Source organism: Orcinus orca, chromosome 19, assembly GCF_937001465.1.
Source record: "Orcinus orca chromosome 19, mOrcOrc1.1, whole genome shotgun sequence".
Taxonomy (NCBI): domain Eukaryota; kingdom Metazoa; phylum Chordata; class Mammalia; order Artiodactyla; family Delphinidae; genus Orcinus; species Orcinus orca.
In genome coordinates this window covers 38771423-38909411 of record NC_064577.1, presented here as the reverse complement: position 1 = coordinate 38909411, position 137989 = coordinate 38771423, and the positions used below count along the sequence as shown (strand labels likewise).

The 137989-nt window shown below is 53.1% G+C and overlaps 6 protein-coding genes and 2 long non-coding RNA genes across 26 annotated transcripts; 4 read left to right on the top strand and 4 right to left on the bottom strand.

Moving 5' to 3' along the window:
* Nucleotides 1–23683: 23683 nt before the first annotated feature.
* DCAKD (dephospho-CoA kinase domain containing) lies at nt 23684–41106 on the bottom strand. Of its 11 annotated transcripts, none has more exons than XM_049702302.1 (6): nt 40956–41088; nt 37904–38077; nt 31795–31910; nt 31230–31433; nt 27893–27980; nt 23684–24930 (listed from the first exon to the last, which is right to left on the bottom strand). In XM_049702302.1, exons 2-6 carry the CDS (start codon nt 38041–38043, stop codon nt 24639–24641), a joined length of 840 nt encoding a protein of 279 aa, XP_049558259.1. In that variant the 5' UTR covers nt 38044–38077; nt 40956–41088; the 3' UTR covers nt 23684–24638. The 11 variants fall into 11 exon arrangements, 10 of the variants coding, with proteins under 10 accessions (XP_049558259.1, XP_033272860.1, XP_033272866.1 ...); XR_007473587.1 differs by lacking the exon at nt 40956–41088 and adding an exon at nt 27147–27331 and having other exon boundaries at nt 24793–24930; nt 31795–31906; nt 32804–38047; XM_033416969.2 differs by lacking the exon at nt 37904–38077 and having other exon boundaries at nt 31795–31987; nt 40956–41106.
* Nucleotides 41107–45506: 4400 nt separating this feature from the next.
* Nucleotides 45507–75745, top strand: NMT1 (N-myristoyltransferase 1). Its single transcript, XM_004285958.2, has 12 exons — nt 45507–45660; nt 57223–57331; nt 59796–59940; nt 65361–65479; nt 66041–66132; nt 67036–67152; nt 67953–68123; nt 69152–69260; nt 72538–72708; nt 73307–73474; nt 74484–74621; nt 75367–75745. Exons 1-12 carry the CDS (start codon nt 45530–45532, stop codon nt 75385–75387), a joined length of 1491 nt encoding a protein of 496 aa, XP_004286006.1. The 5' UTR covers nt 45507–45529; the 3' UTR covers nt 75388–75745.
* PLCD3 (phospholipase C delta 3) lies at nt 71609–99702 on the bottom strand. Of its 5 annotated transcripts, XM_033416902.2 has the most exons (16): nt 99373–99513; nt 95345–95530; nt 89410–89571; nt 89083–89311; nt 88618–88747; nt 87458–87686; nt 86793–86994; nt 86477–86621; nt 85490–85642; nt 84215–84358; nt 83922–84072; nt 82966–83082; nt 82158–82324; nt 81869–82004; nt 81629–81778; nt 71609–81486 (listed from the first exon to the last, which is right to left on the bottom strand). In XM_033416902.2, exons 2-16 carry the CDS (start codon nt 95370–95372, stop codon nt 81398–81400), a joined length of 2232 nt encoding a protein of 743 aa, XP_033272793.1. In that variant the 5' UTR covers nt 95373–95530; nt 99373–99513; the 3' UTR covers nt 71609–81397. The 5 variants fall into 5 exon arrangements, 4 of the variants coding, with proteins under 4 accessions (XP_033272793.1, XP_004286005.1, XP_033272792.1 ...); XM_004285957.3 differs by lacking the exon at nt 95345–95530 and having other exon boundaries at nt 99373–99702; XM_033416901.2 differs by lacking the exon at nt 95345–95530 and having other exon boundaries at nt 84215–84355; nt 99373–99702.
* Nucleotides 99703–100211: 509 nt separating this feature from the next.
* Nucleotides 100212–107598, top strand: ACBD4 (acyl-CoA binding domain containing 4). 5 transcript variants are annotated; one of them, XM_033416907.2, is made up of 10 exons: nt 101376–101523; nt 101712–101841; nt 102099–102219; nt 102291–102375; nt 102656–102776; nt 102999–103085; nt 103407–103477; nt 103571–103646; nt 104367–104506; nt 106909–107598. In XM_033416907.2, the coding sequence occupies exons 1-10, from the start codon at nt 101434–101436 to the stop codon at nt 107014–107016; spliced, it is 1029 nt and encodes a 342-aa protein (XP_033272798.1). In that variant the 5' UTR covers nt 101376–101433; the 3' UTR covers nt 107017–107598. The 5 variants fall into 5 exon arrangements, with proteins under 5 accessions (XP_049558256.1, XP_012394601.1, XP_033272795.2 ...); XM_049702298.1 differs by having other exon boundaries at nt 101377–101523; nt 103568–103646; XM_049702299.1 differs by lacking the exon at nt 101376–101523 and adding an exon at nt 100212–100354 and having other exon boundaries at nt 103407–103646.
* Nucleotides 106053–108623, bottom strand: LOC117198857 (uncharacterized). The gene is made up of 2 exons (XR_004480113.2): nt 107552–108623; nt 106053–107065 (listed from the first exon to the last, which is right to left on the bottom strand). It is a non-coding gene; the product is annotated as an uncharacterized LOC117198857 (long non-coding RNA).
* A 2951-nt stretch (nt 108624–111574) lies between these two features.
* Nucleotides 111575–113874, top strand: HEXIM1 (HEXIM P-TEFb complex subunit 1). The gene has a single exon (XM_012539146.3). It carries the CDS (start codon nt 112228–112230, stop codon nt 113269–113271), a length of 1044 nt encoding a protein of 347 aa, XP_012394600.1. The 5' UTR covers nt 111575–112227; the 3' UTR covers nt 113272–113874.
* Nucleotides 113875–120995: 7121 nt separating this feature from the next.
* Nucleotides 120996–125291, top strand: HEXIM2 (HEXIM P-TEFb complex subunit 2). The gene is given in 3 exon segments (XM_049702300.1): nt 120996–121772; nt 121774–121809; nt 124293–125291. Coding segments are annotated over 3 exon segments (993 nt in total). The 5' UTR covers nt 120996–121604; the 3' UTR covers nt 125082–125291.
* On the bottom strand, nt 125285–130767 carry LOC125962131 (uncharacterized). Its single transcript, XR_007473582.1, has 3 exons — nt 128203–130767; nt 126146–126395; nt 125285–125464 (listed from the first exon to the last, which is right to left on the bottom strand). It is a non-coding gene; the product is annotated as an uncharacterized LOC125962131 (long non-coding RNA).
* Nucleotides 130768–137989: the final 7222 nt, after the last annotated feature.

Below are 137989 nucleotides of genomic sequence, written 5' to 3'. Positions count from 1 at the left end.
AGGACAGGGACTGAGTCTCCCCCAACAGACTGACCTTCACCTAAGGCAGAGATCGTGCCTCCCTCAGCAGATTCCTCCCCCTTCAGCCTCTGCCCCTGTGGTCTGCCGGTTACAGCAGCTCTAGCATTGGCTCTATCCTGACCCGCCCCCGGCCCCACCTCACAGCAGTGAGTTATCCTGTCCCTTCCTGGCTTCTGCCTGGGGACCCACCAGATTTTCCTTGCAGTGACCTGCTACCAATGGATGCAGCTCTCCCAAGTTGTCACTCTTCCTTCATCCTGGCCCCTTAGTGATGGTCAACACAGCAACTACTCCCCTTGCCCTTCCTGGGAAGCAGCTAAACACCCCTGGCTGGTTATGGCCATTTCCCACCGTTCATATCACTAATGGGACCCTGATGACAATACGGGGGCAGGGTTGGTGGGAGGTGGGTGCCTCAGAGACCATCTTTCTTGAGAGGGAGTCTTCCAACTTCTGCTTCGACACCTCCAGTCCACGGCACTCAGTGCCTCTGGAAGCAGGGAAGCTTCCTCTTGTGGAGAACAACCTGTTTTCTGGAGAAACTGTCACCAATGGAAGCCAAAATCCATCTCCTTGTGACTGCCCCATGCAAACCTGATGTTCCCTGCACGTCTGCCTGCAAGTCTGCGGCTTGCCCGGAGCTGGGACGCTCCATTCAAGAATTGCATCTCACTGCCTACCACGGCTTCCCCAACACCCACATCTGCAGCTCATTACATGCTGGGGTACATGTCCCCACCTCTGCTCAGCACTGCAGGGGGCAGCTGTGAAGGGCCAGGTGAGCAGATGGTCTCATTTATATTCTGAGTGGCCAGGCTCTGCCGTAGTTTTCTCCGTGAGAACCCCATCCTCTCCCCCAGCTCCATCTTTCGGAACTTCTCCCAGGAGCATCAATAATGGTAATCGATTCATCGATAAGCAACCTGGCTTTGAGGTCTACAGCCTCCGTGGAGCTCTGCTGCATCCCTAAGCACTTCAGCTCCCTGCCCACTCCATCCCGCATGCCCCAGGCATCACTTCTAGGGACCTTCCCACCTGCCACAATCCCAAGAGACTAAGACCCCCACCCCCCCCGCCCCGCCTTAGCCTGAGGACAGCTTTGTTTTGACTAAGCCAGGAGCATAGCCTGGGGCTGGATGAAGCCCTGGGGCAGGGAATCAGGGGCTCGCCTTAGGTTGCTATATCAGGTACCATGCATAGTAACACAGAGGGTACCATGCCTTCAGAGTGTGGGAACTGACCACTTTGCCCCAGTCTCCAAATACTGACTACTCAACATCTCTCTCTTAACACTGACTAACCAAGTGACCGTCCCCAGCAGTACTGACCGCCCATCGACCCAGCCCAGCCTCCCATCCCGGATGGCCCAACCAACTATCCAATATCAACGACTCCTGGTGGCCCAACATCAATGTGCTAATACATCCTTTCAACACTGGCCACCCATCACCAACATCTCTACCCCAACATCCAGTAAGGACCCTCTGTACAGATCTCCCCACACTGACCACCCCAGATTAACCACTCTCCAATGATCATGTAAGATTCTGCCTAATAAGGTCCCCGCCCCCATCGCTATCTCCTGTTGCTTTCTGCTGGACCATGTGCTTTTGCAACCCTTTAGATGTCTGCAGGTCACAGCTAGATTGCCCTAACCCCGACTGGCGCTGATCTGAACTTCCTCCGGCTCCCGGGACCCATCCGGTCAGCCAGCAGGGGAGCCTTTGGGTCTCCAGTCCTGTTCCTCTCCATCTGACCCAGCCCTAATGTCTCCTCCCAGCTAGCACTGCACAGACTTTGGTTGGGAAGGGATTTTCTCATGATCCCTGAGCCATCCTCAGAGAAGTCCGGCTGCTGCTTGTTGGACAGCTCCATCACCTCCCCAGCTCCCAAGACAGGATGTTAGTCATTAGGAGCGACCGTCTGTGGAGGGTCACAGCCCTGGGCTAGCCGATCTCACAGGGAAAGCCCCAAGATTGCCGCCTTGATGTGGGCTGTAGGTGGAAGGAGGGGCCTTCCCTGCCCACCTCCTCCCAGAGCCAGACAAGCGTGTGTGTGTGTGTGTGTGTGTGTGTGTGTGTGTGTGTGTATGTCAAGGTGAAGGAGTCAGGCTCTGAGAGGGGGCAGAGGATAGGACAGACTGGAAGTGAGAGAGGACCCAGTGGAAGCCTGTGAGGGCAGGGGACGGGCGCTGGCCTGGGCAAGGGGAGGAGGAAGCAAGGAGCTAAGAAATGGTGAGGACAGAAAGGGGGACAAGAGGTTGGCAGTGGGCACAGCTCTCAGCTCGGGCTCCTGTGCGCTGCCCGGCTGCCGCCGCCCCTCCCGCCTGCCCCTGTTTAACGGAAGGCTCCACGGAGGCTCGTACAGAGCCACTGCTCGTGATTCCCCTTCGTCAAAGGCTCAGAAGCGGGGCCATTAATTAGATGAGGGAGCAGCTGCTCCGGGGCCAAGTGACAGGAAATCACTCTGTCCCTGGAAGCTCTGGCGCAGCCCTGGCCTCAGGGTTGGGAGGCTGGCTGTCCACCCTCATCCAGGGACCTGTGTGAGCCAGCTGTGATGCCCTGTCTGTCACCATCCTAGGGACTAGGGCCCTGGAGACTCCCTACCCCAGATGGGAAACTGGCTCCTGGATTTGGCTCTGACATGCTGTGCGTCCACGGTCAAGTCACGTCCCTCGGTTTCCCCCTTGTTCCGATGAGGAGGCTCAGTTCCTCCCTCTAGGAATGTTGCTGCCTCAGCTGCCCCGAGGCTCCTCTGTTCCTCTCCTGGGCACCGCCACAGGCCCCCTGTAACTTGTCCCGAGCTGAAACAAGGCTGAGCCTGGTGGCAATGACTTCTCCTGGATCCTGGATCCTTTTTCTGCTCTCTAGCCCCACCTTGGGGATCCAAGGAGAGTCACCATCTGCCCAGGTGGTGGATGGGGTGTGGGCGTGGGGGGTGGGAAGGGATGACCCTCAACCATGGCATGAAGGGAGGGTGGACTCAGGGGCTGGAAAGCTGCCCAGGGCCAGCTGGCTCAGCGTCCTCAGAACAGAGGACGGATCAGGGGAAGCACAGGGGCCTTTGGGAGCTGCAGGAATTGGAGCTGGAGGAGACAGAGGCTGAGCAGAAGTCAAGATACCCGTCACCCCCAGATGGTGGGGCAGAAACTCCTAGGGTGATGCAAGGACTGCTTTCATCACTAGAACTTTCTGAGCAGGTGGGAAGGAGACAAAATGCTGCTGTGGTACCTTTTAGCTTCATGACTGTCCGAGGCCGTGTGTCTAAGGCTGACCAGGGAGCAACCACGTGCTGTGCTGTCTGCTGTGGAGGTGGGGATGATTGGGATGGTGGAGACGTGGCCCCTGGGGATTCCCTAGCGGTCCAGTGGTTAGGACTCCGCGCTCTCACTGCCGAGGGTGAGGGTTTGATCCCTGCTCGGGGAACAAAGATCCCACAAGCCCGGCGGTGTGGCCAAAAAAAAAAAACCACAGGAGTGCAGCATTCACTGAGCCTCCCCGTATAAACATTCACACTCACACACACTCAAGGGAGATGGTAGTAGTAAGGTTGCTGTGTGAGACTGACCACAGGAGGTCAAGGAAGGAAGAACCCCAGGAGGCTGCCAACAGCTAGGAAGGTTTCAGCAGGTGGCAGGAGTTAGTCTGGGTCTTCAGGATTGCACAGGACATGGATTTCCAGAGGGTTGATGGAAAGGGCACTCCAGGAAGAGGGAACAGCCTGTGCAGACATGGAGGGGAAGGTGGGGGCCTGGGGGGAACATGGAACCAGCTCTGAGATGCCTCGAGTGCAGGCGAAACAGAAGGGGGTGATTGGGGGACATCCTGAATACTCTTTCAAGGCATGAATGTTATTTTTTCTCTTTCTTTCTTTCTCTCTCTCTCTTTCTTTCTTTCTTCCTTCCTTCCTTCCTTCCTTCCTTCCTTCCTTCCTTCCTTCCTCTCTTTCTCTCTTTCTTCCTTTCAGCTGCACCATGCAGCTTGTGGCCCAACCAGGGACAGAACGTGGGCCATGGCAGTGAAAGCCTGGAATCCTAACCATTAGGCCGCCAGGGAACTCCCTGAATGTTATTTTCTGATCCCCAAGTCAGAGCATTTGGTGTGACTGGCTGCGTGTGCTTAAGCAAGGTCTGACGGGGCAGCATGTTTGAAATACGGGTCATTTTGGAAAAACAGGCATTTTGGGCTATGGAATGCTTTTTTTCACTCTTTTCCCAGGTGCAGGTCATACCAGTTAGATTCTGGGGCCTATTTTCCAGGACTCTGCATCCCCAGGGGCAGACAGAAGTGGAGGTTCCACTCCGCCAGGAACACAGTCAAGGTCCTAGTACCTCCGAGGCACGGGGTCCGGGGGTCCTGCCTCCTGGCTTGGCCCGCCTACCCTAGGTCGAGCTGCCCTTTCCACTTCTCTAGTTAAAACCCAATCCCATCCCTGCTGGTGCCAGGGCTCCCCCTAAACAGGACAGAAATCAATTTGTAGATCTCCTCCTGCCGGCCCCCAAACCCAGCCGGTCCTGACCAAGTTCAGCCCTGCCCCTCTCTTGGGTCAGATGGACTGGCGCTGTGCCCAGCCACATGGAGCCTGGCAACTGGTACCTGGTGGGGGGATGGGGATGGGGTGGGAGATGGGAGTGGCTCACTGTCTGGAGGCCCCCGAGGGGGTCAGAGCTGATTGCCTACCTGAGTAAACTCGTGAGAATCTAGAGGAAATAAGGACAAAGCAAAACATCGGCCAGCCTGTGAATCTGTATTTTTAACCCCCTCCAAGGGATTCAGATGGGGCTGGTCCAGGTATTGCTGGGAAATTAACAGCATTGGCCGTTGTCACTCTCCCTTCCACCTGCTAGCTGTGTGGCCTCGCTGACCTTCTCTGTGTCTCAGCGTCCTCATCTGTAAAATGAGGTCAATAATAGCTCCAGCCTCCTAGGGTTATCCAGAGGATTAACAGAGAAAATGCAGGCACAGGGCTTAACTCAAAGCCCAGCACTTAACAGGCATTCAGTAAATGATTGATGATCACAGCAAGCAAGTCTGAGGGCTCCGAGCACCAGCACACTGGCCTTCCTTGGGGATCCCTGAGCGGGTAAGCCTGGTACCTGCCCCGGAGCAGAGTACCCATGCCCCCTCCCACTACACTGAAGGCCCACTCCCAGTCCCTGGGTGGTGGGTGGGAGAGGGAATGTGCAGAGGTGGACTTGACCTCTAGCTATGGAAAGAAAAACAACTTTGACTCACCTGGGGGTTCCTGACCCACTAAGCAGGGCGCTGCTTTAGGAAGCTTTAAAGATGTTTCCTATTGAAGGGGTTAGGGAGGGGACCCAACGGGAGACTAGACACTCGCAGGTGGTCAGTTCCTAAGGTTACAGAGAAAGCCACGGGGAGCCTGGGATGTGGGGCTGGGGGAGGGGCAGTAAAGCAGAGGAAAGCTGGACGCTTCCTTCCTGTGGAGGCAGGTAATCAATTCTCGAACCACAGCCCTTTCTCTTGCTCAGAGGGGCCCGGGGTACCCACTACTCAGCTGCCATTACCTCGAGAGACACAGGATATAATAGTTACAGGTGTAGGTTTTAGCTCAGCTTACCTGGTTTCTTTTTTCAACTTTATGGAAGCATCATTTACGTACAATAAAATGCCCACATTTGAAGTGTTCAATGTGATGAGCTTTGACAAATTTATGTGCACGTATAACCACCACTGCAATCAGGATATAGAACATTTTCATCATCCCCAAAAGCTCCCTCGTGCCCCTTCCCAGTTGATCCCCACCCTCCCTCCAGCCCCAGGCAACTACTGATCTGCTTCCTGTCACAATAGATTAGATTTGTCTTTCCTAGAGTTTCATATAAATGGAATTACGTAATATGTGCTCCTGGTAGCTGGCCGCTTTTCACTTTTCATAATGTCCATGAGATTCATCCATGTTGTTTTGCCTGTAGTTTATAGCTTTTTATTGCTGAGTACCATCCCACTGTACAAATATGTGACAATTTGGCCACTTGTTGATGGACATTTGTGTGTTTCCAGGTTCGGGCTGTTGTGAATTAAGCTGCTCTGAACTTGTGTGTACAAGTCTGTGTGTGAACAGATGTTTTCTTGTTTCTTGGGTAAATAGCTAAGAGTGGAATGACTGGGTCCTACAGTAATTGTATGTTTCACCTTTTAAGAAACTGATCCACTGTTTGCTGAAGTAGTTGGACCGTCATACGTTTCTACTCTTGGGAGTTCCAGTCACTCTACAACCTCACCAACATGTAGCACGGTTAGTCTTCTAATGGGTGTGTAGTGGTATTTGTTGCGGTTTTAATTTGCATTTCCGTGATGATGAGTGAGGTTGAACATCTTTTTCATGTGCATATTGGCCATTCTGCATCTTCTTTTTTTTTTTTTCTTTTTGCGGTACGCGGGCCTCTCACTGTCGTGGCCTCGCGCGTTGCGGAGCACAGGCTCCGGACGCACAGGCTCAGCGGCCATGGCTCACGGGCCCAGCCGCTCCGCGGCATGTGGGATCTTCCTGGACCGGGGCACGAACCCGTGTCCCCTGCATCGGCAGGCGGACTCTCAACCACTGCGCCACCAGGGCAGCCCTGTATCTTCTTTTAACCATTTAAAAATTAGATTGTTTGTGGGGAATTCCCTGGCGGTCCAGTGGTGAGGACTGGGTGCTTTCACTCGCGGGGCCCGGGTTCCATCCCTGCTTGGGGAACTGAGATCCTGTGTGCCTCGTGGCGTGGCCAAAAAGAAAAAAAAAAAAATTAGATAGTTTGTCTTCTTATTATTGAGTTGTGAGCATTCGCCGGATACGAGTCCTTTGTCAGATACATGTATTGCAAATATTTTCTCCCAAGCTGTGACTTGCCTGATTATTTTCTTAGCTGTCTACATCTTGATTCTGCTAGTTCCATGTGTGCAATATTGAGCAAGTAACTTAATCTTTCTGACCCTTAGTTTTCTCATCAGTAAAATGGGGATAACAGGATGTATGGTACAGACGTGTTGTGACATTTAACTCAGTTCATGTGTGCGTAGTGCCAGAGCCCAGAGGAGGTCCTCAGCTCCTCGTGGCTTTACTGATGGCCTCTCCTTCACCTCTCCTGGATCTGGCCCCGATGGGATGATCTCTTTTCTGTCCATCTGACTCCTGAAGATGCCACTGGCAGCCAAGGCAGGGGTGGGATGAGGGCAGGATGATTTGTGTCGTCAACCTGTGTGAAGCTGGGCCTCCATCCATCCTGGTTGTTGCCCAGATACACAGAGTTGGGGTCCACAGGGCTCTGGGCCCAGGGGTCCACCATCCTGGAGCTTCAGAGAGAGGGAAAATGTCTCTGGGAACCCACAGCTCCTACCCATAATTGTTCGTGCACATCCCCAATCCCTCAGTCACTAAATCCATATGCACGCATGCATGCAACCCCATTGCACTCCACCTGGCACCTGCACCGACTCAGACACACCAAGAGTGAAAGGCGGAGATCGCCTACTCCCAGCTCCCACTGCCACTGGTCGGGAGTGGAGGGCTCACTGGCCAGACCATGTATACGTCACAGGTTTGGCTCAAAATAGTTCTATTCGGGCCCAGCCTCTTGGCTGGGAGGGTAGGAGTGGCAGGGGTGGAGACCATGACCCGGAGGAAGAGTCTGCTCCTGCTCTGGGTGCCTGGGCAGCCTGTAGGGCTACCTTCCCAAGTTGAGGGGGCCCCTTTTCTCCCTTCCCCGTTCGCATCCCCAAATCCTCCAACCTGGGGAGACAGGGTCCCCTGAGGGCCAGCGGAGAGCTGCACTGCCCATGTCGGGTCATTCGCACCTGCTGGGGCCTGGAGTCCCCACCTGCCTGTCTCCAGCCCCCGACACTTCCCCAGGGCCCGCGGTGACAGGGACGCTGCTTAGTTCTTAGGCATCTTTGTCCCAGGTCTCCTGTCTTCACTGCACCAATCAATCCGTTGATAAGTCCACAAATATTTACTGAGCCCTCGAGTGGGCAAGGCTGGGCCTAGGACATTGGAGGCACACGTGCTGTGCACAGAGAGGGTCACCACTTGCTGAGAAGGTAGGACATTCGCAGAAAGAACAAGGACCGGCCAGGGAGGGACAGGCCACCAGGGTCAGGGACAGGGACTACAGGAAGGTGACCAGCTGAAGGCCGTCATGACTTGAAGCAGGCCTCCTGGATGAAGGGTCAGATTCGGGGAGATGGTTCGAGCTGGATGAGGGGACTAGAAGGTACAAGGCTGCTTGGAAGGTAATAAGAAGACTGGCTGATGGAACCGGGGTCATGTGAGGACGTCATGGGACTGGCCTGGTGTGTCCTTCACCCTTCCATAGCTCAGCAAGGACAGGGACCACACCATACACAATCCCGTGGAATTTGTGCCCAAGGTCCTGTCACATGTAACCACTTTGCTTGGAGTCAGCCTACTTGGGTTCAAATCCTGACATGGCTACTTTACTGCTCCATGACCTTGGGCAAGTGGCATAACTGTGCTTGTTTCCTCATCTGTGACATGGGGGTAATAACAGTCCCTACCTCTTGGCCTTGTTGAAGAGAGAAATCAGAGACGCACAGATGGCGCTCAGCCTAGCGGCCATCCCCACTCTTTCATCTACCGTGATTTCCCCACCTGTGCAGAGAGACAGCGGTACAGAGTGCCTCCAGGACCCAGAGAGCTGACCAGGAGAGGGCGCTACTGCCCAAGGGTAAAGAGGTAGTGCTGCCAGATAGAAAGCAAGAGGGCTTCCTGGCAGAGGAGGCCTTTGTGCTATGATTTGATTAGAGGCGCCTGACTCCAGAAAACCTCTAGGCAAAGGGGACTAGTGGGCCCAGTGTTCTGGGGGCCACTTTCTCCGTGGGACACGACACTCCCCATGGTGCCGTGGGAGTTCTATAGGGCTTTGCTTTCGCTTTGCTGTGTTTTCTCCCTGAAGAAAGTCAGTGTGTGCTTTGGCCCTAGGTTCCGGAGGGCTCTCTCTCTCCTCTGCACATCGGTCTCCATCCATCTCCTGGGACCTCTGGCTCCGTCTCTCCATCACTCTCTGCCTCTGCCTCCCTGAGTCTCGCTAATTTTGTCTTTCCTCCTGTCTCCCCCTCCCTCCCTCCCTTGTTCCAAGTCTCTCTCAGGCTCTGATTCCATCTTCCCTACCTCTCCTCTGCTCTCCCGTCTCTCCAGGGACTCCCCCCAAACTCCACACTCTTTTCCTGGAACTGGAGGCAGCTGGGGAGTGGGGAAGGGGCTGCCTGCCTCCGAGGGGTCCACCCCAGGGCCGGCTATATCGATTAGGGCTTTCTTCAGGGGGAGGGAGACATCAGTGAGTCCGCGACAAGACTCGCCAGCGCTGCTAATATTAGCCCAGGAAGGCAGCTCACTGATGGATTAGGAGAAATTAAGAATTCAGATTCTGTAATTTGAATTGAAGGCTGCTGCTTGCTGACAGCTCATACTTCCCCAGAAATTAATGAGTGAAGGAGGGACGGCAGTGCCGATTTTCGTCTTTGACGATATAATTTTCTCCTGTGATCTGCGCCTCTGAAACCCCATCCCTCAGCAGGCACTCGCCAGGAAGGTGGGGTCCTGTTTGTCTCAGATCCTATTCCCGAATCCTCTTGCATCCCAGAAGTTCCCTGGAACCGGCCCCCTAATTCCCGACAGAGCCCTGGGCTTCTGCCTGCTGGTGTTCTCAGCGAGGGGCCAGCCCAGGGAATGCCCGAAGGACAGGCTGTGAGGCACAGGCAGACCTTGCTTCCTGTCCCTCCTGACCGTGTGCGCTGCCGGCCAGGATCCTAGCCTGTACAATGGAGATCGTATGTGCACCCCACCCCAGGGGTGTTGTGAGGCACAAGATGCGAACATGAACACGAAGGTTACCTTCTTTCTCTCCCTGCCTCTTCTCCCTGTGCATCTCAGCTGTGTGGTTCTTCAGAAAGCCCGCCAACCTCCCCACGGCCAAACCGGGCCCAGACCCGTTTCCTGCGGGAAGTCCACCTGGCTTCGCCCTATTGAGACTGATGGCTTCTAAGTGCTTGAGGCCTTCTTTCTTCACCGTCTTTTCTGTGAAGTCTCAAAGTTTCAGGTTATTCTGGGAAGGGGTGTCCTGTCTCCCAGAAGATCGTCAGCTTCCCCCTGACAGAACTGGTCCCGTGCCCGGCACCCAGTAGGTGCTTAATAACTGGTGTATGAGTTTAACCAGCGCTTTCTATTCCCTTTGCACCTGCGTCACTGTCCCTCCACCCATGCCCACCAAGTGCCCGGTAAACCGTTGGTGATGACCGGCAGATGTTGAGGTCCACCAGGGCCCGGCCAGTCCTCCCTGCAGGCCCAGTGTCCACGTCTTGGGGGTGAGGTGTGTGTGGGGGGCACATTCACTCCTGCTGAGAGTAGCTCCCCAGAGCACAGTCTCCAAAATGGCAGCTTGTAAGCAATTTTTTAAAAGTGATGGACTTCCCTGGTGGCGCAGTGGTTAAGAATCCGCCTGCCAAGGCAGGGGACATGGGTTCGAGCCCTGGTCCAGGAAGATCCCACATGCCGCGGAGCAACTAAGCCTGTGCGCCACAACTACTGAGGCTGCGCTCTAGAGTCCGCGAGCCACAACGACTGAGCCCTGTGCTACAACTATGAATCCCGCATGCCTAGAGCCCACGCTCCGCAACAAGAGAAGCCACAGCAATGAGAAGCCCGCGCACCGCAACGAAGAGTAGCCCCCGCTCGCCGCAACTAGATAAAGCCTGCGTGCAGCAACAAAGACCCAACGCAGCCAAAAATAAATAAAATAAATTTATTTAAAAAAGAAAAGTGATGACATGGTGTTTGTTAAGGTAACAGGTAAGTCTTTAGAGGGAGTCCTGAGAAAGCCAGGCCTCGAGACACACGGAGATGGAGTCAGAGGTGGACCATCCCTTGTCCCTCCTCCAGACCCCTCAACCTCTGGGGCACACCCGCCCCTGCCCTTCTGCCCCAACTCCAGGCTTAGTCTCCCCACCTGGCACCTGGCTGAGCGCTGGCTCAGGGATGAGGAGGAACCTTCTCAGCTGCCAGGCAGAAGGGCCCTGCAAGGCTTGGAGCCCACACGTCTCCATGGAACCGGCCACCGAGGATCTACGGTTGGACTTCCCCAGCCTCACAGAGGACACGCAGGGAATTAGCTGAAACGGCTTCCTTCAGAGCTGGGAGGGACCTTAGGACTCACCTAGGACCAACTCTCTCTTTGACAGCTGGGGAAACTGAGGCTCAGAAAGCCTCGACTATCTAATAGGGAGAAAACTGGCTGAGTGATCCCTGGAGCAGGTAATCCCAAATCCCTCTAGAAGGCTCTGCTGGGTTCTGGAAAAGCAGACGTTCTTTCCAATTCTGCTTCCTCAGGGCTAAACTTGTTTGAGCAAAAGTTTACCCCCGGGTGGGCTGGAGCTGAAGGCAGAGAAAGGAGATTGGCAGAAAAGCAGTTTTCCAAGTGACTGATGGGGTGCTCTGGGCAGGAAACACGGCTGCTGGATCCTGTCTGCTCCCCCAACCTGCTTGCCTGGGAAATGCCCCTTACCAGCACCACCACCAATGTTTTCTTTCCTGCCGAGGCTAACCCTGGACGCAGGCTGAACGTCAGGGAGAGGGTGAGGGTCTGGGGAGTGGCTGGGAAGCATGTACCACCATGCAAAGTTCCGGGGCCGGTAGGCGCCGCCTGACACTCCGAGGCTGCTGCCACTCCCGCGCCTGCCCTCGCATGGACCCTCCGGTGCCCAAATCGCCTTTTCCCAGATCCAATTCAAACGTTGTTTGGAGCAAGGTTGAAATAATCACATAATCATTTTCTCCTGTGAAGTTACTGGCTGGAGCCCGATTTGAAAGCTGATCTGGTAATTGAACCTGAGGAGTGGCAATAGCAGAGGTGCTGGGGTGGGAGGGGCTCTTCCTGGGGATCAGAGGCTCCTGGCTGCGACCACCCCTCCCACTGCAGCAGTAGGGGCATCACGAACCCCACTCCTGTTGCCCGTCACCATCTCACTCACTTCCTCTGGTCACAATGTCTCTTGAGGTCGCAAGGCTCCCAGCCCACATCAGGAGGACAGCAGGTCCAGAGATTATGTCATCAGACTTTCTCAATTCACAGGCCTAAATGGGGAGGCCAACGTCTACCAAGGGGTCCAACAAAGCTAGGACTCCAACCAGGTCTTACTCTCCAGCTAGCGCTCTGTCTCCACTCTAGGTTTCCTGTCTCCCCTGAAGGAGCCCCAATACCCCAGAGCTACACTCTCCCCACCCTCTCCTGCCCTGCCCACCCCCATCTTGCATGAGTCCCTGGGTCAGTCCCACCATAGTCTCCCTGCAGAGGGGAGGGGAAGGCCTTACCTGCTCGCTCTCTGGTCTAATGGACCACGCACACAGCGGATTCCCTGCGCACCCACAGCTGAAATGCCCACACGGGGCTGCCTTGCCCTGTCCCTCCCAGCACGAGGCTGAGGCCGGGCATCAGAATATCTGCCACTTGTCGCGGTTCATTCATTTCTTCCTTCTTTCCTTCCTTCTCTGAATGTTCATTTGTTCTTGCTGCACGTGAAGCCCTGAACAGGATGCGGGGATGATCAAGGATTGACACGGCAGCAACTGCCCTCGTGGCCCAAGGGCAGATATGAACAAATTAACAACTATAACACGATAGGAGGGCCCTTACCTGCAGCTGGAGAGATGGGGCGGGGCGGGGGCGGGGCTTCCTGGACGCAGAGCCCGCTAAGCCGGGGCGTCAAAGCTGAGAGGAGTGTTTTCCCAAGATGGACGCAATGGCCGGGACACAAGCAAAGAAAACAGGTGTCACCTTGGGCAAGCTGAGGTCTCAGTTTCCTCATTTCTAGAATGGACTCCCTGCTCTGCCTCTCAGGATTCTGGACGTACTTTGTGCGATGGAAAATTCCATTCCACTGATTATTGTTGTTAATGGAGGGCATTGGTCCCCCAGCGCAGACGAGGGGATAGAGTCTGGGGGAGGTGTGAACCAATGGTCAGGGCTGCTGGGAGAGGACGGCGGGGCAGGGAACTGGAATTCAGGACTTGCTCTGGGGAGCCCTTGTGGTTATTTGGTATCGGGAGTCAGCTGAGCGGGGGCAGGGAAGAAAGTGCCTTGACCGCATGGCTGGGAGTTGGGGTGGGAGAAACCTCGGAGTTGGCGGCTGCTGGGAGGGCTAAGCCTGGCTCCTACGGTCAGGGTCCAGCTTCCATAAGACTAGTACCTGCTGGGCCTCGGGCACTCCAGGCCCAGGGAGTCAAAGTGAGACTCTGGGCGGGACGGGGTGGGGGGAGGGGAGGGTGATGTCTAGTCCCCTTCCTGCACCTCTCAGCCAATCAATACCTGCCCTGCTCCCCTGCCATCGGCAGGGTTGGTGCTAGCTGTGTCATTCTGGAACTGACTGGCTGGCCCAGAGAGCCCACAGAACGCCCCTCCCCCATGAGGGCTCAGGAGGAGACCTAGCCCTGGGCAAGGTTTGTGCTTCCCTTATCAGTGGCACCAACCACTGAGCTTCCTGCCCCCTGGGCCCTCCTAAGCCCATGCCTGTGGCCCCCCGCGCCCTTCCTGGCACGGCTGGCCTCCCGGTCAGCAGCTGCAGGGGTGAGTCACAGATCTCATTAGAGCTTAATTAATCAATTGAGTTAATCAGACAGCTGAGATGCACTGTGGTTGCAGATGGGAGCGGGAGAGAAAGAGCCAGAGCATGAAGGGCCGGGTCAGGCGAGCTGGACTGGCAGGGCCGGGGCTGGCAGCGGAGCCTGGTGGGTGGCGCTGGCCAAGTCCGCACCTGAGTCCCAGGGAAGGAGGATCAATGGGCTCAGCAAAGGCCCAGGATGGGCCGCTCTGAAACGTGCCATTTGCTGGGTGCCAGAGACAGCACCTGGGGAAAGAGAAAGCAGGACTCTTTCACCCCAGCTTCCTCTCTCATTTTTTATCTTGTCACGTGTGTCTCTGAAAGCTGTTTGAAATCCTTATTTGAATGGAATGGGAAAAGGAAAGAAAGAAAAACAGAAAGACAAAAAAGGTAGGTCCTCACATTCCCAGTGATCCCAGTCTGATGAGGGAGGCCAGATGTCTCCTGGGAACACAGACAGAGATCAGGACTCAGAGACAGAGAGACACACGTCTCTCCAGTCGAGCCGCTCAGGCTCTGGACATCTGGACTTGGGGGGATGGGGAGGGGCCAGAGGGATCAGAGCCAAGGGCTGGCAGGAGTCCAGGAAGAATATTGGGAGGGGAGCATCTGAGCAGAGTTTACACTGTGATTTGCAAAATGATGTTTCATCTATTTTTTTCTCACATCTGACCTTGGTATTACCTGGTGCTGGGGGAAGGTGAGCAGGACGGGAAGGGTGGTGGTGGGAGACGGATTCAGAGAGGATTCACGGACACCCCCTCCCCTTAGGCCCTGCCTGCCAGGGGCTTACAGTTTCCACTGGGCGACAAGCTAAGTGCCGTCTCCGGTGACCCAGAGTCTGAGGCCGTGAGAGATAAGGGTTCAGGGCCTGGGCCATGCAAGGGACTGTGGGAGACGGACTAGAGGAAGGCAGGCACTTCTGATGAGGTTGAGGAAGGCTTCACGGAGGAGGCAGCGTGTGAGCCAGGTCCTGCAGGCCTTGGGATTCCAATAAGTAGGAGGGGGTGTGGAGAGGAAGGGTGTCGCAGGAGGAGAAAATGGCCGGGGCAAAGGCAGGGAGGGTGGACTGAGTACAGCAGGTTAGCTGACCCCACAAGCTGGGCTGAAGACAAGGCTCCTGCTTGTGGCGGGAAGAGAGGGCTCTATGCTAGGGGGGCTCTTTGAATGCCAAACCCAGGGGTCCACAGTTGAATTTGGTAGGCACTGGGAATCACTGCCAGTCTCTAACTGGAAAGAATGGGCTTACAGCATTTTTTGGAGACAGGATGTCTGTGGGGGCAGCCCTGTGCGGGATGGAACCAAGATGGAAGAGACCTGAAACAGGAAGAGAGAAAGTGTGTGTGTGTGTGTGTGTGTGTGTGTGTGTATGGGGGGAGGGGCTATGTGTGTACATGTGTGTACGTGTGGTCATGTATATGCATATTTGCATGTATATGTGAGTGTGTGTGTGTGTCTAGAGCAGTGGTTCTTACTCTTAGGAGTCATAGATCTCTTTAAGCCTTGACAAAAGCTTAGACCCTTAGCTTAGAAAAATGCACGGACTCAAAATTTTGACTTCAGTGATGGGGACAGGAGGTGTGTTCACGGATCTCCTGAAGCCCATTTGCTGGACCTCCTAGGGTTCAGATCACCTTAAAATCCCAACTCTCCTGTTTCGTTGCAGAGTCTGCAAAAAGCTGTAACTGAAGGCTCACCATGGTCTTGGTCCTGGGCAGCCTGGAGCCTCTCCCCATATCCTTCCTCTGGCAAGACAATTCTGCAGCCAGGACAGGGAGGACCAGTGGGTAATAGGGGCTTCGGGGCCACTTGGGCACAGGATCAGCCAGCCCGGGTGTGAGACCTCCAGGCTGCTGGTGCCCTTCCCTGGCTCCCAGCATCAGCAAAAAATGTCTGGCTAGACCCAGGAGAGCTGCCTCCCTGCCAGCACTGAACGCCCTTTGAGTTGCCCTGAAGTAGCCCTGTTCACTCCTTTTCACAAATCCTAGTGCTGAGAGCAGCTGAGAAGCGGGACCCAGGTGTCCTGGCCCCCAAGAAGGGAGCTCCAGCAAAGCTGTTTCTGGGTTTGCTGTGTGACTCCTGGGGAATCACACCCTTCCTGGGCCTCTGCTCCTGCCCTCTTCCTGCGGCGGAAGCCAGCCTCCCCCAGGAGTAGGGTGGCCCCTGCAGACCCTGAGAACACACCCAGCAAAAGCCACCCAGGATGGGACGGCCTTGGAAGGGGCTCCCCTGCCCTCCCTCCTCATTTTCTCTTTCCGTCGCCCATGCTCACGGCTTCGGAAGCATACATTCTTTGTGTAAGAAGCCTTTCTACCCCTGTTGAAATGGTGTTGATCATGACCGTGCCCTTTTGACCGACAGTGGAGCTCAGAGAGGGGCTGTGCCTCAGATCCCACAGCCAGGAAGCAAAAGCACCAGGAATGAAAAGAGTGTCCAAGTCCAGCTGGCAGGCTCTTCCCTCCACACCAGGCTGCTCCAAGGCCTGGGGATGCCAGGGCGGGATGCCCTGCCCCACCTCCCTAGGCCACTCACTCCTCCCAGCCCCCACTGAAGCCACTCTCCCCTCCCCATGCTCTGGAAAGCTCCTGCTAGAAACATCCCCCTGACAACTGCATTAAGACTAATACCCCTTGGGACTTCCCTGGTGGCGCAGTGGTTAAGAATCCTCCTGCCAATGCAGGGGACACGGGTTCAATCCCTGGTCTGGGAAGATCCCACATGCCTAGGAGCAACTAAGCCCCGTGTGCCACAACTACTGAGCCTTCAAGCCACAACTACTGAAGCCCGCGCACCTGGAGCCCGTGTTCCACAATGAGAAGCCCGCGCACCGCAACAAAGAGTAGCCCCCACTCGCTGCAACTAGAGAAAGCCCACGTGCAGCAACGAAGACCCAATGCAGCCAAAAAATAAAAATAAAAAGTCTAATGCCTCTTGGTCCTCCACTGAAGCCAGAGTCTGACATTAGACTCTGGCCTATGATTCCCCCATCAAAGCTGGTGCATTTGCCCTGTCATTAACAGTGGGCTTCTTTGTACCTGCTGCCATTCACATAAGCGCTCCAGCACATGAGAAGCAATGGCCACGCCCCCTGGGACGCACCCACTGTCCCTCCCACTCGCGATCTTCCCCTTGCCCTCCCCACCTGGCTTCCACCCCTTCTGCCACCTCCTTGGAGATGAGCATATTCAATGAGGCTCTGTTGGGGGAACTGTTTCTTTAATTTACGCCCCCCGCCCCACGTCTGTCCCTGGAATGTGATAAAAATACCCAGCATTGATTTTTTTCTTCCCCTTCTGCCGGGGATAATGTTTACCCAGGTGTCAATCAGGAGAAGAATTTGGCTTCCTAATTTCTCTTCTCCTCCCTGGGGGCCGTGCGTCTCCCAGCCTCACATGGACACTGAGCTGGAATCAAGGTTACTAATAATCCCCCAGCACACACAGACACCGAGAGCACATATATTAAAGTCACATATTGATTTATGTTTTCGGGTCCCTCTGCCTTGCTGCCCAGCCTCAGCCTTTCTCTCTGCCAAGGAGAAAAAAGAATTACACAGCTCTATTTATCGCCAAGATGTTTAGTGCAAAGAGCACTGTGTCCGAAGGTAATTCCCACCCCACACCCTCTTTGGGGGTCTTTTTAAAAAATAGTGTGGCATTGCCTATCCATAAGCATTTACCTTTTGTTGTTCATTCTTTAACTTTTCCCTGAAGGAAGCAGTGAGACATTTGAGGTAGACTGTCAGATGGACTTCCTGACGTGACAAATGATGGCTGCTGTCCCCACGGAGGTGGTGGGGTTGTCTTGCCAGCGGAGATAATCTTGTGGCAGGTGTGCGAAAGGGATGGGTAGGATGTGTGTGGACAGTGGGGCAATGGATTCAGTAACTTCTAGAAGTCACCCACCAGTCCAAAAGGCACCTTGTGATTAGTGGCTCACAAGTTATGGCCCCATTTAACAGCTGGGAAATTCAATAAGGTGAGGAGTGAGTTTACTTCCCAAGGCTTCAGGCTTGCCTTCCATCTGGACCCTGAGTTTGATGGGAAAAAACTTTCCTCCAGGCATGGGTGACTCCTGCCCTGAGGTGACTCCTGCCCTGGGGGCATAGGTCTCTGGCTGGGGGGAGGTGGAGGCGGGAAGGAGGACAGACAGTCTGGAGATTCTGATTCTTTAATGTGAGATGGGGTAAGGAGGGGCTCTCAGAGCCCTAAGCCTGGCAACCACAGCCTCCCGCCACACCTCCCCTCCCACCCAGAGTGCGAGTCGCTCCTTTTGGTGGGGCAGCCATTTAAAAATGCCAAACTGGGCTTCCCTGGTGGCGCAGTGGTTGAGTCTGCCTGCCAATGCAGGGGACACGGGTTCGTGCCCCGGTCCGGGAAGATCCCACGTGTCGCGGAGCGGCTGGGCCCGTGAGCCATGGCCGCTGAGCCTGCGCGTCCGGAGCCTGTGCTCCGCAACGGGAGAGGCCACAACAGTGAGAGGCCCGCGTACCGGGGAGGGGGAAAAAAAAAAAGCCAAACCATTTGACTCCAGTTCCCCCAAGGAAGCTCTTGGAATGGAAGCAGTGCTGAGCGTGGGAACTCACATGGACTCAGCACCACTCTGTCCATGTCTGTCGGCGAGTTTCCTTCCCTCTCACATAAATACATCATCTCCTTTATACTTCATAAATACTCTGGGAGGGAGAGGGTGTCAGCCCCATTTTACACATTGGAAAACGGAGGTTAAAGAATTTGCGCAGGGTCCTAGAGCAGGGGAAAGGCAAGCCTCGACTACAGCCCAATTCCTGATTCCTCCACAGAGCTCACCTGGGCCCCTGCCATGGGCGCAGCCACTGGTGACCTTCAGATCCCTCCAGCCTCCTTCCCCGGCCCAGCCTTGAGGGCATGGCTCACCTCCAGGCCCAGCTAACTCTCCATCCTTGGTACTGGAGAAGCAGTTCCTCTTCTGATTGTGCCCAGATGTACCTAGGCTGGAGGTCAAAACATTCCGTGATGGAGGCTGACCCAGGTGCCCCCCCCCCCGCCCGGCTTCTGCCAGGGACTCCGGGGGACTGGCTGTCCCCTGCCTTCCCTTTGCTGGTCTCCAGGATCTTGGCTGAAGTGCTTACAAACCCAGTGTCCCTCACTTCATTCTGGAAGTTATTTTACCCCTCTTGCAGGGCTGAGAAGTAAAGCCACGATACGCCAGCCCAGGGCAGGGCAGGGCAGGGTCCCTCTGCCGTGTTAACCCCATAACCCTGCAACGTGAATGTTGAGCCCCATAGTACAGATGGGGAAACCGAGGCTCAGGGAGCATAAGCAACTTCTAGGTCATCCAGAGGATAAGTGGAGATACTAGGGTTGGGTCAAGTCCATGTGACCCGAAGTCCTTGCTCTGGAGCTCCCTCTATCTCACTGCTCCTCCCGGGCTGTCCCCATCTGACAGGCTGGATGACGGCCGGGGCGGGCGTGTGGGGGGCAGACAGCACAGGGCGCGGCGGGAGTCAGCAACGAGGACCCTCCCAGGGAACTTTTCCCATTGAAAATCTGTCCCCCTCGCGGCCACGGGTGATGTAGGGCTGGAGCTGATGAGAAGTGTGCGGCGGAAGGGAGGCGGGCGGCGCGGGCGGCGCGGGAGGCCGAGGCTGGGGCAACGCATTGAAATTCCGCGGGGCGCGGGGGGCGGCGCAGGCCCTGACACGGGTCGGGTAATTGATCTGGAGGTGCCAATTTGCAGCAACTAAATATTTGGTTTCTGCCTCTGCCCGCTTCGCACTCTGCTCAAACTTCAATTAAAAGCGAAAAGCGAGAGGGTGGGGGGCTGCGCGCCCGGGTCTTCGCGGCCCGATCAATGGCGCGGAGCCTGCGGGCTGCAGAGAGCAGCGCGCCGGCCGCGGGGCACCGTGGACGAGGGCGGGCCGGGCGCCCTCTTCCGGACCGCCGAGCACCGGGCAGCGGGCCGCCCGCGAGAGGCAGCGCCCGAGGGAGGGCCCGCGAAAGCGGCTCCACCAGCCTGGAGCCGCGGCTAGGTCTCAGCCTCGCAGAGCCGAAGCCGCCCGCTTTGTGCCAAACAGGGCCAGGCCTGACAGCCCCATTGCGGACGTCCAAGCCTGTGTCCTCGGGCAGGGATCCCGGGGAAGGAGGGGCCCCAGGTCGCTGACCCCCTCTCCCCATGCACCCACCACTTTGAGGCCGACCTTGGCAGTCAAGAGCATTTGCTCAGCCTCTTTCCTGAGAGCCGCTGGGTGCCTGGGGGCACTGGGGGCAGAGGTCTGTCTCCTCTCTGGTGTCTGCCCACCTGTGTACCCTTGGGTTGGCCAAAGCGCCAGGGGTAAATCCAACCCAAGCCCCTCCAAGGGTGGGGGTCTGAAGGAGACAGGGCAAGATGCTGAGAAATTGGGGAGGGGTCCTGGGGAGGTGGCTACAGCCTGGAGCAGGGAAACGGATCACTGGGTCACAGCTGCTTCATATCGGGGTTCCAGATAAACATAGTACCCTGTTAAAATTGCTGTATTGTTAATTAAACAGGTGTAATCAGCAAAAAAAAAAAAAAAAGAAAAGAAAAAAAGAAAAAAAATCCCCTGCATTAGCAGGTGGATTCTTAACCACTGCGTCACCAGGGAAGTCACTGTGTGCAGTTAGTCCCTGTGGAAATTCCTGTCTGTCAAGGATCTTTCACTACTTTGGGGGAGAGACTCCAGCACTGGTAAAGGGAGCTAATCATTGGTGCTGGGAAGCAGCGGGACCTCAGGGTCTGTTGGGTGGGGCAGCCTGGAAGTAGTTAAGGCAGTTCTGGTAAAGATATGATGAGGCTTCTGGATGAGGGTGGGGGTGACAAACAGGCATCCAGGTCAGAATGGAAGGTGGGGGTAGATTCAGATAGATGGAAAGTGAGGGAGTGGGGATTGGGATCTTTTCATCTGAGTGAAGGTTTCTTAAGGGCCAGAGCTGGGAAGTAAGGCAGAGGGGCTGGGAAGGTAAGTGAGGAAGCCCTTGTCCCCTCCCACATATCTGTGCCCCACCTTCTGGGGTGGAAGGATGCTACCAGACTTACCCCTTCACCAAGTGAGGCTGCTGCTGGACCACACAGCTGCAGGCTGCAGCCCCTTTCCTCCCCTCCTCCTCTTTAAGCCCCTTCTCCCTGTCCCCCCAGGATTCCCTTGGTCTGCGGCTGGGTGTGGAAGCAGGGTCCTGCCTGTGTGGGCCCCAGCTTCCAGGTACTCAGATGGCCCTGCAGGATCCTCTGGACCAGGGAGGCCTGGGTACCAACCCCGTTCCCAAACACAGGGCTCTGGGGGAGGTTGGTCTCACCATCCCCCCTTTCCACCCCCTTCTACTCCAAGCAGAGGCCTCACCTCCTGGGCCCTCCTCATCAGCCATCAGTCCCATTCTCTCTCTTTGTGGCTTGGGCCATGTTTGAGGATGAGGAAGAACCCCTGCTGGGCCACCACCAGAAACCTCCCCATCTACCCCTGCTCTCCCACCCCAGGCCCTCCCTGGGGCTGCAGCAGGCCCCACGAAAAGCCAGAGCCCCTTCCCAGCCTGCAAGCTGGGTGCTTGCTCCCTCACATTCTCTCCCTCCCTCCCTCCCTCTCCCTGGGCCCTGAGCTGTGGAGAAGAATGATTTCCTGTAATTGGCCAGCAATCCGGCTGCCCGACTTGTTCTATCGACATGCTGGTTAGCTGGAAATTGTATTGGAATCTGAGCGATGGGGAGGGGAGGGTGGGGAGCAAAGGGAGGAGGCTCTTTGGGCCCCAGCTGGGTGCAGCCGCAGCTCTGCGGGTGGGACAGAGGAGCCACCAGCCACATCTCCCCTTCCCGGGGAAGGAGCAGGAGAGCAGCCCACAGAGCCTCAGCATCTCCTGCACTTTGCTCCTTTTCATCTGCCATCTCTGGGGTCTCCCCTGGCCACCCCATGTGGCCCCGAGGCCTCGGGTCATCACTGCCACCCTACTGCCTCTCCTGCTCCTGGGACTGGTTCCTCCTGACCTGGAGTGCCTTTGTGACAGCAGCCCTGGCTGTCCCTCTCCCATCCAATTTCTAGCCATGGTGGCCTGTTATGGAGTGTCCCAAACCTTCCCCTGCCCCTCCCTTCACCCTCCCAAGGACAGAGAGAGACTGAACATCTGAAGAAGAGTTGACAATAACTCCTAGCTAAAGACCAGAGGCGTCATTAATGGGGACAGTGCAGGTAGTGGGAGGGGCATTGTACTGGGAGTCCAGAGCGTGGGATTATGCCTATTGGTTACTTGGGCCCCCGCGGCTCAACCTCTGAGGCTCCTGCACGCCTTCTCAGAGTTGAGGGACTTCAAGGAGATAGTTGCGGGATGTGCTTTGGAATCTGTAAGGCTCTGCTAAGTACCCTATGGCCAGCCTGGGCCTGGGGATGGGGATGGTTTTAGGGGCCCGCCTGTCCCCTTCATCCCCCCCGCCGCCGGGAGGCCGGTGCGCCTGCAGCCCTCGCTGGCGTCTTTACTGCTCCGCGCCGGTGCGGTGAGGCCCAGAGTGGGTGAACGGAGGGCAGGGCCCGAGCGCGCGGTTGCACGGTGGGAGGCCTGGGGAGCGTGCCGGTCGCCCTCGTACGGGGTGGAATCGGGACACATCCGTCCGCCCGGCGGCGCCAGCAAAGAGGACGCAGCGAGCCGCACGGCTTGTTAATTAGCGCCCGGGCCGGGGCCTAGCGCCCGCGCCTCCGCGGCTGGCGGGGGGATCTGACGCCGCCGCGGCACCGTAGGAGAGGCGGAAACGCCACCGGGAGAAAGTTAGTAACCGCTCGGCGAGCACCTGCCGCCGAGGCCCGACCCCAACCTGGGTGGGTGCTGCCACCTGCCGGCCGGAGGGGAGACCGCCCGGCCGGGCGCGGGGCCGGGGCTCCCGGGGTCCTGGCTCCTGCTGTATCCAAGGGGCTCCCGAGCGACCTAGACATGAAGCGACGCCCCAGGGGAAGTAGGATTCTTGTAAGGCCGTCTTGGGCCACCAAGCCTGGGAAAGGGAGGCCGTGGGGAGGGAGGCAAGAGGAGGTGAGTGGGAGCTGTAGGAGGACCTGGGCAAGGGGAGGACGGGATGGCATTTTCTCCACACCTTAACAGGCTGGCCATCCTCTGACATTCTGACATCCAACTCAGTAGACTAGGTCAGGGAGGAAAATAACTCTGGAACTCTATAGTTTGCAAAGGGCTTTCGCTGTTCTCTGACATAAGCATCATGAAGTCAAGAGGTCACGTAAGTAGGAGACAAAGCCCAGTGGGCCAGAGCGATGCCAGGTCTGCTGCCCCTTCCAGGCAGGCCCAGGGACACAGCAGGCAGAGCTCTGAAGCCTGGCTCTGACACGAATAAGATCATCCCTCTGGGCCTGGAATCAGAATAATCCATGCTATGTTACCTCCGGGTGTCACACATCCAGCAGCGTCCGGCATGCCACGCCTTCACGAAGCACCATCTTCTCAGTGAGTAGGGTAACAGGGCACTGGGAGGAGTCCATACCTGTCCTCCCTTACCCACTCTTGCCAGGTCTCAAACCGGAGAAGCGGCTGCCCTCTGCCATTCTCATTCTGCCCTGGCCCTCACCCCACAGCCTGACACCACCTTACCAGCCCTTTGCCCCTCACGGGTTTGCAGTGAGTTAATGAGCTGCTCTGAAGTATGAGCAGCTCTGGGAAAGGGGGCACTGAGTATGGCCACCACAGCAATCGCATTTGTCACACTCATTTCTGGTCTTAATAGGCTGCTGGCCGCAGGATCAACACATCAGCAGATCTGCCGGCTCTGGCAAGGGGAAGCTGATGTCTACATTGGTCTAATTGGGTTGGGGAAAGAAGATGGAGTATGTGGGTGTGAGGCTGCCCCAGCACCTCCACCCACCTCCCATACAGGTACATCTGGACCTGGCTGGAATCCTCCTGGGGCCCCAGAAGAAGTCAGAAGGCAACTGTACCTTCTGGGCCCAGGGAAGTGAGGAGCACAGGTCTTAGTGTGGGAGGAGGCCAAGTCTAACCCCAATGGTACCAGCCAAGTCTGGGAACCTCAGTCAGTCGGTGATGCTGGGGGAACAATGGCAGCACAGGGCATTTCAGATCAACACACTTTATTCAGCACCAATGGCGAGTCAGGCTCTGCACCAGGAACACAGATGAATAAGACACAGTTCCTGCCCTCAAAGGGCTTACAGTCTAGTAGGAGAGACTAACCAGTTTTTGGCTGATTATTATACTGTGGATTCAGGTAAAATGTGGGGCAGGGGGTATCCCAGAGCACCTAACCCAGCCTGGGGCTTCAGATGGTGCCTGAGCTGGAAGGTAACCAGTTGTAGGGGAAAAAAAAAAAGGTTTTCCAGATTGGGGAGCAGCAAGGTGAAGGCAAAGAGGCCAGAAACAGCCTGGTGCACCGTGTGCAGCCTAGCAAGAGCTCAGGGAGGTAGAGTGGTAGGAGGCGGGGAGCAGGGTGCGGAGAGTGCTAGGGAAATGCCACGGTGGGACAGTGGGTCATCCCAGAAGAGGCCTGGCCTCTGCCTCACTACAGCATCACGACAAGGGGATTGTTACTGCCTCCTGGCCAAGGGCTTCAATCTACAGGGGAATCCTGCTTGAAGGCAGCCCTTGGTCTAAACTGATTTCCCATGGTCCACACAGGGGGTTTTGGCCGTGACGGGGCACGTGCTAGGAAAGGGTTCAAGCCCAGGGACCCTCCCAGCTTTAAACACTGGTGACGGCCACTGAAGGTGCTCCTCACCCCCGCCCACAAGAAAGTTACAAGAGTCTACCACTGTTGCTTCCACAGCCCGTGATGGTCACTGTTCCAGAGGGAGGGGCGCTGGGGGAGGTGGGAAGGAGCATCTGCTGACAGAGGGCTGCTTCTCTGCCTTGGACAGGATGTGCTCCGAGGAAGGGTTGGCCCAGTGCAGGGCTCCAGCCCAGATCCAGAGTGTGTGTGCTGAGGGGTTGGGAGGAAACCGGATGCATTCATTACCTGGTTTCAGCCTCTGAGGAGATGGAGACCCAGGAATTCCTGCCTTGCAGGGTCCCGCTAGGGGGAAGGCAGGAGGTAGTGGGTGAGCAGGTAGAGGAGACTGGTGATGCCGGCCAGCCCCGTGAGGACCCCGAGCCGCAGTGGCAGGTACTCCAGGGAGCGCTCCAGCTCGGCGTGCAGGAGGACCACCTGGCGTTTGGTGACACTCCACTCGCCCGAGTTGTCTAGAACGTGGCGGGCCATGCGGGCCTTGTCCTTCAGGGGCAGCTGGGCCTTGATCCGGGCCTCTGCGTCGTCGCGGTTCAGGTTGTTCCGCTCCATCAGCCGGGCCAGCTGCGTGTCTCGGTCACTAGGGACCGGGCAGAAGGGCTGCTCAGACATCGCAGGTCCTGGCCTCCCTCCCAATGGTGCGTGACAGGGGTGGACAGCCCTGGAAGCTCCTGGGCTCCCCCCACCACACCCCACTCTTTGTGAGCACCCTGGTAGCACTGTGGGCTACCTGAGCCCCTTAGTGTAAAAGCGGAGGGAAAAGGGGCAGCTGCTGTTTCCTGCCACCTGGGGTCTCTCCGCTCTGCCACCAGGCCCGAGACTCCCCAGTTTTAAGATGGGAGGATTTGATCACCTGGAATCGGCTACATCCTGCATCCCTGAAAGACCTGTGTCTGCAAGCTAAACACTCCCTTCAGCTCCCCTGGGGGCCTGGCCCTGCGGCCTCAAAAACAGCTTCCCGGTCCACCACAAAGAGCCCTCTCCTTGTCTCCCCACACCTAGTCCCGCACATTCAGAGCAAAAGGACTGGGCTGAGACGGTGGCCACTGGGCTTGATGCCACCGATGAAGTGGGATGCACAGAGCCCAAGAGGAGCAAGGACTTGAGAACTGGGTCCCCTCGGTCCTTGGGACAGGACTGAGCACTGCACAGTAAGCCAGGCAACGCCCAGTCTCCCAACGCCACAGGAAATACAAAGGATGCCTCGCGCGCGCTCTGATGTTACCGCCTGGGTCCTTCCTCGGCAAACTCCCTGTCCTGCTTTTGGCTACACAGGAACTGCCCAGCTGTCCTCTGGAATGGGGTCATCTCTGTGAATGCCTAAGCCCTCAACAGGAACAAGGCGGGAAAGGGCTGCAGCAGCTGTTTTCTGCCATCTGGGGTCTCTCTGCTTTGCCACTAGGCCTGAATTTTCCCGGTTATAAGATGGGAGGATTTGATGACTACAGTTTAGTCCCCTCCTACTTGTGGCCTAGACCCAAGGGCCTCCTGGGATGTGAAGACAGACTTTCCAAGGACAGACATAACTGAACACTAGCCAATCCCAACGCCATTCAGAACTGAACGTGGCAGGAAGTCATTTCTGGCTGACTGATCAGGAAAGACCCTGTAGAAGGATGGCATTTGCACTAGCCTTGGAAAGTAGGTAGGACTTCTGATTTCCTTTGTTAGGAGGACAGCATACTGTCAAGGTCATGGGGCCAATCCCTGCCTGGCTAAGAACAAGGACCATAGCCAACCCTAGTCAGGGACACTGCAGATCTGTGGCTGGGAAAGTCTGGGTGAGAGAATGGAGATGGCCTGGGGCCACCAGTGAGCGCACACCCTTCAGACGGTGAGGCCGTGACCGGGGGCCTCCTGGGATGTGAAGGCAGAACTCTCTGACAGCCCTTCCTGGAGCTCAGGGATAGTCCCAGATGGTTAAAAGACTGACGTTGTTTGTGGTAAGGGAACTTTTGCCCAAACATTTATCCCACAATTGGCAAGCTCCTTGAAAAAGTGAATAATCACATTTTGGTATAATCACACTTTGGTAACGCCCATATTATTTCAAATGCCAATTAAAGGAGTCCATGAGGGGGTCCTTATTTTTGTAAAGCGTGGATCCCTTTTATGAAAAGCAAATAATCACTCATTCATCTCTTGGGCATCTCTCAAGAGCCATACAACCACATGTGGTAAAAGTGGGGCATGTATGGTACCCGAGACCCTGGGAAAGGCTGCTCTGGCTGGTGAGTGGGGCTGGAGGATCTCCTGGGGAGCAGGCAGAATCTACAAAGCTGCAATTATGTGCCAGGAGCCACAGCTATCTCTGCTCTTAGCAAAAGGAAAGCATAGGATGAGGAAGGTGGCAGGGAAAGCATGGAGTCACCTGGTGACTGCAGACGCAACCAGCCCCTGTCTTGTTTACTCACCTACACTCTAATAAGACTTTTTTTTTGAATCCCTTGGTACAAAGTTTCAATTGTATTAAAATTCCAAGGCAAAGAGAACTCTGTCCTCCTGGAGTTGGCTTGGCCTCAGTTGACAGTACTTCACAAACAGAGAACAAAGAACCCAGAGAGGCTGCAGGATTACAGGGCGAGACATGGGCCAGTGGGGGAGCGAAGAGGATGCCTGAGTCCCTGCACCAGGCTCAGCAGATTCAGGCTGCCTTTAAATGCCAACCCACAGCGGGGCGCTGGGGCAGAGGGCAGGGTGATGCTTAGGGCACTGAGCGCTCCAGGCCCCGCCTCCAGTGTGCTCGGAGACTCCCCCACCATTAGTCTGTTGAGAGCAACCCTGTGCCCTAAGTACCTGCAGAGCCAAGTGTCCACCTCTGTGTCTGCTGTACTTATGGGTGGCATCCAGGAAGTTTCTGGAAGGCAGACACACCCTGAAGCCTCATCTGCACTCTCACTCCGCTGGGACTACGACTCATTTTCTCTGACAGCTTGATCCTCCTCTGTTTGCCAAACCTGGATTCTGGTTTGCTTCATGTCCTGGGGGACATGAACAAAGCTCCTTCCTTAGCTGGGTTCTGACAACTCCTTCTCGGCAACTTTCTTCTCATAGATTTCGCCGATGGGTGACCCTGGACAAATTCTGTAACTCCCTGCCTTGAGTTTTCTATAACTCAGAAATATCAACTCCTGTCCTGACTACCTTACGTTGCGAGGTAAACTGAGGGAAGTAATAAATGTTTGGAAAGTTGAGAAGTGCTGCAGGAGGGAAAAGGGAACCAATGAATAAGAACACGGTCGCCCAGGGGAGGGCCCGGCATCTGGGCTGAAGTGCCTCCAATAGCCAGCAGGGGGAGCCCTTCCCAAGCACTAGAGAGACCTGGGGGCCATCACTCCCCCACATCTACTCCCAGGCACATCTGGGTCAGGCACAGAGGTCAGTTTCTAGAGGCTCTGGTCCCTGCTCCCCAAAACCTCTGGGCCTCCTGGCCACCCTGTGGGGAAAGGGCAAAATGCAGGGGGCCATTCTGCAGGTACATGCCTTCCCCCAGGGGTCCTCCTTTCCAGCCTCGGTCAGGCCAGGCCGTGCCACACACTCACCAGTAAACCACCACCGTGTGCTTCATGTACTTGAGCAGCTTCTTGGTCTCAAACAGCAGGGGGATATCCAGAATCACGTAGCGGTATCCTGGGGGGAGGCCAGGAAACCCACAAGTTCAATTCTGCAAGCACACACAGGACTACGTGCTCAGTGTGGGAACAGCGTCCAAGCCACCGCCCCCTACCATCAGGAGCTGCCCGGCAGAGGGGGAGACCTTCCGAGGAGAGGCATAACCTGAATGCTAGCCAGTTCCAATGCCATTCAGAACACAAAGCTGCAGAAAGTCATTTTGGAGTGGGTGATCCAAGAAGACCTTACAGAAGGGATGGCATCTGTATTGGCCTTGAAAAGCGGGTAGGACTTCTGATACTTGAAACCGAGCAGGTGGAGGTGAGGGTTCCAGGAAGGGGAAGAGCTCTGGCGGAAGTGGAGGCCTCGAGCAGAGTGAGGCGAAGCTGACAAGGTGGTCGGGGCAGTCACAAAGGGCTGGGTTCACTTGATCTTCAACCCAAAGAGTTGTTATTTCTGAACAGGGAGGTGACACAGCCAGAGCTGTAGGAGACTGGAGAGAATTTCCAGGAATAAGTGGGCCTATTCTGCCCTACTTCACCCACTTTTCCTCAAAAAAAGAGAAAAAAAAATGATAGGTTCTCCACCAGGAGCCAGGTCCTGCACGGCGCTCTCTGCCGACTCTCCACGAGAAACTCCTATGGGGTGGTGGCCGCAGCAGCCCCAGAGGGAAAGAGGCTGCTTCTCGGCGTCAGAGGCCGCCTCCAGCCAAGGATTACAGGTATGACTCTGGGGGGTGGGAGCGGTTATGACTCATACTACAGAAGTAACTCCCGTGGGGTAGAAGGCACCGACTAGCCCTCCCACTGCAAGCCAAGGCCGGCCAAGTGGGTGCAACCTCACCCACTGTGTGCGGGCATGTCCCTGGGCTACTCGCCCAGGAACACCTGGGGCTCCTAGTTCTCTTTAGGCAAGTGACCGCTGTGTAAGTGTGGAAGAGCTGGCAGGGATCCAGGAGCAGTGAGAAGCGGGTGTGTGTGTGTGTGTGTGTGTGTGTGTGTGTGTGTGTGTGTGTGTGTGTGTGTGTGTGTGTCATGAGATGGGCTCAGATGACACGCCTTGGTTTGTCGCCACCACTGTCTCCCTTTGGGCCCCTTACCAAACCTCACCTGTGTGAATGAGTGAACAGATGGCCCGCTTCACAGGAAGACGGTAAGGATTACATGAGCAAATGCCTGTAAACCCCTCAGCAGCCCCTCACCCAGACCCTCACTCACTGCTCCACAGATGATGGCTGGCTGTTATTACTACAGCTCCCTGGAGGAAGGAGGCTGGCAGTGCTGGCTCCCCAACTCCTGTCCAGCCCAGAACAGGGGCCGAGACCAGGTCCTCACTGGGCCTCTTACCTCCCTTTTCTGCTCCACTCCCGTCCCTTCCTCTCCCTGCACTGTCCTTTCTCCTCGGCCCCTCTCGGGAGCTCGCGGACAGCTCTATGCTTCGCTGGCAAAGGGCTATTCAGCTGTCACATCCCTCCTGCTTGATAAGCTCTGCAAACCACCCTGACTCTATTAAGACATCCATCTGCCTACGCGGAGACCTCCCAACAGCTGGTGATCTTATCTGACGTTTGATTATACCAACTCTGACAGTTGTATTTGTTATACTCATCAGGGGAAAACTGGGACTGTGGAAGCCACAGCTGTCGTCCCCATTTTTCACCTTATCGAGCTGAAAAGAGCTTTCTGGCTTTTATTTAAGTGGTGGTGGCTGGGGAGAGGGGAAGTTGGGTGGATGACACAGCGGGAGAACTTTGGAGCGGGTGACATTATCCGATGCTTAATTTCAGAAGGGGAGAGCCACTGCTGCCTCAAAGCCCTGCAGATAGATGTACTCGCGCCTGGCCTGGGAGTGAACGCGAAAGGGCAGGAATGAAAGGCAGAAGGTCTCGCTCCCGGCGGGGGTGGGCAGTGACGGGAGGGGTCTTGGCACAGATACAAGAGGCAGGACAAAGGTAGCAAGAGTCCTGAGACTGCCCTTGAGGGAGGAGGGAGGAGGCCTGTGGCAAGGTACTGAGATGGGGAGCAAAAGCTGGTCCAGCAGGGAGGATGCTGGGAGCCAGCTCCTGCCTGGCCAGAGCTGGGGGGCGGGGAAGGGAGGGTCAACATGAAGGATGTCTGTCAAGTCATCCCTTTCCTTCTGGAGGGAGGTACTGGCCAGAGGGGACAGCAGTGGGGAGAGGGTCCCCACTCTGTACATGAGAACTTGACGCATGGGAGAATTTGGCCATGATCACAGTGCAAAAGCCCGAAGAAAAGCAAGATGCCTCCCCCATACCCTCCAGGAAGCAAAGTCTCAGCCTCATGACTGACGGGAGACAATCAGCCAGGCCTTCAACCCGGAGCCTGGGCTGGAGGCTCCAGGGCCCAGCGGCTGACAGGCCGCTCTGTAGGGGCCCTGGGCCAGCCTCTCGCCTGATCCTAAACCATTGCTCTCAGCTCTCCCCCTTCTCCTGGGGACTGACCCCATCCTGGACAGTAAAGATCAGGTCACCCCTGCCCAACGCCATCCTGAAGAACCGTGCTTGGACTGTAGCGTACGGCTTGGGAAAGGCTGCCACAGACCCCTGCTTTTCAAACACTCTCCCCTTCCTTCAGTCCTGCCGCATCACTTGGCCATCCCTGAGCACTCCAGGCTAGCTCTCTCCACTGAGGCCCAGCCCCCAAGGATCATCCTCCACTTAGAACCCACCCCCGCCGGCCCTGGCCATCCCGGAGCCTCCCCACCTTACACTCTGCAAACTTACTTTCCCAGGCGGCTCAACCAGCACCAAAGCTGACTGACTACGGTTTACATTGTCGTGGTGTTTGACAGTCACAGCATAGACTTTTAGTCTCCCTAAGAACTTGCCCGGGTTGGCATTATTAGCCTTACTATGCAGAGGAGGAAACAGGCGCGGGGGCGGGGGTGCACTCCACAGTCACACCGCTGGAAACCGTGAGGGCCAGGACTTAAACTCAGGTCTTATGACTCCATTATTCGCCAGCTACTATGACTCCCACCCTATTAGAAAAATCAGCTTCCTGGGGTTCATGGCTCAAGAGCCTCAAGTGTCTCTTCTCATTAAACTGTCAGCCCCCTTAAGAGCTGAGGGACATCACTTCTCTCTGGGGCTGGTACAGGGCTGCACGGAGGACGCCAACGAGCAGAGTGAACTCAACAGCCTAGATGATAACCAGCTCCTCCCCCTGCTCCCACCCCCACCCCCGCCAACCTTTCTGCAGGGGAGAAAGGCCTGGGCCCCACCCCGTCCCAGGCCCCGGGTCTTACCCCGGAGGAAGAACTTGAAGGTCTCCTTCATCATTTCCTTGCAGATCTCGGGGTGGGTGATGGAGTTGAGCAGGTGCCGCCGGTCGGGCTGGTTAAAGATCAGGTCCCCCAGGACCTTTCGATCGATGTTGCCATTCTCCAGCAAGACCTCAGTGCCGAAGGCCTCCACGATACGCCGGTGGGCAGGGTACCCTGGCTGGACGACTGTGGCATGAAGAGGAGCCTGGGTCACTCGCTGGAGCCTCCAGCCCAGCCAGGGGACTCTGAGCAACCAGAGGCAAAATGATGGCGGAACCCAGGGGTTCTTCTTTCAGTTGCAGCAAAAACAAGATGAGGGGAGGGAAAGCAGAGAGGAGAGCAGAGTGCACAGAATCCCTGGTGTTGGTCATAGGGTGAGGGGAGCTGGAGGGAAGAGTGGGGGTGGGGCAGTAGGGGGCAGGAGACCAGGGCTGATGGGAAGGCCCCCCGCCCCCGAGGGCTTGAAGAGCCTTATAAAAAGGTGAGGCCTCATGGAAGGAAGGGAGCCCAGGGCATCTGCTGTGTACAACCCGCCCCCCCAACTCACCATGCCGGGCAATGACGTCCACATCAATCACCGCACAACCCAGCTGCTGGAACACCTGGATCACCGAGCTCTTGCCTGAGGCAATGCCCCCTGTCAGGCCCACCAGGAACATCTTCCTAGGAAAGAGGGAGGTCACCGGAGGCCAAGCTCCCCGGTTGAGATGGTCCCGCACAGGAAAGCTGGAAGGACCTGCCTGTGGCACAGAGCAGGCCTAGTCAGTGTGGAGCCAAATGGCTGGGGGACAGCAAGGCAAAGGCGGGGGAGCAAGACACAGCTGGCCAGGCAGAGCCTCCCCTGAGCTCGGGAGGCTCAGGGTCCACCCGAGACAGAAAACTCTTTCAGGAGAGGCCTCCGGTGTTCTTTTAAAGACACTCATGAAGAAGGCAAACTAACACTATAAATTTAGCAATCAAAACGCTGAGCAGGCAGAGCAAGGTCGGGTGCTATTAAGCAAAGAGAGCTTTCTGGAGGCTGCCGTACCCCACTGCAGGCAAGCTCCCATAGGAAAGGGACACCTGTCCCTCTGGGGTGAACCCAAGGCGCTCTCCAGATGGCCCCAGCCTCCGCTTTCTAGTCTGGGACACTGAGGCTCACGGGGAGGAAATGGCCTGCCTGCCACACCCTAGCACCGGCACCGGGAGGCCTGGTGACTGGTGTACACTGAGAGTAATAATCCCTCCTTCTCATCTAAGAAGCAGCCCAGGTGGGGAGCTCAGCGAGAGGCAGTGGCTGAGTGGCCACTAAGCCTGAGGTTTAGAGAAGTGTGGATCATGCCAAGAAGGAACGAGGGAAGGAAAACAGGCTTGGTGGGGAGGTAGCCTTCAGCCTGGCGTGGTGATCTGCGGTTCTCAGACTGAGCAGTTGCAGTACAGCACAGAGGCTAGGAGCACAGACCCTTCAAATCCAGTTGCTCCACCTGCATGCTGTGCAACCCGGGGCAAGTCACTTGCCTCTCTCAACCTCAGTTTTCTTCATCCATAAAATGGGGGTAAAATGCAGATGACAGAACCTGCCTCCTAAGGCTGTTGTGCAGACTGACCGAGAAAACACATCTACAGCCCTTGGTGCACTGCCACTGACGTGGTAAATGCCCTGGAAAGGAGGTGAGGGTGCTGGTGCAGGACGGATGCTCTGAGTCAGTCATACTGCAAGGCATGGAAAGAAAAAAAAGACTTTCATGAAGTCAGGTCCCCATTCCTGCAGCCTCAGACGATCTCACAGTAGATTTTAAGCCGTGTTGCATTTTCAGTAAACATGGTTACCATGTCCTGGACTCTGTTCCCAAACTGGGAGAAATTAAATCAAAGGCCAGGTCTCTCCCATCCTTCCTTCAGCATCAAAGGAAGGATGTCCAGGACCCTGAAACCTGTCCTAGGACTTTTTTTTTTTGGTTAAACAGCAGATTTACTGTCCTAATTACAGTTTGCTTGAGCTTATACTGAAATGAGTCTGCTTCCCCTGAGGACACACTAAACGACAGGGGGAGGCAGCCGCTCGGGTGTGGGCTGAGTGGGTGGGTGGCTTGGGGCAGCAGGGGACCAACCTAGATGTTTAAATCTGCCCGCGCTCATTCTCACCCAGGGAAGCCAGCGAGGAGAGAGGAAAATATCCACCAGAATCATCATCCACATGGAGAGATCTAACTAAATTATTAAACCGTTTACAAGGCATTTCTCTACAATCTCTCTGAGACTGGAGTTGCCCCTAGGTAGGTCTCCCTCCAGCTTACAAAAGAGGAATTAAGGACAGGGTTCACTTGCGGGGGAAAAAAAAAATTCATCCACTCAGCTGAAGCTTTTTAAAATTTTTTTAATTAAAAAATTAAAAAAATTTTTTTTGGCTGGGCCGCACGACTTGTGGGATCTTAGTTCCCTGACCAGGGATTGAACCTAGGCCCTCAGCAGTGAGATCGTGGAGTCTTATCCACTGGACCACCAGGGAATTCCTTATTTATTTATTTTTGGTGAAGTTTTGAAATGGGATATTTAGCACCAGCGTTTTAAATCCAAACTCTGTCCTGTTGTCCCTAAAGCACTGGGTCCTCTTCTGCGGAAGACCCATCTTGAAAACAGGCCGCAGCTGAGGGAAGGGGCAAGGGCTGGTTCTCCACAAGGCCCTGACCCCTCATCGATGAAAGCAAGCCACTGTCACCTGGTCACCCAGGTTTGCCGAGTTGGGTAAGGGGGCCTGTAAGACCATGTGGCCAAACAGACCTCACCTCCTTCCTGTACACAGGACCAGGATCCGCCTCGAGACCTACTGAGTCAGATCTTGGTGTTGGGGGCTGGAGGTACCCAGGCCGTTCTGCTGTGCAACAGGGCTTGGAATGGACTCTTTGTTTACGATGGTAAAGACTGAGGACCAGAGAAGAAGGGACTTGCCCAGGACCACAACTAAAAGCAGAGCCTGGATGGAATTCAGGGCTCCTAACTCCAAGTCTAGACCCCTGCCTTAATGTACCCCGGGAATGGAAACTTAATTTACATTTAGATTAAGACAAAATAAGGATGGCACATCCGTCTGTAGGCAAATCAATTTGGGGCCAAAGAAAAATTATTTCTTGATGATCACACTGGTGTTTTCCCTCTGCAGAATAGGGGGCCGGATCTTATGGACAACCACCAGGGCACAGAGATAAATTCCAGGCTCAATTCTGCCCCAGCCTCCTTGGGTAACCCAGTGAAGAGCTTCCCTTCTTGGGGCCCTGGATGACCATCTGTAGAAACAGACGAACAGCTGCTTGGCCTCTGCCAGGAAGGCCGAGGGGATGGAGGAGCACATGCCCAGGGAAGCTGTGGGCCCCTGGCTTAAAGGGGCTGGACAAATAACAGCTGTTCCCATTTGACAAGCCCCTCCATAGCTCACTCCTTCATGAACCGCTGAACGAGTTCCTCTGGGCTTTGCAGCAACCAAAGGAAAACACAGGTCTTGCCCCACAGGAAAATTCTGAGAGACAGACAGTAACAAATGGAACCAACCAATAACAGAGCACTGACAGGTGAGCGAGAGCGATCACGTGGTACTCACCCTGGGCCTGGGGAGGGTGGGGGATGGGTCTGCCCAAGAGGCGCACTGACCGAGAGCCCACTGTCCCCTTAAGGCTCAGCAAGGAGGTAACGAAGGTTTAGGTTCCCAGCTGCCTCAAAGTCAGGCACCCATATCCACGCAGACCTGTCCCGTAGCTCCTCTGCAGGCACCTACCAGAAGAGTGACCACCTTTGATATCCTCTTCTTGATCTGGCTCAAAAACCATCAAAAAGCTCACGATAAGTGTGGCGGTGCTGAGTGGGGGAGGGCATCAAGAGTGACGGGGGTCATTGTTTTAAACGAGGGACCAAAGCAGTCACTCTGAGTGAGGACCTGAAAGCAGCGAGGAAGCAGGCCACCTCTCTCGGTGCAGCCTCGTCCACCCCCCAAACCCAAATCAGGCCTCTGACATCTCTCACCACTTCATTTCCTCTCCTTCCCTTGTGCCCACTGTGCTTTGTACTTTTGTGTGACTACGTGTTAGATAAAATAAGCTCCACAAGGTCACAAGCTGTGTCCAGTTTGGACCCTTCTGTCTCTAGCATCTAGCCCGGTGTCTAGTGACTGTCAGTCGCTCACCAGGTGAGTGATATTGGTCACGTTATTTAAGCTTTCTTTGACTTAGTTTCTTCACCTGTAAAATGGAGCTAAGGACACCTACTCTGGGTTGCCATGAAGAGTAAATGTGTTAATACGTGCAAAGCACTTAGAACAGTACTTAGCACACAAGGAACCCTCAACCAATGTTCCCTTCTTGTTCTGACAGTGTTTGATAACTATGCGTAGAATGAATGACTGAATGACTCCAGAAGCAGGAAAGGGAATGGGAAATACTTGGGGGTCACATTCTCCCCTCAGTGGCAAAGGGGAGGCTCCCAGCCTGCTCCTCTTTCCATAAGAACATGCTGCTCACTGCCAGTAAATCCCTCCAGGAGAAAAGTGCAAACAAACAAAACACCCAATGGGTTCAAGCAGAATAAGGAACTGAGGGACTTCCCTGGTGCTCCAGTGATTAAGAATCTGCCTTCCAGTGCAGGGGATGTGGGTTCGATCCCTGGTCAGGGAACTAAGATCCCACATGGCATGCCACAACTAGAGAGAAGCCTGCGTGCTGCAACTAAGACCCGATGCAGCCAAAAATAAATAAATAAATAATGTGGGTTTTTTAACAAAAAAGAATAAGGAACTGATATGTGAATGGACACACTTTCTTTCCTCCCTCGGGAGAGCTCGGGACTTGGGTTGGAGGCGAGTTCCCTTGTTTTGCATCTCCCAGTCAACAGCCCCACACCGGCCTGCCCAGCCAGGGCCCGCTCCCTCATGAACTTCCAGCCTCTTTCCTCCTCCTTCTGCAGCCTCTCAGGATTTCACCCTGGGCATGTCTGACCAGCCACACGCTTCTCCTCTGAATTGTTTTCCAAAGGGGATGTATCCACGTTGCTCCAATGATCAATATAATCATTCATGAAAACGAGTTGTTCCCTGCCTTGGGACCCAATTATTTTCTTGTGGAAGCAGTGGTTGCAAAAATATATTGTTTTCCAATTAACTGATAAGTGCTATTTTTATCTACAGTTTCCTGGCTCCTGATCTTTCATTATTGGTGAGAGGCTGCTGTTCAAACCTGGGTCCAAGTTCTCTTCTCTTCATCTGCTGGGCCTATTAAGTCACCACCTCCTTCTCCAGGCTGCCAATGACCTGGAGGGAGGCCCCAGAGCAGGTGCTGGCGGTCAGCCTCCCTCTCCCTCGGCCCTCACCAACACCAAGGGAAGGGAGGGAGGGAGGGAGGGAGGGAGCAGGTCTTTCTTCTAGAGCCCTCTCCAGGCACACACCATCACTCCAGGGAGCTTTCATGGGTGGACAGGGAGGTCGTTTGGACTGGACTACAACACTGGTGTTGATGCAGAAAAAAGGATCACGGGGAATGCCAAATCTCAGGGTCTGTGAACGCAGCCCCGTGGCCTAGGGCAATTTACTTCAGAGCTGTGGGCTTCTATTTCCTTGCATATAAAACAGGATTAATAATGACTACTCACGGGGGTTTCGTCAGGACTGAATGAGGTACCATATGCCCCCATCACCTCATCTTCCCCAACTCAACGTGTGACACGTCGGTGACTGCTGTCTACTCCCTTTCCCTGAAGGGCACCTCCGTCCTTTCAGCTGCTCAGGCCAAAACCCTCGGCACCCTCCTGGCTCCTCTCTCACAATCTTCATCCAACACACCCGCGCCCCCTGCCAGCTCTACCTTCCAGCTTCACCACCTAGACAGACACGCCCGCCGGCCCCCCCCCACAGCCCCGCCAACCCCGCCCACCGTCTTGCTCCTGGATTACTGCAGCAGCCTCCCAGTGATCTGCTGCCACCTTTGCTCCCCGACAGTCTGTTCGTCATAACAGCAGCTAGTGTGGTTGGATAGTGTCATCCCTCTGCCAAAACCCTCCAAGGTCCCCATCTCACTTCAAGCCCAGTCCTTAGAGTCCCGTAGGGGCCTCCTGACAGACACAGCTCCATTCTCTCCAGGCACCCACCACTCCCCCCCCTTGAATGAGACCCTCCAGCCACCCTGACTGCCTTGCTGCTCCTTGACCGTGCTGAGCACTCCCACCTCGGGCCTGTGGACACGCTGTTCCCTCCACACACAAGGTCCTTTCCCCCAAGGGTCTCACGGCTCACCCCCTTCTCCGCTCAGTTGTCACCCTATCAGAGACTGCCCTGAACATGTAAAATAGCACCGTTTCCCTCGTGTTTCACTTTTCTTCACTGCACTTATCACCCCTCAAATATTATGTCTATGTGATTATTTATTGTAATCTTCCTCTCTCCCTAGAATCTGAGCACTATTGAATTCAAGGTGCTTAAAACAGGGCCCGACGAGCAGCAGGGCCTCAGACAATATCGGCTGAATACTGTACCTAAAGCTCACAGCAAAATGTCCAGCTCTTGGGTCAGCAGGAACTCAACAGTAACTATTTTAAAATAAGAACATGTCTGTTCCAGAAAACGTACTGTGACCATCACAAAACCTCTTCCACATCACTTCCCACCCCCACATTCCTGGGCTGAGATATCTTGGGCTCACAAATGAGGAAACCGAGGCAAGGAGTGCCTAGGAAGCTGAGTGTCCCAGCAGGCAGGGACTGGAGTGTAAGAGCTGCCATCCACCGTCTGAGCTGCTCCCTGTGTGCCTGGACGTCGTGGATCCCATCTGATCAGCACCATGACCCAAAGAAGTCAGTTCTTACTTATTCCCATTCTAAAGGTGAGGAAATGGAAGGTAAAAGAAGTTAGGTATTTGCCCACCGTAGTTCCAAGTGGTCTTCATACTGGAGGAGGCACGAAGATTTTCCAAGGGACACAAAAACATGGTTTAAGAGGAATAAATTTCAACTCAGTTTGCCAAGTGTCTCCCTATGAGAACAGATCACACTTGGAACATGCTGCGGGCTATCTTTTCCCAGGTTCCCAGAAAGGTGTAACTACCCACCCATGCCAAATTTTACTAAGGTGCATTGTTCCACGGTGCAAAATACCCCTGGCACCCCAAAGGGGTAATTCAAAATATAAGTATTCATGCCAAGAATGTGATTGTTTATAGTGACCACGTAACAAATTCTCCTGCTGAGTCCGGTGCTTTCTAAACCTTTGCCTTCAGTAAAGTTAAAGGAGGACCTAAAAGAACTGTCAGCTGACAAGTCATTAGTAATTGACATCACGGTGATTTTTTGGCCCATAACTCAAAAGATGTTCAAAGAGTTGAGTATTACTGCCACAACGAAATGTCTTCAACTCCTCTGTATTTATTTACAAGAACCAACTTTTTCAATGCTTACGGGCATGAGAGAAAAAAAAGCTCTGCTCTTTCTAGCAAATATACATGGATACGTATATGAATTTTTTAAAAAGTTCCATTTGGCTTATTAAGAGAAGCATTTTAAATAAAACTTATGTTTAACAATGATCAAAACTAGTTGTTGTGGTCAATTGGGTATTTTACAATTTTTGAACTCAATCCAAAAGAAAATGTTTAATATTATGACAATACAATTTTCAAGTGTTTTAATTTTTGTACGTATTTTTGTTGCAGAGAAGTAGGACAACAAACCAAAGACTTCGAGCATAAAATCGATTTTACTAGAAAAAAATTCTGTGGAGGAAATATAGTGGAAATACGAGTTCAAGGAGGAAAAAGGAACAATGTAAAATTTCAACCGTTAAATAAAAATTGGTGGAATTCCCTGGTGGCGCAGTGGTTAAGAATCTGCCTGACAATGCAAGGGACACAGGTTCAAGCCCTGGCCCAGGAAGATCCCACATGCCGCGGAGCAACTAAGCCCCGTGTGCCACAACTACTGAGCCTGCTCTCTAGAGCCTGCGAGCCACAACTACTGAGCCCACGTGCCACAACTACTGAAGCCTGCGCGCCTAGAGCCCGTGCTCCGCAACAAGAGAAGCCATGACAATGAGAAGCCCACGAACCGCAACGAAGAGTAGCCCCGGCTCACGACAACTAGAGAAAGCCTGCGCACAGCAACAAAGACCTAACACAGCCAAAAATAAATAAATAAATTAATTAAAAAAAAAAAAGAATCCACCTACCCATGCAGGGGACACGGGTTCAAGCCCTGGTCCCTGGTCCGGGAAGATCCCACATGCCGCGGAGCAAGCTCGTGCGCCACAACTACTGAGCCCAAGCGCCACAACTACTGAGGCTGAGCTCTAGAGCCCATGAGCCACAACTACCGAAGTGCGCGCACCACGATGAGAAGCCCGCGCACTGCAATGAAGAGTACCCCCCCTCTCGCCACAACTAGAGAAAGCCCCCCGCGCAGCAACGAAGAGCCAACGCAGCCAAAAGTAAATAAATAAATAAGTAAATTTATATATTAAAAAAACCCCTATATATAAAAAAAAACTGGTTCATGTATTCTTTTCAAAGGATGAGGGAAATCAAATCACTGCAGATTTAAGTGCCTAATGTAACAGTTTTATTTTTTAAATGTCCATATTTACAATTAACCAAAAATCATATCCTTTGAAACTTTCAGAGAAAAATTTTTGCAATCTAAAAATGGGAGAGTGGGTAGTTTTCAAAACAAAGCTAAGCTCACTGCTACTGCTGGCCTGCCTTCAGTCCTAAAGGCACAGGTACTAAGTGAGGTTCTGAACCCTTTAACCAGATTACCCAGGAGGACACATCCAGACCTTGCTCGAAAGACAGAAGAGGATCTGGTGGGAATTTAGGGCTCCAAGGAAGAACCACCCCAACTGGCCTGTCCACTTTCTATCATCAGCCAGATCTCTAGCATTTCATCGTGTCCCCAGGCCTGTCTGCACCCTGCCAAATCCATCTGATTCATTTAGGCAAAATCTGCACAGCTGGCCCCCAAAGAAACCATATGCAAAGGCTTCCACTTCCTCAACTTTAAAACTAGGACTTAACGTCAAAGTTCATTCGGGTGACAATTTCTGCATAACTGGGAGAGAAACATCTTTGAAAACTTCGTAAACAAACTCAGCTCCAGAGGCGCCAAAGCCTCCGTTTGCGAAGCTGGGAGGCGGAGAAAAGCAGGGGGTCAGGCTGCCCTCTTCATCAATGCATAAGTGGGAACTCCATGCCTCCAATTTTTCACATGAGCAGAGTCGGAAAGGTACCCAAGATCACACAACTATAAGTGGCAGACGCTGGCTTCAAAAATCAAACTTATATCTGACCACAAAGGTCTGAAGTGCAGTAGCTTTGGACTGAACCAGAGTTTGAATTCAATTTCCACCGCCTTCTAGCTGTAAACCTTTCTTGGTTTCCACAGCTGTAAAACAGGGAAAACATCACCTTACTTAGTAGGGCTGCTGTCAAGGCAATGAGCCATGGAGGTAAAATAGTATGTGCTCAATAAACTGTAACCAAGGCTTGAAAGAAAGGCGCGTACTCTACGCTACACCACGCAGCACAACTGGTGCGCCCAGAGCCCGGCACCAGGACACAATACCTCCGGGGTGGACCCAGCTCTCCGGGGTGGCCTGATCGCCCAAGAGAGCAATGCAACCCCGGGAGCCGCCGCCGGGAGCCGGCGCCCGGCCCGCCCCTCCCCGGGCCCGGCAGCTCCCACTTGCCCGTGCGGCGCTCTACGTACCCGGGGCCTCTGACCCGGCCTCGGAAGCCGCGTTTCGCCCAGTCCCAAAGACGTTCACTGGGTGGCTCCCGGAGGGCAGACGAGGCCTCAGGAGCGCGCGCACGCGGACCGGACGTCCGGCCAGCGGAAGGGGGCGGGACCGGGGAGGCGGGGCGGGACCGGGGACAGGAGAATCGGGAAAACGCGCAGCCCTAGAGCGCTGAGCCGCTGGGGACAGCAGGGTTACTCCTCTCTCCGAGCCAAAGCCTTTCCAAGCTGGGGGAGAAAATCCGGAGAGTCCTAGCTTCGAATTCAGGACTGGCCATCACTAGCTGTGCAGCCTCTAAGCACATTGTACCTGCCAGGTCTTAAGAGCACTCTGTAGGCATTAATTATCTCATTGAATCCTCACAGTCCTTGAGGTAGATACCGTCATCCCCATTTTACACAAAAGGAAACTGACATTTAAAGGTTAATCCGTTTGCCCTCTCTTAAAATGTACGTTGGCCGCAGAGCTCATTATGTCCATACAAGCCTAGTAAGTCACTTTACCTCTCACTCTCTCTCCTCAATCAAAGTGCAAATAATCGCTACTGTGCTGCTTGTTGAAAGAATTGGAAATACATAAAAGCATCTAATGGTGCCTCACATATAGTAGGTGGTCCTTAATTAACTCCTACTCTACCTCCTTTCCCTCTCCCTTAACTGTACTTCTGCTTTCCGCTTCCTTTAAGGTAGGAATCTTGTCTATCTTCACCACTAGTATCCTCAGTGCCTAGAACAGTGCCCATCATAGTAGGGATCCAATACACTGAAGGATGAAGTAATCCAACATCTTTCTCTGATCCCTCCAGTCCCTGAAACCTTTCTCCTTGATATCAACAGCACTGGGTGACATCACCCAATAAATAGGATTGCATCTCATGATCAAAGGGACCATTTGGTCCAAACACCTGTCTAGATCATCTCTACTACCTCTACTTGCACATGTCCAGAGTCAGCAAGCTCACTGTCTTTCGAGACACCTTCATGCTATCTTTGAAGTCCAGTCCTGGCAGTTAGAAAGTTTTTCCTTAGGTAATATCTCTCCTAATTCTAATCCATAGGGTCATTCTAAAACATTTCTAATTCCTATTCCATAGCGCCAGATCTTAATGGCCCAGTTCCCTTCCTGGACCAAACAACTTTCAGATAACCTCGATTTGTGGTTCTCCACCTTTTCCCTACTCCTGACACATCAGAGGGGTACTCAGACTCCCATCAGTAACCATGGCTGGCCATGGCAGTGATAGGAATAGGAAGATGCCTGCCTCTCCCCCAAGGTATAAAGCTCTTCCTGGGGTACATTGTTAGGAAACCCCTGCAAGATGATCCTGCTTTTCCCGGATTCTGCCTTACAGTACTGTGAGCTACTGATGTACAAGTTGGGGCTCTGTTTTCTAAGTAGGCATCCTTGTGGTCCAATCTGCCAACAGCAGATGCCTCTCTGCTCTGGGATGATCCGGGAAGAAAGGCTGAAGGGCTGCTGCAGGGGCTTCAACCCAAGAACCTCCTCTGAACTGAAGCTCCACCTTTGCAGTTTTTTTTTTTTTTTTTTGGCGGTACGCGGGTCTCTCACTGTTGTGGCCTCTCCCGTTGCGGAGCACAGGCTCCAGACGCACAGGCTCAGCAGCCATGGCTCACGGGCCTAGCTGCTCCGCGGCATGTGGGATCTTCCCGGACTGGGGCATGAACCCACGTCCCCTGCATCGGCAGGCGGACTCTCAACCACTGTGCCACCAGGGAAGCCCCCACCTTCGCAGTTTTGAGGTGTTGCCATCAAGGGCTTTTTTGGCTCAAACACATATCCTCTGTTATTCGGGATGGCAATAATAAACTTTGAGCTGGCTCTGGCTGCTTACACAATCTCACTTCATCCTGACAATGACCTGCATCTCAGTCACCCCTGTGTCCTTAGCATCTAGCGTAGTGGCTGGACTACAGAGTTGCATCAAGTTGTGTTTGGTGAACAACCTTATGAGTCCAATAGACATGACTCCTTTGACTCCTGGGTCTTTGACTCGCTTCTTAAAATTAAACTTACTTTCCATATGTTTATTTTAAATAAATATTAATATGCAATTAAATTTATACCATCCCTCACAAATATCATTAATATTTATCCTTTATTAAACAGCTTAAGAAAACTTTCCCAGCTGGGAGATAAAGTCCAAACTCTGAAGATAAGCCTGAAACTTAAGGCCTTCTGTAACCTGGCCCCTGATCACCTCTCCAGACATATGTCTCACCATATGTCTCACCATATGTTCCCCCCCTGGGAAAGGCAAAGGAGGAAGGCAATTTAGTTACTACACCAGACTTTGTGTTAAAACACCAGGTTCAAGTCCAAACTCATCCTAAGTAGCAGTGAAACTTTGGACAAATCATTGCACTTCTTGTTTTCTGACTGTAAAACAGGAATAAAACCAGCCCTGCTGGGGCTTCCCTGGTGGCGCAGTGGTTAAGAATCCACCTGCCAATGCAGGGGACGGGTTCGAGACCTGGTCCAGGAAGATCCCACATGCCGCGGAGCACCTAAGCCCGTGCGCCAAAACTACTGAGTCTGCACTCTAGAGCCCTTTTGGTCACAACAGTCACATTGCCTGCCTACCTCCCAGAAAGGCTCTCCACTGAGCAAAAACTGCTCAGTTTGCAGTGAAATACAATGCAGAGTGTCTTACTTAAGCTTCGAATTGCAAGAATGGCAGGGGCCACAGACACCAGCACCATCATCCTCTACAATCACTCTTCATCAGTCATGTTTCATTAGCCTTTGTTTAACCTCTACGAATCTGTGGGAAAAGAAAATATAGGGCTGGGAATTAGAATAACAGAAGTGGGTTCTGACCCAAGATCTGCAACTAGGTATCACTGTGATTTTTTTTTTTTTTGCAAGCACGATTTTCTTCAAGTCTCCTTCACAAAGTTGCATGAGCTATAATAGGTGAAACACTTAGAAAAGTTAAATCCATCTGACACATGTAAGGCTTTATTATTATCTCTGACCTCCTCCCTTTGCCTTCACTGCATATAAGGCATCGCAGCAGTCTTGGCCCTGGAGAGATGAGTGTGGGTAACAGCTCTCAGCCTGAGTGGGTGTCTTTGCCTCCCAAAGTTAAATATAAATGATTGGGGGCTATCTGCTGCTTTGGATCATATTTACTTCTGCTCTTGCCACTGATATAAAAACCAAAAGTTAACTATATTTAGCTGTTTTATTTGTTTTGTTTCCCTGAGTCAGATGGGAACTATTTCTTCCTACTCTATTCCTCTTCCCACGTTGAGAGTTTCCCAAAGGCAAAGATTATTTCCCTTTTTGGCCATTGGAGCTCTCTGATGATAAGAATTTGTCCTTCCCTCACCACCCACCATAACCCAACCTGAATGGGAAATCTCTAGAAATGCGACCCTTGTCTTTGGGCTTTGCTTCAAGAATCAGGTGCGATTATTCAGTCACAGGAGTGAGACCCAAGGGAGTGGACCACTCAGTCAAGGGTAAAAATAGCTTAAGATGTCAAAATTACCTTCTAATAACTGATTTCCTTGGGTAGATGTATCAGACAATGGGACTTTTGTGGTGGTGAAAAATTCAGAGGGCCTAAGACAGATCCATATTTGTACACTGATTTTGCCACTTATTAGCTAGTGATTGTGCAATTTACCTACCAATCTGGGCCACATTTCTTGTCTGTGAATAACGGGAACAGTGCCCACATTCTAGGCTTGTTGACAGGATTAAATGAGATGTACTAAATGCCTTACCACAGAGCCTGGCATGTAAGTGCTCATTAAGATTAATTGTGAAGGGTTGCTGCGGAGAATGAAAGGGACTGTGGGTGTGGAAGAGCTTCAGTATCTTCCGGCCAATTAAGCAGCAAGGCCTGACAGAGCAGTCAGATGTCCTTGCTGAGGATCACTGTTCCGCACATCACAATTCACCGCCTCTCAAGAGGCCTCGCGCTACCAACGACCAGGGGCTGCCCAGAGTCCCGAGTGAGGAAACGCGGCCAGGAGCCAACCTGGCTTCTTGCAGTAAGGGCTCTTCAAGAAGGCCCTATGCATTTGGGCTCCCAGTGGGGCACTGCCGCGGGCTTCAAGGCCTCTTACTTACCCGGGAATGGTAACAGTCCTTAACGGCAGCCAATAACGGCTCACCTGCGGCCCAGACACTAGCAAGGGCGGGATGAGATCAAACCTTGGATTTTGGAGCCCACGCCCCAAACCCTAGACCTGCATTGAACTACAATTCCCAGCATGCCACGCGGCCGCCCGGGTGGCGGAGCGTGGGCCTCGCCAACCTTGGGCCGTTCTTTCTTCCCGCGCGGCCGAACTCCCAGAACTTCCGGGTAGTGCTGTCTTCCCACCCACGACAGCCTCCCCTCTTGATTTCTGGGTATTGTAGTCCATCTTGTTCCGGTTTCCTGGGAATGACCTTCTCCTAGCTACGGATACCTTCGCCACAAAAACTACAAAACCCAGAGTGTCGCGCGAGTTCCCCTCGTCCAATAGGAACCCCCCATGTAGTGAGGCGCGGAGGCCGGCTCTCGCAACTCAAGATGGCGGACGAGAGTGATACAGCAGTGAAGCCGCCGGTACCTCCGCTGCCGCAGATGATGGAAGGGAACGGAAACGGCCATGAGCATTGCAGCGATTGCGAGAACGAGGAGGACAACAGCTACAACCGGGGGTAACAAGATCCTCGGAGTCCAATTCCCATCCAGTCCCCCACAACCTGGGTCTCTGGGGTGCGGGGAAGTCATCGGGAGCTTAGTGTATCCCCACCCCCACCTTCTTATTGGCTGAGACATTGGAATCCTGCCTGGCGATTCGTTGCTGTCTTTGTCATTTATCAGGGGTGGGTGGTTAGTATATTAAGACCCAGAGACATTCAATACTTTTATTATATAAAAGTTCTTCTGTGTAATGTTCCACTCGTGTGGCTCAGGCGCGTCCGAGGAAAAGAGCATGTTGGACGATGGTCTTCAGTGGCACAACACAGGTCAATCTAACAGTGCAGTTCAAAAGGAACGTTACTTATAAGGTGTGTGAACAACGTGATTAGCAGTAAACGAATAATAAAACGTTTCACTGCAGTTCACCTTCAATGAGGAAATTCATCAGGCTATACCAACCATAATTATGTTGTAAAATATCACTACTAGAGAATCCCAGGATATAAACTCACCTTATAAACCCTGCGTAATTACTGTATGATAATGTTTGGATGTATACCGTGTCTGTTGCTCCAAATAATCCATAAGTTTCCTGAACAGCACATAATTAGGTCTTCCAGTATCTTTGCTCTGTTAACTTTGCGAAGTAGACTGGCGCTTCTAGAAATTGAGTGATGGTGCTTCATTGGACAGTGTTTGGAAGTGGGTTTAATACTGCATCTCCTGTACTTGAGGGTCTTGCCTACTGGTAACTGTTCCTCGGGTAGAATAAATGCATCAGGCGTTTGAGTGTTGAGCTTTCAAATCAGTGTTCAGTCTTGCAAGCCACACCCTATGATTTCTCTTTCTCCATATTGTTAACAGTGGCTGGCGCTGACGCTTGCTCTCCCTGTCTATATTTACATATGTGTTTTCTAACGGAAAGTCATGAGAGACTGTTTTGGATGTATAACTTTGGCTGAGTCTTTGGTAGTCTGATTTTCATAGCCATCCTGTCATTTGCTGTATCGGTTGGTGGTAGTTCTGGAGGAAAAAGTAGAAGGTTGAGACCTTTGGATAAACTTTAAAGAGAAATTCTGCTACCTTAAGGCAGCGGGAGAAAAAGGATTATTTAAGTGGTTTATAAGTGGCTTGTGATGAAATCTTAGGTTAAAAGATCTAGCTTTATGTTCTTCAATCAGCTTTGAAAACCACAAGAAGAATGTAGGGGAAAAGGAAGCTTGTCAAATTTGGTTTTTATAGGACTGTGTTCTTTTGCACACAGATCTCATGTAATGAAAGCCTTGTTTGGAAGTGTGAGATTCCTGAGAAAGGAAGAGCTGAGAAAGAGGAAGTAGGAACAGGAAGGAGGGAAAGTGCAGCCCTTCTGAGTAGAGATTCCAGTCATGTGAGAGTTCTTGAATTTGAAATTCGTTTCAGAAGTGAAAGTATGGCTTCATCTTTGCTGTGTGTGTAGTTGCTTTTAGTTTTCAATGCTAAACGGTCACGTTAACCAGTGTCTGTAGCTCGTTAATTGGTTTATAGTCTATGAATCACTTTGCAAGACTGTTTGGCGGAAAGTTCTGTGTTTTATTTAAAGTACAACAAAGTGGTAACCTAAAAAAAAACCTTTGGAGGTGTGTTGTTGTTGTACATGGTTATGGTCTGGGTGAACAAATTCAGTTTTTTAGCAGCCCGAATCTAGATATCTGTATAAATAAGTTTGGAGGTGGCAGGTGAAAAACAGAGGACCCAGCCTGGAGGACAGGGTCTAGTTCTGACACTTAGAATCTGGGATGGAGTCAACATTTTTCCATCAGTTGTCAGAGGAGACAGTTTTGGGAAGAAGCTGTGTGGTATGATGGGAAAAGCATAGACTTTGGAATCATTCAACCTGAGTTCAAAGCCTGGTTCTGACACTTAATAGTCCTGTGACCTTGGGAAAGTTAGTTAGCCTCCAGTTGTAAAGATTAAATGACATAATATCTGAAGCAGCCTTCCCCTTTCCTTTTATTCTTCAAATCTTCCCTGTTCTCCTTCCCCCAGCTTGCCCCCCCCATCACATACTGTATTTTTTTTTGTAGCTTTTATCATGACAGTAGTTAAATAACATTCATGTCCAGTCCATGTCTTACCTACTGTGAGGTCTCAGAACAGGGATCCTGTCTTTGAGATGCCTGGCAGTTAGTGGGTGTTAATGAGTGTTTGCTGGATGAATGAATGACAAATGTTGAAGTTCGTAGCCCAGTGTTAGTGGAGCTTCATTTCTCCTCACTGAGGGGAAGGAAGGATGTCATATTTTCTTACATGTACACTTCCTTTTCGCAAATAAGTCTCGTAAGCCTTACTACAGTTTTTGTGAAATAATCCACAGATATCAAGGATCCTTCAATTTTTCATGGTAGTTTTCCACTGTTTTTTGGCTTCTTGAAATTTTTCTTGCCTTTACTTAATATTAGTTTAAATGTTTTCAAAAGTGATAAAAGAATTGAAGGGAAATATCTCCTTTTCATGCTAACAGTTCTAAAAGACAGTATGCAATAAAAGTTAATGATAGTTCAAACTAACCCTGGTTCTCTTGGGCCTTTCAGGATGGGCTCAGTGCTTCACACTAATGAAGTGAAATGCGTTCATGTACTGGAATAATAGGAAATACAGTTCTGCTAGTTCTTACATCCCTTCTTTGTGTAGAAGTTTAGTTCTTGATTTTTTTAGTCATGTGTTTCTTCCATAATTAAATATTTGGTGAGTATAAATTTCATGTATACATATAAGCATACATGTGCACATGTGTGCACATACAGTATATAGGTGTGTGTGTGTGTGTATGTATCTGCCTGCAGTTTTTCTATCTGCTATTTTTTTTTAAATCCACTCAACAGAGGAAAGAAAGAGGGGTAGCATTCCACCCCTCCCCCTCCCCAGTAACTTGCCTGGCATAAGTTACCGTGAGCAATTGAGTGGAGAGTCAGACTAAGATCATCTTTATGCTGTATCTCCCTGCAGGTCATGATTCACCTATGGGTTTAATTTGCTTGTTTGGTTTTTTCCCTTTTTAAAATTAAAAAAAAATTTTTTTTTTTTTATTGGAGTATAGTTGCTTTACAGTGTTGTGTTAGTTTCTGCTTCTTGTTTGTTTTTAGTGAGAAACTTATCACTAAAGGATAAATCTTATCAGCTGGCAGTAGATTTTAATTGTGCGATAACAAACAAGTAAAGTTTATCTGGGTGTTTTGGAAAGGGAAAACTTTTAGACTATTTTGTTTGTAGGATTCGTTCCTAGAATTTATTCTGCAGTGTCATCGATACCACTGAGATGCTGGGAAGCCATGGATCAAGAATGCTTTGATAAGGGATGTCTGTTTCCCATTCTGTTCTCTTACTCCATGGGGACAGGTTAATATGGGTTCTTAAAAGTTTTCTTCACTTCCTAATCATGAGATATTATCCTTTATGAAGAAACTTAAGAGAAAAGAAAGGTCTTTTTGAATGGAATTCCGTAAAGCTATCCTTACTTGCTTCTGTTTTATTCTTCAGATTCTCCAAGAGTGGCTCTTTCCACATTTATTTGACGGCTTATAGCTGTATCTGGCTCTTAGAAGAAGAAATCTTTTTAGTTCCTTTTTCTTAATTTCTCTCTTCAGCTTTTGGTTTTTCAAAACTAGATCAAAGCAGAAATGAAAAGAGAGACCTCATCACTGATATCAAATAAGTGTTCTAATTTTATTTCCCAATTAAGTGGCAATTAAAAAGAAACTAATCAAGAGCTGCTTCAGAGAGAAGGGACTGGAGAGCAGAAGAAATGAAAAGTAAATGAGAGCCTATTTCAGGGAGACTGCTGTTCATGGCAAACCAGTTTTGCTGATTTTTCACATTGTTTAATGTGCTCACTCTAAAATTTCCCAGCTTTACTAAGTCTGCCATTAACCCTTTCCCCGCAGAGTCCATAAGTTTTGGGACCATAAATTTAGTAACTTTAGGAGGATGCTGCTTTAGCTCTTCCTTTTAACCTTTTATCTGAAATCTCTGCCCTGCAAGCCTCTCTTCCAGTTCCCCAAGGACGGTGCTCTTGTGATTGTTGCATTTAAGGCACACAAACACTATGTTCTCTCTTGAGAGCACAAAACAAAACAAAACTAATATTCTTCAACAGGGTCGGTACTTGCTTCAGAATTTTTTCTACTGCTGCTTTCTTCGAGAGGGAGCTAAGGAGGGTTCACTGTTGTTAAGTGTTCAATAAATGTTCTCTGTTGCTAGCATTACTATGTGCTGGGCACTGTGCTAAGCCCTTTACATGGATTATCTCATGTAGACTTCACTTATAAAGACTGATTTAGCTTTTGTAATGAGGCTTGGGATTTGCAAATTCACCTCTCCCTTTGACACCCAGGAGGATCCATTCTGAACTTGCTGGATTTCTTTTCCCTCCTACATTGACTCCTTCCTCCTGACTCTGCAGCAGTGTGAGTCCTGTCTTTGGATGCATTCAATAACCCACGGACTTTCCCAAACTAGGGAGCCCGTTGGCGATGGAGGTGACTGGCCCCTTTAAACCGTCCTTGATAGACTGATATCTTTTTCAGAGTTCATTCCAGTGTGTGAAATGGCTGCCAGCATTGAGTCACTGCTCTGAAAATTACTGAAAATGGTCTCTGAACCGCATTTGACTTGACCTAGGAGTTGCCAGGTTACAGTCTAGCTCACCAAACCAACCCAGAGTATGTAGAATTTACATTTCTGTCTCATTCCCACTGTAAACTACTTAGTGTATCAGAGCTTTTGTGACCCGTAAAAACCAATTTTCCTTCATGACAGGAATTGGCTTGTGCACGCTCAACATTCTGGCTAACCATCCCCGGGAGGGCAGAGGGTGGCAGTAAAAGCAGTAATCCTTGCCACAAACTGCTGTTCTTTTCACAGGCCTCCTGGGTACCTTGATGGCAGTAGTAGAGTGTTTTCATTTTTACAGTAATTTAGGACTCACCAGCAGCTTTTTATAAGAATAACTGATTGGTGGGAGTTTGCAAAGTTTGGGGGATTGCATTAAGGGGTCCTGCAGTCTCAGCACGAGGACCGGCAGCTGATACAGATTCATGCCATGTAGTTTCTACCTGGGCCCACTTGTAAATGCCATTGCATTCACCTGGCTTTGGGCCTTCTGAATACTGTACCGATAGGATTGCTGGTAAATCATACCTCATGAATAAATTGATTTGCAGAAGGGGAGTTCCCTGGCGGTCCAGTGGTTCGGACTTGGTGCTTTCACTGCTGTGACCCCGGGTTCAGTCCCTGGTCCAGGAACTAAGATCCTGCAAGCCACTGGCATGGCCAAAAAAAAAAAAAAAAATTGATTTGCAGAAGGATTTCCTGATGTCTACAAGTAGAATCAAAAGGATGTTAGAGGCTAGGATTTATTAAGTTTCTCTGGAAATTTTGAATTTTAGCCTAAAAAGTTAACTTCCAGATTTTAGGGGTAGAAAACAGGTAACCAAAAGTCGTGAATTTTATTTTCTGAACTCTTTTTTTCTTTTGATCTCATAATCAAAAGTAAACCATGGGGCTTCCCTGGTGGCGCAGTGGTTGAGAGTCTGCCTGCCAATGCAGGGGACACGGGTTCGTGCCCCGATCCGGGAAGATCCCACATGCCGCGGAGCGGCTGGGCCCGTGAGCCATGGCCACTGAGCTTGCGCATCGGGACTCCGCAACAGGAGAGGCCACAACAGTGAGAGGCCCACGTACCACAAACAAACAAACAAAAAACTAAACCATGGTCTGTGTTTAAGACATTGGAACCGTTTGAAGTCGTTAAAGTGGAGCTTTTCTGTTTTAACTCTTATAGAAATAGAACAGGTCCTAAGGAGGGAGAAGACAATGAATAAGAAAGTTGATAATTTCATAAGAAATTTGATAATTTAAAATCTCAAACAGTGGCTCAAAAGAGCACAGCATCGCCACTGCTTTCATAGAATGTTAACACAGCTGTCCTATGGAAACATTGCTAAAGATGTTTTGCTGACCCTCTTTTGGGTTCTAGCTTTTCAGGGTTTTATTTTAGTCTATTATGCCTGGAAAGCATCAGTCAGGCACATATTTGTTGAACTGTCAACTGTGTGCTCAGCATAACTAGGGATGCTGTGGGAAACAGCTGTGAAAGATATGGTCCCTATACCAGGAAAATTTTTATCTCATTGGGAAGCCAGGCAGCAACACATTATATATATAAAGTATTAAATTGTGTGGGAGATCATAATCTTAAAACAGATAGACATCAATGAGAATGAGAACTGGAGGAGTCAGGGAGGCTTTCTGGATAAAACATGGCTCCCTCTCCTCACTGCCTTTACTGTCTGCTCCTCTGATATGCAAGAATTTGTTTTAGGGCTTTCGAAGGTTCTCAGATAAATTCTCACAGGGAATGAGACTTCAGTGTTTGGGGAGGAATGGGCCAAGTGGTTAGATTGGTGACTTGTCCCTGGGTACTAGTTGGTTAGTTGATGCCTCACGTCCCTGGGCCTTGGTTTCCTCTTCTGTAAACAACAGGTTAAGCCAGATGGCCCTGAGATTCCTTCCAGCTCTGGTGGTTTAGCTCCCAGGAAAACAACTTCTGTCCCTCAGCCACGCACCTTTGAGTGGATTTTGTTATCAGTAGGATTAAGAGGAAGCCTGTGTCATGGACCTGCGCTGCTGCTGTTATCTGGAGGTTGGCAGCTCGAGCTGCTCTCTGTCAGCTTGCCCTTCCCTCCCACCAGCACACACTCTGGTGCTGCATTCTATTTCTAGAAATAAGTACTGAAGTTCATTTTCCATCTCCTCCCCCAGCCCTGACTTTATTTTATTATTTATTTATTTACATTTTATTTTTGGCAGCGTTGCGTCTTCATCGCTGCACACAGGCTTTCTCTAGTTGCGGCGAGCGGGGCGCTGCTGTTCGTTGCGGTGCGCAGGCTTCTCATCGCGGTGGCTTCTCTTGTTGCAGAGCACGGGCCCTAGGCGTGCGGGCTTCAGTAGTTGTGGCACGCAGGCTCAGTAGTTGTGGCTCGCGGGCTCTAGAGCGCAGGCTCAGTAGTTGTGGCACACGGGCTTAGTTACTCTGCGGCATGTGGGATCTTCCTGGACCAGGGCTCGAACCCGTGTCCCTGCACTGGCAGGCAGATTCTTAACCACTCCGCCACCAGGGAAGTCCCCAGCCCTGACTTTATACCAGAGCATCCATAGGATTTCTTATATGTTTGAACTTAGAATATTTTGACCTTCATTTAAAAATGACATTTCTTGATTACTTTACTTCTCTGTTCCTGGTTTGTCATTCTGCTCATTCATCCCATATTCACTAGGTTGGTCGTTAGTGACTTGAGTTGATCAACTTTAGAATGTACATTTCAAAATTTTTATGTGAATTCCCATCTCCCTTTCCACTGCAGGCAACCCCTCCCCCCCCAAAAAGGGGGCAAGTTTCACTAATTCTCTGCTCATTATTTTGGAACCAAATGAACCAAAGTTAGACTTTGATTTGCTGTATTCCAAGGTTTTGGCCAGTCCCTTTGAAGTATGTTAAGGTGACTGGCAGGTTTAGAGAGATCTCTGAGAGATTTCTGTTTTAATTTGCGGAGTCCCAGCATGCCCAGGGATACTCACCCAGTGGGTATGGACTCCAGGTCCCTTTAAAAATGAAGCCAAATTCTTTTGAGAAGGACCAGCCTAGCTTCCATGGGGTCGTTTGGTTTGGTTCTTCCCAAATCCAGATTGAAGCCATCCTGTGAAATGGTATTGGCTTCCTAAAGACCTGCTCTCAAGGCCTCTGAGCTTGGTTTCTTATGGATAATTAACGGTATTATAATCACCTGGAGAGCTAACCCTACTGTGCTCCTTGGAAGTCTCTTCTCCGAGTCAGTTGTCTTCCTGTTTGGGTTGTTGACTGTCAAACCATGTTGAGCTCATAGTGTTCTCATGAATATGGCTCAATACCTGGTAGCTCAGTGACAGTGACTTTTTTTAAACTTTCCTTTGTTCTTCAGGTGTCTCCATATTCTTGATGTACAAATTGAGACAGGATCGTTGCTCAGTAGCTGCATGTGCAAATTCAAGCCAATCCAAGGAAAATGAAAGTAGCTCTTTGGTTTTAGTTTGGGTCTTGGAGTTTGCTGGGCACTTTTATTAATAATGCATAAAACAGAACAAGAGTTCTACCCAGGGTCTGTCCGCAAAAATGGGGTCCAGAAAGAGATGGCTACACGGAAGTGGCTCCACTGAATTGCAAGAGCAAAGGCAGGAAGGGAGTTTTTAGCGATTTTGCCTATTTGTGAAGATGTCTACAGTCGGAGGAAATAATTTCTTCTATTTTCCTTATGTGAAATTGTGTTTAGTAAGTGTTCAGTTAGTTAATATGCAGCAGTTCTTCACTTTAACCTTTTTGATTCTTTTTTCCATAAAAACAGTTCTTATGGTAATTCATATACAGGGACCAGATAATTCATTCCATAAGCTGAAATGAATAAGGACTTATAAATTGTATCAACAGTGGAATGCTGCTTTGTCTCCTACCATCAACCAGCTTTTTGTTTTTTTAAATTTATTTATTTTTGGCTGCTTTGGGTCTTCATTGCTGCGCACAGGCTTTCTCTGGTTGCGGTGAGTGGGGGCTACTCTTCGTTGTGGTGCGTGGGCTTCTCATTGCGGTGGCTTCTCTTGTTGTGGAGCACGGGCTCTAGGCATGCGGGCTTCAGTAGTTGCAGCACGCAGGCTCAGAAGTTGTGGCACACGGGCTTAGTTGCTCTGTGGCATGTGAGATCTTTCTAGACCAGGGATCGAACCCGTGTCCCCTGTATTGGTAGGTGGATTCTTAACCACTGAGCCACCATGGAAGTCCCCATCAACCAGCTTTTAAACCTTATAATGCTGCATACAATCCGGAGACTGAAGTGAGACTGTCTCTGGAATCAGAAAACCACACAGGCTTGTCATAGGCTGCGAACAGGCCTGTGCCTAATAACAAAATTGAGATAATAAGAGGAAAGCTTTATCTTCAGTCTGTAAATGGCTTTATGGTTCCTATTCTTTGCCATGGCCTTGGGGGTTTTGCTGAGCATCTGGTTTTAAGGTGTTTACCTTATTCCCCCTCTGAATGTTATCGGTCTTCCTTCCGTGTTATGCCTTGTGTGTCCCATTAATATGGTATCTAGGAGGTGCACTTGCATCTGGATGTCAGAACCTTACACTTCGACTAAAGTCAGGACCTTACTTGCTCTCCCTGGCTTTAGTCTTTCTGCAACAGGGGCCTGGTGAGAGGCCTGGCCCCACGGGTGCAGGCACAGTTATTCCCGAGCAGGGGAAGTAAGGATGGATGAGCTAGATGGGAACTGAATGTGATGGGCCGAGGGGAAAGCGGGGCTTGATACCTTCCAGAATAAGAAGCTGCTGTCACTGTAGGCTTTCAAGCGTGGGAGGGACTCATGGAAAGCCATTTTCACAGAGGTGAGTCCCACTGTTATGTAGCGTTTAGGAGGAGGCAGAGAAGTTGTGATGTCAGGGAGATCCAGGAAAGGCTGGAGATAACTTTAGTCCAAGTGCAAGGTTGTGAAGTCTGGATGCAAGCACTCCTAACCAGACTAGGACAAGAGAAATCTTAGGACATTCTGCAACGGGAAATAGCAGCACGCTACCTTCTCCCTATACAGTACCACGTGCTATGAGATGATAATTAATATTCATAATAACTCCAAGGCACTTTAAGACCATGAAGCCTTTCTGAATTATAAAATAAAGCTTAAATGATACTTACCATATGGTATGTAAAATGTATTTTATACTGTTTGAATTCTTTGAAAAATTGATTATCTAGACTGTACAGCTAAAATAAAACCCTGCACTTAGCTGATTCTGCAGATTAGGGTTCACTGTACCCTTGTGTTCGACTCCTAATTTAGACTTTTTAATGGAAGATTTCAAGGGAGGATGGCAGAGTAATAGTCCGGCATTACTCCCAGTCTGACAATGCCCAAATCAATTTAGACATGGCAAAAACCAACTACAACAGTAAATTAGGGGGCTTCCCTGGTGGCGCAGTGGTTAAGAATCTGCCTGCCAATGCAGGGGACACGGGTTCAAGCCCTGGTCCAGGAAGATCCCACATGCCGCAGAGCAACTAAGCCCGTGCGCCACAACTACTGAGCCTGTGCTCTAGAGCCCATGCGCCACAACTACTGAGCCTGCCCTCTAGAGCCTGTGAGCCACAACTACTGAAGCCCGTGCACCTAGAGCCCGTGCTCTGCAACAAGAGAAGCCACCGCAATGAGAAGCACGCGCACCTCAATGAAGAGTAGCCCCCACTCGCTGCAACTAGAGAAAGCCCACACGGAGCAATGGAGACCCAACACAGCCATAAATACATACATACATACATAAATCTATTAAAAAACCAGTAATTAGGAAAGCAGCCTGCAGCTGAACCTTAAAATTCATCAATAAAATGAAGGAAACCCAGAATCAAAACTATTATCCTAAAATCAACAGGAATTGGTAAAAAACATTTGGGAGCAAATGAATGGAAAATGTTAGCAAAACACAGTATAATATATGATTTGTGTCTCAAAAATATTGGGAGACAATACAGAAAACGATAATGAAAGCCTGTAGGAAACTGTTAAATGTGGCTAAGAAACTGTTTTTGCTGCCTTCATTGGGTGACTCATGCAGAGGGAAAGCAGCATGAGAAATCCCCATTACTGTGGTTCACAGGCACACACGTTTCATGTAAATCTCCTCTTAGCAGGGGTGGCTGGGTGTTCATTGTTGTTGTTTTCCCAAGATTCCTAGTGCCGTGTTTTGCTGGTGGTGATCACCCAGTCTGAGCCGGCTGGTGGTTGTTCTCAGTCCTACAGGCCTGATTTAGGCATTTCTCATGAGCGTTTGACTATTTGGACACAGATCACAGCAACATTAAACTACCTTTTTCCTTGTTGCTTCCTCCCTTTCCAGTACTGCTTTGTGCTTTAGGTCCAGATGGGGCAACTCAGAAAACCTAATGCGTCAGGAGGGTGGGAGCAGAAGTGAGGGAGAGTTTCCAGAAGACCACTTTGGGCTGTCATCCCTTTAAATTCCAGGCTCTAAGGCAGTGTTGGTGGTATGAATGCCCTGTTAACAATTATCATTTGCCTTTGCTACCAGCAACCTGGCAATCTAAAGAAAATAACCATTGGAATTCCCTGACTGTCCAGTGGTTGGGACTCCACGCTTTCACTGTTGTGGGCCCGGGTTTGATCCCTGCGGGGAACTAGGATCCCACAAGCCACGTGGCGCGGCCAAAAATGAAAGAAAATAAACCGCATAAAATAAAAGCAAGAACAGAAAAGGTCCTTTCAAACAAATAGGCCATCCTTTGCACATTGCTCCTTCCCTGGGCTCTGGTGGGAGTGGAGAGGAGAGCTGTGTCTGCGGGTGTCCTCCAAGTGCCCCTTCTGGGGCCTGGATTCTCTGGTCTGCTTCTGAAGCCAACAGGCTTGATTAAGGAGGGTCTGGCTCTACAGAAAGCTCTTTGTCAGTGTAGCTCAAAACAGATGATTTTTTAAAAACCCTGCATCAGTATTTACTTTGTCTTACAGTGGTTTGAGTCCAGCCAATGACACTGGAGCCAAAAAGAAGAAAAAGAAACAAAAAAAGAAGAAAGAGAAAGGCAGTGAGACAGATTCAGCCCAGGATCAGCCTGTGAAGGTAACAAGGAGGCTCTGTTTTCTGGTGACAGAGTAGCTTTTTCAGATGAGAGGGTGTTGGGGTAAATGTATAGGAACAGTGTGGATTGACAGTCCCCACTGGTATTACTTCGAGAGGGAGGAGTTGGATCCCTCTGCTGCCCTCTGCTGCCCTAGACCTAGGTGATGAAACTGCTGTCCTACCTTAAAAGGCACAGCACGTTAGACACTGACTCCCAAGCCTGGTGCCCCCTCAGAATTTATAGGTGCGTACCTGCATGGGGTGTTGTGCCGCGTGCCACAGAGCGATTCCCTTGTGACCGCCCCTGTGGCCTAGAGCAGTGGTTCTCGGCCTTTTCTGTCTTCAGTCCCCACCACTATGAGAATGAAAGGCCTGTTCCTATTAAGGCGGACCTTTATATATTGCAAGCATTCTGTTGATGCTATAGTTATTGTAATGAGAACTGAGACTCCCACAGAGCCCGTTTCTGAGTTCCATAGTTGAGAACCATTGGCCTAGAGCTTACCTCTGAGACTGACACACCGACACAAAACCCAGAAGTATGGGTAAGGATTGTTTTGTTTCTTAAATAAAGCCACATTAAAAAAAGAAAACCTTTTATTTCAGGTAAGTGCTGTCCTTCAAAGTAGGCCCTGGAGGAAGCTCGAAACATATCCGTAATTCTTTCAGAATTGCCTCAGTTTACAGGCCTCACGAGAAATCCAGTCTCATTATCCCAGTGCACCCGCCCCTTGCTTCTTGCCTCCAAAGTCATACTCCAACTTGAATCTCCTACCTTATTGAGATATGGCTTCAAGTCATTTTTTTGATATTTTCAATACCAAACCCACTGTGAAAAAAAAAATACTACCGTTATTGACCACCATGCTGGCCAGCTAGGTTCTTGCCAGGCACGTGGTTTAAATTAACCCCAACCTTCAATTTCTCTACAGGGTAGGTGGGGGTCTTCCCATTTTAAAGACGAGAGGAGGTGGTTTACCCAGGTCCTTCAGTCAGGAAGCCTAGCCCAAGCCCATGCTTTGGCTTTAGGGATTCTTGTTTGTTTCTTTGTTTGTCTGGGGGGTGGGTGTTTGGATGACTCCAGGGGGGTTTGAACTGAAACCTTTATCAAAATGGTTCACTTTGAGATTAGAAAATCTCAACAAAACACCATTTATATAGCCGTTCTGTTTTTCTCTTTATGAGAGTGTTGGAATACATAGTAAAGAAATTAGGAAAAAACACAGCAAGAGGAAGAAAATGAAAATCATTTCCAGTTCTACCTCCCAGGAATAAGCAATGTAAATATATTGGTTTATATTCTCTCTTTCCTTCACAATTTAGATGAAAAAAAGATGTAGGAAAGTAGAAGTATTAGAAGTTATGGGTATTTGTATAATCTTAAGCTGGACATAAGATCCAGAAGCCATAAAAGAAAAAGTGACAAATTTCAAACTTCTCTGTAAAAGTCAAGAGGTAAACAACAAGCTGGGCAAATACTTGCAATACATGAATCAGTAAATTTAAGAGAATGAAATGAGTAGGCCATTCACAAAGAAAAAAATAAAGGTTTTTATATGAAAAGATGGTTAACTTTGAAATGAAAATTAAAGCAACATTTTTTTCCCCTAGATTGGCAGAGATTAAGATTTGGTAAATCTGATGATGAGGGTCTGGAGAAACACACTCCCATACACTGCTCACTGGGTTGATTGATATTCTCTTTTTAGAGAGTAAGTTGACAATATATGTAATCTCAAACGTGCATCTCCTTTTACCCAGCAAGCCTCCTTTCTTAAACTTTATCCTGTAGAAATACGTATTCAGTGAGCAAAAATAGATGTAGAAGAAAGTTCATTGCAGCATTTTCTGTAAACCTGAAGACCCAAATCACCAAAATGCCATTGGTAGGAGGTTGGCCAGATATATTGTAGTCTGTGCACGCAGGGGACTCAGTTGTTGGAATGGGCAGGTCCATGTGACTGCGTGGAATGGTCTCTAAGACATAGTGTTTAAAGAAGAACAGTCAGTAAAATAATACTGTATGATCCAATTTGAGTCTTTGAAAATTGTGTGTGTGTTTGGAACTTGCATGCAAAAAAGTCTGAAATTATATTTGCCTCTTCTCACCCTACCTCCCAAATTTAAGACTGTTGATGACAAGGATTATATTTGAGGGATGGGACTGTTGGGTTTTTTATCTTCTGTGTGTTTTTACATTTCTGCATTGTTTGAAATTTTACGCTAAGCCACGTTTTGCCGTCAACCACCGTAAGACTAAGAAGAGGAGAAACCCTGTAGGAAGCACCTCCCTATCATACTGCTCATCATCAACCACTCCTTCTCCACTTGTACTTCAACAGCTGATCTCTCAGGAACCACACCGCTTCTTTGAGTTGTACCCCCTTAACTCTTGGACTTGAATGAATCAAAAGTGTTTATTAATATAATGGGCCTTTTCTCTCCCCAACTTTGTCTTGTTCAGATGAACTCTTTGCCAGCAGAGAGGATCCAGGAAATACAGAAGGCCATTGAACTCTTTTCAGTAGGTCAGGGACCTGCAAAAACCATGGAGGAGGCTAGCAAACGAAGCTACCAGTTCTGGGACACGCAGCCCGTCCCCAAACTGGGTATGTATTTGCTTTCTTCCCCAGGCGAAGGCAAAGGCAAAGGCAAGGGCAGGGGCGAGGGATGTGCCTCAGCCGTGCTGAGGGTTCTATGCTGGATTTGTGAGGGAGGACGAGAGTTCTGTTGTTCCTTGGTGGTTGTTTTTAGAGGATAGTCTTTACAGTGCAGTTCAGAAAAGGCTGTTGTCCAGGGACCTTATCATTTCACAGTAACACATATTGAGAACAAATAATGGTCCTTGTAGTGCATCATCATCCAGTATAAATCTACAAAGAAAAACAGGGTGTTGGCACATGGTGAGTGGGGATGTGCGCTCATGGACCTGTCTTCCCACGTAGATTTTATGGAGAGACTTGTTTATCTGGGCAGTGTTTAATCTGGAGTGGGCCAGTCCCCAGCCTCTTCCCCTTGTCTCTCAGACAGTGCGTGCTTCATAGATGCGAAATAATTTGACATTTTGCTTCACAGTGATAGTTTAATTCCACCTGGAATACCATATGCAGGTTTGGTCGGCACCTCTTTGAAAAGCTATGATGAACTCTCAAAGGAGTGGGGCAGGCAGAAAATAAAAGGATTCTGGAAGAGACTGGTCATAGCAGAGTTAGAGATGCCTGCTGAGACTGAGCCACAGCTCACCTTGACGGCTGACTTCAGAGGGTGTTACTGACAGAACGTTTTTGCAGTGGGTTGCATCATGCCCCTAGACCCATTGATAGCCCAGTTCCTGTTTTCTATGTGACTGGGAAAGTAGGTATGTTGAGAAAAACGTGTGTTAACAACAAACATGAGTGACCTTCAGGCTGTCCATGTTACTGCTACCCTCCAGTGACACAGTGAGATTTGACGGTGTGTTTGGTGGGGAAGAGCGGGGTGAGGGCAGAATGAAAGCCTGGTGAGGGGAGAGGGGCAGCTGTGCCCAAGGAGAGTCGTCTGCTCCAGAGTGTGCCCCTCCAGCCAGCAGGATGGACATTGCTTAAGAGCTTGTAGAAATGCAGAATCTCAAGCCCCAGACCTGCAGAATCAGAACGTGCAGGGGATTTGTGTCCACTCTGCAAGTTTGAGAAGCTCTGCTCTGGAGCAGATGCAGTTTGTAGACAGCTTAGTCCCAATCCAGAAGCAAGCTGAGACGTGCCCCCCAGAGGGTGCAAAGCAAGGCAGTGCCTGGATGGTTGTGAGTCGTGAATCAGCAGCAGGCACTGTTCTAGAACCCTGCCCTCACCCATCCACCAGGTCTGTTGAGCTGTCCCGGTCAGCCAGGTCCCAGGCCACTGGCTAAGCCCTCCAGCAAGGCTTTGGGTCACAGCAATACTATTCTTAGGGTATTACAGGTAACGGGCCCCGGCGACCACTCCCCCACGAAGCAGCAGGAAGAATCGAGAGCCACACGCTCCACCTCTGAGTGAATTGCACGAAGAGGCAGCCGGGGTGGGGGGCTGCTGTGCACCTTGGCTGTTTTCAGATGGGGTCTTGGTTTGGTTTTATTTTTCATTAAGAATTTGCAAATGGGTGACTTTGCTCCATTCTTCATAGACATGGAACCTGGTGAAGAGGCCAATTGGGATTAATGGGCTTCTCTTCTGCTTTAGCTCATTTACTCGTTGATGTTTGCCTCAGTTTCTCCACCTGTATGTAGACAGTACTCCCGTTTTGTTCTCAGAAGGCTCGTGACAAAGCCACACTATTGCTCACAGGGACCTAGATGGCCTCGGGAAGGTGGAAGGAGGCTGTTTTGTTTCTTCTCGATGTGCCTTCTGGGCAGTGCGTGGTGTGGGGCTCTGGGGAAGAGTGATCACTCCAAGCTTCTGGCCAGTCTGCCTTTCAGGTCCGCGGTCAGTCAGGTCCAAATAAAGAATTCCTTTGTGTCTGTGAGTCAGCACATAGAAAGTACCACATTATAGGCATCAGTTGGTCCACGTGGCTGAGGTGTCACCCCAGTTCTGCTTCTGACTGTCCTTAGGGTAGAGTGATTTACAGCTTCTTGCTTTAATTTTTTCCACTTAACTGGGGGCTAATAATTGTGAGACTCAAGCATATCAAGTGTACTATGTTTGCAGCACTCCCCAACTTGTGGTGAGAGTTAGATTGCATTTCACTCAAAAGACTTAGAATTCTTTAGGAGTTTAAAATCATCTGGGACTTCCCTGTGGAAGTGGCGCAGTGGTTAAGAATCCTCCTGCCAATGCAGGGAACACGGGTTCAAGCCCTGGTCCGGGAAGATCCCACATGCCGCGGAGCAGCTAAGCCCGTGTGCCACAACTACTGAGCCTGTGCTCCAGAGCTCATGAGCCACAACTACTGAGCCCGCGTGCCACAGCTACTGAAGCCTGCGTGCCTAGAGCCCATGCTCCGCAGCAAAAGAAGCCACTGCAATGAGAAGCCTGCGCACTGCAACGAAGAGTAGCCCCTGCTCTCTGCAACTGGAGAATGCCTGCACGTAGCAACGAAGACCCAACGCAGCCACAAATAAATAAATAAATGTATTTTTTTTAAAAAAATCATCCTAAGTTCACCATTGAAAGGCCTGTAAACAGCCAGTGTCTTCAGCTGTATAACAATTCTTTGTGCTCCCAGATCAACTTTTGATCTCCCTTTTCAGACCATGTCCTTCTCCTTTTTCAGTCACCCCTTTTCCTGCGCTAGTGGGGGGGGTGAGGAATCCTTTTACTTTGCCTGACCTTAGTGGGGTGGAATTGACTCTGCCTCGCCAGCTATGTCTCGCAGATGGCACACAGCCTTGAGATAACCTGTGAGAGCTGGTTTGTCAACACGTAGATGAAGACTTACCAATTGAATATTGTATAAAAGTTCACTCAGTAATGTCACTTGACGAGCACTTATTGAGTGCTCTTTGTAAAATTCAAATCTCAGGATGTCACTCCTCCCTCCCCTCCCCCTTAAAGACCCGTTTGGGATGTCCCACAGCCTTGAGGATGAAGTCCAGCCTCGGTCGCAGGGTCCTCCACGATCGGTCCCCGCTCTCCTCTTCAGCCTCCTCTCCTAGTTTCCTTCCTTCCCCCCACTTCCTCTCCAGGCCTTGACTGTGCTGTTCCCTCAGTGTACCCACCCTCCCTGCCCCACCCAGTCCACTCCTGCCTAATTCCTAATTATCCTTGAGATCACATCTTTAGATATTTCTTCTGAGAGGTCTTTCCTGACCCCTCCCCCTCCTACCATACTTCATTGTCGTGGACTCTCATTATACTGAGTGACAGGTGCCTGCTTGCTTGTCTCTTTGGTACCCATGATGATGAGGACCTACGTCCATTTCATTCGCCAGCTCCTGCCCCAGAGCTGGAGCATTCTAGGATTCTGTGAACACATGGTGAAGGCGCAAATGGAAATGCTTGGTGCATGCAGGACCTAGTAACCAGCCTAAATGAAATGATTTGGCCTTGAGACTATTGTCATGTAGTGGCAAAGACCACCAGTGTTTTGTCCATGAAATCATTTAGGGGAAAAAAATTGATAAAAAAGTTCTAAGTTTAAAAATGTCTTTTGGGAAAAAAAAAAATGTCTTTTGGAGGGCTTCCCTGGTGGTGCAGTGGTTAAGAATCCGCCTGCCCATGCAGGGGACATGGGTTCGAACCCTGGTCCAGGGAGATCCCACGTGCCACAAAGCAACCTAAGCCTGTGCGCCACAGCTGCTGAGCTTGTGCTGTAGATCCCACGAGCCACAACTGCTGAGCCTGCGTGCCACAACTACTGAAGCCCGCGCACCTAAAGCCTGTGCTCTGCAACAAGAGAAGCCACTGCAACGAGAAGCCCACGCACTGCAACGAAGAGTAGCCCCTGCTCGCCGCAACTAGAGAAAGCTCGTGTGCAGTAATGAAGACCCAACACTACCATAGATAGATAAGTGAAAACGTCTTTTGCATAAGTTCAAAACAAGATAGGGAAAATTGATTAGCACCTAGACTAGAGTAGAAATCCTTGGTACTTTCCAAGGGTCCAGCCCTTGGCTTGGTAGGCTCAAAAAGTTATACGTGGCAGGGAATTGAAAGTGGATTGACATATTAAACCAATTCACAAGGGCTGCTTTATGAATTAATCAAAAGGCCAATTTCTAAACCAGGGAAAAAATGTATATAACCGCTCTCCCAAGGAAATGTATTTGGGAGCAGCTTATAAGTAAGAGTTAGCTGGATTCTTCCCTGCTGTGTCCCCATTGTTGCCTGTACTTTGCAATTTGTGACCCTTAGCACGTTGGTAATGACTCATTTCTTGAATATTTCCCCAGAAGATGGTGTATCTTGTGAGGCCAGGGACCTTGTCTTTTCCCAGCTCTGTCCTGGTACGCCATGTCTGACTGGTGTTCAGTAAATGTGCCGGGCGAGAGTTAGATGGTCAGTCCTGATGGTGTTGTGCTCAGCTCACGGCTGGATGCAGCCGTTTCCACTACACCTGCCCCACAGATCCATCACTGGGAGGGTCCACAGCTTCCTGTTACGCGTTAGAATGGTGTGTTTGGGCCAGGAGTCCGAATGTCAGTAAAAGCATGAACTGAGTGCCTAGAATGTACAGAGCCTTGTGCTGGGAGCCGTGTACTGAGTGGTCCCCTGAAAAGACTGTTTTCAAAATGTACTAAACATTTCATTCTTCTAAGTTGTGAACATGAATGAGCTCTGAATTGTAGAATCTGCCAGGGCCAAATAATTCCAGGGGCCAAAGTTAAGTGGCTGATTTGTCTGAGTTTATCAGATAGGTCTGATTTGGCAGGGGTTGGGAATCAGGGCTGTGTCTTCTCAGTACCCCCCCTCACTTCTTATGTACTCCACAGGGGAAGGGTGTCTGTCCCGGGTGGAGATGTCCCATCGGAGGGTAACTTCCCAGCAGCGTGGTGTAGACTCAGTGATTCAGCCTGAAGGTGCTCACAGGGCTCTGTAAACACCGAGGGCCTGAGCTGGCAGCAGCAGTTAACTGGCCCACGTTGTTCAAAGCCAAGGCTGGCGGGGCCCATAGTGAGCCTGGCGCCTGGACGCCATTGTCTAGCTCAGGAATAGGCCCAGTACGTTGTTGTTGCTGTTGACACAAAAGCGGCCTTGTTGCAACTCCTTACAAATCCATCCAGGTCGATGGGCCTGGGCCAGGGCCATGACAGCACTCTACACCAACCAGGAGGCAGGGAGCCAAACTAGTCAAGATAAATGTTTGTCATTCAGGAACCAAAGGGAGATTTAAAAGAATGTCCAAGAAACCAACCACCTTGGATCCCGCTGATTGTTCTTAAGCTTGGCCATGAATTGGCCCTCAGCTAGGGGCCAAGGGCAACTGGAGAGATGGTCTGCAGTTGCCAGGAACAGAGTGTCCTTGAGATGGAGGGCTCCTAGGGATAGGAGGAATTTGCTGAGGTCAGTCTTTGAGCTGAGCCCCTTCCTTCCCTAGGAGGCCGAGGGTGAGGCTTATGGCTGTGCTCTTCTTCCAGGGGAAGTCGTGAACACACATGGTCCCGTGGAACCTGACAAAGACAGCATCCGCCAGGAGCCCTACACGCTGCCCCAGGACTTCGCCTGGGATGCCTTGGACCTGGGGGACCGTGGTGTGGTGAGTAGGCCTGGGTGGGCCAGGAGTGTGGACCGGCTGCCTCTTTCACGAACAGGCCTGCAGTCACATCGAGACGGCTTCTACTCAGGCCTTCCTCAAGGGCTGTCTTAAGAGCTGAGCCAAGCAGGTCTGAGCAGAGCCCCCATCTGTTGCCCCTGGGGCCTGCCCACGACTCCACATAAATAGCTCTTGGCTTCTCTGGCAGGTTGAGAGTTAACCCCTGCCACTCCCCGAGGCAGATACCTCTTCTTCATGCTTTCATTTTTCTTGTTCATCCATTTATTCAGTCCCTTGTCTTAACGATGGAGTGGTTGGTTAGTTGGATGACATTCTTGGTCTGCCCCTTCATGTACTTAAGTCTGCCACTCTACCCTTGGTGGCTCAGTTTCCTATTAAGCACTAGGGTGCTTGTTCCAGGAGTCCCTGCCATGAAAAGGATTTGGGAGATGAAACATAATTTTTGGTAGTTTGCCTTGTCCTGAAAGGCTTGGAGCCCCAGGGTACTGGAGTTCGTCCCCACCCCTGGCAGAATACCTCTAAGGCAGCTCCTCCTCTCTGCAGCTGAAAGAACTCTACACCCTCCTGAATGAGAATTATGTGGAAGATGATGACAACATGTTCCGATTTGATTATTCTCCCGAATTTCTTTTGTGGTGAGTTGTAAGGGCTTTCTTATTAAGGCTCCAGAGCCAGGCATAGAGCAGAACGACGACAGGGCACCAGATTTTTCATCCCTGCTAAGAGCCATCCTTTTAATGACAAATTAGTATGCGATTTTTGAGTTTCTGCATCTGAAGGAGACTTGCTTCTCGTGGAGCTTAGAATCAAAACCTTATTTAAGACAGAATGACTGGGTGAGAGATTCCTTTATGGAATTGGTACCCAGAAGAAAAGATCGTCTATTGTATAGTGACTTTATGTAAGAAGGGAGGGGGGGATGAGACCTGCTAAGATTTAAAAGAAAAGAGGTCGTTTTCTATCCATTTCCTGAGCATGCTCAGTTGTATGAAAATGACCTCGCCTGGCTGGGCCACCCACCCTCCCGGGCCTCGTTTAATATCCGGGAAGGTAGAGGCATGAGGCCAGCACGGTGGGGGCCTGCCTGAAATGGGAGGGAAAGGAAGACTGGCCAAGCGGAAAGAGAGGAGGTGATGGTGCTTTGGGGAGGTGGAGCCCAGAGCTCCAGAGGCTCCACAGCCAGCTCCCGACCATGGGACCCACTGGACTCAAAGCCAGGGAGGCCGGTGCTCCGGCTCGGGCTGTCAGAGTAAGTGAGCACAAAGAAACCGGATCAGGATGAAATCTTCACTGTGACAGCCCTGGGTTGGATGAGCAAGTAGGCCAAGTGGACTGAGCAGAAAGAAAGAGCTGTGGCTCGATCCCATTGGTGTCCAGGAGGGTTTGGCCCTAAAGAGAATTAGGAGAATTGAGCTGTTCACCCCCACTCAGGGAGGTGGTAGCACGAGCTTAGAACCAGACTCGGCGGCGGAGCCCAGACAGTCCCCCAAGGCCGCTGGCGAGCAGCACCACGGCTACAGCCCCCGTCTCTCCTCTAGGGCTCTCCGGCCGCCTGGCTGGCTCCCCCAGTGGCACTGTGGGGTTCGAGTGGTCTCGAGTCGGAAACTGGTTGGGTTCATCAGCGCCATCCCGGCAAACATCCATATCTATGACACGTAAGCACCAGCGCCACTCCTACCCCCCGCATCCTCACCATCCTGCTTGGTCTGGGAAGGTGGGGGGGAAACACGCACATACTTTCCGTAGAAGAAAGAGGGAAGTTCCCACGAAGGGAGGGAACTTGGGTCATGGGAAGAAATTCATCATAGGAACCACCTGTCTGGCTCTGAATTGTTGCTGGTGCTCTTGTCTGTGACCTGGGCTGGAAGGAGTCCACCCTGAGGGCCGGTGCACTCCCTGACCAGCAGTTCAGCATTTGCATTTGTGCCACTCACGGATTGACACACTCAAGCCGCCGCTTCAGAAGTGGCGGGTGTGACTCACCACCACACGGTCACGGGGCCTTCAAGCTCTGCTCTTCGCTTTCCCTGGAAATGTCAGAACCATCTACCACAGCCTTCTGGGCTTAGAGGCTGTGGGTTCTTGGGGGAGTCAGAACCCCTGCAATCCTAGAATAACCCTTGACTTACTCTGTGGGGTTCCTGACGGCTAAAGGTGGGACCCCGCCAGCCTACTATTGGGGCTTCACCAGGGAGATGCTGTGGTGCCTTAAATAAAGGAGTTTGCTTGAGTCCCACTTACCTTTGGAGGCAGAGTCCTTAGAGAGTGGGCCCCTAGCCTGGTGCAGCAGAGCAGGGCAGTGGGAGGGCGTCCGAGTCCCGACTGCTGAGTGCAGGCAGAGGCAGAACACAAGCCTGTGCTGAGGGCCCCGGTCTCTGCAGGGTGCTCCATGTGCTGGACAGGATTACCTTGCCTGTTAAAAGCCTTGTCCCTGGGTTTTTTCCTTCCTCTTCAGAGAGAAGAAGATGGTAGAGATCAACTTCTTGTGTGTCCACAAGAAGCTGCGTTCCAAGAGGGTGGCTCCAGTCCTGATCCGTGAGATAACCCGGCGGGTGCACCTGGAGGGCATCTTCCAAGCTGTTTACACTGCCGGGGTCGTATTACCAAAGCCTGTTGGCACCTGCAGGTAAAAAAATCTCTTCTTTGCAAGGTCCTAGAAACGGCGACATGCCTGCTCTAGTTTGAGGAGCTTGTGTCACTGTGAGTCACAGTTCTGCCCCTCCGCGTGTGCCCTAGAGCGTCTCCTGCTCTGGTGTCTGATGAGGTGGGCGGTGGTCCCCACAGGAGCCGGGTGGGAGGCTGTAGGAACAGCAGTGTGCACAGAGCGTGCCCTGCCCAAAGGGGTTAGGCTTTCTTAGGTCCCCCCGATTCCTTCCATTTGGAAATGGTGGGGGTCAGTCTGCTGGGGTTTTGTTCTCGTTTTTAAGAATGAGGCCAAATCTGGATTTTTATGGTAAATGTCCTAAAGTTTTAAATGGTTGGCTCAATTTTGTTTTGAATATTATGTGGGCCGAAAGAGCATGTCTGATCCCTGTGTGCACCAAGCACAACCTCTGCCTTCGAAAGTTCTTTGAAACAATTGAATACTCTGCCTTAAGAACTTCAAAAGTGAAAACACCAGACAAATGCTGGAAAGGAGGAGGCAGAGGCTAAACATTCAGAGAACTAGAAGTCTTTTCCATTGACTTGATTCCAGGAGTGGTGATCGCTGTTCCCAGACAAATACTGTTACAGAGGAGTGGCTTGTGAACTTGACAAAGAAAATATAGGAAGCGCTGTGGCCACTCTGCACTCACTGTGGGGAGGTTGGCGATCTGGGGCGACGCCACTGGCTTAAGTGGGGCCCGACGGGTCTCTTACGCCACCTGCCGGCCATCTTGAGATCCCTGTGCAATTGTCCTTTTTTTTTTTTAATATTTATTTATTTGGTTGTGCTGGTTCTTAGTTGCAGCACGTGGGCTCCTTAGTTGCGGCATGCGCACTGTTAGTTGCGGCGTGCATGTGGGATCTAGTTCCCTGACCAGGGATCAAACCCAGGCCCCCTGCATTGGGAGCGCGGAGTCTTAACCACTGTGCCACCAGGGAAGTTCCGCCGTTGTCCTTTTAATGAGACTTGCCATAGTCCTCTGAGGACAGGACATTGTGTCCCCACAGGTACTGGCATCGGTCCCTAAACCCACGGAAGCTGATTGAAGTGAAGTTCTCCCACTTGAGCAGAAATATGACCATGCAACGCACCATGAAGCTCTACCGACTTCCAGAGGCCAGTGGTGCTTCGGGGCCCTGGGCAGGGGCAGGAGGGAGGCCAAGGAGAGCCTCGCCCTCAGCAGGAAAGGAGCGGGGCCTGGGGGGGGGTGGAGGGGGCTCTTACCAGAAAAGCAACTCAACCCGTAGTTTCCGGGTTCCTAGCCTTTCCATCCTGTCGTTCTGTTATCTGTAGCAAGGTTTTTATTTTAGTTGGACTTCCTCTGTTCTCCTGAGCCTACACCTGGGCTAGTTTCTCTGCCATCTGTTGGCAGACTCAGAGAACACCTATTCCGTGTAATTTTAGCCTAAGTGAAGCATAATGGAGAGAGGAATCCACTCACTGGTACGCAGCACATCCCAGGACCCAGCGGAAATGAGCCACAGAGCATCTGCTGCTCCCTCTGCCGAGTCAGGTGGAGGAGAGGTGGCTTGAGGTTGTGAGGGGAGCCCAGATTTCCAGTCCCAATCCTCCCGCCCAGATTTTGCCGCCGAAGGACTAGGCAGCCTGCAGTGAGCTGGTTTTCTCCTCTGGGCCTCGGTTTGCCTAGTTTGCCAGTGAGACAGACGCTCCTTGTTCTCCTGTTGTGCCTGTCTTCAGGAGCCTAATGGATCTTAAAATCCCTTCTCTTCCCTCAGAGCTCTTCCGGGCAGTGTCAGCACAGTTATTGGATGCCTGCTGATCAGAGGGCTGCCCGCCTGGACTCATCAGCCACCAAACTGGATTAATCGCCCTGGGATTGGGCTGATCCACCCCTGGATTGGGGTCATTAGTGCCCTGCTTTGAGAGCCCGCTGCAGCATAGTTAGGCACTGCCCAGGAAACCAGCTTAGGGAGCCATGATGAGTGTCCCCTTGGGCCACTGGAGAGTGTTCTTAAGGTGTAGCAGCTGGAAGAATGTCTTTGGATCTCCCCGCCTGTGGGTGAGAACCCCAGCATGGCTGCTTTTTCAGTCCAGGATTTGAGGTGTCATTTGGGGAGCTACCATGTAGAAACAAGGTCACTAAGTGTTCCCTAGAGACATCAGGATTAGCAAGGAATTATGGCAGCTAGAGGTCCTGGAACTGCAGTTTTAAATTTATTTATTTACTTATTTATTTTTGGCTGCTTTGGGTCTTTGTTGCTGTGCTCAGGCTTTCTTTAGTTGTGGCCAGCTGGGGCTACTGTTCGTTGCAGTGCGCGGGCTTCTCATTGCAGTGGCTTCTCCTGTTGCGGAGCACGGGCTCTAGGTGCACAGGCTTCAGTAGTTGTGGTGCCAGGGCTCAGTAGTTGTGGTGCACGGGCTTAGTTGCTCCGTGGCATGTGGGATCTTTCCGGACCAGGGCTCGAACTCATGTCCCCTGCATTGGCAGGCGGATTCTTAACCACTGTGCCACCAGGGAATTCCCCTGGAACTGCAGGGTTTTTTTTGGTTTTTTTGCGGTATGCGGGCCTCTCACTGTTGTGGCCTCTCCCGTTGTGGAGCACAGGCTCCGGACGCTCAGGCTCAGCGGCCATGGCTCACGTGCCTAGCCGCTCCGCGGCATGTGGGATCTTCCCGGACCGGGGCACGAACCCATGTCCCCTGCATTGGCAGGCGGACTCTCAACCACTGCACCACCAGGGAAGCCCGGAACTGCAGTTTTAAAAGCAATTCCTGTCCCCAATAAAGATGTTAAAAAAAAAAACAACAGCAATTCCTGTACACCTGAAACTAACACAACATTGTTAATCAACTATACTCTGATATAAAATTTAAAAAAAAAGAAGAAGCAGCAATTCCTGCATTAGGAAGCAGTTGTGTCAGGCAGTGACTGAGGTATATAAACTAACTCTACCCTGATTTCAGACTCGGCTGACCCCACCTTTGTGTATTAAGCCTTTGGGAATGTTCCCTCAGCCCCAGTATTTACTCCAGAGCATCACATGGGTTCATTCCACTGAAGCATTTTCTAAGGAGAAGCAGCTGTGGGGTGGGATTCTGGCATGAGATTAAATCCTGGGAGTTCTGTGCTTTTCTTCTGAATTTTACTTGCAGCAGTGTCCTGCCAGGGGCAGTACTGGGGTAGTGGTGTCCAAGTGGATAGGCAAGGCGGGCATCCAGTGTAGGCTCTACCAGGCCCGGGCTTCCATGGTGCCTGTGGCTGGGAGGCTGTCTGTGAAGTGCTCTAAGTCTATAGGAGAGTGAGCAGTGTAGGAAGAGATGAGCTGCAGTTCAGTGGGAAAAGGTTGTGAGGCTCGGAGGAGAGGGGCCAATAAAGGCTTTACTGAGGCCCAGGAGTAGCACCGGGCTGGGCCTACCCCAGCACATCCATGGGGTGGTCAGGGTTCCTCCACCATGGCACCATTGACATTTTGGGTTGGGTAATTCTTTTTTTTTTTAATAAATAAATAAATTTATTTATTTATTTTTGGCTGCATTGGGTTTTCGTTGCTGCATGCGGGCTTTCTTTAGTTGCAGCGAGCAGGGGCTACTCTTCATTGCGGTGCGCAGGCTTCTCATTGCGGTGGCTTCTCTTGTTGTGGCGCACGGGCTCTAGGTGTGTGGGCTTCAGTAGTTGTGGCTCACGGGCTCCAGAGCGCAGGCTCGGTAGTCGTGGCGCACGGGCTCAGCTGCTTTGCAGCATGTGGGATCTTCCCGCACCAGGGCTCGAACCCGTGTCCCCTGCATTGGTAGGCGGATTCTTAACCACTGCGCCACCAGGGAAGTCCCTGGGTTGGGTAATTCTTCATCACGGAGACCGTCCTGTGCGTTGTAGGATGTTTAGCAGCATCCCTGGCTTCTACCCACTAGATGCCATCGCACCCCTCCCTCTAGTTGTGACAACCAAAAATGTCTCTGAATATTGTCAGATGTCCCCTGGGGACAAAATTGCTCCTGCTGAGAGCCACTGGGCTAGAGAGACAGAAGATCACAGCCAGAACAGCCACTGGTCCCGAGGGTGGAAGGTCTTGTGTTCTGTGTTAGGGAGTTTGGAACAGGGAGGGGTGTGACGGGCTGTGTTTTCTTAGGAAGCCGGCCTGGGCCATGTGGATAAGAGATTGACGCAGCCTTAGTCAAGGATGGCAGCCTTAACCACGAGGGAAAGGGCCAAAGACACTGCAGGGGCAGGACTTGTGCCGGAGTGGATGTGGACAGTGGGTGAGAGGGAGCTGCCTGGGATAACTGAGGAGTCTCTCTCGAGGGCCTGGGTGGATAGACTCAGGGTCGGGGTAGGAAGGGAGACAGTGTGAGGTTTTTGGTTCATGTAGGACTTGAGAGGGAGCCAAGGTGCTCATGGTCAGCACACCTGATGCTCTCTGGTTCTTTCTTCCAGACTCCCAAGACAGCTGGGCTGCGACCAATGGAAAAAAAGGACATTGCAGTAGTGCACAAGCTCCTCACCCAGTACCTGAAGCAGTTTCACCTCACACCAGTCATGAGCCAAGAGGAGGTGGAACACTGGTTCTACCCCCAGGAGAATATCATCGACACTTTTGTGGTGGAGGTGAGTGGGGAGGGGTGTTCTGGGCCTCTGCCCCGTTGGCGGGGAGGCGTCCTCCCTAAGTGGCTGGAGTCCCCAGCCTCGGTGACTGAAGAGCGATTGATGGGAGTGTTGGCACCCTAGACTTCCTTGACCATCCGTGCTTGGTCCCCACTAAAGACAGGAAGTTGTAGCTTGCGTTGGCTAAGATGAGCCCTTCCTCTCCCCCTCCCCCACCCCCACTGGTGACTCCCAGTAGAGAGAGCTGAGCCCCTCTCGGTCAGGTGAGCCTTCAACTCCCTGCCTGTCCCCGCTTGGTCTGGTGCCGGCCAGGTGTGCTGGGTCCTGGGAGCTGTGAGAAGGCCCTGGCACCACAGGCGGGGAAGGATCATGGCAGGTTCAGCCCATAGCCCCCCCTGGATTTTCCTTCCAGTTCTGTCCTCAAGTTCCCCCGGCCATGTGTTTTCTCCTCCGTGCATATCCTGTTTCAGTTTCCACCCATTCATCTAGAGCGGCAGAGCTGCCTGAGGGTGGTGGAGTGCAGTAGAAAACATTTTATTCCCAGGTTGCAGGAACCCTGTGCCCATGTGACACTGCCTTCTTCCTATTTTCTGCCCTTCAGAATGCAAACGGTGAGGTGACCGATTTCCTGAGCTTTTATACACTTCCGTCCACCATCATGAATCACCCGACCCACAAGAGTCTAAAGGCTGCTTATTCTTTCTACAACGTTCACACCCAGACCCCTCTTCTAGACCTCATGAGCGACGCCCTCGTTCTCGCCAAAATGGTAAGCAGCAGATCAGAGGGAAGGGGCCGTGGGGCGGTGGTGAGCACGGCTCGCAGGTAGCTGCCCACAGGCTGGGAGCTTTGAGGCCTCCTCCCCCTCGTGCTCCACCAGCCTAGCACTTTTCAGCCAGCAGCTCAAAACTAGGAGGGAGCAAGGAGCGCCCACACTAAGTGAAGGCATTGAACTCCTTCTGATTTATTTCAGTGAGTTTTGTTCTCACGGTAGGCACTGCCAAGGAGCCTGAATAGCCAGGCCTGCTCGGGGAGTAGAGGTGTTCTCCTTACGACCTCCCCAGGGTGGGAATGGGGAGATCGGTGTCTGTTGCGGTGAGTCATTGGAGCGGCTGACAGTAGAGCATGGGGGGAGGGGCCCGGGCTTCTCTTACACTGGAGAGGTCTCCAGGCAGTCCTGCCCCATGGGTTCTGCCTGCGCCTGGCCCAGCCCACTGTGCGCCAGCTGAACAATGACAGGCCAGTCGCTGCCCTGGGAGAGCTTCTGATCAAGCTGGTGAGATTTAGGAAGTGTCTGTTGCAGCCTCAAAGCAGCGTATCAAATGTCGTAAAATCCCTCGGTGCACAGAGGCCTCAGAGTTGGAATGTCAGGGAGTGAGGGAGCAGTGCAAATGCCCAGTGGCTCATGGGAGTCAGCTTTTCAGAGGAAAAGGTTCAGGGCTTGGTCTCCAGAGAGGGCTGTGGAAATTACGAGAGTGTTTCAGGGAAGTGTAACAAGGAACAGTGGGAGCGGTGGCCTGGACACTGAGTACACAAGTGTGTACTGAGGCGCACGCCGAGGAGAGGCCGGGCAGGGTGCTCAGACCATCATAAGAACCACCCCCAGGGAGCGGGGTGCTGGCCGCAGTCTGGATGTAACATGGAAGCAGCAGGAGCTTCTGAAGGAAGATTGCTCCCCTGGCCGCCTGTGGATGGTTTTGATATGATAGAAAAGGGCAGGAAGGTGAGGTAGCTTTCACCTGTTTCACCTGTTCTTGTCTCTCCCTGCTGCCATGCAGAAAGGGTTTGACGTATTCAATGCACTGGATCTCATGGAGAACAAAACCTTCCTGGAGAAGCTCAAGTTTGGCATAGGGGACGGCAACCTACAGTATTACCTTTACAATTGGAAGTGCCCCAGCATGGGGGCAGAGAAGGTACGTACGCGCTAGGTGCCGCCTCCCACCGAGCTCCCTCGCAGTCAGGCCCACGGCTGGGCCTGTGTGGGTCAGGGAATTGGCGTCTCCAACGGAACCAGGACCTCGGGTCTGGGATCCAGCATCAGTCTGGACCCTTGAAAAGTCCCTCCCTCTGGTGACCAGACTAGGAGGGTCTGTATTCTCCTTTCAGCAGCTGATGTGAGGGTGGCGGAGGGCATGGGCCCTAGAGCCGCGCAGAAGCAGGAAGGTAGTCTCCAGCCTCTCCTCCCACCCGGTGAGCTGCCGCATCCAACTGGGGGCAGGGCTTCAGGACCGTCTCAGGACACTGTGCGAGTCGCGTGCCCCCAGTCAGGCAGGAAGGGAGAGTCTGAGGCCCTGAGGGGGTTTTCCTCTGCTGGGCTGCTGCCCTTATCCCAGTGTGGCCCTCCCTCCCCCGCCAGCTCCAAAAGGTGGCTCAGGGCCATGGGGGTAGCTGGCGTTTACGGGATGACTGACAGGTGAGGGCACCCTTGTGCCCAGTAGTCCTCAGGCTGCCGCAGCTGCTTTCATTAAAAGATCTGGTGTATAAAGCATCAGAGGAGGTTGGGTGAGAGCCCCGGGCTCGCTGTGAGCCTGCTCACTGAGCACGGTGGCGCTCTGCGGGCTCCACCAGTCATTGGGACTGCAGGACTGGGCGGGGGAGTGGGAGAGGCTTTGGACAGCTGTCACCTCAACTCTGCCTCTCCCCCCTTGGCTCTCCTAGGTTGGGCTGGTGTTACAGTAACCAGTTGCCAGTGAGATTCTGGATAAAGCCACTGAGAATTCAAACCAGGAAATGGAGCCCCACCACTTGTTGGTCCAGTTTTCACAAACGTGAGAATCCCTGGCAAAGGGACCAGAACTGAACTGGTTTTACAAACCGCCACTGAACTTGATGATTGTATTGCAATGGCGTAGGCTGCGTGATGTCACCTCTGGCCGTGTCTCTGGTCTCCCTGTTTTCCAATTAATCACATCATTATGCAGCCATGGTCAAGGGAATGTAACTGCTGAAAACTAGCTCGTGATTGGCATATTATGGAATTAACGGGTGAATAATAAAAGTATATATATATTATATATATATATATAAATATTTTAAATATCTTTCATGTTCCAAATGTACAAGGATGTTTGGTCTCTAATGAAAAACTGAATCCAGATCATTCCTCAAAATTAGAATCTCAGGCCAGTGCCAGACAAACACGTTGGTACAGTGAATTGTTTCCTTCTGAAAGCAGGCATTGACTTTTCTTGGGGGAGCAGGAGAAAGAGGATGTGGGGAATATTATCCAGTTCCCCTCTGAATCAGCTGGAATACTGGCTTCGAGAAGGCGGGCTGGGGTGGAAGGGCTGTGCAAGCTTTGGGGAGAGCTCGGCTCTCTTAGAACGGCAGGTGGAGTCCTGGCTGGGGCTGACTCAACTCGGAGCTTTTCCTGCAGGGGCCGCGCCTTTTCTGCATCCTGAACCTGGGCAGCGGGGATGAGCTGTGGAAGCGGGTTTCATGAATCAAGTCCCTCTTGCAATCCTCTTGGCCTGCTCCCTGTAGGAAGTCATCCTGCCAACTGAGTTTTAAATCAGGGCTCATTAGCCAGCTGTTGCCAACCGTATGTTACGGGGATCAGTCCCCTGTGAGATGATGTTTTTCCACTGCCTGGGGTGATTGGCAGTTTGAAGGGGACCTTTGACCTCCTTGTAGCATCTGGATCGTTGTGGAGACCACATCAGTGCAAATCCTGCTTAGCTCATCTTAGAGCAAAGAGCCAGGAGGACCCTGATGCCCCCAGGGTGGTTGGGCAAGGATGGCGTGGGGCCGACGATACCCAGACCTCCAGCCACCAGCCCTTGGCCTGTGCCTTCCAACCCATTAGCCATCTCTCATGCTCCTTTCCGAGACACACAGCCTGCGAGTAGCGGCAAGGAGTGGTGGCTAGACGCTGATCTGGACTTGGCGACAGAAATGATTTCCTGTTGTCGTTGTCTGAGTCTGATTTTCACTGATGGTGTTTTGTGGATTTTTGTGGTGGTGGTGATGGTTGCTGATGCTGCTGGTGGCCCCCGGAATAATGGAGCTTCTGGTCGCACGGCTGTCGTGTAGGCATCCCTCAGTTGTGCTCAGCCCAGTGGCTTGGGGAGGATCGGGCTGTGAACTGTCGGCAGCAACCCATGTCCAGGCTTGTATGTAAGTTTTGCTCTAGGAGGAGGTAAATGGTGTGGGGTGGGGTGCTTCCACCTGGCTGCTTTCACCTCTCAGCTACTTGTAGAGGGGAGGAAGCCTTAGCTCGCAGGCCTGTAGGGCCGTGTTGCAGGCTGTGGGTGTTGGTGAGCTATGCCAGAGGCTGATTCTGCAGGGTCCCCAGAGCTGGAGGGAATCGTGTGCCTGGGATGGGGCTGTTCTGCCCCTGCACACGCAGGGGTGCTGCCAGCTTCCCGCAGATGGCTGCTGGAGCCAGCAACTCCACTGATTGGCTTTTCATCAGAGGCCTCTAGGGGCCTCCCTTCTCCTTGTCGTCCCCGTGCTGCAAACTGCAGGCACTGATCATGGCTGACCTTTGACTCCTTGACTCCGAGATGCCCAGACCAAAGAAGCTGCTGTTCTTAGCAAGGTGTGCACTGCATTCCACGGACGGTGGGAGTCGGAGAGGCAGGGCTCGCCCCACAGCCATCGGACACACCCCAAGGCCCAGAGCAGCCCGCCCTGTGCAGGCTTCTAAGGATGTCAAAGAACAGAGTGCCCAACTCTCCTACCTTGGGCAGGACCTGGAACTTGGAAAAGCTCCCTGTCACAGGCTTGGTCAGCTCGGGGCCAGGTCCCAGCCCGAGCTGCCTCTGAAATTTGAGGTGCACGACAGCGCCGGGAGTGAGCTTTGCCTTGGTGACTGAAGTCACGGAATGGAAACTGTGAGGCCCGTGCCTGTTCTGGAAGAAACAGATTTCCTGGAGAGGCCCCAGTGTCTCCCTCCAAAACCCTGCGACTGCTCCTTGGACTCTGCCGTTGTCTCCTGGTAGGGACCCTGCCGCCTTCAGCGCCGCTGCCGCCCAGGTCTGCGGGAGTCGGCTCGGTGGTTGCTGTTAGTCTCCTTTTTGCCCAAACAGCCCCTGGGTTCTTCACGCGACTCGTTCCAGGACTTCAGGTCAGAGAGCTCAGAGAGAACCAGTGCTTGGGGTTTGGGGCCTTGCAGGATGGTGGACCCGTGGCTGGCTTGAACCCAACGAGGGAAAGGCCCGGGGCCTCCATACTCATCCGTGGGGACCTGCCTTGGGCAGCTCCTCTTGGTGGGCTTCCCGGGTGTGGCCCTTAACCTCTGCCTCCAGCGCTGGGCTCTCGGACTCCATGTGCCAGATGTTCACTCCTGCCTTTGGATTGACTCTGCATTTGACCCCTGACCCTGTGGCACATTCCCACGGCCTCCTCACTCTGTAAGGAGAGAGCTGGGGAGAAAGGAGGCCTCAGCTCTGGACTGAGGTCAACTACATAGGGCTCGTTTCCCCCACGCGTGCCCACTTCCGAAGATGCGGACATCTGGTTTGAAGGCCGGCCCACACCAAGCCACTTCAACACCTCGGTTTATGGAAAATTTCAGGCCTTGCTGCAGCTCCCTTCTAACTGCCGTCACATACTTGCTGAAACCCAGGGTGGGTGTCTTGAATTCTTTGTCCAAAGATGGCCCAAAGGCCTGGATAGCTTCACAGAGCTACAGCCAGGGAGAGGGTGGTGGCAGGCCGGGGTGGGGTGTGGGGCAGGAGCGTATTTCTGGCCGGTGCCTCCTCACCCAGGGGCAGCCTTCCTGAGGCCTGGCCCGCCTGCCCCAGAACCAGAGGAGAGCTGGGGCTGTGGTTTACTACTGCAAGGTGACGGCAGGCCTGCAAACAGACCGTCCCTAGGGACGCCGTGGGGGAAATTTCACTCAATTCAGTGCAAAAATATTGACTGCCGGCCGGCAGGGTGCCACATCGGGGAACAGGGAAGTGGGAAGCTTCACCTTTCTGTCTTGGCTTTTCTCCAGGCTGTGGGAGGGGCATCCATTTCCGGGGTGGGGGGAGAAATGCCAAATGCATTGCTGTTCTGCTTGGTACATCTCACTTGTTTCTAATAAAGGAAGCAGCTGAACAAAACCCTCCCGCCCTCCTGTATTCCTCTGGTCAGCAGGTGGCCGTGGAACCGATGCAGCCCCCGGCCTGGGCTGGAGCCCTCTCGCTCTGCAGGGAAGGCCCTCGTGACCACAGCACCGGGCAACTTCTGAACACCTTCCTTTGACAAGGCTGCCCTTTCAGGGCCAGCTTGGCTCTTTGCCCCTAACCTCTCCCACCCGCCAGCAAGGAGCCGGTACTGACTCAGGTTCCTCTGTGTAAGAGGAGCAACCAGGCTCAGCGCCAGCACCCTCGGTCTGGGTCAGCGTGGCTCCTCTGACGGAGGGCGCAGGCACCGCCCCTCCCCCTTGTCCAGATGTCACACCTCCCCTTGCAGGCCAGGGGCCGGGTGGTTCTGTTGAGACACTGGGGGTGCTTTTAATGCTGCAGGCCGGCAGGTCCCACTGAACCAGAAAGGTTCCCAGGAAGGGCCTGAGAAACCGCATCTAGACTTCCTGTGTGTCGTGTGTGTCCCCCCGCCCACCCCCTCTTCTCTTCCTCTGGACCTTTTCATCCATTCCCCCCATGGCTGGTGCTTCCGAGCCCCTTCCCAGGGAACCTGGGCCCTGAGCGGCACCCTGAGAGGACACAGGATCTGCCCCTGGGATCATCCGTGAGGCCTTTTCCCAGTCCTCCTAGACCCCCACCCTACGTCTCTCCCCAGCCCCAGACCAGCTGACTCCAGCTCCTGACAGCGGGCCTGCGGGCCTTCGCTCCCGTCTTAGGTTTGGGCTGGGAGAACACAGCCCTGTGGGTGGTCTCCACCCAGGGTCTCCAGAATTACGAGCTGTGTTTCTTCTTTGCCCCCAGCTCCCATAATCAGTTCCTGTCAGCTTTTTTGCCTTAAAGACTCTCGCCCTTTGAAGGCCATCTTCCCAGCCTTCGGGCTCTTCTCCTAGCAGTAAACCCTTCCTCTGCTGCACCACGCCAGAGACGAGAAGCAGGACGGGGGGCTCAGCCGGGGCGCCCGGGTTCACCTGACAGGAGCCCCAGCCCAGGCCCTGCGGGGACCGCACAGCTCTCAGTTGCCCTTCATATGCCAACACTGGACCTGGCCTCACCGTGCCCCCAACCGTGGGGCTGCAGTTTGGCCGCCTGCCTCTCCTGACAGCCGTGAGTGTTGTGTACCAAGGCCGCCCAGCCCATTCCTTCACGGTTCCTGGACAGGGGGGCATCTGGGCCCCTTCAGAGTCTGATTGTCTTCTTTCAGACACACTAATTCCTCAGAACCAAATGCCCCTCTTGGTGTAAACCGAGAGCAGGGTGAGGCTGTCACTTCCTGCATCAGGCAGGAAGGTGGAGACAGCCCAGCCCTGGGTTCTATGGGAGCAGCTTCCAGCCCCAGCCCAACCCAGCCCCTGCCCCAGCCCACCCTCCGGGAACTGCCGTCAAGCTCAGCCCTTGTTCAGGGTTGGTGCTGTTGCCTGAGGGAACCCCAGATGCCAGGGCTCCACATTTAATCCCAGAAAGTCACCTTTCTGATAGGTCTCCTCTGGATTCTGCCTTCTGGTGTCTGGGCACCTCTCCCAGCATCTCTAGGGGGGCCTGGGGCGGCCCGCTGCTTTCCAGGCCTTTGTCTAGAAGGCTGGTTGGCTGGTGGAAGGAGAGTTCCAGGTCTCTGGGATTCGTCTACTGAGCAGACAGGGGCCTCGAACCCAGCTGAGCCTGGAAAGGGGGACTCTGTCTGGAGTCCCTCAGAGGCCTGTCCCCGCCCCCTTGAGGGCCACAACAATCCTGCTCTGGCAGAAGCCCACCTACCTGCCCCGCTCCCCGTCCAAGGCCCCTGGTGTACATGCTGTGGGGGTGGCTTTGTGAACTGCTGTCCTCACAGTCTTGTGATGCTGGCAGCAGCTCTGAGCCAAGAGGAAGGGTCAGGGCTATTTTGAGCTGCGGCAGCTCCTCCAGCACCCCTGGCTGTCTTAGACAGGGGAGCCCAGATGCAGCAAGAGGCCCAGGGGACGCTCCCTCTGCCCCGTCCCTCCTCATAGGCCTGTGGGTGTGGCCTCAGAGGTGCTCAGGGCGTGGCAGTGGTAAAGTAAACTTGCTTCTTTATTTTGTTCTGCTGTCCTCTCCAGGGCTCTTCTAAGACAAGTTAAAAATCTCCTCCTAGGTTTACCCAGGGCTGAGCCTCCCTCTCCCTGCTTGCTTTAACAAGGGAGTGGCGCTCAGGTTCCAGAGCTGGAGGGAGGAGCCCAGAAAGCCTGGAGGGGGAAGGAGGGCCTTACGGGGTGGCTAACGCCTGGGGAGGGGGCAAGGGGGTGGCTGGGCTCCTTGTGGGAAGGAGGCTGGGACGGGGCAGAGAGTGGCTGAGGGCTTACATGTCCTGCTCCCCAAGTCTCCTGGCAGCAACGGGCCTGGCTCTTCAGAAGCCACGACGACCAGGTGGGCTGAGCACCTGAGGAGCTGGGGGCATCTCACAGCCCAGGGAAAAGATCAACTGCCTGTTCTTCAGGAGGGGCTGAGGCGGCCCTCAGCACCCAGTTGAGAACAGAGCCTGGCGGGCAGGCTAAGTGGGAGGCTGGAGGGCTGGCCCTCCGTCACCCCTCCTCTCCAGAGGAGGAGAGGGCCTCCGCTGACGGATGCAGACTGGCACCTGCAGAACCCAGGGTGGCTCAGCTGTGCCGTCAGGAGCGCTGGATGCAGATGTGGACAAAGAGGGTGGCTGGTGACAGTGAGGCCCCGTCCTTGGAAAGCAGGTGGATGTGGCGGTATCCTGCCGGGAGGGTAGCCCGGTGTCAGCTTCTCTGCCCACCGCCCTGCGGGGCCAGGCTCTCGGAGGGAGTGGGCAGCCCGGGTGAACAGGGTCTTGGAGGCCCGGCCCCCCTTCTCTTTCCACCACCGTCAACCCCACCAACCTTGCTTCAGGCTGCTGAGAGGCAGTGTAAACTGGCCCACAAAGTCATTGGGGGACGTGGCGTCATAATCTTCTACCACGAACCGGACCAGCACCAGCTCCGGAGCCCGCAGCTGGAACTGCAGGGTCTGTCCCCAGCGGGGGTTGAAGCCTAGGGCGCAGGCCTGACCGTCAAGAGCCCGCCCTGCACCTGCCCCGCTCCCCGCTATCTGCCCCCAGCTCGCCCCAGCAGGGCCCCCACCATTGTTGAGCACGTAGTTGGTCTCCTTGCAAGCACAGTCTGCGGGCACCCCGTGGATCTCAATGCGCACCAGCGGGTCCACGATGGAGTTTGGCTTCTCGGCATTCAGCTTGGGCAGCTGCTGCGCGGTCAGCACCTGCGCGGGAGCGAGGGGAGCTGCAGCCTGGCCCTCCCGCTCAGGACCTGGAGGCAGACCGCCCTCCTGCGAGCTGTCCCCAGGCCTCTGCTATCCTCAGGCTGGCACCCCGCAGACAGGGACCCCAGGCAGGGTGTGGTCCAGGCTGCTGACCTGGATGGTGAAAGTCGTTCTGGGGGGTCCAGGACACTCAGGGTCAAAGGTTGTGTCAGGCTGCCGCAGACAGGCAGGTTTCAGGACATAGCCGCACTGCCCATTGATAAGGAAGCGCCCGGCATTGAGGTCCATCTCATAACCTGGCGTCTGGAAGTTCAGGGCCACTGTGGACACAGCGGGGGCAGGGCAGGGGCTCTCAGCGGCCCTCTCTTCACTGCTCAGTTTCAAGAGTCTCACTGCCCTCCCCACCGGACACACCTCATGGGGCGAGGACTCAGCTCTCTCTAGAGAGGGCCCAGGGTCCCACTGCCTGGATAGTGATATCCCACCCCTACCATGGCTGGGGGGTTTCACGGCAGCCTCCACAGCTGGAGCCGGAGGGTGGGGCTGGGGCCGGGCCAGAGGCAGGATCCAAGGAAGCCCCATGTTTCCCTCCCTGCCCCCAAGGGGACCAGGCTCCTCTCCTTCGGCTCTGCTCAGCCTCCCTCCAGAACACACGCTCGTCAGCGATGACTTAGTGGGGACTGCCGGGCTGTGCGTGTGTGTGTGTGTGTGTGTGTGTATGAGGCACGTGGGAGTGGAGGTTTTTAATTTCCACCTGCATGAAAAGTTTTGAGATTGTGCACTGGCTCGTTTACACAAACGAGCCTGCTTTGTGTTTCCCCACCTTCCTTGTTGATCAGTCTTTTAATCACTGGCATCTATAGGACTCATTTCTCCACCTTCTGGAAAGCTGTGCGGCCTCATCACCGCTGGGGCCGCCGTGGCCCCCTGCCCACCCCCTCTCCCCGGCGCTCCCACTCACCCAGCTGACAGCCCGAGTTCCACATCTCCTGGGGGTTGTAGTTGGCGGAGTTCATCCGCAGCCCCAGTGGGTAGACACGGGTCAGTTGGCAGGCATTGTGCCTGATGAAGCTGTTCCCTGAGCGAGAGTTGGGGCAGGACTGTGACAGCCCCTGGGCTGTGGCTCACCGGGTGCCAGGGCCTGTCCCCTCCCCTCCCCCACCTCCAGAGACAAGCTGGGAACAGAGGCTGAACTCCCATCCCCAGCTCCCCCGCCCCGACTCCTTGTTCTCTCTGATGAGGGGACGGGGGTCCTCACAAGGAGGCTGCTGAAGTCCAGAGAGGGGCAGGGACCGCCCCCCGCTCCCGCCGCCTGACACTGCCTCCCACCCCAAGTCCCCACGTTCCCAACTTGGTGGGTGGAGCACTTGGCCCCAGGCTGGCATCCCCTGTCTTTCATGGCTCATCCCACAAGCCCTCCTCCAGCCACGCCTCTGGTTCCAGGAACCCTTCCTGTACCTCAAGCCTCCAGGCCTTGGGCCAACCTGCTCCTCCTGTCTGAAGTCCCCTCCCCCTCTTCACCTGGCTGCTTCCGCCTCATCCTTCAGTCAGGTGTCTTCTCAGCCACCACTTGCTCGGGAACCCTTCTCTGGTCTCACCCCCTCCTGCTGGGCTTCCCCAGGCTCCGTCGTGCCTGTCCTGCCCGACTGATCACCCGGCACCGTAATTATCCATCTGTGTCTGGCCCCACCACTAGGCTGTGAGCTGGTGAAGGCAGACAGCAGCCTCCCCTTCCTGTGCCCTTTTCCCTCTACGTACGCCTGGCCGGGTGCCGGGCGTGTGCTGGGCACTCATTCCCTGAGCCCCTCTTTTCACTGCCCCCGAAGCCCTTTCGCACTCCTTTCCAGATCAACTTCAGCATCTACCACCCACCAGCAGCCTGCAGGTCCCCCAGAGGCCCGACGTCCCGGCTCCTACCTGCCTCTCGGATGAGCTTCTTGGCCTTGCGCTCGCTGAGGGAGCTGACCTGGCAGGGCTGGGGCGGGGCTGGGGCAGGGCGCAGGGTCCGCAGGCGGCTGGCACAGCAGTACACGGCCAGGGCCGACAGCTCCGGGGAGATCTGCTTGGCCTGGGAGACGAGCCTCAGCGGGGGTCTGCCCACTCCAGACCCCTGGTCCTCCCACCTTCCTTCCCTCTGCCACCTGCCCCCAAGCTCCACAGTGGCCTCAAGCCCCTGCCCAGCCCGGGCTGGCCCAGCCAGGCCCACTCACCCGCCGCCTCTGCTCTGGGGCCCCCGCCTCCTCTTCTTCGTCCTCGTCTTCGTTGTCCTCCTCCCGGTCTGACAGAATTCGACCGTCCTCATTCCGAGCAGCTGGCAGCCTCTTCCCCTTCACCAGGACCCGGCCTTTCAGCTGCTGTAGAGACCAACACGGAAAAATTAAGCCCTTTTGCCCCTGTGTCGGCCGGTCAGTCTATCACTCAGCCACCACTGTGTGAGGGAGGGGCTGGCCCAGGGTGGCGAGCAGCGAAGGAGACACAGATGAGTGATGTTTCTAATAGGAAGAAACCTATGAGGGAAACAGCCCCATCCACAGGGGACTGGCTAATGGGGTCCCTCTAAGCATCAGCATCCTACACAGCAGCCAGTAAAATGAATGAGGCGGCTCAGGGTTGAAAGAGACGGTGCTCTCTTCAAAAAAGATCTCGTGAAAGAAGCGCATGTAGAATACGTGTTCACGTGATCTTCGTGCACCATTTGAAAGAGAAGATAGCTGTGTACATAGCTATATATATGCGGGGGAAAGTTCTGGAAGGATACACAAGACACTGCTGAAGATGCTCACTTCTCCAGAAATAGGACGGGGGGAGCGTGAGTGGAGGAAAATCCGTGTTCCATTGTGTATGCTTTTCTGCGGCTCCATTTTTTCTTTTACCATATGTATGTTATTTTCATACCGACAAAAAAATCACACACAAAGGTGAACCTACATTCCTTGCATAATTTGGGATTGGAAGGAGGAGGAGAGTTTTCTCAAAGAGCCCCAAAAGGATGAGTGTCCTGAAGGGGCAGATGAAATGCTCTGGGGGTTGGGAGGAAAGGAGGAAGGACCACTTCTGGCCAGAGAGCTGAGGAAGTTGTTAAGGCCACAGGAAGAGGCCCTTTACGCTGAGCTAGAGCTCTAAGCAGGTGGCGCTTGGCGAGCACAGATGGCTAGGAAGGGAGCTTCAGATGGAAGAGACAGTGTCAACCAAGGCCTTTGAGATGGGAATGGCCGAGCCTGCAGGACTCCGTGGGCAGAAGGCAGAGCGGGGAGGTCAGGGCCAGGTCGTAGAGGGCCTTCGATGCCAGGTGACAGGGTGGGGTGTGTCTAGTCAAAATGGAAGGCAGACAAGTGGCAAGACCACAGGGTGGCAGATGTCAGATGAACGGAGAAGCGGAGGAAGGTTAAGACAGAGAGAGGGGAGGGGGCCTGAACAAGGGAGGTGGATGTGGACCTCGGAGCCAGACCCTCCCCCCACCCAGGCTGGGGGTCCGGGAGCATCACCTCTGGGGACGGCAGCTCTTCAGGGTTCTGGGAGTCCAGCAGCTGCGTCACCAGCATGTCCCCCAGGATGGTGTGGAGGTGACGGGCCATGGCAGCCTGCTGCTCCAGCCCACAGTGGTTCTCGAGGGACAGGATGACGGGGTACGGAGACAGCTGTGGGAGGGAGGGTCAGCAGCTCAGTCACTCACCCCTCCCCCACCAGGACCCCTGCTATGCCCGGCCCCCAACCCCTTTCAGGCCAGGCAGGCAAAGGCAGGGCTCTGCAGAACCCACTCTGGGGGAGACCGAGTGCGTGGATGTGGGACACACTGGGGTCAGTGTGCACGTGGAGGGGCAGAGGTCAGATCTGGGGCCTCGGGGAAGGGGTGGAGTGTCTGGGGAGCTGAGGGTGGCTGCAGGAATGTTTTTCTTTTACAAATGTTCTTTATCTGTTAACGACACTGACCATGTCGTTTAGGTTGCACACTTTTGGTCCCAGCCCATCATTTGCTGACGGTAAGGTTTGTATAGCTCGACAGAAGTTGCAATTTTATGTAGGTGCAACACTGAGCTTCTCTTTCACGATTTTTCTCTTTGCGAGTCACGATTAAAAGGTCCTTCCCTACCCACAAGGTTTTCTTCTGGAAATTTTACGATTTTAATACATTTACTAAATATAAGGGTGGGAGAAGGGAGCCTCTCACCCAGCTTTATTCTACCCCATTGGGCAGTTGTCCCAGCAGCACTTGGTGAAAGTGAGTCCCTGGGCAGGGGTTTCTTTTGTTTCGGGGGGTTTTTTGTTTTGGGGTTTTTTTGGCCGTGCCACACGCGGCATGCAGGATCTTAGTTCCCTGACCAGGGATCGAACCCGTGCCCCCTACAGTGGAAGCACAGAATCTTAACCACTGGACCACCAGGGAAGTCCCAGGGGTTTCTTCTGGAAGGACCGAGACCAGCTGATGTCATGGGGAAGGCTCTGGGGCTGGGCGTGGGAGTCCCAGGGCTCACCGTGAAGGCATGATCACGCACTGCCTGGATCACGTCTCGGAAGAGGATCTTGGAGGTGAGGGTGTGGCCATGGTAGATGACCGGCTCCCCTCCTGGCCCCTCCCAGCAGTCAAGCTCCACACAGCGGCATCCCTGGGCAAAGGCTCTGCGGACAGATGGATGGATGGGCAAGGTGTCATATGGGTGGCACAGAGCAGGGCGATGGACAGGCCCCCAGGTAGGCCCCAGGAAGCCCATGGCGGGAGCTGAGCCCCATGTCCATCCCCAAACTGGCTCCCAGACATGTTCACTCCCACCATCCCCCCCACTATGGTACCTAACATAGGCCTCGGTGCTGCTGGGCCCACCGATCTGAGAGTCGGTCAGGTAGGTGTTATGGGAGGAGGAGATGAAGTAGTGGGCCAGGGGCTGGTTCATGTCCTGGAACACACACGTGTGGGCCGGGTTCAGGGCAGCCCCCTCAGGCGACAACAGGTACATCATGAAGCCATCCAGAGTCATCAGCTCGTGCTGCTTGGCTGAAGGAATGGGCAGAAGAGAGCATCACGGGGGACCCCTTTGTCTGGCCCTAAAATGCCTCAAAGCTCACTCAACTTAGTAATAGTGAGCACCTGTCTACTGACTGGACTCCACGTAAGTTACGCTTTTTTTTTTTTTTTTGGCCACACCTCGCAGCTTGCGGGATCTGTTTCCCGACCAGGGATTGAACCCGGGCCACGGCAGTGAAAGGCTGGAATCCTAACCAGTAGGCCACCAGGGGACTCCCAAGTTATGCCATTTAATTTCAACCCAACCCTGTGAGGACGGTACATTACTATGCCATTTTACAGATGTGGCAGCTGAGTCTCAGAGAGGCAAGGTAACCTGCCCAATGGTGCCCACAGCCTGTAATAGCAGAGCCCACTTAGCTGGGAACCCGGACCTGTCAGATGCCGAGCCCTGGGCCGTGTTGGCCCCAGCCCCATCTGTCAGACCCCTCACCTGTCTCGTTGAGCTCATAGGTGTGGATGAGCTGCTGGGCGTGGGCCAGTGTGGCGTCATCCTCACCCTGGTCCTCCAGGAACTCCAGCAGCTCGGGGGTGCTCAACACCCGGTCCTCGCCTGAGTACCGATGGAAGATCTCCTCCAGCTCGGGGCGTTTCAGCAGCCGTCGCAGAAACTCCTCGATCTCAGGCCCCTCCAGCCACTCATTGTTGGAGCGGTCACACTCCTGGAGAACAGGAGGGAGAGATTCAGAGGAGGAGGACACCCTGGGAGAGTTGGCCTGCGCTGACACGCCAGTCATCCACCACGTCTGGGAAGGAGGCACTGTCCGCAGTTTCACAGGTGGAGAAACTGAAAGCTAGCCAGGCTCCGGGTCTCACTCAGACTCACACAGCTGCTAAATCACAGGCTGGGATTCTAAGAAAGGACTCTGGCGTTCATTGCCTGTTCCTCTGCCCCACGACCTACTCCAAGAATCAAGATGTGGGAGGAGAAACTGTGAGCCCTGGGCAGGGCTGAGCCCCGGGCAGGGCTGAGCCCCGGTGCCAGAATCCCCGCTCCCGTGTGTATACGCTACCGTTCTCAGCCTCACACGTTCACACCCAGGGGCAGTGAGCAACACATAACAGAATTCACGTGGCGCTATGGGCCCAGGTGCACTGGTGCCGTGGCCCCTTCTGTCTTTTGGGGTCACAGTCAACATCCGCACAGGTGTCTCCACGTGATCCAACTGGGCCACGGATGCACAGCCCACCTCCGTGGGCCCCGTCTGTGCTCCCACATGGGGGGTGTACATGGTCACGTGTGGAGGTGCCACACATGCCACAGTGGAGGGGGGTGCGCTCCTGTGTGTACCCGTGAGCCTGAGATCCTCCCTACCTGGGCTCTGCCTGAGGGTGAGGAAAGGAGCTCTGGGCCAGCACTCCCATCCTGGCCCAGTGGCTTCACTGGGTTGAAAGTGTACCTAGGCCCAGATGTGGCCTTTCTGCAGAGAGAGGCCACTCTCCACAAAAGCTGGCGGGTGGGAAGGGGGAGGGAACTGGTGGCTCAGATGGCTGGGGGAAGGCAGAGAGCAGGTGGGAAGGGGGAGGGAACTGATGACCCAGATGGCTGGGGGAGGGCAGAGAACAGAGGCCAGAATGGTGGCAGATGCCCACCTTGAAGAGGCCGTAGGCGTACATGTCGTTCATGTCCACGTTGACCATGCGGAGCAGGTTCTTGATCTCCTTGAAGCTCATCTTACTGTCCTGGTTGGAGTCCGCTCGATGCAGATAGAAGTGGATCCAGGTGTGGGTGCTCAAGAAATACTAGAGACAGGCTGGGCCCAGCCCCCTGCTGACAGGTAACTGACAGGTATGGCATACCCCCACCCCCGCCCTGGGGGCTCCCAGGTTTGGGGGCTGTGGTTTCCCCTCAGCCTGTGGACCCCCTGAGTGCCCCAGCCGCACGTCCTCCACGGGAACGGGCTCCCCGTCACCACCCTCGGTTCTTAAGACAAGGGGCTCTATCTCAAACCGCGGGTCCCTAAGGGCGGAGCCACGCCTCCCCTGGGCCTGAGGGTCCTCCCGGCACACGGCCGGCCCCCCTCCCCGAGCGGTCCGCTGCCTTCCCCGGGAGGATATTGGTCGAGGCGCTCGCGCTGGCTCATGGCATCGAGGCGCGCGCGCAGCTTGGCCAGACCGCGCACCCAGCGCTGCGCCTCCTCGGCCGTGGGCGCCGCCAGGTCCAAGTTCTTGCGACGCCCCTTGAAGGCGATGGTTAGGCAGCGCGCCGGCTCGAAGGCGCCCCCGAAGCGCCGCAGGCCCTCGGACTGGTGGCCCTCGCGGACGGCCTCGATGTGCTGCACGAAGACTGCGGAGAGGTACGGGACGCGCGCGGCCGGGTCAGGGCGTTGGGGCCGGGCCTCCACTGTCCCCAGCCTGCCCGCGCCCGCCCGGGCCCCAGCTCACAGATGTGCTGCGAAGGCGCGCGCGGGATGCGCCGCTGGAACCACACGCTCAGGCCGTCCTCCTGCAGCCGGTACAGCCGCTCCTTTTGCCATGTCCGCGAGCGGATCTTGCAGAGCCGGGAGCCCCGCAGCATGGCGCGCACGTCCTCGTCCTCCGTCAGGCCTGCGGGGGCGGGAGGGGATGGGCATCCTGGCTGGCCCTGCTTGCAGGTTCCCTCCACCCTCCTCCCAGCAGGGAGGTGCGGCCTCCTCCCCAAGCCTCTGTAAACTCTCCCAGGCGGCTCTTCCTCTCCCTGTAACAGGCCCCCATACCGGCTTTGGCTGTAGGCTCTTTGGCCCCAAGGCCTGTGCTTGGTGTGTCCCACCCAGGCCACCCTGGGAGGGGTGCCAGTAACAGGCCTGCCCTCCCCCGTGTCAAGCAGCCTCGTCTGGAGGCCCTCAGAGCAGAGCCCAAGGCGGCGCCTGGGACTCAGGCCTCGCTAAAGGTCACTCTTTCTGCCACTCCCCTCCATCACGGCCTCCAGCCTTCAAGCCTGGAATCTGCCATCAACAGCCTTTTCCCTTGACACGAAAACCTGACCATCAAGAGGGTAGTCTCACTATCTAACCTAAATCTTTCCTGCTGCAACCCAAGCTCCTCACCTCTGCTTTCCCGAAGACAAGGGAGGACAGCAGAGGTCACTCTGGCTCCAGGGTCTCAGACCAAGCATGCCAGGCCCAGTCCTGCCTTGGCCAGCCTGGGGCTGATCTCCAGATGCCCTGGTGGGGCCCAGCTGAAAGCATGATCTCCTGTGACACTTGGTATCCCCCTTGCCCAGCCACTGTCACAACCCCGTGTAACCCCTGAGCCCACATGTGCTCTCCGGTCACAGCGTCCATCCTTCTTAATAAGACAAAATGCTTACAAAGTACCTACTACATGCCAGACCCCACTCACGTGTTAACACACGAGAAAACAAGTGCAGAGATGCTTCAGCAACTTGCCAGAATTCCATGGCTGGGGAGTGGCAGAAGCAGGCTTCAGACCCTGGAGGTCAGGCTCCAGCACCTTCGCCCTTGGCCACTACACTGACCCCTCTGCTCCTTCTATCCTCCTCCCTCCCCCAACTCCCTGCAACCACCCTGGGCTTGAGGACCTAGGAAAGAGCAGGGTCCGAGGAGTCAAATACCAGCTCTGTCACTCCCCAGTTACACGGCCTTGGTGGCACTACCCTGTGACAGCTCTAAGCCTCATGTTCGCCATTCATAAAATGGAGACCACAATAGTAGCTGCTACAAAATCCAAAATTCAGTCAAGATGCTGCCCATCCTGGTAGGGCCACACCCTGCTCAGATCTTCCTCAGCAGGGGTCAGAACCAAAGGTTTATGAGCCAGGGGACAACAGAACGTGTGGAAACCAGACAAACTGTAGGGTCCACACCCTTCGGAAGGACGGAGGCAGCCAGGAGTGGATGAAGGCCCAGAGTTCCCAGGGAACCGAATCTGGATTTATATGTGACGCCTCCAGATTTTTCAATGTTGGCAATTAAATCAAATTGAAACAAAAAACCCCAAAACACCACTGTTTGGGCCAAAAGAAACAAGACAGTGGGCCTCTCTTCCTCCCTTTATTTTAACAAGCTCCCAATACTGGGTTTGGCTTTAGGCTTTGTGGCCCCAAGGACTCTGCTTGCCCAGCTGCAAACCCTGACCTGAGGAATCAAGTCTAAATTCCTGGGGCTTCCTCTCACTCTCTCTAGGAGCCTTTGTAGGATCATTCTCCCATCTCTTCCTCAGACTGGGGTCCTTCAAGGACCACCTCCTCCAGGAAGTCTTTCCTGATTTGTCCTCAAATAGGAGTTCTCCTTCCCTGACCACCAGCAACACTTTTTACTTTAATTAAATCACCCCACCTAAACTGTAATTTCAGTGGACCTTAATAAGCCCAAGCGCTGGGATATCCACACCTCAGTGCTTGTCCCAGAGCCAGGCTTGCAGCCAGTGTTTTCTGAAAGGGGAGGCAGATGGACAGACAGCTGGGGACTAAGTATATTCTAGCCCCAGCCCTGAGCCATCTGTCCAGATGTCAGGGCAGCAGCCTTGTGGGTCAGGGTTTCTCAACTCCGGCTGTGCATCAGAATCACCTGGTGGAGGTTGCAAAACCCATGACCCAGAGATTCTCATCCAGCAGGTACAGGTTGGGGGTTGGACATCTGTATGTTTAAAAAGCTACCTTATGAAAAAAAAAAAAAAGCTACCTTATGACTTTGAGAGTGACTATAATGGAGAATCATGGACTCAGGGGCAGGAGGAGAAACCTGCCATCCTTAAGAGGCTATGGTCCCCCTTGGGGCCAATTTGTGACCCTAATGGCTCCAAGGGGTCTCTCAGGGTTTAGACTGTGGCCTTCTGGAAGGGTCAATGCCCACTCAGTGCCACCTAGCCAGGAAGGGGAGGTGGAACCCTCCTTCTTCCAGGTAAAGAGCTGGAACTTGGCATGGGCCAGGCCAGGAGACTCACCAGACCCTCAGGCCCCTATCCCCACAGGTTCCCCACATCCAGGCAACCTCTGCATTCTCTCATCCTGAGGAACAACAGAGTGGGGGGCAGGGCATTCAGGGGCACCTGCAGCGCCATCAGGGCTGAGCCCGCCCCTCCACCACCCCCTCAGCTATGGGAAAGGGGACTCCTCATCCCCATGACAGCCAGGCCCTGCAGCTGTACCCACCTCCCCTGACTGGGCCAGCCCTGTGATGCCAAGGCCAGAGGTTGGGGGGGGAGGTGGAGGAGGGGGGCTGGTGCATGACTAAGGCTGGAAATGGAGGTGAGTCACTGAAGGCCTCTTTTGTCCAGAGCCTGCTGCAAACAGGACATGGAGAAAGGCAGCCTGAGCTCCCGACCAGCACCCCACCAGGACAGGTTCCCACGCTGAGGAGGCCCCTACTCCTGGCTCTCACCCCCAGCTCCCCAGGAGCCTGCTGGGGGAAGGGGTGACATTCCATTCTGCCCACCCAACCAGCACAGGCCCCCCGGATCACACTGCCCCTTGGACCACACTGTCCTCCAACCACACTGCCAGAGGAAAAGCCACACAGAACGAGGGTGAAGTGCCCGGCTGGGCCAGGTGCCGAGTCCCTGGGTGGGTGCCTCTATTTCTCCACTGCTTGAGCTTCTGAACCCTAGGGTAGTGAGGGGGCTGAGCTGTCAGATGGGAGGGGCAGGACCAAGGGAGGTAAGGGCGTGAGGTCAGGAAGCAGGCCCAGGCCCTGGGCAGTGATACTGAGAGGGGCCTGGCCCTCTGCCTAGCCACCCAGTAAACATTTATCGGTCCCACCAGATCCAAACCCACAGATGTTTCCTCGACCTCATTCCTACCTGCTTGGAGCAGGAGTGCAAGCTGCCTGCCTCCCGTGGTTTCCGTGGATTCTCTATCTATCCATCTCTGCCTTGAACCTGGAGCTGGGCTGGGCCAGCACCATGGCCACCTCAACCGAGCAGGTGGGGGAACAATCACGAAATAACAGTAGTAAAAATGAGGACAAACAGTACCAAAAGGTGGAAACAACCCAAGCGTCCATCAACGAATGAATAAGCAAAATGTGGTCTATGCATACAGTGGGTTATTATTCAGCCATAAAGAGGAGTGAAATCTGATCTCTGTTACAACACGGATGAACCGTGAAAACATTATGCGGGCTTCCCTGGTGGCGCAGTGGTTGCGAGTCCGCCTGCCGATGCAGGGGACGTGGGTTCGTGCCCCGGTCCGGGAGGATCCCACATGCCGCGGAGCGGCTGGGCCCGTGAGCCATGGCCGCTGAGCCTGCGTGTCCAGAGCCTGTTGCTCCGCAACGGGAGAGGCCACAACAGTGAGAGGCCCGCGTACCGCAAAAAAAAAAAAAAAAAAAAAAAGATGAAAACATTATGCTAAGGGAAATAAGCCAGACCCAGAAGGAGAAATGATGTACGATTCCATTTACATGAGATACTAGAACAGTCAAATTCACAGAAACAGATTTTATATCACTTATACCTCAATTTAAAAAAACTCAGAGACAGAAAGTAAATTAGAGGTTACCGGGGGCTGGGGAAAGGGAAGAATGGTGACTTATGTCCTAATGGTTACAGAGTTTCTGTTTAGGGTGATGGAAAAGTTTTAGAAATAGCACAATATTGTGAATGTAATTAATGCCACTGAATTACCCACTTCAGAATGGTGTACATGGCCAATTTTATGTTATATATATTTTACCACAATTTTTAAAAATTAAGGGACTTTGCTGGCGGTGCAGTGGTTAAGACTCCGTGCTTTCAATGCAGGGGGCACAGGTTCGATCCCTGGTGGAGGAACTAAGATCCTGCATGCCACACAGCACAGCCAAAGAATAATAATAATAACGTAATATGCTAGAAACTGCTGTACACTTCACATGGCCGAATGGTATGGGATGTGAATTAATTCTCAATAAAGCTGTTGAAGAGGCACAGAGCAGCTAACGAACTTGTCCAGGGTCACGGGGCAGCTGGGGTGCGTTCAGAGTTGGGGGGCCTCACCCAAAGGGCTCTGTGTGACTGAAGGAGCACACAGGGCTCTCTGTCTGGGGCCCGCCCACAGGAGGCGCACAGTAAATGATAACAAAGAAGGAAACCAAGGCAGTGCCGGGGGTGGGGGGTGGGCAAGGACCCGGGTATTCTGCTCCATCCCTGCTCCTCAGTCCCATGGCTTGCAGCTGGGCCCCTCTCCCGCCCAGTGTCATCAGCTGGGGCCCAGACACCTTCCCTGAGCCGCTTATCTCAGCCCCCAGAGAGGGGCCGGGAGGTGGTGAGGAACGGGCAGCCCCACAGTTTCCCAGTAACCACCTGCAGCCTGGGCGGGTTGGGCTGTGTGTGGTCTGGGGCCCAGGCTGCGGGCAGGAATCTGCCTCACTGGCAGAGCTGCAAGGGGCTGTGGGGAGGCCAAGTTTATCCCTGGCCCTTCAATCCCACCTTTCTCACAGGTGGGCCACTGATGATCAGAGAGGACTCGCTGTGTATGCTAAAAACAGTGTGGGTGGCCCAAGGCAGGGGTGGATGCAGGGGCCATGTAGGGGGTGGGCAGAGGCCAGAGTGGGCTGGTGGCAGGGGTGGGAGTGCTGTGTGGTCACGGGGCGTGTATGCAGAGAGCAGGGTGTGTAAGGAGTGAAGGTGTGTGTAGGGTGGTGTGTGCACATCAGGGGTGTGTGTGTGTGTGTGTGTATGGGGTTGGTGGGTGGGAGGTGGTCAGCTTGGCATGGAAACTAAGGTGTGTGTGTGTGTGTGTGCGCCAGTGCACACTCAGGAAGGGCCCACGGGACTCCAGTAGGAATGTGAGACATGCAGGGAACAGCGACAGCCGACAGCTTCATGCCAACGGGGGGAGGGGAGGAAGAGCAGCTTTTCCCGGTGACTGAGGCCATGAGGCTCTGGGAGGGGACAGGCAACGGCAAGGGGTCTCAAACTCCTTCCCACCAGAATCCTCAAGCCAGCAGGTAGCCTCAGCACCTCGGGTACCTAACGCGTCCCCCTCGCCCTGACTGGCTGCCACACCCAAGGCTAGAGCCTAGCGGAGCTCAGTGCCAGAATCCATAACATTCCTTGAAGCATCAACAAAGTCAAGAAAGGCAGGCGGTGCTTCCCCTGCTCTGGGTGGACGTAGTGCGATAAAGGTGGCAACACTCTTCTCCGCAGGGCCAGACCAGGCGTGAAGCCTGTTTGGGGGCTGAGATCGTGGAGCGGGGCTCCTCAGAGCTGAGGAAGGAGGAGAGGTGAGGGGGGCCAGGATGCAGGGCAGAGCCAGCCCCCCAGTCCTGCCTGGCACACGCCGGCGCGACCAGGAGGGCTGCCCACCCCTCCCACCACCCAGGCCAGGCACCTCCCCAGACCGGGGGCTGCTCTGAAGACCGCCCCACCTGTCAACCTCGCCCCTGGCAGCCCCACTCACCCTGCAGGAGATGCCCTGGGCAGGCCATCGGGAGAGCCCGCTTTCCCTGCGGCACTTGGCGGTGTGTGCCGACGGGGGAGGGAAGGCAACAGATTCTGCCCACTCAGTGCTCTGCTCACAGGAGGATTAGCGGCAGGGTGGGGCATCGGGGGCACAGGGACAGTTCCAGGCTCTGGGGAGATAGGGCTGCCAGACAAAATTCAGGATGCCCAGTTAAATGTGAATTTCAGATGAACAAAAAATAATAATATTTTAGTATCAAATATTTACATAATTTGGGACATACTGATATATATTTTTTGGCAGCCCTATGAGGACACCCCTGGCAGCTGGCAGAACCACTATGGGAGAGGGGTGTAGCAGGCCCCTCCCCACCAGGCTTAAATCACTCATTCATTCATTGTGTTAGGAGCTTGGACACTGGGCCAGACTTCTGGGTTCAAATCCTCTCTTAGCTACTTCCCAGCTTGGAATCCGGGGCAAGTTACTGAACCTCTCTGAACCTCAGTTTCCACACTTGTAAAATGAGGCTAATGGTCCCACCTACCTCATAAGGTTGTGACATTAAACGAGATAATACAAGAAAAGCGCTCGCACAGTGTTATAAAGGTGGTAATTAGTATTCATTAATTCCAGCAATAATGAGCTCTCATTGAGGGCTTCCCTGGTGGCGCAGTGGTTAAGAATCTGCCTGCCAATGCAGGGGACATGGGTTTGAGCCCTGGTCTGGGAAGATCCCACATGCCGTGGAGCAACTAGGCCTGTGAGCCACAACTACGGAGCCTGCGCGTCTGGAGCCTGTGCTCCCAACAAGAGAGGCCGCGATAGTGAGAGGCCCGTGCACCGCGATGAAGAGTGGCCCCCGCTCGCCGCAACTGGAGAAAGCCCTCGCACAGAAATGAAGACCCAACACAGCCAAAAATAAATAAATAAATAAATTAATTAATTAAAAAGAAAAAAAAGAAAAGAAACGCTGTTTCTTATTAAAAAGAGCCCTCATTGAAAACGATGGCTTTGGTGGCAGACAGACGCTGCCTCTTAACCGCATGGCCTTGGGCCGGTGACTTCACCCCCTCCACCTCAAGTTTCTCATCTGTGAGGACAGTGACAGCACCTTCCCCTGGGGTGGCCGAGGATTAAGTAGGATCTGGGCTACTGCGAGCTCAGCCCTGCCCTGGTGCTCACTGGGCTCCTCTTCTAGCTCTTCAACTGTTCCCTGGCTTCCCTGGCGCAGGCCAGGCCAGCAGCCCAGCCTGGGGGCGGGGGATAGGAGCAGAGTGGACCCTAGGCTCCACAAATGACTCCCACTCAATGCGGGGGCTGCTGTCCGTCCCCCCTCATCTCGGTTTCCCCCAGTATGGCCCCCCTTTCTTTTCCTTGGGCCCCTCTTCACCTTTGACTCTGAGCCACTCCCCGCTCTAGTCTCTTGAACTGATCGGAAAGAAAATCTGTCCTCTGTTAGACTAAGGGGTGTGGCGAAGGCGGTGACAGGACACAGCCCTCAGGGTCATTTCAGGAGAGGCAGCAGCTGCAGGGGTCATCGTGCAAGCTACCTGGCTGGTAGACCTAGGACTGGGCCTTTATGTCCAGGGCAGTTGGGCCCCAGGACAGCTGGGTTTCACCTCCACCTCCACCTGGACTCAGTGAGGCCTGGGGAAGGGACATTCCCCACAGACTTGACATTCCTCTCTCTGAAGGCAGTCACTCAACAGGACGGTGCAGCAGTCAGGGGGGAGGGAGGGTGGCGCAGATGGCATTCTGACACCCACATAGTTCCCAAGAGTGTCACTGTCACGGGGTGCCCGGAGCTCCCGTTCAACGTTACTCAGCCAAAGGGGAATGAGTCTTGGGCTCAGCTGTAATTATTTGTCTACAAGTGGCTCCTGGCACTAGACTGTTCATTCCCCCAGGGCAAGGTGCTGTGTCCTCCATCTCTGTAGCCCCAGCCCTGACACTGCGCATGCGGACGGGGCTTAGCAAAAATGTATGGAAAGAGGAGGCAGGCAGGTGTGCGGGAGCATCACCTCAGCCCTCCCATGGTACCCATAACCCCCGCAGGCAGCTGACTCCTGGGGCTGCTTCTCTGGCCCAACAACAGCCCTTGACTATCTCAGCAGCACCTCAACTCCAACTCCCCATGGCCATCGACCTCTCCCCAAACCACCACTGCCCCTCAGACCACAGGATGATGACGCTGCCACCCATTAGAGACACCTTCCAGATCCCACCAACTGCAAAGTCCAGCCCGGTGCATCTCCCTGTAGTTCTGGAATCCATCTCGGCTGTACCAGCCCACTTCTGAGCTCCCCGTCCCCCCCGCACACACACAGCTTGCCCAGCTGACTCCTCAACCTCCCTCCTGTGGGTCTCCTTGTTTCACCCCTGCCTTCGTCCAACCCACCCCTACTCTACACAATTCCTGCCTCTCTCCTCCGGCCTGAGACCTTTCCCGGGCTCCTGTCACCCTCCAGAGAAAGTCCATAACCTTATAAGCAGGGGCCTTGAGGACCCAGCCTCCACCTGCTTCTCCCCTTCTGCCTCACTCTAGTCTCCCTCCAGCTCCAGGGTGCAGCCAGGGCTCGCCAGCATCTTGGTCCTTCCTTCACAGCCTTATTTCTTTGCTTCATTGTCTGACATCCTTGCTGGTACTTCAGCTCTCTGAGGGCCAGGACTGTGTCTGCCTTGTTCGTTGCTGAATCCCCAGGGCAGAGCATAATATAGGCACTCAATAAATGTTTGTGGAATGCATGTGCGATTGATGAAAGGTAGGGCACAGACCTCGTCTTCTGTCTCCATAAGGAGAGTGCCAGGCACGGCGCTCAGAACACAGCACTCAATAAATTCAGGTCAAATGAATGAGAGGAGGCAGAAGTAAGAACAGGGGGGTGGGGCTTCCCTGGTGGCGCGGTGGTTGAGCATCCGCCTGCTGATGCTGGGGACACGGGTTCGAGCCCTGGTCTGGGAAAATCCCACATGCCGTGGATCCGTGCACTACAACTACTGAGCCTGCGCTCTAGAGCCCACGAGCCACAACTACTGAAGCCTCTGCGCCTAAAGCCCATGCTCTGCAACAAGAGGAGCCACTGCAATGAGAAGCCCGTGCACCTCAACAAAGAGAAGCTCCCCTCGCCGCAGCTAGAGGAAGCCTGTGCACAGCAACGAAGACCCAATGCAGCCAAAAATAAATAAATAAAATAAATTTTAAAATTTAAAAATCTTAAAAAAAAGAACAAGGGGTGGAGGACAGTGGTAAAGAGAAGGTAAGACCGGCTATCGGGACCTCTGATTTTTGCTCCAAGATTCACACAGGTCTTCGGGCAGCCCTGCCCTCTGTTCCCTCAGCCCCACTTCATTAACTATTCTACCGACCACAGCTCTACTACACCACTTCACTTTTACAGTATTTTACATTGTATAAAATGTAAAACTCTCACACATAAACCCCCTCGTTCAAGCCCTCAACCCCCCAGTCAGTCCCACTTTGCCCTGGTTCTGAGACGGGGCCAGGGGCAGTGTGGGGTACATACCAACTTTTGCCCTCTATTAGCTGCGTGGTCATAGACAAATTCCTGACTTTCTCTGAGTCAGTTTCCTCATCTGTGAAATGGGGATTATACCACCTGCCTCTCAGGAAGGTGAAGAAGATTGAAGGGCACCACATCTGTAACCACCCAGTGCTGGCCAGTGTCTGGGAGATGCTTGATAAACCATAGTTACTTTCCTTTCCCCCACTGACTTCCCTCAAATCTGAGAAGGCAACTCTGGCTTTCTGACCCGAAGGTAGGGCGCCTCCTGGTGGAAAACAAAAGCCATCCTGGGAGCCTCGCTCGGACCCCAGGACCTCGGGTGACCCCAGGTGCGACCTCCCCTCCCCCGCTGGAACGGTGCTGGTCTTCCATCCCTCGCCGGACTCCCCACAGCCCCATTGGGAAGCCCACCAACGGCTCGCCGGAACACCCCAACCCTCCCAGGCTGCGCCCCCGGGGCCCGTCCGCACCCACCCCGAGCCGCCCCAGCTGCTCACTGACCCATCTTCTTCAGCGCCCGCAGCCCGGGCCTCTTGTTGCCGCCGTCCTGGGGTGCGGGCGGGGACGGGAGCGCGACGGGCGCTGCGACCTGGGCCGGCACCGGGGGCTCCTCGCGCCGCCGATGGCGGCTCCTCCAGCGGCCGCACAGCATGGTCGCGGGGCCGGGGCCGGGCCCGGGGTCTGTGCGCGGTGTCGAGCGAAGAAACTTACCGGCGCCGTGAGGGAGTCGGGAGGAGGAGGTGTCGGGAGGAGGAGGTGTCGGGAGGAGGGAAAGAGGGAGGGACGAGGGTTAGGGAAGGAGGGACCCGGAGGGAGAGGGCGGGGCCAAGGATGGCGTGGGGAGGTGCGAGGGGGCGGCGAAGGGGGCGGTGACCCCAGGCGGGGAACCGTGCCCTAGAGGAAGTGTGGGGAGGGGGCCTGACCCGTGACCCCGAGTCTCCGCGTTAGGCCCCTGCTCCTGAGTCCGCCTCCCCATTCTCCGAGCGGTCCTGGGATCCCGGCCCTATCGGAGTCCTGAGCCCCCATGGTGCTGGGGGGAGGCATCGGAGGGAGCGACGGCCGCCCTCTGGCACAGACACCCTCTCCTTTCCCCGGACCCTGACTCAGTGTGGACTCAGGACCCCTCTCCACCCTCCTCCTCCCCGTCCCGCCTGAGGGCTCAGAAGGAAGCCAGACAGGGGATAGGGTCCGCGAGCCGGATCGTCCTGGGCCTAGGGTCCGCGGGCCCGGAAAGCCCCGGGAGCTTAGCCGGGCGGCAGGGCAGCCCGAACCGGAGGAGTGGGGGGTGGGGGGGAGTGGGAACTGACTGGAGGTGGGGAGGGAGGAAGGCTCTGGCCATGACGTCATAGGATTAACCCTCTCCTCGCCCGGCTAGTTGCCGTCCCCAAAGGGGTAGAAGACTCCAAGCTGACTGGTCTGGAGAGGATGGGGTGGCGCGAAGCCTGGAGACCCCGGCAGAATCTGTGGTTGGAGGCTTGGACAGGTTGGCACCCCCGCCGGGCCTTTGATCGTCCTCGGACGGCCACCGCACGCTGCGTAGATGTCCTTGGCATCAACTTGTGGATGAGCGTCGAGTGCGGGTTCCGGTGACCGTGTCATGCGTACACTTACTACATAAGAAACCACCTGCGTATTTGTGCGCGAGGGGTGGGATATGTGCGTCTTCTGCAGCAAGTGCCCTGGGTCGGGGGTGGAGGGCTGGGTGCACACCGCCACTCGGCGGCGGCCGGGAGTGTGTCATCCCAAAGATAAAGCTTAGTTTCTCAGGACCTAGATTTGCCACCTACTGCTCTACTCCATTTTCAGATATCCCGGACTCAGAGATTCCGTCCGTGCGGGCTGGCGTCTCCACACCTCTCTGGATATTCTTTCTAAATATTTAGTCTTCTCCTCTGTACTTTTGATCCTGCAATTCCTTCCTCCAGAAATGACCTTCCTCATTCTTCTCCTGGCTTACTCTTAAGGCTTCCAAAACTCAGCTCCAGTGTCCCTACTTTAGAACCCCTGACCTCAGAACATGATTCCCCCTTTTATCCCCAGCGCCTGTTAAGTGTCTGGAGAGCTGAGTTGCGTGGCTCGAATCTGGGGGACCTGGGTTCAGCTGACTAGCGGGTTTCCACCAGAGGGCGCGCAAGAGACAGCGTCATTTCACGGTGTCCACCAGGGGGCGCTTCCGCCTGCCTCTGGCGATCCAGGGTTGAGGAACCAACCCGCGGATTTGCCCCGCCTGATTGGGAGAGGCACCGCTAAACTATTTGCATAATCTCGAAAGGGCCGCGTTGAGTGGTCGAGGTGTAGAAGAAATCTGAAACGGGCTCTCTCATTGGCTTAAATTTTCCCCCTTGCTCCGCGTCCCCATCCGGGCCAGACCCGGCCAGGAGGTCAATCGGAAGCTTCCGACTAGTGGCGAGCGGGAACCCAGGTGTCCGGGCAGTGGGCGCTGAGGGTGAGTGCCGGGCGGCCGGGCAGCTGAGCCGGGGTATGGGGGGCCGGGGTGGGAGGATGTTTGCCCCGCCCTGTCTCCTCTCGGCTTGCGGGTTCTCCTGTCTAGGAGTTGGAGATATGCATCTAGAGAGGCACTTGCCACCTGTCTCTCCACCCACACACCGAGGTCCTCTCCACCCATCCTGGCCCCACCCACGCTGCCTTGGGGTAGGAAAAGGTGTCTCCTCAGTCGCAGCTTCTGACTTCCCAGGGTGTCTCACTCAGGCCTCTAAAGAGCTTAGTTTGCTCCTGGAAAATGGACCAGTGACTTACAGAGGCGTGTGCCAGGGAGGAGTTGGGGCGGGGGGCAGGTGGGGCGGGCTGGAGCCTGCTCACACACAGGTTTGTTCTTGCAGAGTCGCTCAAAAGTAGGGCCCCAAGGCTCAGAGCAGCTGGGTATGGGTACCGAAAATGAAAATCCAGAGCCGGACTGCCAGAAACAGTTCCAGGCCGCAGTAAGCGTCATTCAGAACCTGCCTAAGAACGGTGAGGGCATGGGGACCCGCATTTGGGGGTCAAGACGACTGGGGTCCGCCTCCCAGGAGGCTTTGATCCTGGCAGTTTTTACAGACAAGTCCCTGCCTGAGTTGTCCTGGGGGTCCCCTCTGCCACCTGCCCCTGTCCAGCTGCCCTGGTGGGACCTCTCGCCATCTCTGCCCTCCCCAAGGGTGGTTCTCCCCCCACCTCCATCCTCTTGGAGCTGGGAGTGATGCTTTCTCCCCCACTTCCCAACCCCTGCCCAGGCTCTTACCGCCCCTCCTATAAAGAGATGCTGCAATTCTACAGCTACTACAAGCAGGCTACCATGGGGCCCTGCCTGGTCCCCCAGCCTGGGTTCTGGGACCCTATTGGACGTTATAAATGGTGAGCCCCCCATCGGCTGGGCAAACAAGCCTCAGCTGTCAACCAGCATTTCACAGCCTTCTGTCCCCCAGGGATGCCTGGAACAGCCTGGGCAAGATGAGCAGGGAGCAGGCCATGTCCGCCTACGTCACTGAGATGAAGCTGGTGGCCCAGAGGGTAGGGAGAGGCTGCAGACTCCTCTCTGTGACCAAGCTCTCAGCCAGGTGGCCTGCCCCCCACCCTTCCAGTCTGACCCCCATTATGTTTCCTGCACGTTGATACCCCTATGGGAATTAACCACCTTCATGCTGTTCCCCCACCCCTGCCTGTCTCTGGTTCCTGACTGGGCACAAGGGGGAGAGGTATGACAGGGCAGAAGCAGGGTGGAGGCGGCCCAGCTCAAGGGGGCAGTGGTGGGAGGGGCCAGCCCTTCCCCATTAGACCCCCTCCTGCACAGGTGATCGACACGGTGCCCCTGGGCGAGGTGGCAGAGGACATGTTTGGTTACTTCGAGCCCCTGTACCAGGTGATCCCTGACATGCCGAGGCCCCCAGAGACCTTCCTGAAAAGGGTCACAGGTCAGGCCCCCAGGCTGGGAGCTCCACGAGTGCTGACTGAACTGTCTCGGGGGGCTGCTCAGTTGGAGGGGAGCCTGGGGGCAGAGGGCTCTAGGTGATGTCCCTGTAAGGACCGCAACCAGTGCCCCTGATGGGGTGGGTCTCAGGCAGAGTCCATGGCTAATTGGGGAGCAGGGGCCTGATGTCTTCCCAGCCCCACCTCTGGGTGTTGTGTCTCCGCAGGTTGGAAAGAGCAGGTGCTGAATGGAGATGCTGAGCCTGCCCCAGAGCCTCCCTGCCTTCCCAAGGAACCCGCACCCCCAAGCCCAGGTCAGTGCCTGGGCAGGAGGGGCAGAGGGCAAAACCCAGGCCGGAGGTGGGGGGGACCTCCAGGCAGGGTGGAGGGTAGCAGGTTAGGTGCCATGCTGTGCCTATCACGCCTCGTGCCCAGACACTGAGACCGCCTGTGTTCCCAGAGGCCAGGGGCAGGTTCTGGGATTCCTGTTCCAGGGCCCCACTCAGGGAGCCATCTGTGCCTCTTGTGGCAGTATCTCTAGTGTGCCCTGGACAGATGCCTCTGCCTAGATGCACCTCCCTCCCCTCCCTCCGTGGCCTCCCTCTTGTCACTAACCCTACTCATCCCCTTCTCAGAGTCCCAGCCACCCAGGGACCAGGACTCTGAGGTTTTCTGTGATTCCATGGAGCAGCTGGAGCCTGAGCTGGTGAGACCCACTCCCATTGCCTCCCCTTCCCTACCCCACTGGGCCCTAGCTGCTCCCACCACCCCCCTTGGACTTTGTGACTCTTCTCAGCAGGTTGGGGCAGAGCAGAGGGGCACCCTGGGAGGAGAGCTCAACACCAGAAACAGCACTGAGTCTCCTGCAAAGAAAGGTGAGCCCCTGACTGACCCTTCACCCCCTTCGGCCGTTCCCATGGTTCTGGTGCCCTGGGCCTTCCCCTGGCTGCCCTCGTGGGGAGAGGTGAAATCCAACGCTAGGCACTGGAGAGAGTGCCTAGCCTCTGCCCAGGAAGGGTTAAAGCCAGACACTGGCCTGGATGGGCAAAGTCACTGCCCGGCCTCCTCTCCAAGGGCCACCAGGAGTCTGTACTCTTGGCTGGCACTGAGGAAGGGCAGCTGGGGTAGAATTCCTAGACCAGCTGTCTCACCTACACCTACGTGGTCTTGAGAGTCATCCTCTCTCTCTGGGTCTCCCATTTGGGACTCTCTTAGGACAACGAGTTCTGCCCTGTCCCTTTCTAGAACTTCCAGTGTGCCACGTCCCATAAGGGGCACTTTCATAAATATTATCTCCTTTATTCCTCAGAGCGAGCAGCCCTGTGAGGGAGATGACATAATTTTCAGTTGACCAACGAGGCTTAGAGAAGTTACTGACTTGCCCAAAGTCACACAGCTAAGCGGTAGTCCTGCTGGGATTCAAACCCCTGGCAGCCCATTACTCAGCCACATGGATGGGCTTCACAAGACTCACACTTGGGACAAGGGATCACACTCTACTCTTATTCTCCCTGGACCTGCCCCAGCCTGCCACCACCCTGCCCCTAGCTGAGCTGCCTCCTGAGTCCCCTTCCCTGTGTGTCTGTGCACTGCAGGGAGATTGGAAAGCACCCTGCTGGGGCCCCAGGAATTGGACACATGGCTGGTGGGGACGGTTCGGGCGCTGCAGGAGAGCATGCGGGACGTCCAGGGGAGACTGCAGAGCCTGGAGAGCATGCCTGTCCCCCGCAAGCAGGTGAGCCCTGTCCGAAGGCCCAGGGCAAGGCTGGGGCAGCACTTTGAGGGTCTCTTTTCTGGACTCCTCATCCAGCCACTTCTGTCTTTGTCCCCACGTCTCTGCCTGCTCACACCTCTGCCTTCTCCAGAGAATGTTGTGGCTCGTGGCGCAGGCAAGGAAGTCAGGGGGTCTGTGGTAATGCTTCCAGCCTGGAACTGGGAGAGGCCCTCCTTTCCTGCTCTTATCTCCCTCTGCCTGAAGAGTAACTGAGGACAGATGGAATTCCAGCAGTTGGAGAGGCCAGAATGTGTCTGCTCTTTGCATTGGGGCTGGGGGGGGGTGTCCCTATTGCCCCTCAGTCAGGACTTCTGTTCCCAGATTTATTGTCTCGCCCTACCCAGATTCAGCCCTTGCATCCCTCACTCCCTTCTCTCAACTTCTAGGTCTGCTTACCCTTTACACCTCTGCTTCTGCAAAATAAATCACAGCGGCCATTTCTGGAACCCCAGTTGTGTGCCAAACACATTACCTGCATTATCTCATTTTATCCTCAAAACAAACCAGTGAAATAGGTTTTCTTTTCATTTCCCTTTTACTGATGAGGAGACTACAGCTCTGAGATGTTGAGTAACTTACCTGAGGGTACACAGCCTGAGAGCTGCTTTGAGGATTAGATGACATAATGCATGTAGGTGCTTCCGCAGTGCCCGGGGGGGGGGGGGGACTTCTCAAATGGGGTTCATTGTTAGTATTAGTATTAACGTTAAGTAATGGAGCTGGGAGTGGCCCTAGGTCTGTCTCCCACCAAAGCTGGCATCCACCGCTCACTATGAGTGAGTCTGTTCTTGCGAAGCCTGGAGTGGTGGGGGCAGGGGACAGCCGAGTTCCTGGATGCGGGGGAATCACTCACGTGACTCTTCACCCCCTTGGCACAGTGGGTGTCAGCCAGGTTGGCAGGAATTCCCTCAGATCCACAGCGGCTAACCTTTCAACACTCACCCCCCAGGGTTTTATTTATTGTTTACCTTTTACTAATTTTATATGCTGAAGATTTTAAAGGTTTCCACCCTGAGATACTTGGATTTGCATCTCTAAAAATAGGACATTCTACTACCTAGCAAAAACAAAATTTTATCACACACAGTAATTCCTTCATATCATCAAATACACAATCCACATTCAAATCCCCTTTTCCACCTTCCCTGTCTGTCCAGGCCAGGAGCCTCTGTTCTTAAGACTCTGTTAGTCTAGACTAGTCCCTCTTCCCTGCTACTGACTTGCGGATGAGACTGGATAGTGGTCCTGTAGAATGTTCCACTCTTGTGGTCTGTCTGATGACAGCCTCCTGGCTAGTTTACATGACCAGATTACATCAGAAGTGATGTTCTTTCTTTACATCAAGGGACACATATTTGGATGTCCTACCGTGAATGATTTTAGCGTGGACCACTAGCAGGGATGAAGGGGTGACAGTCTGTTCCCACCACTTGCAGCCAGGGAATGTCCAGTTCCCCATCAAGCCCATTTGACATACAGCTTTTGACAATTGATAGATACTCCTTGCCTGGATCAATAATTTATTTACTGGTTACAAAAAACAATGTTGACTTTTAAATTCTATTATTCCTTTAACATTTATTAGCTGTCATTTTTCTGTAGAGTTTCCCTGATCATCTAGGATTGCCCTGAAATACAGTGCCTTATGGAAGGCAGAATAAGTGCTTAATTCTTTCTCTTTAATTATCGATTTTTAGAGTAAGGAGTTGATTTAACAGCCACCTCAGTGGTGATAAATTTCCCCTTTCTCTTTGAGTATCATCATGAACTCATGGATTTTAAAGACTCAGTATTTCAGTCAACTGCAATCATCATTCTTTTTGATGCCCAGGCTGTCACAACTTTGGTGGGACCCTTTCAAGCTGGGTCCTATGTTCTGGTAATTTGACCTCATTAATCTTTAAAAGCTTCCTTGCTTCCTGGTACAAGACGTCTCACATTCAATTCTACCTTCCCTGCTCCAGACCTAAAATCTGCCACTTCTCCATTCAGCAGAGAATGGTATTTAGAAACTAAAATCTGAGCACCCAGGGTCCTCATTTGAAATATGTGGCATGTCCTTTACAATATGGGGTCTTCGGGCCACACCAACAGGGTCACTGCTTTGTGGCCCAGAGGAGACGCCTCGAAGCCAGTCTCTCCACTCAGCAGCCTCTCCAGCCTTCAGCCTTCTCGGCACCTTGGAGGAGGATATGGGAGGGAGTTAGGGCTCAACGTGTCAGGGACAAACTGGGAGCCCCAGTCCTCAGACTGGGGAGAGGGAGGCAGAAGCTCCCACCTGAGCTCTGAAAGCAGGTTGCGAAGGAGGGCCCAGCCTGTGCTGAGGCCCGGGCTGGCTCCTGACTCTCTCCCCTTGGCGGCAGAGGCCAAGGCCCGGCACTGGGCTCTCTGTTCCCACGCTGCTCTTCTTCCTCCTGTGGCCCTTCATCGTCCAGTGGCTCTTCCGACAGTTTCGGACCCAGAAGAGGTGACTCTCAATGGAGGAGTCTCTGCAGCCAACGGAGGAGACTTTGAGCCTTCCTAGAGTTTAAGAGAACGGCGTTAAACCCCGCTCCCACCCCCTTCCTGCCCCAATTAGTGTTTGCCTTGGCACCTCTCCCCTAATGGGGAGCCGGATAGGACTCCACTCTTCCTGCAGCTCCACAGAACTCCCCTCCTCTCACCCCCAACCACCTCAGGCTCCCTGGGGAGGCTGCACGTGTGGTGCACGTCCCCAGTTCAGGGTTGGCGGCTGATTCTGGGGCGGAGCTGCCGGGTCTCAGCCTCTGCCCTCCCCAGCCTCTGGGTCACCTGACTCCTTCCCCACTCTAGCCTCTCCCCGAGGAGGCTCAGCTCGTGGGCAAGTTGGGACTTGGGCCGGGGCCTGGAAGAATGATTGGCTGGGAGGCCTGACCGAGCTGGGGAAAGGCGGAGAGAGCTAACCCCGGGGGAGGGGAGTCTGCTCCGTTTTCCTGGCCGCCCTACCCCCACATATACTCAGGACGTCTTCACTAAACATTAACTTACAAAAGAGTGTTTCACTAAATAAAATAAAACCTTCATCTTCTGCCGTCTGGGCTGCCACGGATTGAGGCGGGAAGCGGGTCCGGGGCGCGCGAGCCTCAAGTCCCTTCCCTGCCCCCTCCCCCGCTGCCCGTGGACGGCCCCGAGAGGCCAGCGGGCGGCGTCCCAGAAGCATTTCCCAGCTACCCGGGCTAGTGGAGGCACCAGCCCAGGGTCTGGAACGGAGGCGGAGGAGATGCGCCGTGGTGGGGGCGGGGCCAAGGCCGTGGCCCCGCCCCCCGCCCCGTCGTGGCCGGGGGGAGGGAACCGGCGAGCTAGGGGTGGCGGGAGGAAAGGAGTGCGGCGGGGCCCGGGCACAGGCTCCGTCCACGCCCGAAGGGGAGGGCGGCTACTCCCTGCTCCGCGCGCCAGGCGTAGGGTCGGGGCCGACATCCCGGCCCCAGAGGTGCTCACTGCCCCCTTCCCCCTCCTCAGCTGCTCGCTCCCCGTTCCCCCTCCCGGTGACCTCTGCGCTCGGGCTTTCCCAGGGAACTTTCTGGAAGGCCAAGGCCGGCGGGAGCTTCGTTCCCGCCCCTCCCAGAGGAGTGGGGGCGGGGCCCTGCGCGGGAGCCCCGGTCGGGGTGGGCCCAGTGCCGGAGCGTGCAGAGACCTCCGGGGGTCGCTGGCTGCTGCAGACTGCTGGGGCTCCGAAATTTTGAGTTAACCCGTGTGTTAAGGATGGACAACTGGAGGGCAGTGGAAGAGGGACCAAATTGATGCTGGGGATGCAGGAGTCGGGCGGAAGCCAGCTCCACCAGTTGCACATACTAGCTGTGTGACCTGGGCAAGATTCTTAACTGCTCTGAGCCTGGGTTGCTTTGTGAGATAACGATGAAGATCTCTTCATCATAAGGCACTCCAGGGGTTTAAGTGACCAGGACAGGGGTTTCCCTGGTGGCACAGTGGTTAAGAATCCGCCTGCCAATGCAGGGGACAGAGGTTCGAGCCCTGGCGCGCCACAACTACTGAAGCCCGCGCGCCTAGAGCCCATGCTCTGCAATAACAGAAGACACTGCAATAAGCCCGCGCACCGCAACGAAGATCCAACGCAGCCAAAAATAAAAATAAAAAAATTTAAAAAATTAAAAATAAATGACCAGGACCTGTAAATGCCTAGCAAAGAGTTAAACCTCAGCTAATATCAAGGTGCGTGGCCTCCTTTCATAGAATTCTAGAGTTACGAACTATCAGTCTGGCCACCCCTCCCCTAATAGGGCAAATGAGTCCATATAGCTGAGCCCTGTCCAGTAGACTGAGGTTGGGCTCAGTTTACCTTCCAAATCCCCTGATTGAGGGTACCCAGGAGTCCTCAGGCGTCTGAAAATGGAACAATTTGGAAGTCTCTGACTCTCGGTCGAGTTCTCTGCAAAGACTCTTTTCCTCGGGGAGCTCCCAGTGTGAGGGGCAGCTCTTGCTCCCGGGAAGCCTCCTGTGTGACTGATGAAGCAGCACAGAGGAGGGGCAGGCTTTTCAGATAGACCTGAGTTCTTGGAAGCCCAGGGAAAACAGGCTAGGATGTTCAACCTCAAAACACCTGGATGTGCCTCAGGGTCACTCTTGCTTGCCTCTCCCTCTGGGCATACCCATCACCACTTCCCCACAGAACCACTCCTGAGTCCCCAGACAAGACCTGTCTTGGGATGAGATGCTTGCTCTTCATAGAATGCCCTACTTCATGCTACTCTGCCTGAAAATGCTTCGTCTTTCAGAGACAGCCAAGAAGTCACCTCCTGCATGAAACCTGTCCACAATTCTCAACTCCTAAGCAACTTGGCTCACAAGCTCCTACCAGGAGTTTCTTCACTTGCTTACTGTGGTTTGATGGCCTCGCTACACATTACCTGAGTAGCAAGGGTGACATTTTATTCACCATTGTGCCCTTCTATCCGATGTTTGCTAAGTGAAGAAGGGCCTGGGGTACTTCCCTGGTGGTCCAGTGGTTAAGACTCCCCGCTTCCACTGCAGGGGGCCAGGTTCGTTCCCTGGTTGGGGAACTGAGATCCCTTATGCTGTGTGGTGCAGCCAGAAAAAAAAAAAAAAAAAAGGTTGGGGGAGAGGGTAAAAAAGGAGAGAGAGAAAAAAGAAATAAGGACCTGAATTAGGCTGAAGTTGTTGGAGATGAAAAGGAACCAAATCTAGCGTTCTTACGAAAAAAAAGGAATTCTGTGTTTGTGACAGAAAGAAAAATGGCACGGGGTCACCCACAAAGACCTTCGCTTTAGCTGAAATTGCCACTCAATTGTCATGTGACCTTGGACAAGTCAATTTCTGAGATTTCTTATCTCTAAAATGGAGACAATAATCCCTACCTTGCCTAACTCACTGGGCTGTTGTGGTGGGGCAAATGGTTCTGTGTGTAAAAGAACGTTGTGCGGTGGAAAGCCGTTGCAATGTAATACACGGCAGCTGAGGAAGAAATAGTAAGAACAGTAAGAATAGAACGGGTCACTGTGCGTATGGCAAGTGGGAGAAACTGAGATTTCGGGGTGATTTTAGGCCTAAGTGAATTGGGCGGAGGGTTTGGGCTACTCCCGGCCCCTGTCCTTTGGGCGGGAGCTTGGAATCTGGAGAATTTTCACAAGGAGACTATGTCGCCGCCCCCCTCCACTCCGCCATGAATCTGTCCCACAGTTCTGGGCCAGAATCCCCCTGCCTCCATTTCTGGGCAAGGCTTCCTCCTTGCGGAAGCCTCTGGCTCTGCTTCCCTCCCGGTATTGCCCAGCGCCCACTGACAAGGAAGAGCCTCTGTGGCTGATTCCCCCTTCTCTCTCGACTAGCCAGGCTCGATTATTTCAACTCAGCATTAACTTCGAACCCCTCCCCCAACAAAGAGGCTCAGCAGCAGCCCTGGACTCTCCTGTCCGGGCTCGGGAAAATGTCCTGGTCGGTTCCCAACTGAAGAGACCAAGACGGCCCCAGAAGACCATTTTCTTCGATAGAAGCTGAGGCCCGGGGAGGGGGAGGAGGGGGCGAGGCCTTACAGGCCGGGTCTCGGGGGAGCCCAGGGCGCACACCCGGTGCTTCCCGGCCCAGGCGAGAGCCTCGGTCACGGCCCACCATTTTGCACTGGCCCCTGGGGCGGCGGTGGCCCAGAAGGACTACGCTGGGGCTGGGACTCGGCCACTTTCGGCCACGGGTCCCGAGACCAGTCCGAAGGCGGACATCAACCGGGACTCGAACCTGCTTTCTCATTTTCCGAGGCCTAGTCCGAGGTTGCTGCCCTAACGCAGTCACACTGTCCCTTTAAGGCGGCACTTTTTATTCTTCATTTGTTTACTTCTTCATGCGCTTTTTTAAACAAAAATGTGTTCACAATATCCTTCCGCAAACGTCAATCCCAGTCACTAACCACACACCCTAAAGACATTCCTATAATTTTAAGAATCGAGAATTATTAGCCATGGGCCAATATCTCTCTTTACAGAATTAAATCCTCGTTTACACTTTAGGGACTACTTTTTAGGAGTAAACCATTCTTGCTTTAGCTAACAAGTGTTTATGACCTTCAGAACCTTTCCGCTGAGGACAGAATACAATAGTAGCCTTTAGGACGCACCTTTTCATAAAAATATTCTGTGCGGGCCCTCATAGGCCATCGAATCTTCTCGTATTCCTGAAGCAGAATGGTATGGTCCAGAACCCGCCCCATCTTCTCTGCGATCGGCCTTCCTTCCTCGGCGAGACATGTGCCTCTTGACCAATGGGCGCTCACGTTTCTCTAGCGAGGGATAAACGATGGAAGGAGGTGGCCTGGAAGACGCCCCCGACGCGCCCTGGGATTGGCTACGTCGCACGGCGCGAGAGGACGGCGGGCCTGAAAGATGGGAACTACGACTCCCAGCTTCCTGCGATGGGGACCCCGTTACGCATGCGCATGGGCGGGGCGGACCGTCTTCTATATAAAAGGGGAGCAGAGGGCTGGGAGGCAGCAGTTGGAAGTTGGCAGGTGGAGAGGCAGGTTGGGAGGGGAAGTTGGGGGAGGAGGCGGAAGAGGAGCTGTCGGAGGGGGGGGGAGGGAGGGAGGAAAAAGAGGAGGAGGCGGAGGAGAACTGAGCTGAGCAGAGCATCGAGCCAAAGGGGAGATGAGTTTGTCTGTCCTCGGCTGAGGCTCCGGCCGGGCCTAGGGAAGTGGGAGCACGGGTTGGAGCGACACCCGTGGAAGTGGGAGGAGGAGGCTCTGGGACTTTAACCCCTTGTGGGCTCTGCGGCAGGGGATTTAACCCTTTGTGGATCCGGCCCCTCGGAGTCAGCGTCATCGGGTAGTTTTAACCCCTTCGGGGCTGGGTTTAGCCCGTTGGATTTAACCTAATCTCCTTGCCCACCAACTCCTTGATCGCGGGGGCGCTCTGCGGGGAGGCTTGAGGCCCACCCCCCCCTGCACAACACCTACTGTTCCTGCTGCTGCACCCCCTTGGACCCGCTAGCCGGCCGCGCTGTGGGCCCTTAACCCTTTACTGACTTGAGCGCCCCCAAATTGCAACTGGAGTTTGCTGACAGAAGGACTGGCTGAAGGCATCACTGCAGGAATTACAGACCGAAGAGGACTGTGCTGGACATTTTTGAAAGAAAAGAAAACCCTTTTTTCCTTAAGGACTTACAGCCAAAATTCTTCAAACTCCGAGAAGAGGATTCTATTAGCAATGGCCGAGCCACTCTTGTCAGAGTATCAGCACCAGCCTCAAACTAGCAACTGTACAGGTGCTGCTGCTGTCCATGAAGAGCCGAACTCTGATCGCCCCCCAGGCGCGGAGGAGCGGGTGCCCGAGGAGGACAGTAGGTGGCAATCGAGAGCGTCCCCCCAGTCGGGTGGCTCTCCGGGGCTGGGCGGGGAAGGGAGCCTGGAGCTCCAGCCGCCTCCCGTGCAGACCCAGGTCTGCCCAGAATCCAGCTGTCCGGAAGCGGGTGAGAAGGGCCAGAATGGGGACGACTTGTCCGCTGGCGGTTCCCCCCAGCCGGCGGCGGGAGGGGAACAGAGGCCGAAGGCCAACAAGTTGGGAGCTTCTACCGCAGGGGGCGAGGAGGCGTGGGGACAGCAGCAGAGACAGCTGGGCAAGAAAAAACATAGGAGACGCCCCTCCAAGAAGAAGCGGCATTGGAAACCGTACTACACGCTGACCTGGGAGGAGAAGAAAAAGTTCGATGAGAAACAGAGCCTGCGAGCTTCGAGGATTCGAGCCGAGATGTTCGCCAAGGGCCAGCCAGTGGCTCCCTATAACACCACGCAGTTCCTCATGGATGATCACGACCAGGAGGAGCCGGATCTTAAAACCGGCCTCTATCCCAAACGGGCCGCTGCCAAATCTGACGACACCAGCGATGAGGACTTTATGGAAGAAGCGGGCGAGGAGGATGGGGGCAGCGACGGGATGGGAGGAGACGGCAGCGAGTTTCTGCAGCGGGACTTCTCGGAGACCTACGAGCGGTACCACGCGGAGAGCCTGCAGAACATGAGCAAGCAGGAGCTCATCAAAGAGTACCTGGAGCTGGAGAAGTGCCTCTCGCGTATGGAGGACGAGAATAACCGGCTGCGGCTGGAAAGCAAGCGGCTGGGCGGCGACGACGCGCGGGTCCGGGAGCTGGAGCTGGAGCTAGACCGGCTGCGCGCCGAGAACCTCCAGCTGCTGACGGAGAACGAACTGCACCGGCAGCAGGAGCGAGCACCGCTGTCCAAGTTTGGAGACTAGACTGAAACTTTTGGGGGGGAGGGGGGCAAAGGGGACTTTTTACAGTGACGGAATGTAACATTATATACATGTGTATATAAGACAGTGGACCTTTTTATGACACATAATCAGAAAAGAAATCCCCCCTGGCTTTGGTTGGTTTGGTAAATTTAGCTATGATGTAGCTTGTGTGCTTTCTCCTGTTCTTTAATTATGTGAAACTGAAGGGTTGCTTTTCTTGTTTTCCTTTTTAGGAGTTTTTTTCTTTTTTAATGTGTAATTTGACCAAGTTATAAAGCATTTTTCTGTTAAAAATCCCCTCCTTAAATGGAGCTATAAGGTGGCCAAATCTGAGAACCATTCAATTCATTCTAGTTATAATAAATCTAATATTTGTAAATGTAATGTAGTTTCAGTGTGATTTCTAGAGCTAATTCAGAATAGTACTGATTTATGTGATTGCGTTTTTGGGGGGGGGGGTAAAGGAATCATCTAATTTGTCCATTTTCAAAAAACAATCTTTAATGGGAGAATTTTCAATTTGCCCAGTTTTCCCTTGAATGGGTTTTAGTGTGCTACAATATACAGTTCCGGCAAAATATAAAGATTTAATTATCTTCAGTACTTAAGTGTGCTTGTTTTCTAGTGCCTTGGTTTTCTTTCTTGATGCTGGAGAAATAAACCAGTGTTGGGTGTTTGGGGAGTAGAAAGTAACTACAATCAGCAGCTTAAAATTTTAATTCTGCTTCTCAAAAGCTGTTCAAAAGTCTATTAACAAAAACGTGAGCCTAATTTGGCAGTTTGTCAGGTTCGACAACTGACAGCCTCATTTCATTCCTACAAGTGTGGTTTTAGTAATTCCCCTCTCCTCCCAATAAGGCTGGAAGTTGTTCTTGGATGCCTGGAAAAGGCTCTTCGTAAACCTCTTGCTTTCTTAGTGCAAGCAATGGTTGGATAGACTTGTGAGGCAGCTCTTTATGTTAAAATATTCAGAGGTAGAGAATATTATATTTATAGAGGAAATGGCCATTTGGGGCATTCCAAGGACTTAACCCTAATTGTCCAATACTTAGGTGCTCCCTATACCAAAAAAAAAAAAAAAAAAAAAGGAATAGAAGCTGTCCACCTTTCCATGAGAGTCAAACTAAAATTAGAAATGCCCCCTCACTGCAAACCAAATGTAAAGCTTCCGGTTAAGGAGCTAAATTAAGTCCTTAGGGGCCAAGTGGGAACCATGCATCTTCCCTATACAGCCGCTATTCTCCTCAATCTCCTAAACTACTGATAGCTGCTTAGTCCTTGAGTAGTTCTGCTCTTGAAAATGCAGGGAGGCCCTGAGAATTAATTTCTGCCCCCAAATCAAAATAGTAAGAAATTGTAAGATTGTTCCCTCCTGTCACCATGATTAACCCAGCCCATCTTTACCTGCCCTGTGTCAGTGTTTCCCTAGAGCAACTGCATTGTTCAAATCACTAGCACAGGGGTTCCTTCACATGGGGCCTTAGAAACCATAGGGGGCCTTGGGCTCCATGAACCCCATGCAATTTTATGTAGACTTGTATTATGTGTACATTTTTCTGGGGCGAGGGTTCGAGAGAACATGAAGTTATCAAACTCCCTGAAGGTTAAGAACCCTTGGGAAAAAACCTCCCATTGGGAAGCTTGCTTTTGCAGCTAAATGAAGTAGTGGAGGTGGTGGGTATGTCAAGAGTGAAATGCACCTTATGATGCATGAGAAGCAACACAAATCCATGAATCAAGGGAAATTATGGCAGTTAAGCCTGACTCAGGGCCTTCAAAGCTGGACTGAGCTGGCCCTATTCTGGCAGATGGTCCACTGGAGACGATGTATGATCAGCTTTTCCTTTGGCCTAAAAATTACATTAAAAGTCTATTTTGAAATAGTTTTTGTGTTTTTAATTTTCCTTCTGCTATGACGTCATGCAGCAGTCCCAGAAGCAGCAACACTGCCCTCTGCCTTTACAGTGCACAGCAGAAGCCTCATTTTGACTGAACTATATAGGATGCAGCAGTGATGACCTCTGATTTCAGAAACTCTTCTTACTTAACAAGATGGATTTAAATATAACCATCTTGTTTCCCCGACTATTAGTCTTAGAAAGACTCTTAGTGCATTTATCATCAGGGAAAAAGTGTAAGTTTTAGGAGACATTCAATCCAGTCTTAAAAATATATATAAATATTTAGCTTTAAGTAACTGTCATAAATTACTTTGATTTACCTTGAGATATGCAACTTTGTCTGAAGTTTGCTTTCAAAGGCACCGACATTTTACTGCATTTATGCTCTTAGAATGATGAGATTTGTGCAAAATTTCAGTTTTCTATCACCACTTTCTACATTGAAACACCTAACATATTGCTCTAAGGGCAGAGAGAAAAGACTCTGAACTACCTATACTAACAGGATCATGACAACTGATCCTCAAGTCCACTCTAGCCTTTCACTAAAGGCTTTTCTGCTAAACATTGTAAATGAGCTGCTCCAAAGATCATGCTTACACATTAGCAATTTCAGTTCTCTTTCTTATACTGGGGCCTGGATATCCAGCCAGGGCAAAGCACTTCCCAAATTTTGGAGACAGCTGGCTGGACTGCTTAATCCTCCTCTGAGTAAGGAAAACTTTTCTTGGGCCAGCCTATAACCTAAAGTGACCCTCAAGAGACGGAGCCCTTTAGATTTCAGTTTGCAGGGGAACAAGCCAAGGAGCTCCAGATTGGTTTAGTTCTGAAAAATGGACTAGGTATCTAAAGAGAGGAAACATTATAAAATTAGACCAGACTAGGAGTCAAAAACCAGGCTCCTAGTTATACCTTTGACAAATACTAGCGGTACAACCCTGGACGCATCTCTTATTAAACTCTCTAAGCCTAATTCTTCATCAGCAAAATGGGGCCGTGCCTACTTCACATAACTGCTGTTAAGGATTAAAGGAGACAGCATGAAAATAGGCTATCCAAAAGTAAGGTACCATTGGTATCATTATTGGTTCTTTTTAAGACCAGAGCAGTTGCCCATTTGATCAGTATTTTAATTTTCACTTTGTTCAGAGTAAAATAAAAATCCTTTGCTTGGGGAAATATAAATAAATATACTTTAACCCAGTGACTTCAAAAGTGAGAGAAATCAAAGAGGGAATCTACAGAAATAAACAAAATCCACAACTAAATAGTCTACCTTCAGAAAACCAATGTTTAGTCAAATATTAGGTAATGTACTACAGGTGTCCCCCTGTCCACTTACACCACCAGAAAGGAAACAAGTATTCACAACAGTGTGACAGAAAAGCTGGCTAGAGTTAAATAACACTGTACTTGTACCTAAGTACACCTGAGTTTGTGAGTTCTTTTAAATGATTTTTCACATTTCTCAAGCAAGATTATTGGAATAAAATTCCACTATCCTTTCTCGTGTAAAGTGTAAATGGTTGTTGCTAGAAATAAAAACTAATTTTTAAAAGAAAATGTCAAATTCAGGCCCTGAAGAGTGGGATCTGCTTACCAAAGGGTAATAGTCATACTCTGTAAGTAAGACAAAATATATGGTCTAGGTGGCAAAGATTCACGATTTGGCCAATTTCTGCCAGTTGTCCTTGAATGCTGGAAAGCATACAACCTCATTTCTTGTTGAAAAAACAAAGGCTGGTTTCAGACAGATCAATAACACAGCTCTCACAAATCCTCCTGAATGAAGTTTTTCTTGGGCTTTACTTAGAGGCAGTCCAATTATGACAAATGATGTAACATGGGTAACAGCAGGAATAATCCTAGTAGTTTACTAACAAACTTCTGCACACCAACAAAATTCTTTCAAATGGTTGAGCTGGTACCAGGAACTGTTGGTAAGCCTCCTGAAACAGCTAGTGTGATTCTTTCCCTCAATACAGCACCAAGAGCAGTTACATCTGGCTTAAAATTTTCCAAAAAGAGCAAAAATTCAGAAGCGTATTGTAAACCCTCATCTGAAGGCACATTCTATTTGATACATCCACTGACTGTGTGTGAAGTGTTAAAAAGCCCTGGATCTACGGTGATCAAAAAGGATATTCCTGAAGGAAAATGTAGGAATTGTAGAGTGTTCCATGCACAAGAATTTGAGAAAATGACAGCATCACTGCTCTCGTAAACTACCGAGTAGAATTTGTCCTAAACTCCAGAGCATCAGAGAAGATTTGAAGTTCTGAAGTTGGCTTTAAGCACGCAATTCTGCATACCTGGATAACTCCAGGACAACTTTCAGTCAAAGGCAGAAGACCAACCAGAGGATGGAGGGGAATGTCTAGGAGGTTAGTTCTACCCTCCTCTCTGGGTCTTACTAAAAGTGCATTTAAAAGAGCAAACATTTGAATTTAAAAAGAGAAAATACAAAGAGGATGGTGAGGGCTAAACAAAGTAAAAAACTAACTGGAAATCAAATAGTTCGGAAGCAAGTATCTTCATCCTGAAGAGGAGGACTGCTGCAAAGAACTACTCCTACCTCTGTCAATGAATGCTGCTCACGCATAGCCACTACTCCCAGGAGGTGGCCATCAGGCAGACGTAAAACATCCAGGACTTGCGGTAACAACTGCTTGGTACCCTGAGACTGACCCTCGTTCAACCTATTTGGATGGCCCATGGCAACCAAGGCCACACTTTGGTAAGGTAGGCCTCCCAAATGCCCTAAATAACCTTTGAAGCAGAAGTCCTAAAGTTTCCAAGTAACGAAGTTAGAGCAAGTAAATGTTTACATGGCCAATGAAGAGTAGTTACTCAAGGTATTTATGAGGGAGGCTGCATTGATACCATTTTCAAATTAGGAAACTGAGGCATATAGGGTTTGTCATAAACCACAGAGCAACTCATCTGAAAGAGGAGAGCTGAGGAGGAAGTTGAAGGTCTAGTCGAAAGTTAGACAACAATAGACTCAGCAACAAAACGGCCAGTTTGGCCTCATCTTCAGGATTTGGCCTCTAGCCAAGCCAACCAAATCTGTGGTAGCACACACAGAAATAGAACCTGGGAGTTCCTAACTTCCAGTGCTGTGTTTTGCTCAGTAGATAACCAAGGGACCATTAAATGAACTGATTTTACTCCCAACTTCTCTTATCAAGGAAAGGAAAAGTTTATGGGTCAACCTTAAATATGATAAGCTTTCATCTTTAAAAACAAGTACCAAATTTCTGCACCTGGTACAGTATTCTCCACTTAGTAGCTTCCAAAGGTTTAACTATAGATTACTTCACAATGGAGGATAAATCACAGTCTGCGATCCTCCACCATTAAATTCTTGACAGAGGAACCACAAAGATAATCTTTAAAGCCCCTTTCAGCTATAACTATTTAACTCCTACCAAGTTAGTGTCAGCTTTTCCTAACTGGCATATTCTCTTGATCTGAACAACAGTGTGAAGTGAACATGACATAAGCCAAGTCAACCCACAGCATGAATCAAGTGTCCTGAAGCTTTATTTAGGATAAGTGGTTCAAATTTTAGATTAACCTGAGTCAAAGGTGATCGTATTTTTGCAATCCAGTTCTAAGACTTTCTCTGAGAACATCTGGGGGGCAAAGGGAGAAAACAGTTAAAGCTATGGAACTGTCACTCTTACAACTTAAAAAAAAAAAATCACTTTATTAATAGGAGGAACAGGGCTTCAGTTCTGAAGAAACTTTGCTATTAAGGCCAAATGCTTCGGAACGATTTGACCATCTGTAATCAGCAATGAGACGCATCACAAGGTACCCTCTAAGATAAAGCTCACCGCCCATTCACTCTCCTAATTCCGAGTCTACCTAGGCATAATTTCAACTGACCTTTTAGCAACAACATTAAGCTACCCCTGACCTATGAATCTCTCTGAATTTAGATTTCAAGCAGTAAGAAACAAAATGGTTTCATCTGCAATTCAAGAAAAGAATTTCACATCAAACTTCAATCCTTAAGAAGCTGCTACAGCTATACGGTTGAGTGTTTATTTTCTCAAAGTAGGTTTCCCCTGCTCCCCCAAACGCCACATATATGAAGTAGCTCAAAATTGCAATTTCTATTTTGGTGGCCATCTGGGATCCACAGAAATGACTTTCAATTACTTGTTATTTCAAAATAGAGATTCCCTAGTAACAATGCACCAGTGGCAAAATACTCCCCCATTTTGTTTCGTCTGTGGGAGAAAAGTTCTTTAAACTGGAAAGAATTTGTAGCCTTATAAAGACTACGTTGGAATTAGTTCGTTTTTTCCTTTAGGAGGGCGGCCATCTCCAAAAGTTTTGGTAAAAGTTATGGCTCAGATTTCAAAATGCAAACAGATGTTCCTGAAGCATCCGAAATGGGCCACTCCATGTTTATTCCCAGAACCGTGGCGACTCCAAGTTGTTTTGTGTCCCAACTCTGCAAAGGGCAAAAGCGCAAACCCCTTTGGTGTAAACCTTCAAGAGACGTGGAACAGCACACTTTTGGAGTTTCCCAAAGCGGCTGGCGACGTGCGAGGTCAGGTCGTTCAGAGAATCGGGGCTGGACAGGAGAGATCTCGAGGGCAAGAGCGCTCAGAGATTTCCACGTGCCCCGATCTAGCTGGTCCCTGGGGAGAATTAGTGGTTGCTACAGTAGGAAGAAGGCTGTTCCTGATCACAGCCCTGGCCGCGGGATGGCCTTGGTGTACGGGGGGAGATGGTGGGTGCACCTGGCTCTCTGCCCTCGGAGTCTCCAGCTGACTGCCACGCCAGAGGAACGCGCAGTCGGAGCTGCGACCTCCACCCGCCCCCGCGGCGCCCATCGAAGTGGGGGTTCCCGCTACGCCGGGCCTCGCCGCTATACCCAGGCCGCATGGGGGTGGGGAAAGAACTTAGCGGAGCTCGGCATCGGGATCTGCGCCCCCGTGGAAAGAGCAAAGGAGAGTCATTTCACCCGGTCTCTACTCAGCTGGGGTCTCGGGAAATACGCGGTAATTACCCAAGAACCCCGCCCTCTGTGAGAGGCGAGGCTGCGGGGCTGCCGGGATGGTTTGAGGACCGGGCCCGGCCAGAGAGACTCCAACCTTCACCCCCCCGCGGTCCCCGGTCCCACCCCCCGCCGTCTCCCGGCGCCGCCACTTCAGGCAGCCCACTCGGCCCGGCCTCTCCCCGCGCCCGGACCACCCCCCATGGGGTGCTCTCACTGCGCAGCGAGTCCCTCCGCTGCCTCCTCCCAGCCCAAAATGGCGGCGGCGGCCACCGATCCTTCTCGTCGCCTTCCTCTAGGGCCGAGGATCCCTCCGCGTCCAAGCCCCTCCCCTCTCAGCCGGATCTGTTTTCTGCCCAGTAAAGATTAACGCCATCAATGAACTCTTTAATTGAGCTCGGAGAGGCGATTGGATTGTGCTTCCGCACAGCTAATCGTTGACGAAAAAGGGAATATTGGCAGGCGAGTGGACCAATCAAAGGGGCACCGGTGAGCGCGGGACGCCATTCGCGCAAGGGTAGATGGGTTTTAGAGTTTTCTGTGTGTCTGTTGAAATTACAGGATCTTGATCCGCCTTCCCTAGCTAGAAGAACTACAATCCCCAGCAGGCACCGCGCTGCCAGGACGGGGTGGGGGACCTCCCCCCAACCTCAGTGCCTGAGCGGCTTGACCAGAGCTGCAGCAACTGCAGCAAGAGGTAGGGCTGAGCCGTTGGGAATTGCAGACAGGCGGTCGCACAGAAAGACACACAGATGTAGTCCTGTGCATAGCCCCTGACAGCAAATAGGTCAGTTCCGCCTTTGCAAAATCTCCTTCCCGGATCATTTCCCCTCTTCCAAGGAATCCTTCCTTATCCCTGTTGGGTTTCCCTCCCAGCTGCCTGTAGTGCGAAGACTTCTTACCCTTTCCTCCGTTTCCCATCCTGAGAAGAAGGAGGGAGGCAGGCCAGGCCCTGTAGGTGAAAAGGCCTCAGCCCCAGGCTGGGCCCAGTCGTGTGTTTTGAGGTGATGACTTCTGGAGCCCAGCCTGGGGAGGAGGTGGGGGCCTGCAGTCAAGGTTGGGGCCGCTGGAGGCAGTGGGGAAAGGACTCCTCCTCGGGCTTGTCGGAGCCACCGACCCACTCCACTCCCAGCCTGTCCAGGTCATTGCTGTGTCTTCGCCTCCCCAGGCAGTCTTTTCCCCTCTTTGGTTGCTGGGGGAACAAAGCTTAGGCCTAGCTTCCTAACTGCCAGCCTGCCTCAGTGAGTTTCAGGAGAAGAGTATAGGATGTAAGCCCTGGCCTGGGGCCTGAGGAACAGGACTGGGGAGATGGCCCCTTAATCTCCATTTGACCCCTTGCTGGCGTTAGGTGTGAAAACCAGGCTGGAGGCGGCCCTTCATTTGAAAATGAGGGTGTGCAGGTCTGGTGCTACAAAATGGCTGCCGCTAACTTGGTAAAAATTTGCTGGGTAGCCAGAGTCTTCCTGAAAATTCTCCCTCGGGACTTAGATTTCTATTATTTAAAGCAGGTGTCACTAGTTAAAAGGCATCTGCTGAAAGATTTGGAACAGAAGAAGGTGGCTACTCCACACCAGACCAACTGTTAACACAGAGTCACCAGCAGCCCTGGAGGAGGCCAAGGTAAGCCCCATTCTCCCAACCACCTGAGTGCCCTGCGCATGGGTCCTGCCAACTGGGATCCTGGCTGCTTGTCTCAGATGTGTTAGTGGATTTGGAAAACCAGTATTTTTAAATGAGTCCCCACTACGCGCTGAGCAATATGGCAGATTTAATTCTGCGCTATCTCATGAAATCCTAGTAGCCATTCAGGGTAGAAATTACTATTTCCATTTCAAAGAAGCTGATGTTCTGAGAGCTGACATGCCTTTTCTAGAATCATGCAGCCAGCAAGCAGAAGACCCAGGGTTTAAACTTAGCGTCTTAAACACTGCCTTGCATTTTGTCTAGGCTGTGAACCAAGTCTGAAGCAGGGAGAAGAGTTTGAGCCATCGGTTCATAATTTAGGATGGAGGTTAGGAGGTAGGAAATCACCCAGGAGGGAGGGGAGAGACAGATTGTATCAGGCCCTCAGAGAACATCACCTTCTGATCTGGCAACAGGAGCCCAAACCCTCCCACCCTATGCTCTCTCTCACCGGCCCCCACCTTGCCCATTCTTCTCCCCTAGTCCACAGCTCCCTATAGGTAAGAAGGGAACTCTAGTCCTCTGATCCACCCTACCTAGCTACTTCCAGTAAATTTTCCAGAGTTATTTAATTTGGAGTTCATGGCATGTCAGGGCCTGAAGGTTCAGAGAGGGCAAATGACTCACCCGGGATCACACAGCTTATCTGCAATAGTGGTAATGGTGGAAAGGGGACAAGCCTTCAGGAGGGAGACAGCATGTGGGGCTGAGGGGCAGGGCTGACTTGGGTGGGGGGCTGGGAACGGGTGAATGATGGTGCGCACCGAAGCAAGCCCCCTTGCCTCGGACTTCCAGTGGCCTTGCCTCTTCCTGGGTGGGGCAGAAGGTCTTCTCAGTTGGCCCAAGACACTGGTGGTGACAAGGCCTGTCACTCTTGATTGTATTGTTACTTTATGACATTCTCCCTGCAGGTAAAGTAACAATACAACACAACAAACAACACACACGTACACACACTCCAACGTACCCCATCCCAAATTATGAACAGAACTTTGGGGTCTCCAAAACGCACGTTAACACACCTCCAGCTCTTAAACAGGGCTGCGTGCACCCCCCAGTACACTCCCTACGCTCGAGTAGACTCTTAAACAGGGCTGCATGCACCCCCCAGTACACTCCCTACGCTCGAGTAGACTCTTAAACAGGGCTGCATGCACCCCCTGGTACACTCCCTACACTCGTGTAGACCCATGCTCAGATGTCTCTGAACCGTGTTGAACATTATAAAACACTGTGCCAGTGGTGGTGGTTATTATTAGAATTCCCCAAACCACAAACTTCCAGCAATTCATTCTCCTCCCCCAGACTCAGTACTTCCACCCTCACCACGGCAGAGATAAACAGATGCCCTGAACACACGCACGCTTGACAGAATCCTTTCCACCTCTTAGATAAGGTGTAGAATTCTCTGGGCTACAGACTGGAGATTGGCCCTTCCTCTCCCTAGTGCTTTCCTGCCCCTCATGTAGAAGAGTGATACCAACTTGCCTGGAATAAATACACTCCATTCACCCTAGAATGACAGAAGCGAGAGTGTCATGTTCCAATATCTTTTGGATCCCCCCCCCACTTCTGGGCTTATGTCATTTAACATATATTAATTGAACACTCACCTTGGGCCATGCTTAGCGACACGGTGGTGAGCTGAACAGACACGACACATTCTTCTAGGAGAAAGACAAGTGGTAAATGGTAATGTGCTAAATGCTAAGTGGGACATTAACTGTCACATGACAGGGAGTCACCGGGAAGGGGAATGGGGGCTACTTAGATAGGGTGGTCAGGGAGGGCCTCTCTGAAGAGCTGACATTGGAACTTAACCCTAAAGGATGAAAAAGAATCAGTTATGCAAGTAGCTGGAAGCAGGATTGGCAACATGATTTGTGGGGTCAGTGCAAAGGGCTCTTGATTCAAAAATTACTAAGAAGTTCAAGACAATGACAGCAGAGCATTAAGCAAGGCGTGGGGCTTTTCTGAATGGGGGGCTCTGGGGGACTGTACAGGCCACTTGCAAGGAAACCAGCTCTGTCTGAAAGATAAGCTTTCTAGGAAGAGGGAAGAGCAAGCGCCGTTTGGGCTTCTGATCAACCAATAATATATCAGGAGCCGCTTCCCATCCCATTTCAAAGAGTATTTATTGAATGTCTGCTCTGTGCCAGGTGCTGTTTCAGGCATTGAAATTACAGAGTGAAATACACAGGCAAGATTCTGGCTCTCACCATGAGTTTGCTTGGGGAGGGTTGGGGGACAGACAGCAGACAGGTAAGCCCAGAATCAGACAAATGGTTGTAGAAGGTGCGAGGCTAGAGAGGGACCAAGTGAGCTGGGTGTAGGCAGGTCGGCTTCAGGCTGGATGAACAGAGGATTGTACCATGGGACGGGCCATCTGTGATCTGTCCTCCATTTTCCTCTCTCTTTAGACCTCTCGTGTTCCTGGGAGCCCCAAAACAGCCCCCGAGCCTCATGACCCTGGAGGTTCCCTGCCCCTGACACCCCGGATGGAGAGCCACTCAGAGGAGGAAGATCCTCCCGGCAGTGGCCTAGGCTGGAACGGTAGGGGTCCCCGGGCCCAGAGCCCAGGGCGCTGCTCAGTGGAGGCCGTACTGGCACGGAAGAAGCACCGCCGGCGGCCTTCAAAGCGCAAGCGGCACTGGCGGCCCTACCTGGAGCTGAGCTGGGCCGAGAAGCAACAGCGGGATGAGAGGCAGAGCCAGCGGGCCTCCCGGGTCCGAGAGGAGATGTTTGCCAAAGGCCAGCCTGTGGCACCCTACAATACCACCCAGTTCCTGATGAACGACAGAGACCCCGAGGAGCCCAACCTGGATGTGCCCCAAGGGGCCTCCCACCCAGGCTCCAGTGGGGAGAGTGAGGCCGGGGACAGCGACTCGAGGGGCCGAGCCCATGGGGAGTTCCAGCAGAGGGATTTCTCCGAGGCCTATGAGCGCTACCACACTGAGAGCCTGCAGGGCCGTAGCAAGCAGGAGCTGGTGCGCGACTACCTGGATCTGGAGCGGCGGCTGTCGCAGGCCGAGGAGGAGACGAGGAGGCTGCAGCAGCTGCAGGGCTGCACCAGCCAGCAGCCCTGTCGCCAGGTGGAGGAGCTGGCCGCCGAGGTAGAGAGGCTCCGGACGGAGAACCAGCGGCTTCGGCAGGAGAATGAGATGTGGAACCGAGAAGGTGGCCGCCGTGGTGGGGAGCGGGGCACCTAGGGGTGCCCCCCCATCCAGGCTGACCCAAGGAGAAAGTCCCGTTTTGTACACACTCAGGCCAGCCGAGTCTCAAGGAGGCAGGTCTCAGCACCTCTGCGCCCCCTGAGAACAGCTAATTTAGGTTCCGGCTTCCATCTTGTCATTTCCACAGTTTGTTCTTTGATGTCATCTTATTTTTCACAAAGGAATTAAATGATTTTGGTGAGATCACATGGGAGTGGCTAGCATTGATTTCACTAGGGCTGCTCTGAGAATCAAAGCACTTCCATCGCAGAGAGGCCTGGGGCTGCCCCCAGCCTGGGAGGACAGCAGACCCCTGCATCGGGGGCTTCTCAGCGTCTCTCTGAAATGTGCTCCATGTATCTGGGGGCCATCAGACTGCTCTGAAGGTTTTAGAGAGAGGAAGGCAGAGGCGGGAGGGGTCTCAGTCAGGAGTCACCAGGTTCAGCCAGAGCCTGACTTAAGATGCAAGATTGCTGTGAGGACCTGAGGACTCCCCGGGAGGGGAGAGGGCTAGGCCCAAGTCCAGGGGTTTCTTCAGGGTTTGTTCCCAGGCTCCCTGTATTTTCCCTGTCCTCCCCACAGTGTAGACGGCTGGGCTGGACAAGGTCTGGGTGCCTTGTGTCTCTCTGTGCTTGACAGCCTCCCATCACCCAGCTGGGGGTTGGGCAGGAGGTTAGGTTTGCCCCCTGACCTCCTAGAAGAGCGCTTACAAGTAAGCGCTCAAGGGGACTTTTCTCCTGATGGAAAATAAGCCCAAGGCTGGATGGACAGGGGATCGATCCTTAGCAGAGCCGGAGGCTTGGCTTTCGGGGTGCCATCCTGCTGTTTTTAGCCTAATCACCTGTGTGGTTAATTCCCTCTGAGGTGAGCCCCTCACCTGTCTGTCTGATAGAGAGCTGAGTCAGCCCGGATATGCCACCAACCCACCAGCAGTCTTGGGCTCTGAAGCGAGCTCACACGCCCCTCACACGCAGACCCACCTCTCCCCAGACACCTTGTCTCTTGTTCTTGTGCTGCGGAGTGTCAGGCTGCGGTGGTGGAGGGGAAGTTAGTCAACTCACCAGTGAGCCTGTATTGGCTCTGCCACCGTGCACAGGGAGGGGCAGAGGCCTGGCGGGCCCAGCCTAACCTCGGTTCCAGGAGAGCTCATCTTGACAGGCCGCATTGGGCGAGAGAAGGGCTCAGGCCTGGGAGCCGCTGGGATGGAAATGTTGAAAAATCCTGTGTGTTGCCAGGACAACTTTCATTTCTGCCCTGTCACACCCAGACCTCTCCAGCGTCTTCTACAGCGAAGTAAGGCCAGAACGGATCCTAGGAAGGGATGGGTTTTAAGAGAGCAAAATCTCCCATCTTTGGGGTCTCCCCCCACCCAACCCTGGCTGGGAGTCCTAGCCCCCTCCCCTTTGATCCCACACACCTCTGTCAGGAAGGGCTAGAGGAAAGATTGTCCCCACTTTGCAGATGGAAAACCCAAGGCTCAGAGAGGAAGCGGCTTTTGGATTCCAGGAAAGCTGGCCCTAGGCCGGCCTTCCCCTGTGGGGTGCTAGCCAGGGACCTGAAGGCCCCTGGGCAGGGTGCAGGCAGCCTCCCAGCTGCTGCATTCCTCAGCGTGGAGCTGGAGGGAGAGGGGAGGGCCAGGGCCAGGACAAGGTTGTTTACCCGGAGGCGCGTGTGCGCGCGTGCGTGTGTGTGTGTGTGTGTGTGTGTGTGTAAAAGTAACTAGGAGGGGAGAGGAGATTCCAGAGGGCTGCCGGAGTGTGGGGGAGGGCTGTGGGTGCAGCGTCGAGGGAGAGGGTGCTGGAGGTGTATCCCTGAGCAGGCAGGAGCTGCACACGGGGGAGGGGAGAGGTGAGGAGCTTGGCCTTTCTTGGTCAAGGAGCTGAGGAGCCTGGAAAGAGAAAAGCTGCTGCAACCCCAACAGACAGACAGACACACACACACACACACACACACACACACACACACACACACACACACACACAATGGCTGAAGGGCTCTGGGTCAGGGTCACACTGAGGTGGGTTCATTTTCCCAAGGCTGGTGGGGCCCAGGATGGGGCAAGAAAACAGAGGAGCAAAACAAAAACAAAACCAGAGGAGAAGGGTGTGGGATGGGAGAGTGTCAGGAGGGGCCGAGAGGGATCAGTGAAGAGTCAGTGTCACCTCCTTCCCCCCACCTGGGTCCCTGACCTCAGTGCCCAGAACCCAGGGTAGAGCTGGCGTGACTCGGGGATCGGCACTGGGGACGGCCAGCTCAGCCCCGGTGGCCAGATGCGGGTTCTTTTTGCTTTTCCCTCTCGAGCTGCCTGGTCCTGGGACCCCACCTCAGTGAGGAAGCTCCAGTTTACAGCCTTCACCACCCTATCTGCTGGGGAAACCGGGCTTAGACACACTCCCCTTTTCTCCCCAGGCCTTTCCAGAGCAGATGCTCAGTGCCTCATTCCCTCATGGCCATTTGCTTTCCAGGACCATCTCGGTCAGCTGGGCCGGGGGAGGGAGGCCCAGAGAGGCAGGTAGTTCCCAGGAGGGATTTCGTACCCTGGTCTGGGATCCTCCTTTCTTCCCCACCCCAGGTGGACACCCCTGTGTCCAGTGGACAGTCCCTGCCTGCAGTGGGGTCAGGGAATGAGAGGTGATGGGGTGCACAGAGCAGCTGAGGCGGCGGGAGGAGCTGCCAGGACGTGGGGAATGGGGTCTGAGGTGAAGTAGTTCGGTATGAGTGAAGAGGGTGGCCAGTTCCCATTGCGCCCCGTTGGGCGCGGGCAAGGATGGCACTGGCCCTTTAAGTGGGGATGCCAGTCAAGGCCCTCCCCCAGCGAACCCAATTCGAGGGCACACTGAGCATGTGCAGGAGCTGTGGGAGCCGGAGGGGAGGGAAGTGGCTGGAGAGATTCCGGAGGGAGCACCTCTCCCCCCCCTTACTTCCTGTAGCTGCCCCCTCTCTCCTTCCTGGGTCTGACAAAGGAGCCCACGGTGCTCAGCCAATCCCTTCCCCCCCATCCCAGACCCCCGGTGGGTGCTGTCCTCTGGGGGCTCTGGGGCCTGCAAGGAGGTGACAGGTGGCCCCTCAGCCCTGGGAGGTCTCGGCAGCCCCCCTGCTGCCCGGAGGTGGCACCCACACGCAGCTCAGTGCCGTCCTCACTTCCCCGCTGTGGGAGGGTGGTGGGTGCTCTTCCTGCTGCTTAATGTGTTCGATTTCATTCCATTGGTGCCAGGATTTCTAAAGGAACTGCCTACCTTGATGATGCTCTGCTCTGAAAATTAAAAGCATTTAAGAAGATGAGGTCCCTGCCCCCACCCCCGGGAGCATCCAGTCTAAAGTCTGAGAGGAAGCAAACGGCTCGCAGGCTAAAAGCGCCTGCCCCGCTCCCCCTCCTGGTTCTCCCTCCTTCCTCTAAAGGGCAGGGGCTCCCAAGTTCACGGGATCAAACTCTGCTTCCTCAACCAGCTGCATCCTCCAGGCCACCCTCCCCTGCAGCCTAGGAAACCGCCCCCCTCAAGCCTTTCCCCCACCTCCAACTCCCCTGTTTCTGCAACGACGTCCTCCTTCCTCCCTCACATCAGGCTCTCCTTCCCTTCCCCCTTTGGCACTTGCCCACTCTTCTTCCTGTAATCTCTTATCTACAGGTACCCTTTTTTCTTTTTTTTCTTTCTTTATTTTTTTGCCGTGCCCCAGCGGCTTGCGGGATCTTAGTTCCCCCGACCAGGGATCGAACCCGCGCCCCTGGCCGTGAAAGCGCAGAGTCCTGACCACTGGATGGCCAGGGAATTCCCCAGGTACCCTTATTTTCAATTGAGGTGAAATTCACGTAACATAAAATCAACCATTTTAAAGTGAACAATTCAGTGGCGTTTAGTACCTTCACAATGGGTACAACTGCCACCTCCGTCTAGTTCCAAACATTATCAACCCAAAAGGAAGCACCGTCCCCATTTCTGCCCAGGCAGCCATCAACCTGCGTCTGTCTGTATGGTTTTACTTATTCTGGGTATTCCGGTGGTAGAGACAAGAGGGAAAGACTCGTCTTCTGGGGCCTGTATACCGAAAAGCACAGATTCCCTGAGGGCCTTCTGTGAAGGGAGCGCTGGACCAGGAGTCCCGAGCCCTGTGATCCATCCCAGTTCTGCTTCTAACTCAGGAGCCTCCCCTCCCCTGTTCAACGGGGCTGGGGGGGCTTCAGGCCAGGATCCTGGGCCCTCCAAGGGCTTACCCCTGGCTGGGAGCTTCTGTCTGGGATTGTGATGCCGGGCCTGAAAAATCTTCCTCTTTGGGCTTCCCTGGTGGCGCAGTTGTTGAGAGTCCGCCTGCCGATGCAGGGAACGCGGGTTCGTGCCCTGGCCCGGGAAGATCCCACCTGCTGCGGAGCGGCTGGGCCTGTGGGCCGTGGCCGCTGAGCTTGCGCGTCCGGAGCCTGTGCTCTGCGGCGGGAGAGGCCACAACGGTGAGGCGCCCGCGTACCGCAAAAAAAAAAAAAAAAAAAAAACCTTCCTCTTTAATACTCTTGGCTCCTTGCTGCCGGGTCCAGGCACTGAAGGTGGCCCCAGGAGACTGTGTGATTAGTACCGTGGGGTTTGGGGTCAGAGGCATGAGATGAGGAAACTTCGGCTCAGAGAGGTTGAGAAACTTGCCCAAGGTCCCACAACTCCTGCTTCACTGGGGTAGCAGCTGGTGCTATCTGATTGTATTCGAGCTCTTGACCACTGTGTTCTCCTGTCTTCAAAGAGATGAAGGAAGTTAAGGGCTTAGCAAAGCGCCAGCCGTGTGGGAAGTGCTCTCAACTGGAAGCAGCCATACATTTTACTACTTTGCGGAGCCTTGCATAGCCCTGAAGTGAATAGCTCCATTCCAAGGTGGTTCTTGGGAGCTCCCCTCACCCCCCCTTACCTTATCTTTGTCCTCCACTGGCCTCCTTAGGAGGACAGCTTCTGTGGGGACTGAGGGGCTGCCTGCACCCTGAGCCTTTAAGGCAGGTGGGAGTGAGAAAGCGTGGCTCCCCTCTCCCCTAGAGAAGGAGATGTTATTGCTGCTTTCAGCAGAGCTCAGTTCACCCATTTCTCCATGGCTGAACGTCCACCCCTGCCCCGCAAACAAAAAGGACTTTGTGGACCCAGGGGAGGGAGGGGACTGCATAGGCCTGGCCTGGCAGCGGACAGACTGGACAGCTGGCTCCCCAGTTGGCCACTGTGTCCAGGCTGCCTGTGGGCATGGACATTCCAGAGACCACCTGCCCCAGAGATCCTCCCGGGACCCCATCCAAGATGGAAACGCCCAGATCAGCCCCCTGGGCACCTGCTGTCTCCTGCCTCAGGACAACCAGGATGGGCCCCCTCCCCTGCCCCATCCCTAACCCACTCCAGTGGCTCTGAGAGGAAGTTCCCAAGGAGACTAAGTTGTGAGGAGACGTGATGAGCGTGTCCAGAGCCTACCGCGGCCACAGCCCAAGGTTCCACGGAGAAGGAAGGGAAAGGGGTCTTTGGGGGCCTATAGTCTGTCCTGGCTCCTGATCCTTCCAGCACCCTCCTTGGGGTTCTCCTTAGGCCCACACACACCCAGTCAGCCATTCAGACTCCTTTACCATAGTGTGAGGACTTGGACACAGGGAAGCTGCAGGATTTCTCACAGCCGTGCCCGGAACCAAGCCCTGTGGCTGCCCAACTGGCCAGCATCCTCTCTTACTGTTGGGCCCTCAGGCCCCACTGTCCTCTCTGGCTAGACCTCCCTTCCTTGGCTTCTCCGTCCCAGCCTCAGCCATTTCCCTCTTGGGCCTTTGATAAACAGGATCTTTTCCTCTGGGCCCCTCGTCCAACTGTCCTCACTTGTAATCCACATCAGCTGTGTTTGTAGCCACAGGCAACACCCCTCCCTGGATTCACCCCACTTCCAGGATCCTTCTCAGCTCCCCTTCCTCAGCTGCCTCTCCCCCCTCCTCCCCTGGGCTTCAGATGCTAGACGCCTTTTTTTAACCTTCCGCATGAATTCCCCAAATCTTAACACTATTGAAAAAGTCTTTTCATCACGATTTGAAATTCCATGCTTGTCAAAAACTACCTTCACAAGTGCATTTGTGAGTTTTCTATTCCACTAATTTTAAATCTATCTCATTTATTGATAAACTAATCACGTTAAAAAATTCTTATCGCTACTTAATACGCTTTAATATCTGATAGCTCTATTGTCTCTCCTTACCCTTCTTTTACTAAAGATTCCTGGATATTCTTAGATTTAAAATTTTTCTAGAGTACATTTAAAAGCAGTATGTCCAGATACCCTCCCCAAAGCATATCTTTATGTATCTATATATAAAGATATAGATAGATATGCAGATATAGACACAGATATAGGTATCATGGAAGGAAGCATGTGAGAGAGTTCTAGATGTTACCTAGTTCAATATCCTGTCTTTAGGCTGAATTAAATATCTTTCTAAATCTGTGACTCTTTCTTACATTCTTTTTTTTTTAATAAATTCATTTATTTATTTATTTTTGGCTGCTTTGGGTCTTTGCTGCTGCACGTGGGGGCTACTCTTCATTGTGGTGCGCAGGCTTCTCACTGCGGTGGCTTCTCTTGTTGCAGAGCCCGGGCTCTAGGTGCATGGGCTTCAGTAGTTGTGGCTCATGGGCTCAGTAGTTGTGGGTCGTGGGCTCTAGAGTGCGGGCTCAGTAGTTGTGGCACATGGGCTTAGTTGCTCCACGGCACATGGGATCTTCCCGGATCAGGGCTGGAATCTGTGTCCCCTGCACTGGCAGGTGGATTCTTAACCACTGTGCCACCAGGGAAGTCCCTCTCTTATGTTCTTTAACCATTTTTTTTTTTTTTTGGCCGCACCACGTGGTTTGCAGGATCTTAGATCCCAGGATCCCATCAAACTTCTCCCCCTGCAGTGGAAGCTCTGTGCCTTAACCACTGGACCCCCCAGGGAACTCCCAGTCATTGGAATTTTTAAGGCTCGGTGCTGGGGTGGGGGGGTGGGCGTGATGTGCAGGTTCAGCCAGGGCTGAGAACTAGAGTTCTAAGAGTTCCGAATGTTCTCTCTGCCCAGCTTGCCTTGGCCAGGTGTGTAGGTGCCTGGCATCTGTCCACATCCCTAGGAGACTCCAAGATGGCATGACCTCCAGTGGGCAGACGCCAGCAGTGAGTCAGGGTGTCAGGGTGTTTGGGGAGCCTTGAAGGGCAGACCAGGGGATGGGCAGAGCTCAGGTTAAAGAGCAAGGAGGAATTTCCACCAATCAGTGGAGGGTCCAAACTGTCCCTGGAGACTCACCGCCTCCATCACTGGATGTGCCAGGGCTCATGAGGAAAGGCAGGAAGTGAGACCAGAAAACACGCTGAGGGCCCCTTCAGCAATCAGATTCTGAAATTCTGCCTGGCAGAGAATCATTGCCTCATGGCCACAGCAGCACAACCACTTGTGGTTTGTGTCCGATGACGATTCTACCCCATCTGGGTGGGGGTGGGGTGGGAGCTCTGGACTGGGGATTACCCGGCCTCCTGCTACTGGCATCCGTCTGTGAGCAAGTGTTGTGTATGAGTCCGCCTGAAGTTTCAGGATCATATGCTATCCTTGCTTCCCTTTTTAGTGCCTTCTTGATTATCTCCTGTCCCATTTTTCCTTGCTTACCCAGAGCAGAGGTAGGGAGGGAGGAGGCCACTAGGAGGCTGGGCAAGGAGGGTTCTCTAGGGCCAGCTGGGCTTCTCCAGTGCAGAGGTGAAGAGCACAGACTCTGGCATGGGACTACTCAGGTTCAATTCTGCCTTATTCTGTCCACTGCTGCTCCCCACCCACTGCAGAGTAGGAGAGGCACCTTCCCCGTCACCTCTCTGGACACATACGTCCTCCTCTGCTGGTGAAGAGATGCCGTCTCTCACCAGAAGCACCATTTTTTCATCCAACAGATATTTACTGGCTGCATGAGTCTTCTAGGGCTGCCATAACAAAGTACCATGAACTGAGTGGCTTGAGACTGTAACGTCTCACAGTGCTGGAGGTTAGCAGTCTGAAACCAAGGTGTAGGCAGGCCGTGCTCCGTCTGAGACCTGTAGGGTAGCAGTCCCCAACGTTTTTGGCACTAGGGACTGGTTTCGTGGAAGACAGTTTTTGCATGGTCAGGGGGCATGGTTCAGGTGGTGATGCAAGCAACGAGGAGCGGCAGATGAAACTTCGCTCACTTGCCCACCCCTCGCTTCCTGCTGTGCAGCCTGGTTCCTAATACGCCTCAGACCGGTATGGGACGCGGTGGGGGGGGGGGGGGTGTAGCTGGGGACCCCGGCAGGGGAAGGAGTTTTCCTTGCCTCTTCTTAGGTTCTGGAGGTTTGCTGGCAATCTTTGGCATTCCTTGTCTTGTAGATGCATCTCTCTGATTCTTTGTCTTCCCTCTCTGTGTGTCTGTCTCTGTGTCCAAATTTCCCCCTTTTTTTTGCGGTACGCGGGCCTCTCACCGTTGCGGCCTCTCCTGTTGCGGAGCACAGGCTCCAGACGCGCAGGCTCAGCGGCCATGGCTCACGGGCCCCGCTGCTCCGCGGCATGTGGGATCCTCCCGGACCGGGGCACGAACCCGTGTCCCCTGCATCGGCAGGCGGACTCCCAACCACTGCGCCACCAGGGAAGCCCCCAATTTCCCCCTTTTATAAGGACACTAGTCTTGTTGGATTAGAGCTCACCCTGATGACCTCATTTTAACTTGATTTACCTATGTAAAGGACTTATTTCCAAATAAGGTTACATTTTGAGGTATTGGGGTTTGGACTTCAGCATATATTTTTTGTAGGCGGGGGACACAAGTCAGTTCATAATAGTAGGTGTCTGTGCTGTGCCAGGCACTGTGCCAGGCACTGGGGGGTAGCACAGTGATGGACACAGCTCCTGCCCTCATGGAGCTTACCTTCTCTTGTTGTCTTTTTCCCCCTACAGCTTCTTATTTATTACTAACTCTTGTTGATGAATCACACTTGAGTGTTCAAAGCGCTTTCATTCACATGAGTTTCTTTGGGCGATATGACGAGGTCCCCACTTCACAGATGGGGAGACTGAGTTTTGGAGTGACTTGTTCAGGGTCATGTGACTAAGCAGTAGTAATGCCAGTAATGACAATATTCAGCAGTTGCTAGATTCCAACCAGTGCAAGTGTCACACACTACATCACACACTTGATCCCCTCAAGCATTTTTCAAGATGAGGAAATTGAAGTCAGTTACCCAATGTCATGGGCTGATAAGAGGTTGCACTGGGACTTAAACCCAGATGGTCCAGTTCCAGCGTCCATGCTCTTAGCCACCACCACATGGCTCACTACAGCGAGATGCAGCCTTGTGCCTTTTTCTCTGCCCTCTGCTCCGCACCAGCAGTCAAACCTGATTTCTCAATGTGCCCTCCATGCCTAGCAGAGAGCGAGTCACCTCTGCTCTTTCTTATTGAACTTCTCTAAAGCTCTTTCTCCCTTCCTGCTGCCTTCTTGTCCATCTCACTCTGGACACAATTGCTTTTTTAAATGTTTAATTTATTACATAATATTTTAGACATAAAACAAACACCTCACCACCCAGTTAAGGAAATAGCAGTATTGCTATTATTGTTGAAGCCCCAGCAGCAATCCCTCCTCAACTGCATTCCATACCCTAAAGGGAACCAGGATCCTAGATTGACGACAGTCATTTCCACACATCTTTAGAAACACAACGTGGCTTTTGACTGACAGTAAGGGATTTTTGAGTTTGATTCTTGACAAGGAAACATAGCAGGAGGTGGGGATCAAGGTGGAGGTGTAGCTTGAACTGACTCTTTTTTAAAAAAATAAACTTATTTATTTATTTATTTTTGGCTGTGTTGGGTCTTCGTTGCTGCACGTGGGCTTTCTCTAGTTGTGGCAAGTGGGGGCTACTCTTCATCGCGGTGCGTAGGCTTCTCATTGCGGTGGCTTCTCTTGTTGCAGAGCTCGGGCTTCAGTAGCTGTGGCTCGCGGGCTCCAGAGCGTAGGCTCAGTAGTTGTGGTGCACGGGCTTAGTTGCTCCGCGGTATGTGGGATCTTTCTGGACCAGGGCTCGAACCCGTGTCCCCTTCACTGGCAAGTGGATTCTTTTATTTATTTATTTTTAACATCTTTATTGGAGTATAACTGCTTTACAGTGGTGTGTTAGTTTCTGCTGTATAATAAAGTGAATCAGCTATACATAAACATATATCCCCATATCTCCTCCCTCTTGGGTCTCCCTCCCACCCTCCCTATCACACCCCTCTAGGTTGTCACAAAGCACTGAGCTGATCTCCCTAGGCTATGTGGCTGCTTCCCACCGGCTAACTATTTTACATCTGGTAGTATTTATAAGTCCATGCCACTCTCTCACTTCGTCCCAGCTTACCCTTCCCTCTCCCCGTGTCCTCAAGTCCACTCTCTACCTCTGCGTCTTTGTTCCTGTTCTGCGTCTTTATTCCTGTTAGGTGGATTCTTAACCACTGTGCCACCAGGGAAGTCCCTGAACTGACTCTCTTTTGAAAATACATTCCGGGGCTTCCCTCGTGGTGCAGTGGTTGAGAATCCGCCTGCCAATGCAGACGACACGGGTTGGAGCGGTCTGGGAAGATCCCACATGTCGCGGAGCAACTAAGCCCGGGAGCCACAACTACTGAGCTCACGTGCTGCAACTACTGAAGCCCATGCGCCTAAAGCCCGTGCTCCGTAGCAAGAGAAGCCACTGCAATGAGAAGCCTGCGCACCACAATGAAGAGTAGCCCCCATTCGTCACAACTAGAGAAAGCCGGAGTGCAGCAACGAAGACCCAACACAGTCAAAAATAAATAAATAAATAAAATAAATAAATGTATTTTAAAAAAAGAGAATACATTCCGATGAAATATTTTAGACACAGAAAGGCATATAGGATGATAGACTGAACCTCCTCCTTAGGAAATAAAACATTAAAAAGAATCCCTAGGGTTTTCCTCCCTGATCGCATCCTCCCAGATGAACCACCCACCTGAATTTAGGGCTTATTTTGAGCTGAATCCTGGGGGAGGAGCAGGGGCTTGCAGTCAGGTGGGGGTGGGAAAGGGCATCACTATCAGAGAGAACGGCAGGGCAAAGGCTCGGAGGAAGGAGTTTGGCAAGCGGGTGTTGGGCACGATGGCAAGCTGGGTACGGGTGGGGGAGGAGGGAGTTTGGGAGGTAGCAGGCAGCCCCGCCCTCCTCAGGGACCTCACTTCCGTAATTCCCTCTGTCATTGCCCTAATTACATGGACTCACAGTGAGCTGTTAGCTTCACTCTGAGATCCTAAGGGTAGTGACCCTCTTAGTCATCTTTGTCACCCCTGCATCTAACATGGTGGGTGGCACAAATGGGGATTTTATTAAATTTATTAATTTATTTATTTGGTGGCGCCGCACATCTCGCGAGATCTCATTTCCCCAACCAGGGATTGAACCCAGGCCACAGAAGTGAAAGCCCAACATTCTAACCACTAGGCAACCAGGAAATTCCTTATTAATTTGTTTTCTCTCTCTTTTTTTTTTTTTTAGCCCACCGCCTGGCACGTGGGATCGTAATTCCCAAACCAGGGATGGAACCCGTGCTCCCTGCAGTGGAAGCACGGAGTCTGAACCACTGGACCGCCGGGGAAGTCCCCCTATTAAATTTAAATTGGTAACTGAGTGAATGAGTAACTGTTTAACTGATCGCAGCCTGCCTTGGTCGGGGGTGCTGGTGGCAAGAAGACAGTCTGGAAAGTCTGAATGAGAGTTTTGGAAGAGAATCGTCATCTTTTCCCCCATCAAGTACAGCGTGGCACTGCCTTCATCTATGTTACCAAGCAGAGACCTTGCTGGAAGGCACATCAGTGAGGGGGAGACATCTGCTGTGCAGACAGGTGTGTGATGATGTGATGGATGACCAGACGGGCTTCTCCCAGCTCTGGCCGCCACCAGTGTCACTCACAACCCTTCAAAAACTGTTAGCTCTGGAGGTAAGTGAATAATCAGTCTCCCACAGGAGTAGGTAGGACCTATTTCTCTTCCTTAAAAATAACCCCCTCCCCTGTGTTCATCAGGCAGTTAAACTCTGCTGATTGCTGTAGAGGCAGCCGCTTGTTTGCATTCCTAGAAGCCCCTCTCAGGGCTGGGCATGCTTCGGTGGGTTTTGAGTGGTGAGAAGTGCTTTTCTCAAGAGTCTGCATTCCACAAGGGGCCTAACAAACAGATAAAACGCATCTGCAATTAGCGGCATCTCTTCACACACAAAGAATTAATGTGCTGAAGGCTGTTTGTTTATTCTCTTGCATGCGTCAGATATGACCCACAATCCTGTTTTGGTCAAACCTTGGCTTAGAAAGCCCCCTTTTTCTGTTCCATGGAGAGATTTAAATGCACTAATACAAAAAAAAAAAAAAAAAAAAAAAGAATTGAGCAACCGTATAGATAAATCTTAAAAGGTTTCGGATAAACAGCAAGTTATTAAAAGATTTTGGCAGTATGGTTCACAGAAATTTAGGCCACCAGATTCTGAATTTGCAGAGTTCCGATTAATGAAGCCGTTTTGTTCCTTCTCTGTACCCTGTAATTCAGTAATTCATCTCAGATACAGAGAGTGCTGAGTGAGGCTGGGGCCTGCATTATGGCTGTTCCCTCCCAGCCTCCCCGGACTTGAGGGCTGGGGAACAGTGTGTGGGGTGTGCCCTGGACTTGGGATTTGGCGTGGGGAGACCTGACATTGAACTTTGGCTCCGACGATTTTACTGGCCGAGTGATCTTTCATTCACCGACATTTGTTGAGTGCCAGGCACTAGATTGTCACCAGAAAGACAAAGATAAATAAGACACAATTCCCCCCCCCACACTTTTGTTTTCGTTTTTTAACGCTGAAGAGTACTTTTAAATATGTCAGGCAATCAGAAAAGTATAAAGGATACAGAATAATAA

Coding starts and splice junctions, on each gene's coding strand:
- DCAKD (XM_049702301.1), bottom strand. CDS start 32,950: ATGCCTTGCAGTATGACTGACTCAGAGCATCCGTCCTGCACCAGCACC. Junction 27,981..31,229: donor CTTCAAGTTCTTCCTCCGGG/GTAAGACCCGGG, acceptor GCCTCCCCCCAG/GATACCGCTACGTGATTCTG. Junction 24,931..27,892: donor CACACGGTGGTGGTTTACTG/GTGAGTGTGTGG, acceptor CCCGGTCCCTAG/TGACCGAGACACGCAGCTGG.
- NMT1 (XM_004285958.2), top strand. CDS start 45,530: ATGGCGGACGAGAGTGATACAGCAGTGAAGCCGCCGGTACCTCCGCTG. Junction 57,332..59,795: donor CCCAGGATCAGCCTGTGAAG/GTAACAAGGAGG, acceptor TGTCTTGTTCAG/ATGAACTCTTTGCCAGCAGA. Junction 69,261..72,537: donor AGCTCTACCGACTTCCAGAG/GCCAGTGGTGCT, acceptor TCTTTCTTCCAG/ACTCCCAAGACAGCTGGGCT.
- PLCD3 (XM_004285957.3), bottom strand. CDS start 99,523: ATGCTGTGCGGCCGCTGGAGGAGCCGCCATCGGCGGCGCGAGGAGCCC. Junction 82,005..82,157: donor GAACGACTTTCACCATCCAG/GTCAGCAGCCTG, acceptor GCTCCCGCGCAG/GTGCTGACCGCGCAGCAGCT. Junction 81,779..81,868: donor CAACTACGTGCTCAACAATG/GTGGGGGCCCTG, acceptor CCTGCGCCCTAG/GCTTCAACCCCCGCTGGGGA.
- ACBD4 (XM_033416904.2), top strand. CDS start 101,374: ATGTTTGCCCCGCCCTGTCTCCTCTCGGCTTGCGGGTTCTCCTGTCTA. Junction 103,086..103,406: donor ACCCGCACCCCCAAGCCCAG/GTCAGTGCCTGG, acceptor TCCCCTTCTCAG/AGTCCCAGCCACCCAGGGAC. Junction 104,507..106,908: donor TGCCTGTCCCCCGCAAGCAG/GTGAGCCCTGTC, acceptor CCTTGGCGGCAG/AGGCCAAGGCCCGGCACTGG.
- HEXIM1 (XM_012539146.3), top strand. CDS start 112,228: ATGGCCGAGCCACTCTTGTCAGAGTATCAGCACCAGCCTCAAACTAGC.